This window comes from Benincasa hispida, chromosome 11 (assembly GCF_027475165.1).
Source record: "Benincasa hispida cultivar pf3 chromosome 11, pf3_genome.v1.1, whole genome shotgun sequence".
In the NCBI taxonomy this organism is placed as follows: domain Eukaryota; kingdom Viridiplantae; phylum Streptophyta; class Magnoliopsida; order Cucurbitales; family Cucurbitaceae; genus Benincasa; species Benincasa hispida.
This window is the reverse complement of record NC_143488.1, coordinates 73432799-73576977: the sequence shown is the minus strand read 5'-3', so window position 1 is coordinate 73576977 and position 144179 is coordinate 73432799. Positions and strand designations below refer to the sequence as shown.

At 36.6% G+C, this 144179-nt stretch overlaps 3 protein-coding genes across 4 annotated transcripts; 1 reads left to right on the top strand and 2 right to left on the bottom strand.

Annotated features, from left to right (window-relative positions):
- The first annotated feature begins 12657 nt into the window (after positions 1 to 12657).
- On the top strand, positions 12658 to 13029 carry LOC150032881 (uncharacterized). Its single transcript, XM_090307065.1, has one exon. It carries the CDS (start codon positions 12658 to 12660, stop codon positions 13027 to 13029), a length of 372 nt encoding a protein of 123 aa, XP_090163191.1.
- Positions 13030 to 41615: 28586 nt separating this feature from the next.
- On the bottom strand, positions 41616 to 43930 carry SYP122 (syntaxin of plants 122). Its single transcript, XM_039049929.2, has 2 exons — positions 43096 to 43930; positions 41616 to 42392 (listed from the first exon to the last, which is right to left on the bottom strand). Exons 1-2 carry the CDS (start codon positions 43628 to 43630, stop codon positions 42007 to 42009), a joined length of 921 nt encoding a protein of 306 aa, XP_038905857.1. The 5' UTR covers positions 43631 to 43930; the 3' UTR covers positions 41616 to 42006.
- A 10003-nt stretch (positions 43931 to 53933) lies between these two features.
- LOC120090066 (Tetratricopeptide repeat (TPR)-like superfamily protein) lies at positions 53934 to 79443 on the bottom strand. 2 transcript variants are annotated; one of them, XM_039047554.2, is made up of 28 exons: positions 78931 to 79443; positions 78717 to 78811; positions 77129 to 77228; positions 76099 to 76203; positions 74118 to 74280; positions 73451 to 73571; positions 73253 to 73315; positions 73070 to 73150; positions 72847 to 72941; positions 72619 to 72769; positions 71519 to 71605; positions 71094 to 71213; positions 70849 to 70977; positions 70659 to 70756; positions 70400 to 70523; positions 68929 to 69036; positions 68464 to 68605; positions 66988 to 67098; positions 66838 to 66898; positions 66650 to 66725; positions 58957 to 59142; positions 58731 to 58841; positions 58292 to 58453; positions 57655 to 57813; positions 56763 to 56996; positions 55564 to 55737; positions 54890 to 54999; positions 53934 to 54766 (listed from the first exon to the last, which is right to left on the bottom strand). In XM_039047554.2, exons 1-28 carry the CDS (start codon positions 79088 to 79090, stop codon positions 54226 to 54228), a joined length of 3867 nt encoding a protein of 1288 aa, XP_038903482.1. In that variant the 5' UTR covers positions 79091 to 79443; the 3' UTR covers positions 53934 to 54225. The 2 variants fall into 2 exon arrangements, with proteins under 2 accessions (XP_038903482.1, XP_038903483.1); XM_039047555.2 differs by having other exon boundaries at positions 58343 to 58453.
- Between the last annotated feature and the right edge of the window lie 64736 nt (positions 79444 to 144179).

The window sequence follows — 144179 nt, the reverse complement described above, 5'->3', positions numbered from 1 at the left end:
GCGTCCAAAACACTAAATGACTCTCAGGAACACTACATCACCACTGAAAAAGAAATTTTGCTGTAGTATTTGGTATTGAAAAGTTTAGATCTTACCTAGTTGGTGCGTCAGCCACTATATATACCGATCACTCAGCCATAAAATTCCTGATGAGTAAAAAGGACGCGAAGCCAAGATTGATAAGATGGGTGCTACTGCTATAGGAGTTTGATATAGATATTCAGGACGGAAAAGGAACCGAGAACTAAGTGGCTGACCACATGTCTAGGCTAGAACATCAAAAAATGCAAGATCAAGAAAGTGAAATCAAGGATGCATTCCCTGATGAAAGCCTGTTTATTGTTGAAGGCAGGGAACCTTGGTATGCGGACATCGTCAATTACTTAACTACCAAGCAATTCCCTAGGAACTTCAACTCTCAGCAAAAGAAACGGTTAATACATGACAACAAGTTTTATTTTTGGGATGAACCGTTTCTATATAAGTAAGGCTCTGAATCCATAATGCGTCGATGCGTTCCGGAAGAGGAGACACAACACATCTTAGCTGAGTGTCATGACTCTCCTTACGGAGGGCATTTCGATGGTTAGAGAACCGCTGCGAAGATCCTTCAGAGCGGATACTTCTAGTCCACCTTCTTCAAAGACGCGAGGGAGTTTGTTCATAATTGTGACCCTTGCCAATGGACTGGGAATATTTCCTTAAGGGATGTAATGCCCTTGAACAATATTCTCGAAGTTGAGTTGTTTGATGTTTGGAGTATTGATTTTATGGGATCTTTTCCCTTGTCCTGCGGCCAACAGTATATCCTGCTTGCACTAGACTATGTGTCAAAATGGGTAGAAGCAGTAGCCTGTGCTAGGAATGATGCGTCCACTGTTTCCAAGTTTCTTACCAGGAACATTTTCACACGATTTTGAATGCCAAGAGCCCTGATAAGAAATGAAGATACGCACTTCATTAATCGCATCATTTCTAAATTACTTACAAAATATAATGTTCGGCACAAGATCTCTACTGCCTACCACCCACAAACAAATGGTCAAGCGGAAGTATGCAATCGAGAAATCAAATCTATCCTGGAGAAACTCATCAATGCAACATGGAAGGACTGGGCACAGAGGCTAGATGAAGCTCTCTGGGTCTACAGGACTGCTTACAAAACCCCTATAGGTATGTCTCCATACTCCCTTGTCACTTACCTTTAGAGTTGGAGCACAAGGCGTTTTGGGCAGTTAAGAAGCTAAACATGAACTTGGACGCCGCGGGCGCTAAACTCAAACTTCAGCACAATAAGCTCGAGGAGTGGTGATTGAAGGCATATGAAAACAACAAGCTATACAAAGAGAAGAAAAAGCGTTGGCATGACCAACACATCAGTAAGAAAGAACTTGTTGTTGGCCAAAAAGTTTTATTATTCAATTCACGTCGGCATTTGTTTCCAGGGAAGTTGAAATCCAAGTGGTCAGGACCCTTTATCATTAAGACAATCTTTCCATATGGAGCAGTGGAATTAATTCGAGAGGATGGCATCAACGCATTTAAAGTAAATGACCAAAAAGTAAAGCTATACTTTGAAGATGGACTGAAACATCAAAAGTCATCTCTCGCACTATGCGAAGCCAACTGAGGCCCCTGTCGAAGTATCCCGGACACTTCCTCTATCCTTGTCTTTTTGCATTCTGTATTTTATAATGCGTTTGCGTTTGTTGGTTTGTTTGTCTGCCTATGATTTCAAGATTGATTGTTCTTTGTTTCTACCTTCATAAATTAGAAATTTTACTTGTTTTCTTTTTAAAAGTTGTGTATAATCGAGTTGGGAATAACAGACGCGTTAGACTCAAGTCTAACGCATGGCCCAGTTGAAGGGACACGTCTCAAGAATATAAAAGCACTCGAGCGCTTAGAAACCCAAGACGTCCCTTCAGCTTTACATTTATCATAGACGTCAGTAGCCCATTAACCTTCTCTCAGCCTATAAAATGATCGAATGGTTCATTTCCTTCTTCTTCCTCATTTCACTCTCGAGCTCTCTGAAACAAAAAAGAAAAAAAAAACCTAGCCTCTTCATTTCCCTCACCTCCGATCTGCTCAAGCCTACCTCCGACCACAATGTCATCCGCCTCAGATAGCCAGAACCAAACCGCGAGCTTTAGGAACGACTTGCCGGTAAGTTCCTATTCTTCCTCGTCTATTTCGCTTTCGCCTCCCCCAAGCCCTAAAAAAACCTCTAAACCCTTTGCCCAATCCAAACCTACGCACGACGGAGCAACCTCCTCTTCCTCCCAAAGGCCATCGAAGCCCACCACAACACCTACAAAAATCCCTTTCCAAAACCTCCAAAGCCATCGCTACTCTTCCGGCCAAGACCCCTCAACCAAAACCCAAAAGTACCCCTAAGCCGAAGCCCAAAACACCTGTAAAACTGAGGTTGCGTCTGCCATCTACGACTGCCTTTAAGCCCTACACCAAGCCTGCCCCACCACCATTCATTCTAACATAACCTCAGTGTGTGCAAGCATGACCCCCTTCCAGCCTACCTTCACAATGCTCCATCTCCAGCCGTTCGTCCACCACCTCCACTTTCAATCCAACCTTTAGCAACCATCTACCCTATCGACTCAGACGTGTCTAGCCAACCACCGCGTTCGCCCATCGTCATATCCTCCCCTGGGACGCTTCATACCCTAGTGGGCACCCCTCCATTCACTCCACCCATACCCCCCTCCGACAGTCCTGAATCAGAGCGTAACCCTGAAGAGTTGGCTGAATTGGCTCGATTGGACGAGCAGGAAGTATTTGGAGCTATTTTGGCGAGCCTCAATCAAGGCCAAGAGGAAAATCAAGTGATGTGTTTCGACCCACTTAACACATCACTCGACTTGGACGAAACGGAGCGATACGCTATGATGCTAGAGGCAAAATTAACAGAAGAAGATAGAAAAGGAGATAGAGGAGAAGAAGATGGGAGAATTGGCCCAGACGCATCTCATTCATGCCAAACCGACGCGAATGAAGGGCCTTTAAAATAAAAAAGAGCAACAAGGAAGAGAAAGTTAATATTGGAGGAAGAAGATGAGTAATCTGCATCTGGCTCTGAGGATGCAACGCATGGGAGTTGCTCAAGGCACGATGCACTAGAGAAGGACTTGGAAGACTACCAGCCCGCAAGGCAAGGGCGAAGGAAGACGACTCTCCAAATGGAATTGGAGAATGAATTGAGAGAACTGGCAAGGGAAGCCAAAGAGCACACAATAGGAAAACGCAAGGTAATTGACGCGTTACCTAAGAAGACCTCGGGAAGAAAGTGCAAATTCAGTGATATACTTGTAAGAAAGGGCTTCTTTCCTGAGCGCCACCCACTGCCTATATACATAATAGAAACAATAAACGCATTGGGATGGAATCAGTTCTGTGTTGGGCACACATGTATTTGGCCCAACCTCGTCCGCATGTTCTATAATAGTAAGTTTGATATGGAGAAGAACATAGCCTTCATTGATGGGGTATTAGTGCGCTTCTCAGCCGACAAGATCAACAAAGTTTTCAACATTGATAATAATTCGGACACGGAAGGTAATCGCATCTTAGAGCAGCCAACACCAAGTCAATTGCAAGATGCGTTAAGAACGGTAGCCAAACTTGGAAGCAAGTGGCAAACTTCTAGAAATGGAGCAAAGATGCTAGCTTCCAGGAACTAAACTCCAAATGCGAATTTATGGTATTACTTGATCAAAAGAAGCATCATGCCTACAACACATGATGAAACGTTGTCAAAGGAATGCGTCCTGGCTACCTATTGCATCATGCAATGCATCCCTTTAGACGTTAAAAGAATAATAAGGGTTCAGATCAAGGCCATCAAGACCAAACCAAGAGGGTAGCTATACTTCCCATGGTTGATCTATGCATTGTGTGAACGCGGGGGCATCCCTTTGGGGGATGATCATGAAGATATCGATGACTTGATAGATATAAAGTTAGTAAGGCATCTACTTCGCGGCTCGCCGTATCAACCTGCCTTACCCACCAAGGAAGTTGCAACCAAGCCTCAATCATCAAAACGCGCCCCCAAAGGAAAACGCGTCCAGATTTTTGAACACAACGATGAAGCTTCAGAGCATGAAAAATATGAAGCTGAGCTTGAACTTCCGGGTTAAGAAGCGCAACCAATCCTCAATGTTACTCTCCATGACTCACCATCAGCCCCGCTGGAAGGGAGTTCTGAATAAACGCACCAAGAACCAACTCATATGGATCAGGACATCCCTTATTCTCTTCCTTCACCCCCACCAAGTCCAATTCCCAATTTCGTGCCTCCTCCAATAATCTTTGAACCAACTGGGTTAGAATCGAGCAATGTAGCAAATTTTGAAGACCCAGTGGAAGAAATGAAGAACCAACCCCACCTCAACGCAGCACTCATTTCGAAGAGTTGAAAACTTTCATCAGTGATCAACTCAGACCACTGGCCACATCCATTGAAGGTCTCCAGCAACAAAATTAGGTTTTAAGGGATTATCTAAGGAAGCAAACAGGACAGATGCAAGATCAATTCGTTTATACAACGTAGTACATCAATCAGGTCTTGGTTGGAATGTTTGCTCTGCCTCTACTGCCTGCCCATCTTAGAAACCCTCTGCGATTTATGGATGAAGACCCTGGAGAAGAACACAGAGATGACGCGCCAGCACAATAGAGTTTCAGGGTGTTTGGTTATTTTTGTATTTGATTTAATTGATATTATTTTGTAATTTCTTGACTTGTTTGTTTACTTCAAGTGAATCTTTGAAAATGAATGAGAAATTCCTATCATTTTATTCCTTGTGTTTGACATTAGCATACTTTATTTTTATTATTTAGATATTTTCTAAGTCTTATCCATTGTCTGACCTTAATGATATCAACTATATGAAATTTATAAGTATAGCGTAGGCATTAGGAAAATCAACAAGGCCTGAACTTCTCTAAAATGACCAAGTTTACTTTTTAACACGTGCACTCTTCAAGTCTTAAACTCCTTTCGGACTCTCAAAGCCTTTTTGAAATTTTGTTTCTCTTTTAGCAATGAGGATTTAGCTCGTCTCCAAATTTGGGATGAGTATAGCTCATCTCCAAATTTGGGGATGAGAAAAATCCGAGTTAAGACGCATCAACGAGTACATCATAAAGAAAAGGGAACAAAATAAGAAAAATGTTAAACGCAACTCCTCTGTCATTACTTCAAAAGAAAAAAACCTTAAAATGGCATGAGTTAAGTTGGAAAAGGAACTTAGCCGTAGTTAGATGCTCGCATAACACCCGTGGGGGAAAGCCAAAACGAAGTTAAGTCTCCTAGACCAAGCGTCCCATAGAACTCCTCTATCTAGTCTGAAGAAACTATATCTTGAAACGCATGAATATTAGATATGAGTTTAGTTGTGAAGGTTTCTTACCCGTGATTGGATGCTCGCATGACACCCGTGGGGGCGAGCCAAAATGAAAGTGGGATACCTAGAACAATGCATGGGTAAAGTAAACATTCATAATTGTTTTTATTTCTTTTTATCCGGCATTTATGTTAAAAAGTGCATCTAATGCATTGTTGGTTTAGAAAAAATGAGAATATTTTGAGAAACGAAAGAAGTTGGTGATAAAAGGCCTGTTGCATCTGAAACTAAACATTAGTCCTTTTAGAAAAGAGTCAATCTGAGTTATATTTTTCAAACTCTAATCTTAAGCTTATGAATGAATATGATGAGAGGCGAACTTCTCACACCTAAGACAAAGGAGATAACAAAGAATTATTTTGGAATGCTTGAGGACAAGCATTGTTCAAATTTGGGGGTGGTGATAACTTGTAGAAATACAAGTTAATTTTAGTCTTAAGTTGCAAAAACTAAGATTTTTAATGATAAATTCTCCTTATTTTTAGAAGAAACGCATGGATTTATTTAAACATTAGCAAACTCATGCAAAAGAAGTTTTATTACTAAATATCATGGCACTAACGCATTGTATTGCAGGATGTCAATGCGAGGATAAACGCTAACGCATTAGACAAGTGCCGCAAGAAAAGTTGTAACACATGGGCCATGCATCGAAGGGAGTTCAACACAGATAAGATTCATTGATCCAGGCTGATTGTGTCACGTCACCACTTCCAAGTATGGGCACCTGCAGCAGGTGGCATCTGAAAAGCTTCCAAGCAGCAGGCAGCGTCTGAAAAGCTTCTGAGAGTCAGGCCGCTGACCAGGGCATGGACTTTAATGCTGACCAGGATATGGACTTTAATGCTGCCCATTCACCAAGTAGACATGACCAACGCCTATAAATAGATGAAATCCCTCTAGAGTTCAAGGCCAAGAAAATTATTCAATTTAGAAATTATCAAGATCCTTACTCTCTATAATTAGTGTGGTCATAGTTTAAGCTGTGTTGTGGTGCCAAGACGATCAGAAGGGTTGAGAACCACCACCACCGCCGGTCAGGGAGTGGAGGAAGCCAAGCTTGAGAAAGACACTTCGTCTTCTTCCTATACAAGTAATTGTACACAACAAAATTAAGCCAAAGAGATACAAGAGATTGTACTCTGCGGTTTGACTCAATTTCCCTCATCTCATTTATTACCTTCATTTCACTTGATTGAATATTGCTTTTGTAAAGACAATTTGCCTCTTTATAAAATTCATATATTTGATCCATCACATTCTTGCCATTGTTTATTTCTTGTTTATATTGAATGCATTCATACTTTATGTAAAACTTCATTTTAAACGCTTAAGCCGACTTGATCACTTGGTAAAAGCATCTTTAACTTAGATTATTCGAGAGAATAACTAAGCTGCATCAAGTAGGACGCCTAGTATAGCTAGAGATAACTTACTGGTGTTTGTTGCATTCTATGTTAGACGCATGCATCCTAGAGATAGGCTTTGTATGTCATTCGCATTAAGAGATATTGAGTAAAGTCTAACGCACGAACAAAAGATAAGTAAATCATTCTATCTAATCCACATCACATTCTAGATTGTGTACACTCATCTTAGACCGACGCCTACCATTTATATTAAACTCCATTTTTGCATGATCTATCATTCATCACTCAACTCTTTTGTATCTTCTTGCACAGGCACAACACTTTAGTGTAAATAACACATTTCTCTCATTCATTTAGGAAAACCCCGATAATAGATACAACGCAAGGTATGCGTTTGTTTAACTGAATCCCTGAGTTCGACCCTGGACTTTTCAGGAACCTAAATCAGATTTATACTTGGGTCTGGTTTAGGAAAACTTGAACGCCATTAATAGGAGTGTCGTGCGTTTTGATTGCATATCTCTAACGCATCAACGCGTTACAATTACTTAACGCATCACAGCATCAACGCATCATTTATACTTAGCACTTATTTTTCCAACTTATTTTATACAATACACTCCCTGTTCGAATCACGATAGCAACGAACACTGCCTTTAGACATCCTCCTCTTTTGGAGAGTAGTGTGATCAATATCATAACGTAAATAATCTCCAAGTTTAATGTCAGAGAAAACTTCTCGTCGATGGACTTCAATAGAGTCGGCAACACTTGCTTTCTCTTCTTGGTGTTTAACTTGGGAACTGACACTACTGGTGTCTTTGTCATCCATCCCTCTGTGCTCAAAAAGTAAGAATTAATGTTCAAACAATTCTTGCAACGAGTCTATGATCTCTCGTGCAATGACCATGTTCTCAACCCTTTTGGCCAAAGCATCAGGTACGGTAGCCAATATGTGAAGTTAGGCCAATGAATTGGCCTTCATCCACACCTCATATGCATTACGAACACTTCACGATGCATTAAAGGTCAAGAATTTAGGACATTCCTCAACCATGATAAACTCGAAGTTGTTTACCACGAAATATGTTTTACAAGACTCTTTCCACTGCATGAAATCAGTCAAACTAGAGGCATTAAACATCAATCAAACATGGTGTTGAAAACAAAAACATATTGACCTATGTTAGGTTTTAAGCAAATACCCATTGAAAAAACAAATAATATCCAAAACGGTTTAGCAAAACTAACATGAACCCTGTGACATCTAGTTTCGCAATGATGCTCCAAAGGTTTAGAACAAAAGCCGTCGAAGGGGGGTCAATTTATCCCTCCTCTGAATTGAGACATTCTCAACCAGCCATTAATACCAGAATAACTCTTGCTCCTATAACGACAAGCCATCATTGATTTGGTCAAGAAATTATTAACTTACTTAACAATTTCTCATAAGTGTGACCACCCATTTTAGGCCCTAAAGTTCTGCCCCAAGCAGCCAATCCGAAGGGAAAAAAATCCGATTGGGAGCAAAACTAAAGTGACCCTATCCATTTTGGAGTTCACCTTGATATTGACCAACTGCAAAAAACCCATCCAAAGGGGGACGCTCCTAGGGCGCTACGAGGGAGTGCAAAATGATCTCACGGTGCGAACCAATGAAGGAGACCGTAGGACGTGTTGACACACACCTTTCACCCCTTTCTATAAACACTCTCTCCGTCCACCTTGATATTGAATCATGCAAACACCATCCGAAGGGAGATGCTCTCAGGCACCATGAGGCCAAGCATGAATCTCACGACATGAACATTCAAGGAGAAACGTGAGTGGAATCATTGACATATCATATACAACTCTTCCTCCCTCTGAGTATTTTATAACCTAGGATTCAGTTAATTTAGAAAAAACACAGCTAAGAATTTTAACTAAATGACTTTTTAGGTTTTCCCAAGAGTAGCATTTACCTAGGATAGTTGAACAAATTTTGATCATCATCCATTAAACTCTTCAACGGAGTCTTTGACCAACTGTCGCATGCTTGCTGAAAATCTATCTAATTTACCTTTTCAGGTAGGTTCCCAGGTAGGGGTGTTCTATTTCTGTCAACTTAAATACCCCAACCTAGACAGAACCCACCTTAGACAAAAGATCCCCTATAAATATATTTAATACAATGTTAATTTTTTATGCCAATCAATTTAATCCTATTAAACCGATTTCAAAAGATTAAACTATGTTGCAAATCCCATTAGAACCTTAAACTTAGGTCTATCTCAATCCAATTTTAAAACCCTTTTAAAACATGAGTTCACCTAAGTCTGCATGCAACTCTTTCATCGAGTTTAGTTCTAATTTCTATTATAACGCTTATAACAAAAACAACCAAAAACCAACCAATATGCAAAACAAACACATACAAGACATTCATAACTCTTATAAACAGTCTAAGTGTCATGCTCCATGCATTGTTTATTCATTACTGCTTTTTATATAACACTTATACAAAACAACAACGAACCAAGCAAAACATGCTTCCATTCACCCTTATACTATAACACTTATAATATAAAGATGATGCAGGAATATGCTTACTGCATGCATAAATATAACTCTTATATTTCATGATGCATGCGCATGCTCTTTTGTAATTTCATCATGTCATATTATAACACTTATAATACATGATGCATGAATAATTGCATAATCAAAGGTAGGTTTCAAATCTATATGTCATATAAACCACATACACCTCATGTATACTAAGCAAAAGTTGATGAACCGAGATAATTTACCTCAAATCCTCAAAAACTAAAGCTAACTATTACAAAAGCAAAGAGTCTCCGATTCAAATAGGCAAACATGGTCTTGAACCGTCTGGTCGAAATCCGCGTCTCCACTGATCGTGTACCAAACTTCCTCGCGATCGTCTACACGAAAGAATAAATGTTTTACTCAATTGTTTACCAATGCTTCCAAAGCTAAACAATCGTTTAGCAACGACCGTGTACCTTTTACTATGCGATGAAGCATGATGTACACGATCGTACAACGCACAACGCATAACACAAACCTTAAACGATCGTCTAAAAGACAACGATGCGATGAAGCACAATCGTCTAAAAAATCGCTGAGCGAGCGCCTAAGTATCGTATACCGCGTGATCGTGTAGCCAGTGACTATGCGATGAGGCATGGTAAATACACGATCGTTTAGTATGCACCTTTTATTAAATGATGAGCATCAAATGCTCCCACTCGATCGTTTACCTCTAGCGTCCACATGATGGGGTAACCAATGCTACGCGATAAATAAAACACTTTACCTCATCGTTTAGCATTAGCTAAACGATCGTTTAGTAAATACTACACGATCGTTTAGCCAAATCCCAACGATCATTTACCTAAGGCTACATGATATGACTAACTCTTGGTCTTCTTCTTCGCTGAAAATCGCATCTCCATGCTTCGAAATTTCATCACGAACGACTCGACAAACTCAAACACTTTGAATTACAGACTCGATTTCATGTTAATTATGTCCAAAAACACAGGGGCCCTTAAAAATTAACACTTTGTAATCAAAAGAAAGCTTTAAACAAAGGCAATTAACCCGTAAACATTCATCACCATCCACAAATGCATTTAACAATTAAATGCAATGCAGAAAACCCACCACGACTGTAAAGGAAGTTTAAAACAGAAGTGAAATTTGGAATATCAGGACAACCTGGCTCTGATACTAATTGAAGGAAATCAGACATGAGGATTTTCATGAGCAGCGGAATGATCATTTCAAATTTCATTTGAAATTGAACATACCCAATTACAGTCAAGAAACGAAAACTTACGATCATGCACAATATGAAATTTCAGCATGCTTTACAATACGATCAAGAGAAAGATTATATATACCTTTGAAGACTCATGCTTCAATCTCCCTCGATCACGAACTCTCGAACAATCTCCAAGAAAGCAACACACGAACACTCGAACACTACGACCGCAACATAGCACAATCACAACGACCACGAACTCAACGATCTCCAAGATCACGAACCCAACGAAAGGCCTCCAAAAACATCGACTCAGTCGAGTTGAGTAAGACACCACCACAATGGCTACCTTGGTATTCTCGATGTGAGAATCCATAAGTGTGGGCTCTGTGTGGACTTGGTTAGAGGAAGAGACCGAAAGAATAACAATCGTGTAAACGATTGAGCAAGTGAGAGATGAGAAGAGTCTATCGTATAAACGAATGCTCAATTGTTTAGTAAATGCTCCATGATGGTATAACAAATGTTGCGCGATCGTTTAGCTACGACCAGTTGAGTGAACTATCGTGTAGTGTCACTCTACGATCGTTTAGTCTCTTTTTCAGCTATCGTTTAGTGAATCCAATTCACTTGACAACAATTCCATGAGTTTTTCCGATAATAGCAACTCTTGTAACTCTCAAATCTACTAAATTTAAGAAAACATTTTTCTTTTTATCACACGGTTACCATAAACCACCAATAACCTCCCACTCAATTGGCTATTAGAAAAAAGATATAATTATCCAATAATTAATATTATTATAAATATATATGTTAACCAACTTACCATATTATATTTATAACCTATAGTTTTAATATTTCATCTCATGAAACATGTAGACCATAGTTCTTTTTCTATTTCATGGCACTTAATGTAAATCTCATTTACATTAATCCTCCACTTGATGTATCTTATACATCACACAGATCATATCATATATAATTGAATTTCCTCTTGTCAATTTGAACAATTCAAATCAACACCAAGAACTGATTCTCAACATGAATCCATTGAGCTATCAAGGGACCTTATGGACCTGTAGCTTAAAGCTCCAACGGTACGTGAATAACTGACTAAACTCTTTAGTCACGGGATCCACCATCCGTTAACTGTCAGGCACTCCATTAAATATCAACAGCTGTACTCTCCTTACTAAAGATATATTTTGTGTCCATATCAACCAATCAACAGTGCGATAACCCTTCACATATCGTTCGTAAGTACAGCTGGGCCAATAACCGTTATTCCCCTGTAGTTACATCTAACTCCTTAAGTACCACTGATCCCTCTAATGAACATAAGTCATATTCCTACTATGATTGAGTCCACTTTTCTAAGGAGAAGCTATGACCACTATGTTCAAGACCCGGAATCAGCCCTTAAGAAAGCAATCTATCTACTTACTCCTGCTTCAGGGAAGGAGTGAATTTCATCTTGTGTAACTGAGTTCCCAGATCCCAAATCAGAAAATTATCAAAAAGGTAGACATGTTAAGTTGGCAATTTGGCCACTCTCACCTATACTAATCAAAGGACCGCCCTTAAAGGCAAGAGTTCCTAAAACACTCAGGATTAAGGTCATGTCACCTATGGTTGTTTAGGTGAGATGTAAGTCTCAAGTATCAACAACGTTGTATAAAAAGACGAATCATCTCGTGGTCCGGTCTTATACGAACTCTTTGTATAGGACACCCTCGCTCGCATGTCTCCACATGAATGGTCAGGATCTATCATCTGTAGTAGTTCACAACACTTGCAAACCTCTACAAAGCAGGTCGTATTCCGTAGTGTCACCAGGATTAGGTATCCCTCCTTAATCCTTATATTATAGACCTTTTTAGGTTATCACTTAAGGCATGATCCACTTGTAAATCTCATTACATGCTTAAGTTTCCATACAATAACCATGGAGCTATGTTTATTGGATATGAGTAAATGCCAAATAAAATAACTCTTATTTATTCATAACAATGTGTAAAGTTTACAAACTATGGGACTCTAGGAGAATTAGGATACCAATCCCAACATCAACAATCTTTACAATATGACTTCTGCTACATTAAACATGCTTGTTGTCGACAAATTAAACGATGATAACTATGCAACCTGGAAAAACACAATCAATACAGTTCTAATCGTCGATGAGCTATGCTTTGTTCTGGTTGAAGAGTGTCCTCCAGTTCCACCAACCAATGCCACTCGAAATGTTCGGGACACATATGAGCGATGGGTTCAGGCAAATAAAAAGGCTCGATTGTACATCTTGGCAAGGCTATCTGAGGTCTTGGCTAAGAAGCATGAGCTCATGCTCATTGTCCATGAGATCATAGAGTCCCTGAGGGGAATGTTTGGGCAATCGTTCACTCAGCTCAAGCACGATGTGCTCAAATACATCTTTAATGTCTGCATGCCATAAGGGGCCTTTGTTTGAGAACATGTTTTGAACATGAAGGTCCACTTTGGTAAAGATGAATAGGTCTATCATTGATGAAGTAAGTCAAGTTAGTTTCATTTTGGAAACTTTACCTGATAGTTTTCTTCAACTTCGTAGCAATGCTGATATGAACAAGATTGACTACAACCTGACCACCCTGCTTAACGAGCTATAGAGTTATCAATCCTTAATGAAATTCAAGGAACAAAAAGGTGAGGTAAATGTTGTCTCGTCTTCAAAGAAGTTCCATAGAGGTTCGACCTCTGGAACTAAGTTTGTACCCTCTTCTTTCAGCACCAAAAGATGGAAGAAGAAGAAGGGAGGCCACGGGAAGGCTAACCCACCAACTACTGCCCAAAAGGGAAATAAAGCCAAAGCTGCAAAAGGAATACGTTTCCACTATATTTGAAACTCAAATACTTGGCGGAGAAGAAAAAGACCAAGCGATTTACTTGTATTTGAAACTTGCTTAGTGAAGAATGATTATTCAACCTGGATAATAGATTCAGGCGCCACTAACCATGTTTGTTCTTTATTTCAAGGAAATGATTCCTGACGGCAGCTAGTGGCTGGTGAAATGATGATGCGTATAGGAACTGGGCACGTCGTCTAAGCGAAGGCAGTGGAAGGACTCTGACTTACTTTATAGAAATCTTATATTTTATTAAAAAAATGTATTTGTAGTTCTTGATTTGAAAAGGAACTTAATTTTGTAATGTATCCAAGGTTATTTTATGAAACTTAAAAGATGTATGTAGTTGACATACAGGTGAAACATGTTTAAGTAATAACTTAAATGGTCTGTAGTAGATGGATAAGTTTGGGTAACTTATCATGGTAACACTACGAATACAACCTATTTTGTAGTTGTTAAAATTGTTGTAAAGTGCTATAAATGATCTGATCCTGATCATTCGTGTGGAGACATGTGAGCAGGGGTATTCTATATAAAAAGTTCGTATAAGACCGGACCACGAAATGAATAGTCTCTCTATATAATAGCGCTACTAAAAGAGACTTACATTTCACTAGAATGACTATAGGTGACTTGACCTTAGTCCTGAGTGAGTTGTGAACTCCTGTTTATGAGGGCAACCCTTTGATCTGAATGGATGAGAGCGCCTATGTTACCTAGCTCAATAAGTCTACCATTTGGGATTTGTCCGAGTAGGGAGCTGGGAACACAACTACACAAGATGAAATTCACTCCTTTCCGACCTTCGAGAAAGTAGATAAATTACTCTCTACAACTGATTCCAGGTCTTAAACAATGAGGCCTTAAACTTTCACTGGCCTGAGAGATGTTAGTTTATAGTTGGACTATAAACTGTTTATTCACTAGAGGAATCAGTAGTATTTAAGGAGTTGGATGTAACTACAAAGTTAAAACGATAATTTGACCCAGCTGTAGTTCGGAGCGATTTGTAAAGGGTTGACTTGTTATTGATTGGTTATATCCGTGGACATAGAAATATATCTGCAGTACGAAGAGTGCGGCTATTGGTCTTTAGTAGAATGACTGGTAGTTAATGAACATTGGTTAATTTAATTAAAGAGTTTAATTAATTAATCTCATATCATTGGAGCTTCTAATCTGTAAGTCCACAAGGCCCCCTTGTTAGCTCGCTAAAGGATAGTAATAAGGGATGATTTGAATTGTTTCACTTAGAGGAATTTTATATTAATATGATTAATGTATAATGTGATTAATTAAAGATGTGATCTATAATCCAAATTATGTAAGAGAAAAATATTTAAATGAGATTCAAATCTTAAATTCATGTGGGTTGGTTTCATATAGGATTACAGTATAAGAGAGATGTATTTGAATGAAATTCAAATACTAGATTTATATGAATTGGATTCATAAAAAGATGGATGCATATAAATATGTGATATTTATATGTTAATTAATTAACTCTATATTAAATATGATTTAATATAGTTATTTAATTTGTATGTTAATTGATTAATTAATGGTTAATCAATTAATTAATAAATGATGGAGAATTGAGGCTAGTAAAATATGTGATATTTATGCTAGTTAATTAACTGTATATTAAATATGATTTAATATATAGTTATTTAATTTGTATGTCAATTAATTAAATAATGGTTATTTAATTAATTAACTTAAAAGGTGGAAAAGGAAAACTTGGTGAAGGGGTTAACCCTTCTCCATATAAATACATATTTATAGCCCATTTAGAACAAGGATTTCATATGATGAAAACCCTAGCCTCCACACAAAAACTCTCTCTACTTTCTCAAGGAAAAATTCTCTCTATCTTTTTTTCTTCCAAGGTGTTAGAGCCCACAATTCTACCCCTTGGAATCCAAGAGAATAACAAGGTAACTCTCACGGTGGTGTCCTTGTTCGTTGAAGAGGCGTTCGTGAGAAAAGTGAAAGAAAATCGTGATGATCGGGATTCGACAAAGGTGAGATCCTTTTTCTCTTTACTTCTTCTTTAATAGCATACTTAAATTTGATGTTTATCCTCTATTTAGTGTAAATTTTTTTACTGTTTTTTGTTTGCTATAAAACCGACTTTGAAATTACACCATGATCACACACTTTCATGGGATTTGATTCCTTTCACCAACCTCTGAGGTTCCATTTTATTACATTGTGATGGATTTAATTGGAACATATACTGCACATCCAAGAATTCACAGATGGGAAATATTTGACTCATGGCCATAAGCTAATTGTAATGACGAGCTAATGGCCTAATGCGTACAAGTGATGCAACATGCAAAATAGCATGACCCCATACAGATATTGAAAACTTTGCTCTCATGACCATTGGTCTAGTAATTAATTGTAAGCTTTTTATGAATGATTTTATTAAACTATTTTGTGTTTGAACATCAGCTACGAGATATTCAATACTTATCCCAACTAATATATAATAATCATTGAATGCTTGGGATGTAAATTGACCAACATTATCAACATGAATTTTCTTAATTCCATAATTGGAAATTTATGCTATCAACTTAATTATTTGTGTTAGTGGTCCTACAAATGCAAAATTTCGACTTGATAAAAAGCACATATATGACCATCTTCTAGATGTATTAATTAGAATCATATAATATTTGAATGGTCCACTGAGTGGATTAAAAAGTCCACAAATATCACCATGAATTTGTTCTAAAAATATAGGTGATTCAATCCCCAATCTAGCTAACGATAGTCTAATAATTGATTTTCCTCAAGAGCAAGTAGCACATGACAATTTATTGGATTGAAGAATATTCTACTTCTTCAATGGATGTCCATGTGAATTCTCAATGATTTTTCTCAACATTATTGACCTAGGATGACTTAACCGATTATGTCAATCATAAAATATATATAGATTAATGAACTTTAGGTTCATGATTGCATAAATTTCAATACCAATAGTTTGAGTATAATATAATCAATAAGAAAAGCAGATAATTTTTCTAGTATACGTTTTTCATGCAAGAGTTTTGATATAATATAGAGATAATCTACATTATTCACACTATTAATCTCTATATAATAATCATTAGAATGTATATTCTTAAAACTCAGTAAATTTCTCTTTGATTTTACTAGAGAATAAAGTATCACCAATTGTAAATTTTGTTTCTCTAGGCAAACATAGATTTCTTTTTCCAAAGCCTTCAATTAAGTCTGCATGACTTGAGATTGTATTGATTTTTTTTTTCTCTTTCATCACTGTCAATTTTGAGAAATAATTTTTGCTTTTAAGTATAGTGTGTGTTACACTATCTGCCATACAAACCTTACTTTTCCTACTCATGTATATTAATGCATATGTTAAGTAAGATTAAATGTAAGTTAATATCATGATGTAGGGATGAAGCTTGAGAATGAGTGGAAAAGGAGGAAAATGTTCTAAGTGTTGAGATTGTAGCTCTTGGGTAGCAAGGTATTGACGACACTTAGTAAGGAAAAATTGGGCTAAGTATGGAAGCTAGTTGAGCCGATGCATAAAAAGCCCATGCGTTGAAGGTTGTTAAGGTGTGCAACAACCATGTTTCATGAAGGTTAGTTGAACACATGATAGGTGTGAGGCATGGAGTGAGTGGCTAAGTGTTGGCCGACAGTATGCTATGCGTTGAGCAAGGGTATGCGATGGCTAAGCTCATCTTGAGGTTAGTTGGGCACTTAATAAGCGTGAGGCTAATTGTTAGCACTTGATAAGCATGAGGCTAAGTGTTGGCATTGGCTACACAATGGTGGTAGAGGCAAGGGTGCACATGTTGGAAGAAAGTTAGTCGTAAATGATAGGATGAGGATATGCGCTCGCCAAGTCTCATGTTGAGGTAGATGAGACAGGACACGTGCACATGTGCAAGGATGCCTTAAGCGACGCAGCTTATGCGTGCGTTGATGTTCGTTAGGCTAGGCGAGGATGTGCGTGAAGTAGGGCTAGGCGAGGATGTGTGTGAAGTAGGGCTATGCGACGATCTTGAGACTAGGCAATGGGCGCAAGAGAGGCGCTGATGCATACGCTGTCTGAGTGGGGTAAGCATCCAAGTGAAACTATGCATTGGTAAATGTAACACCCCAAATTTTGTTAGTAATGTAATTTCAATAATTTCTTTTAATTGAGAGCGTTTTTGGAATTTTGGACTTTAAGTGTAATTGTGGGAATTTAATTATTGATTTTGAAAATTATTTGTGTTGAAAATGAATGGTAGGAGTTAATTCTCTTTGAAAGGAAGGGAATTTAAAGAATTTATGTGGATTAAGAAAAGAATAAAATAAAATAAAATTTTCTTATTCTTTCCTTTTCTTTTCTCTTTCTTTTTCTTTTTCTCTCATTTCCCTTTCTTCTTCCACGCGCAGACACCCCCTCCCCCCCGTCTTCTTTTCTTCCTCGCCGTCCGGAACCCCAACTCCCAATCGCGCTGCCCCCCTTTCGCGACTCTAGCCGTCTACTCGCCCTCATGTCGTCTACCGACCCTCTCGCCTGTGGACCTGCTAAAACCCTCACACCATTGACGCCCAGCCGAAGCTCCGTCACACGTCCAGCCTAGTCGTGTGTCAGATCTGCGCCGCTCTGTAGCCGCTGCACCTCCTCTAGCAGTTCGTCATCAGTCTGGGTTCGTTCTAGAAGCGTCGTTTGTGGGTGTCAATCGCACTACAAATCCAGGCTGCACAATACCGTCGAACGTCACTGCTGACTTCACCTGTCATCGTTGCACCGTTCAGCAGTCATTTTGTCATGTATCTCATTTGATTTTGGAATTTTGGGTAACATTTAAAGTTTTGTTGGTTTCTTATTGAATGGATTTTTTATGCCTACAGAGTGTGTGCCTAATTTTATGTTGCCCATAATATTTGAGTCTTAGCTTCAATCTTTTGGAGAATCTGAGAGTCGAGAGTGGGCTGTCCTATACCTTCAAAGATTATTTTTTTGGTAGATTTTGGTGAGTCTTAAGGCTTTGTCCCCTTATGGATTAAGATTAATTGATGAAGGTTTATTTATTACTTTCTGGTTGTGACCCTTGTTCAGGTTGGATTATTTGATTGAAGTTCGAAGTGGTTTTTGTTCAAACCACATGTTGGGTAAGCAACATGGTGTATGGTCATAAGTTAAATGTGTTTTTGGGATTTGGCCGAAAGTTGGAATAAATTTAGTTTATAAATTTTAAGGCTTGATTCAAGATTTATTTGGGCAAAGAGGAGATAAGCTTGATTGAACATATTTGGACTTGAGTTTAAGGTAAGTAATCTTACTACTGGAAACTGCCCACGGGCCAGGCAATAGTTATATGCTAGCATGATAACTTGATATTATGATAGAACGATAGCATGATAGACTGATAGTATAGTATAATCGATGTATGTTTTCGTATGAGGATCTGAAAGATTAAATGTGCATATAGATACTTGAATGCTTGTATGATATGATATTTGATTCCATGAGGTTGTATTTGACCTGAGGATTTTGAGACGTATATGTACGTTATAGAGCCATGATGTTGAGATATATATGTATGTTGTAGAACTATGATGTTGAGATGTATATGTATGTTATAAAACCATGTTATAATACTTGCGATGTTGAGATTGTGATATTGTCCTCACTGATTAGTTAGATGCCCACTAGATATTGTGTTTCCTTCGAGATTCACTAGAGATGGTGGTTTTCTTTGGGATACACCAGAGGTTGTGTTTTCTTCAGGATTTATTAGAGGTAGTGTTATCCTTTGGGATTCACTAGAGGTTGTGTTTTCTTCGAGATCCACTAGAGGTGGTACTTTTCTTCGGGATTCAAAGGTAGTGGGTATACTTAACTACAGTATGATCAAAATCAGTTACTCATGTATGAGTCCTATGAGAACTAGAGGAGTACATATGTTCCACCAGAGGTAGGCATCTATAGGATAGAGTAAGGCTAGGCATCTAGACGCCTAGCCTGACCCCAGTAATGAGGTTACTTACTGAGTATTTTTATACCCATTCTTTCTCATGTTGTTCTTTTAGGTAAAGGTGGAGATGCACCGGCAACTGACAAGAAGAATCCTTGATCAAGTCACCGGGGACTAGTTTACATACTTTCACTCATATTTAAATGTTTCTATTGTGTTTTTCACATTTTCAGTTTTGAGATTCGAGACTAACATTTCAGTTTTGTTTTCAGACTTATTTGTTTCTTTTCGTGATTTATGGGTACCATATCCTTTGACTTTAAGTATTTGAAATTAATGCAAATATTTTTAGTTATCTCATTTATTTAGCATTTATTTCATTATAAAAAGAATGTCGTTTTAACTTACATGCATGCATACGTTACTAACGGCCTAGCATGAGTCCTAGGGGGTCAGGTCGTTACAGTTGGTATTAGAGCCCATGTTTTGGGTTCTAAAGATTAACTTACTACGTAAGTCTAGATAGTCCCTGTGGCCTAGTAACGGATTCCTCGTCATATGAAAATTTTCAGTATATATATGAGATTAGTGATGTAATGTTTCAGTAGCATGTTTTCTGAGAAAGGCCCAGAGATAGAGAGTTGATTTGTGAGTTCATGACAGGACATGGCACCTAAGCTTAGAGCAAGAAAGACTGTTAGAGGATGGGTTCAGGACCCCCAAGTACAACATCCACGAGTTTAGGATCCTCCCCCTTTGGGGGTGCAAAAAGAGGGAGTCGAGGGTAGCCAGATCGTTCTGACAGCTCCGAATCCACCTATGACCCAAGTTGATGAAAAGGCAATGGAGGCCACAATTGATGAAATCGTTGCATCCTCCCTGATGGAAAGACTACAGGAGTTGATCTGTAATACGATGGCAGGTCAGACTGCCCAGACCAAGCTCAGAAGGAACAAGTGCCATCTGAGTAGTGGCAGCAGACCCGACCGTAGAATAGAGACATGCAGGACCTGTCTCTTGAGGCTAAGCACTTGAGGGATTTCAGAAAGTTTGACCCTCACTCCTTTTATGGATCGTTAAGGGATCCCACTAAAGCAGAGATGTGGTTGTCATCGATTGAGACAATTTTTCGTTTTATGAGGTGTTGGATGAGCACAGGCTCCAATGTAAAGTTTTCGTGTTGACTGACAAAGCAGAGATTTAATGGTGTTCAATAAAGAAAATGATTGATACTAGTGGGGGACTTGCAACTTGGGAGCAGTTTAATGAGCGTTTTTATGAGAAGTATTTTTCAACCAACACCCAATACAACAAGCAGGAAAAGTTCTTGAACTTAAAACAGGGAGTTATGTCGGTAGAGGAATATCGGCAGGAATTTGATAAGCTGTCCTACTTTGCTCCTGAGCTAGTAGCCACCGAGGCAGTGAGGACAGAGAGGTTCATCTAGGGTCTGAGGAGCGGATTGCGAGGTATGGCACATGCCTTGGACCTCAAGACATATGTTGCAGCACTACGGGTCGCCGTGAGGATTGATGTTGACTCCCAGGTGGGAGAAGAGTATAGGAAGTCTCTCGAGATTGGGACCTCTGTAGGTCAGAAAAGGAAGGCTGAGCCAAGGGGCTCCTGAGCATCAGCAAAGAAACTAGAACACAGTTAATGCTTCACATCAATGGGGACAACAAGGCTTTCAGGTTGTGACTGTCAAGGAAAATGATTCGATTTCGTACTACCTGTGGTAGGCGTCACTAGGGACATTGCCTAGTCGGACTAGAGTTTGTTTTCGATGTGGTCAGAAGAAGCATATGTCAGAGAAATACCCAAGGAGGAATGTGTCTGAACCCAGGGGCCAGCCTGTAAGCTCGTTTCAGGAAGGCCCGAGTCGTCAGTAGCAGTAGGGTAGAGTGTTTTCTACCACTCAACGCGAGGCCGAGAAGTCAGGCATAGTTGTGACAGGTACGCTTCCCATTTTGGGGCAACATGCTTTAGGTTTATTTGACTCTGGCTCTTCGCACTCGTTTATACCCTCCATATTTGTAAAGCATGTCAAACCTTTGCTTTTTGCACTGTTTATTTCTACTTCATCGGGAGAGATCATGTTAGCTATAAAAAGATAAAGGCATGTCAGGTAGAGATAGCAAATCATGCATTTGATGTGACCTTGATAATTCTAGATATGCGTGATTTTGATGTGATACTAGGCATGGATTGGTTAGTTGCTAATCATGCCAGCATAGATTGCTCCTATAAGGAGGCCATCTTTAACCCTTCTACAAGAGCCAGTTTTAAGTTTAAAATGGTTGAGACTGTGGTCCTACCCAAAGTGATTTCAGCATTAAAGGCAGGTAGACTATTTGACCAAGGAGCCTGAGCATTATGGCCAGTGTGGTTGACACTAGAGAGGCTAAAGTCACCTTAACTTCAAAGCTTACTAGTAAGAGATTTTCCAGACGTTTTTTCAGAGGGTCTTCCGAACTGTCCTCGCAGCGGGAGATAGATTTTGCTATTGAGTTGGAGCCAGGCACAACTCCCATTTCGAAAGCTCCATACAGGATGGCACTAGCAGAGTTGAGGGAACTTAAAGTCCAATTGCAAGAGTTGTTGGACAAGGGTTTCATATGCCCTAGTGTGTCACTATGGGATGCACCCATTTTGTTCATGAAAAAAAATAATGGATCGTTACGTCTATGAATTGAATACAGAGAGTTGAATAAGGTGACCGTCAATAATAAATATCCACTCTTCAAGATTGATGACTTGTTTGATCAGTTGCAGGGAGCTACAATGTTCTCAAAGATTAATCTCCAGTTAGAATATCATCGGTTGAGAATAAAGGACATGATGTACCCAAGACAACTTTTCGTTCGAGGTATATGCATTATGAGTTCATAGTGATGTTGTTTGGTCTGACGAATGCCCCAGTAGTGTTTATGGATCTGATGAATAAGGTGTTCAAGGAATTCCTCGCCACCTTTGTGATTGTTTTTATTGATGATATCTTGGTTTATTCCAAGACAGAGGCCGAGCATGAGAACCATTTGCGAAAAGTTTTGGAGACGTTGAGGGCCAATAAGCTGTACTTAGTTTTTTAAATGTAAGTTTTGGATGAGGCAGGTGTCTTTTCTAGGGATGTAGTGTCGAAATAAGGAGTCTCCATGGATCCTGTAAAGATTAAGGCAGTTACAAGTTGGGCTCGTCCAACCACAATCAGTGAGGTGTGCAGCTTCCTGGGGTTAGCAAGCTACTATAGGCGATTTGTGAAGGACTTCTTTCGCATAGCCACCCCATTGACTCAGTTGACCCGGATGGGAGCTCTTTTCATTTGGAATGAGGCTTGTGAGAGCAGTTTCCAGGATCTCAAGTATAGGTTAGTTTCAGCCCTAGTTCTTACAGTGCCAGATGGATCAGGTGGTTTTGTCATTTACAGTGGCGCGTCCAAGAAAGGATTAGGATGCGTATTGATGCAACAGGGCAGAGTAGTTACTTGCACTTCACGTCAGTTAAAGAAACATGAACAGAATTATCCCACACACGATCTGGAATTAGTAGCAGTGGTTTTCGCTCTCAAGATCTGGAGGCACTACTTATATGAAGAAAGGATATAGATTTTCACTGACCACAAAAGTTTAAATTACTTTTTCACTCAGAAGGAGTTGAACATGAGGCAAAGAAGGTTAGAGCTGGTGAAGGATTATGACTACAAAATTTTGTACCACTCAAGGAAGGCGAATGTAGTGGTAGATGCCTTAAGCAAAAAGGTAGCCATTCAGCAGCCCTCATTACTAGACATACTCATTTGTGCAAGGAGCTAGAGTGGGCGGAGATTGCAATGGCAGTGGGGAAATTCACGGCACAGTTAGCGCAATTGTCAGTGCAACCAAGTCTAAGGCAGAGAATTATTAATGCCCAGCGGTATGACCCTTCTCTAGAGGAGAGAGTTCGTAAGGTGGAGTTAGGCTAGGATGGTGAATTCACAGTATTAGCGGAAGGTGGTCTCCTCTATTAGGGACATTTTTGCGTGCCAGCAGATAGTGATATTAAGAATGAGTTGTTGTTAGAGGCTCACAATTCCCTATTTTCGATTCATCCCGGCAGCACCAAGATGTACCAGAACTTTAAGCATTATTATTGGTGGAATGACATGAAGAGAGAGATTGTTGAGTTTGTCAGTAAGTGCTTAGTGTGCCAGCAGATGAAGGCCCAGAGACAAAAGCCAACAGGCTTGTTACAACCATTGAGTGTGCCAAAATGGAAATGGGAGCACATGTCTATGGACTTCATTGTGGGGTCGCTGATGACGGGAAATTAGATGTTAATTACATGACGACTAAAATTCTGTGGACGCAATATGCGATGCATGTTCTTAAAGTATGCGTTGATTATCATGCATCGGTGGTCATGCGTTGGAATGACTATGCGTTAACAAATGTATGTGATGACCATGCGTTCCTGTCACAAGTTTTCTTGCGCTCATGCTAAGTATAACGCGAATGCAAGTTTCTCGGGTGATCCGAGGTCGAACTCAGGGACTTATAGCTAGGCGTATGCGGTAATGTGTACGCGGCGGTTGAATAAAAGAATGATGGAGGGGGTTTCTATGCTAACACTACTCCTACTCCTAAGTAATAGACAACGCAATGAGAATACGAATGAGAGGTAGAGAAACGACAACTATTGACAAGGAGTAAATGGATGGAAAAATAGATAAAATGTGGAGATGTCTTCATTGCAATACTAAGCTTGACCATAAGGGCAACCTCAGCCAATGCAAGCTATGCGATCATGCTACACACATTTGAGCCTAAATCTAGAACGTATGCGATGTATATGCGATAGTGTCGGAAAGCCTATGCCTGCCTAAACCTCCATAACTCGCTCACGTGCTCTCGCCGCATGAGCGTCATAGCCACATACCACCGTATCCAACTTCCTGGACGCATGAAATATCCTCTCCGTAGGGTACATACGCTGTGGGATAGCAAACGGAGCTTATCTCTAAGTTCCCTATTCTTGCTTATGCGTTTCAATCCGCTCTCTCGAGTCTTAGATTTGGATTTTAGACTACTCTCTCAAGTATGCCTAAATGATAAATGATGCGCTCATAAAATAAGGTAACCGTATAAACTTCACTGACATAAGATTATTCCTATCTCTAGCAAACAATAGCTTACATTGCTTAATGCGACCAACCACTTACCCTCCCGGGCAGTTAGTTATTGCTTACTCTACTCATAGACAAGCGTTGCATCCACCTATAGACAGGCATTACTGCAGCTTCACACTATGCAAATAAGGTTTTCTCACACACTCACGCAATGCACACCTCTCGGTGGTTTGCTACATGCTTCATATCCCTAATCCACATGACTAAGTATGCGATACTCTAGCAATCTCACTAAGTGATGCAAAGAAGTTATGGATGCTAAGTAAAGAAAGATAGAGATGGAATCGAAGGAAACATAGAAATGTATTGAACACATAATGTATTAATTCCTTAATCACAAAATGTAATACAATACAATGTAAGAAAAGAAGAGAAAATGAAATGGCCAACTGGAAGCAATGACTTGCTTCCAGCAGATGTGCGTCAAGGCTGCCAATGGTGCCATGGATGGGCGGTGGAGCTGACTCTCCCGAGATCTAGTTCCGGTCGAAGGCTTTGGTCGTCACTCGGAATGGAAGAAGGAGATGAAGAACTCTCAAGCTTTTTTCTCACGCGTTAGTCTGGATCACAAGGAAAACCCTGGATAAGTTAAAATTTTTCTCAGCGGCTTCTTTATATAGAGCTTAATCACCGACAACATTAATGGACTATTCTGATTCTGACATTCGCGGCGCATTAGTCCTTTCTGAATCTCTGCTGCTAACAGCGTGGTAAATGAAATATCAACATCATCTTTTGGTTTTCCCGAGATATGCGTTAATGTGTTCATTCCACCAACCTTGCTTTGATCTCATTAGTATGCGTTATCGTGTAGCCGCAATCATGTAGTGACCGTATTCGCTTAATACCACAACATCTACACGATGACTACAATCACTTGACGATCATAACGTCTATGCAATGGACGCATGCGGCTGATTACCGCAACACTCATGTGTTGATCGAATGCGTTCACCTTTGCGATGGAGAGTTTCTCCGCATGCGGTCGTCTGTGAGGTAGTCCGGCTTCCGCGTTTGCGTCCACTTCCTACGTTAGCTATAAAAATAGACAATTGATGCATAATAATGCATAATAATGGGTTAGCCGAGATTCTCAATGTTGAATAGCACAAACTCATTTTCTCATGAATTCCTAATAAAATTGTCGCATAATCTGCTTAACAGCCCTCATAATTCTAAATAAAAGGCCTAAGATGACATGCACTTCTGCATGTCATCAGTTGCCCCGGACAGCCAAAGGTTTCACTGTGATTTAGGTTGTGGTAGACAGACTTACTAAATTAGCACACTTCATACTTGGAAAGTCCACTTTTTCAGGAAATAAGTGGGCACAAATATACATGAAAGAGGTGGTGAGATTGCACGGAGTGCCTGTGTCCATTGTGTCGGACAGATACCCTTGTTTCACATCTAACTTCTAGAAGAGTCTTTAGACAGTATTGGGAACCTGATTGGATTTCAATACAGCTTTTCACCCACAGACTGATGGGTAGATAGAGTGATTAAATTGATACTGGAAGATATGTTGCGTGCCTGTGCCATAGAGTTTTCAAAAATTTGGGATACTCACTTGCATTTGATGGAGTTTGCTTATAATAATAGCTACCACTTTACTATTGGAATGTTATCATTTGAGGCCCTTTATGGGAAGAGTTGCAGATCTCCTATGTGTTGGGATGAGGTAGGAAAGAGGAAATTGCTAGGACCTAAACTAGTGCAGACCACGAATGAGGCAATACAGAAGATCAAGGCTTCTATGCAAACAGCTCAGAGCATATAGAAGAGTTATACCGATGTGAGACGTAACGACCTAGAATTCGAGACTGATGATAAAGTGTTCTTAAAAGTGGCACCTATGAAAGATATTCTAAGGTTTGGCAGGAAAGGGAAGTTAAGTCCGAGATTCATTGGACCTTTCGAGGTATTGGAACGAATTGGCCCCGTAAATTATCGATAGACATTGCCTCCAGCACTGTCTTCAGTTCATAACGTCTTCATGTTTTGATGCTAAGAAAGTATGTGACACACCCGTCCCATGTAGTTGACTTTGAGCCCTTCCAGTTGAATGAAAACTTGAGCTGTGAAGATAAACCTATAAAGATCCTCGCCAGAGAGGTAAAGACATTACGCTGCAGGGAGATAGCATTTGTGAAGGTCCTGTGGCAGAATCATCAGTTCAAGGAAGCCACTTGGGAGCGAGAGGATGAGATGAAGACCCAGTACCCAGAGTTGTTTCAGGAGTAACTTTCGAGGACGAAAGTTCTGTAAATGGGGAAGAATGTAACACCTCGAATTTTGTTAGTAATGTAATTTCAATAATTTCTTTTAATTGGGAGCGTTTTTGGAATTTTAGACTTTAAGTGTAATTGCAGGAATTTAATTATTGAAGTTGGAAATTATTTATGTTGAAAATGAATGGCGGGAGTTAATTCTTTTTTAAAGGATGTGAATTTAGAGAAATTATGTAGATTAAGAAAAAAAATAAAATAAAATAAAATATATTTTATTCTTATTCTTTCCTTTTCTTTTCTCTTTCTTTTTCTTTTTCTCTTCTTTCCCTTTCTTCTTCCTCGCACAGACACCCTCCCCCCTCCCCCTCCAGTCTTCTTTTCTTCAGCGCCGCCTGAAACCCCAACTCCCCTTCGCTGCAGACTCCCAGTCGTGCTACCCTCTTTTTGCGACTCCAGTCGTCTAATCGCCCTCACGTCGTCCGTTGACCTTTTCACCCGTGGACCTGCTAAAACCCTCACACCGTTGACGCCTAGTCAAAGCTCCACCGCACGTCCAGCCCAATCGTGCGTCAGATCTACACTGCTCTGTAGCTATCGCACCTCCTCTATTAGTTCGTCGTCGGTCTGGGTTCGTTCTAGAAGCGCTGCTTGCCTGTAAGTCATTTATGGGTGTCAATCGCCCTGCAGATTCGGGCTGCACAATACCGCCAAACGTCACTGCTGACTTTGCTTGTCGTCGTTGCAGCATTCAGCAGCCGTTTTATCGTGTATCTCGTTGGATTTTGGAATTTTGGGAAACATTTAAAGTTTCGTTGGTTTCTTATTTAATGGGATTTAGATGCCTAAAAAGTGTGTGCCTAATTTTATGTTGCCCATAATATTTGAGCCTTAGCTTCGATCTTTTGGAGAATCTCATAGTCGAGAGTGGGCTGTCCTATACCTTCAAAGATTATTTTTTTGGTGGATTTTGGTGAGTCTTAAGGCTTTGTCCCCTTATGGATTAAGATTAATTGATGAAGGTTTATTTATTACTTTCTGGTTGTGACCCTTGTTCAGGTTGGATTATTTGATCGAAGTTCGAAGTGGTTTTTGTTCAAACCACATGTTGGGTAAGCAACATGGTGTATGGTCATAAGTTAAATGTGTTTTTGGGATTTGGCCGAAAGTTGGAATAAATTTAGTTTATAAATTTTAAGGCTTGATTCAAGATTTATTTGGGCAAAGAGGAGATAAGCTTGATTGAACATATTTGGACTTGAGTTTAAGGTAAGTAATCTTACTACTGGAAACTGCCCACAGGCCAGGCACTAGTTATATGCTAGCATGATAACTTGATATTATGATAGAATGATAGCATGATAGACTGATAGTATAGTATAATCGATGTATGTTTTCGTATGAGGATCTGAAAGATTAAATGTGCATATAGATACTTGAATGCTTGTATGATATGATATTTGATTCCATGAGGTTGTATTTGACCTGAGGATTTTGAGACGTATAAGTATGTTGTAGAATCATGATGTTGAGATATATATGTATGTTGTAGAACTATGATGTTGAGAGATGTATATGTATGTTATAGAACCATGTTATGATACTTGTGATATTGAGATTGTGGTAGTGTCCTCACTAATTAGTTAGATACCCACTAGATGTTGTGTTTCCTTCAGGATTCACTAGAGATAGCAGTTTCCTTCGGGATCCACTAGAGGTTGTGTTTCCTTCGAGATTCACTAGAGGTGGTGTTATCCTTCGAGATTCACCAAAGGTTGTGTTTCCTTCGGGATCCACTAGAGATGGTGGTTTCCTTCGGGATCCATCAGAGGTTGTGTTTCCTTTAGGATTCACTAGAGGTTGTGCTTCCTTCAGGATTTACTAGAGGTGGTGTTTTCCTTCGAGATTCACCAGAGGTTCTGGATCCTACAGGACTTACTACAGGTAGTGGGTATACTTAACTACAGTAGGATCAAAATAAGTTACTCATGTGTGAGTCCCATGAGGACTAGATGAGTACATATGTTCTACTAGAGGTAGGCATTTAGATGACATGGATGCCTAGCCTTTCCCCAGTAGTGGGGATACTTACTGAGTATTTTTATACTCATTCTTTTTCATGGTATTGTTTCAGGTAAGGGTAGAGATGCACTGGCGACTGACAAGAAGAATCCTTGATCAAGCCACCGGGGACAAGTTTACATGCTTATGCTCATATTTAAATATTTTTATTATGTTTTTTACATTTTCAATTTTGAGATTCGAGACTACCGTTTCAGTTTTGTTTTCAAACTTATTTGTTTCTTTTCATGATTTATGGGTACCCTATCTTTTGACTTTTAAGTATTTGAAATTAATGCAAATCTTTTTAGTTATCTCATTTCTTTAGAATTTATTTCATTATAAAAAAGAATATCATTTTAACTTACATGCATGCATACGTTAGTAACGGCCTAGCATGAGTCCCAGGGGGTCGGGTCGTTACAGTAAGAGTTAAGTGGCCATGCGTTGGTAGTTGGAGGAAGCTCTTAGCTTAATCACCAATTAAGGTGGCCAGTTGTTGAGATTATAAGGTTTAAGTTTGACTTAGTGGGATAGGTGGTAGCCTAAGTGTCATTTAGGTCATGCAACTCTCAGTATAAAAGGGAAGCCTCAGTTCAAGAATTTGGTTTGGGCAATTCTCTCGTGATAAAGGGTGATTCCAGATCCATATGAAAGCCCCTGGACTATTGAGAAGAAATTCTTAAGAACTCAAGTTGAGTTCGAAGTTTTCCTCAAGAAGGTCGGCTCTCGGATGAATCTGGGCCAGAGGTAAAGATTGAAGGTTTCCAGCCAGACCACAAGGAATTTGAAGTTTAAATTTTAAGGTAAGCAAGTTAAGACATTTCTAAACAAGTTTGTAAAAGGAAATTTCTTGGAATAATGTCTGGAAAAATAAGTAATTTAAACTTGAAGTTGAATCTGCATTTTTGGTTTGAATAACCAGGCAACTGCAACCATTGAGTAAGGAGATAGCTCAATCAGGTAGTAGGGATGGCAATAGGGTCGGGTCAGGGTGGGGATACATTCCCCATCCCCATCCTTATGGGGTTTTTTAATCCCCGTCCCTGCCCCATTCCCCATTTTGGGGGTTGAGGTCGGTGATTTGGATCCTTGCGGAAAAAAAAAAATCCCCGCTTTTTATTTTATCCTTTATTATTTTTATTATTTTTATTATTTTTATTATTTTTATTATTTAAAATTAATTAAAAATAGTATTTATATTGAAAGTATGAATTTTATGTAATAAATTAATATTATTATTAGATATATTTGTTTACATTAACAATTAAAAAAATATTTTAATTTTTTTATTATAAAATTTATTATACAAAAAAAATTAAAATTAAAAAAAAAACTAGCTGAAACAATAGCTTGAAGCTATTGTTTTTAGTAGTTTATATATATATATACAATAATAATTATATTTTAAAAAATATAATTAAAAGTAGTTTTATACTGTTTCAATTTTTTTTATTTTAATTATTATTATTATTATTATTATATGTTAATAATTAAAAATATTGGGGTAGAGGCGAGGATCGGGTTCGGGGTCGGGGATGGGACAGGGATCCCCTCCCCGTCTCCGACAAAGGACCCAATTTAAATCCCTGATTTGACCCCTATACCCGGTCAAACCAGGAATTCCACATCCCCGTCCGGTCGAGGACTCGCGGGGAATTTTGCCATCCCTACCGAGTAAGTTGTAGACACATGCAAAGGCAGTTGACACAAAGTGTTGTGTGCGTGTGTGCTCTAGGTTGCGTGCAAAGGTTGTACGAGCGAAGGTAAGGCGTTAAGCGCAAGGGTTGGGTATGCGTTGAGGCACGCGGATGCGTTAAGGAGGTGTGCATTGGCACATGTGTATAGCGTGCAACGCATAGGTGGTGGCCACATAGCCTAGCCATTTGACCAAGGTACTTAAGTATAGAATGCATTGGTTGGCATGCGTTGGGCAATGTTCTAAGTCGATATTGAACTTGTTAAAGGGAGTTAGGCTCATAAAGGAGCTAGTGATATTAACCAAAGTTGTTTGTCATCTTCACTGGGTTAACACCTATAGGAGAAGCATAGCAACCCTAGGAGGAACGCCCAAGGCTGTGAGTGACAAACTAAGTGTTTTTCTAAATGTTTAGTAAACGCATGATTTATCCAAAAGACTAGTTTTCATGCTAGGTTTTACGTAAAGTATGCTAAACTGATAGTTTCCAAGCAAACTAGTTTTCAAGAGCTTCCCTAACGCATGCATAGTTTAAAGATTTTTATGAAAGCATGTTTTAAGTATTTTATACTTTATATTATGAGGCATGCGTTAATAGGTGATGATTATGTAATGAAGAGGTTTAAAGCATATGTTTATGTTATGCTTTCAAGTGTTTATGTTTCAATGAGTAAGTTTTATGATGATTATGATGATTCTGATACCGAAGAATTATGAAAAGGTATCCAGGCCATAGTACCCAAGGTATGACAATACTTAGTTAATACCACATGCGTGTAGGTAGGATAGATGTTGGTAGTATTGAGATTACTCCACACCACTAAGGATTGATGTTGAGGGATTGAGCAAAAAGGTGCTCTCTCAACGAAGGACTCCGATGTTTAATGATTTCCAATAGTTTCATGTGTTTTAAGTATGAGCTTGCTTGGTAAGTTTTCAGTAATGAGCATAATATTTATGTTTTATTAGTCACTTACTGGGCTAGTAGCTCATTCTTTCCAAATGTTTTCCCGTTTTTCAGGTAGTGGTTATCTCCCCAGAAGTTAGCTGCTCTGCCACTCAAGGATTTTAGTAAAGGCTCAAAAATGCAAGATCAAGAAAGTGAAATCAAGGATGCATTCCCTAATGAAAGCCTGTTTATTGTTGAAGGCAAGGAACCTTGGTATGCGGACATCGTCAATTACTTAATTACCAAGAAATTCCTTGGGAACTTCAACTCTCAGCAAAAGAAACGGTTAATACATGACAACAAGTTTTATTTTTGGGATGAACCCTTTCTATATAAGCAAGGCTCTGAATCCATAATGCGTCGATGCGTTCCGGAGGAGGAGACACAACGCATCTTAGCTGAGTGTCATGACTCTCCTTACAGAGGGCATTTCGATGGGTAGAGAACCGCTACGAAGATCCTTCAGAGCGGATACTTCTGGTCCACCTTCTTCAAAGACACGAGGGAGTTTGTTCATAATTGTGACCCCTACCAACGGATTGGGAATATTTCTTCAAGGGATGCAATGCCCTTGAACAATATTCTCGAAGTTGAGCTGTTTGATGTTTGGAGTATTGATTTTTTGCAGTAGACTATGTGTCAAAATGGGTAGAAGTAGTAGCCTGTGCTAGGAATGATGCGTCAACTGTTTCCAAGTTTCTTACCAGGAACATTTTCACGCGATTTTGAACGCCAAGAGCCCTGATAAGCGATGAAGGTACGCACTTCATTAATTGCATCATTTCTAAATTACTTCCAAAATATAATGTTTGGCACAAGATCGCTACTGCCTACCACCCATAAACAAACGATCAAGTGGAAGTATCCAATCGAGAAATCAAATCTATCCTGGAGAAACTCATCAATGCAACATGGAAGGACTGGGCACAGAGGCTAGATGAAGCTCTCCGGGTCTACAGGACTGCTTACAAAACCCCTATAGGTATGTCTCCATACTCCCTTGTCAATTACCTTTAGAGTTAAAGCACAAGGCGTTTTGGGCAGTTAAGAAGCTAAACATGAACTTGGACGCCGCGAGCGCTAAACTCAAACTTCAGCACAATAAGCTCGAGGAGTGGCGATTGAAGGCGTACGAAAACAACAAGCTATACAAAGAGAAGAAAAAGCGTTGGCATGACCAACGCATCAGTAAGAAAGAACTTGTTGTTGGCCAAAAAATTCTATTTTTCAACTCACGTCTGCATTTGTTTCTAAGGAAGTTGAAATCCAAGTGGTCAGGACCCTTTATCATTAAGACAATCTTTCCATATGGAGCAGTGGAATTAATTCGAGAAGATGGCATCAACGCATTTAAAGTAAATGGCCAAAAAGTAAAGCTATACTTTGAAGATGGACTGAAACGTCAAAAGTCATCTCTCGCACTACGCGAAGCCAGCTAAGGCCCCCATCGAAGTATCCCGGACGCTTCCTCTATCCTTGTCTTTTTGCATTCTGTATTTTATAATGCGTTTACGTTTGTTGGTTTGTTTGTCTGCCTATGATTTCAAGATTGATTGTTCTTTGTTTCTGCCTTCATAAATTAGAAATTTTACTTGTTTTCTTTTTAAAAGTTGTGTATAATCGAGTTGGGAATAACAGACGCGTTAGACTCAAGTCTAACGCATGGCCCAGTTGAAGGGACACGTCTCAAGAATATAAAAGCACTCGAGTGCTTAGAAGCCCAAGACGTCCCTTCAGCTTTACATTTATTATAGACGTCAGTAGCCCATTAACCTTTTCTCAGCCTATATAACGATCGAACGGTTCATTTCCTTCTTCTTCCTCATTTCACTCTCGAGCTCTCTGAAACAAAAAAGAAAAAAAAACCTAGCCTCTTCGTTTCCCTCACCTTCGATTTGCTCAAGCCTACCTCCGACCACAATGTCATCCGCCTCAGATAGCCAGAACCAAACCGCGAGCTTTGGGAACGACTCGCCGGTAAGTTCCTATTCTTCCTCGTCTATTTCACTTTCGCCTCCCCCAAGTCCTAAAAAAACCTCTAAACCCTTTGCCCAATCCAAACCTACGCACGACGGAGCAACCTCCTCTTCCTCCCAAAGGCCATCGAAGCCCACCACAACACCTACAAAACTCCCTTCCAAAACCTCCAAAGCAATCGTTACTCTTCCGGCCAAGACCCCTCAACCAAAACCCAAAAGTACCCTTAAGCCGAAGCCCAAAACACCTGCAAAACTGAGGTTACGTCCGTCATCTACGACTACCTCTAAGCCTTACACCAAGCCTGCCCCACCACCATTCATTCCTAACATAACCCCAGTGGGTGCTAGCATGACCCCCTTCCAGCCTACCTCCACAATGCCCCATCTCCAGCCGTTCGTCCACCGCCTCCACTTTCAATCCAACCCTTAGCAACCATCTACCCTATCGACTCAGACATGTCTAGCCAACCACCGCGTTCGCCCATCGTCATATCCTCCCCTGGGACGCTTCATACCCTAGTGGACACCCCTCTATTCACTCCACTCATACCCTCCTCTGACAGTCCTGCATCAGAGCGTAACCCTGAAGAGTTGGCTGAATTGGCTCGATTGGACGAGCAGGAAGTATTTGGAGCTATTTTGGCGAGCCTCAATCAAGGCCAAGAGGAAAATCAAGTGATGTGTTCCAACACACCTAACACATCACTCGACTTGGACGAAGCGGAGCGATACGCTATGATGCTAGAGGCAAAATTAATAGAAGAAGATAGAGAAGGAGATAGAGGAGAAGAAGATGGGAGAATTGGCCCAGACGCATCTCATTCATGCCAAACTGACGTGAATGAAGGGCCTTTAAAATCAAAAAGAGCAACAAGGAAGAGAAAGTTAATATTGGAGGAAGAAGATGAGTAATCTGCATCTGGCTCTGAGGATGCAACGCATAGGAGTTGCTCAAGGCACGACTCACCAGAGAAGGACTTGGAAGACTACCAGCCCGCAAGGCAAAGGCGAAGAAAGACGGCTCTCCAAATGGAATTGGAGAATGAATTGTGAGAACTGGTAAGGGAAGCCAAAGAGCACACGGTAGGAAAACGCAAGGTAACCGACGCGTTACCTAAGAAGACCTCGGGAAGAAAGTGCCAATTCAGTGATATACTTGTAGGAAAGGGCTTCTTTCCTGAGCGCCACCCACTGCCTATATACATAATAGAAACAATAAACGCATTGGGGCGGAATCAGTTCTGTGTTGGGCACATATGTATTTGGCCTAAACACGTCCGCATGTTCTACAATAGTAAGTTTGATATAGAGAAGAACATAGCCTTCGTTGATGGGGTATTATTGCGTTTCTCAGCCGACAAGATCAACAAAGTGTTCAACATTGATAATAATTCGGACGCGGAAGGTAATCGCATCTTAGAGCAGCCAACACCAAGTCAATTGCAAGATGCGTTAAGAACGGTAGCCAAACTTGGAAGCAAGTGGCAAGCTTCTAGAAATGGAGCAAAGATGCTAGCTTCCAGGAACTAAACACCAAACGCGAATTTATGTTATTACTTGATCAAAAGGAGCATCATGCCTACAACGCATGATGAAACGTTGTCAAAGGAATGCGTCCTGGCTACCTATTGCATCATGCAATGCATCCCTTTAGACGTTAGAAGAATAATAAGGGTTCAAATCAAGGCCATCAAGACCAAACCAAGAGGGCAACTATACTTCCCATGGTTGATCTATGCATTGTGTGAACAGGGGGCATCCCTTTGGGGGATGATCATGAAGATATCGATGGCTTGATAGATAAAAAGTTAGTAAGGCATCTATTTCGCGGCTCGCCGCATCAACCTGCCTTACCCACCAAGGAAGTGGCAACCAAGCCTCGATCATCAAAACGCGCCCCCAAAAGAAAACGCGTCCAGATTGTTGAACACAGCGATGAAGCTTCAAAGCATGAAAAATATGAAGCTAAGCTTGAACTTCCAGGTGAAGAAGCGCAACCAATCCTCAACCTTACTCTCCATGACTCACCATCGGCCCCGTTAGAAGGGAGTCCTGAACAAACGCACCAAAAACCAACTCATATGGATCAAGACATCCCTTATTCTCTTCCTTCACCCCCACCAAGTCCAATTCCCAATTTCGTGCCTTCTCCAATAATCTTTGAACCAACTGGGTTAGAATCGAGCAATGCAGCAAATTTTGAAGACCCAGTTGGAAGAAATGAAGAACCAACCCTACTGCCTACTATTATGCGTTATTTTACGTCCAATTGTCTATTTTTGTAGCTATAGAGGAATCGATCGCATGCAGGGAATCTCGCCATCGCAGAGGCGATCGCATACGTTCGAGCATGCCATTAACCGCATGTGTCTATCACATAGAGGTTATGGCTCAGAGTAATAACCATAATAGAGGGATGAACGCAAGGGTGGTGAAATGCGATGATACTTCGGAAACCAAGCACGAACACATACCTTGGGAGTATCAAAAGGTGATGTTGACATTTCACCTACCACGCCGTTAGTAGCAGAGATTCAGAGTAGGTCCATCACGCCATTAGCAGCAGAATTTCAGAGAAGGACCATTAATGTTGTCAGCGATCGAGCTCTATAAATAGGAGCCTTAGATCACTACTTGAAATCATCTGAGCTTCTGCCTTAGGGCAGATCCTTGTGATCCAGATGAAATCGTGAGAAGATAGTCTTGAGAATTATTCATCCCTTCAACCATTCCAAGTGACGACCGGAGCTCTGCCGGAGATAGATCTCGAGAGAGATTACTCCACCGCCCATCCATGGCACCACCGGCATCCTTGACACACATCTGATGGAAGCAAGACATTGCCCATCTAGCCTTCCATATCTCCTTTATCTCTGTATTTGTTTTACATTGTGGCTTAAGAGATTAATACATTTTGTGATCAATGCATTTCTCTATTTTCTTCAATTCCATCTTCATTTACCTCTTCTTATCATCCATTACTTTCATTGCTCGACTAAGTAAGACCGCTATAGTATCGCATACTTAATCATGCAGCATAGACATATGAAGCTATAGCAACGCTTGTCTATAAGCTGATCAGTTGCGACTAACTGCCCGAGAGGGTAAGTAGTTGAACGCATTAAGCAAAGTAAGCAGTGCTCTTAGAGATAGGAATAATCTTATGTCAACCATGTTTTATGTGATTACCTTGTCTTATGAGCGTGTTCGTTGCTATCATGATTCGCTCTAGGAGTATTTTGTATAAAATAAATTGGAAGAATAAGTTCTAAGTGTAAATGATGCGTTTATGCTTTGATGTGTTTAAGTAAATGTAACGCGTTGGGGCATCAGATATTTGCAGCATAATGCACATAACTTCTTCTAATGACATTCAAGTTTTCCTAAACCAGACCCAACTATAAATCTAATTTAGGTTCCTAGTAAGTCCAGGGTCGAACTCAGGGATTTAGTTAACCAAATGCAGACCTTGCATTGTATCTACTGTAGAGGTTTTCTTAAATAAATATGAGAAATGTGTTATTTACACTAAATTGCTGTGCCTGTGCAAGAGATGCAAAAGAGTTGAGTAGTTAGTGATGGATCATGTAAGAATGGAGTTTAATGTAAGTGGATGTGTCGGTCTAAGATGAATGTACACAAACCAGGATGTGATGTAGATGAGATTGAGTGATTTGCTTATCTTTTGTTCATGCGTTAGACTTCTTTCAACATTTCTTAATGCGAATAACATACAAAACCTATCTCTAGGATGCATGCGTTTGACACAGAATGCAATAGACACCAGTAAGTCTATCTCTAGCTGTACTAGGCGTCCTACTTGATGCAGCTTAGTTATTCTTTTGAACAATCTAAGTTAGAGATGCTTTTTACCAATTTGTCAAGTTTGCTTGAATGTTGGAATGAAGTTTGGCATAAAGTATTAATGCGTTCACATAAACAAGAAATAAACAATGGCAAGTATGATGGATCGAATATATGAATTTTATAAAGAAACAGAGTCTTTACAAAAGTAATATTTAATCAAATGAAGTGAAAGCAATAAATGAGATGAAGGAATCTGAGTCAAGCCAAAGAATACAATCCCTTGTATTTCTTTAGTTCAATCCCGTTGTGTACAATCACTTGTATAGGAATTGGATGAAGTGTCTTTCTCAAGAATGGCTTCCTCCACTCCTTGATCGACGGTGGTGGTGGTTCTCAACCCTTCTGATCGTCTAGCACCACAGCACAGCTTCTAAGAACTAAAACTATGACTACAATATACAGAGAGTAATGATCTTGATAATTTCCGAACTTCTTGACTCTGGAGGGACTTAATCTATTTATAGGCATTAGTCACGTCCACTTGATGAATGGGCAGCATTAAAGTCAATGCCCTGGTCAGCATTAAAGTCCATGCCCTGATTAACCGTCTGACTCTCGGAAGCTTTTTAGACGCCTCCTGCTGCAGGTGCCCATACTTGCAAGTGGTGATGTGACACAATCAGCCTGGAGCAATGAATCTTCTCTGCGTTGAACTCCCTCCGACGCATGGCCCATGCGTTAGAGCTTTTCCTGCAGCACTTATCTAATGCGTTAGCGTTAATCCTTGCATTGAAATCCTGCAATACAATGTGTTGTGGCGCGATATTTAGTAATAAAACTTCTTTTGTATGAGTTTGCTAATGTTTGAATAAATCCATGCGCTTCTTCTAAAAATGAGGAGAATCTATCATTAAAAACCTTAGTTGTTCCAACTTAAGAGCAAAAATAACTTGTATTTCTACAAGTTATCAGAGTGCATCATTCATCATTTAGGCATACTTGAGAGAGTAGTCTAAAAACCAAATCTAAGCTTGAGAGAGTCAGGTTGGAATGCATAAGCAAGAACAGAAGTTAGAAATAAATTCTGTTTGCTATTACACAGTGTATGCACCCTATAGTTAGAATATGAAAGTATGCGATCACATCGCATGCGTCCAAAAGTAGGATACGGTGGTATGTGGTCACCTTCTTTATGTGTAGGTGCACGTGAGCAAGAATAGAGACTTAGACATAAGTTCTATCGACAGTATCGCATATGCATCGCATGCATCTTCGTCAAGTGTGTATAGCATAATCACATAGCTTGTGTTGGCTGGGGTTACCCTTACGATCAAGCTTATTGATGCGATGAAGTCATCCCCACCATTTTACTATTTTTCCCATGCATCTTATTACGCATTAACAATTTCCATGTCTCTACCTCTCATAGTCATACTTCCACTACTTAATCTGTTTAGTTAGGAGTAGGAGTAGCGCATAGCCCTTAACTTCAATATTATTTTATTCTTCGCCGCAAACACTTTACTTCATAACATTTAGCTACAAGTCCCTGAGTTCGACCTCGGATCACCCGAGAAACTTGCGATCTCATTATACTTGGCGAGAGAGTAAGAAAACTTGTGGCAGGAACGCATGGTCATTGCATAAATTCTTAGACGCATATTGCATATCCCTTAGTTCAACGTATGACTAGCGACGCATGGAGAACGAACGATGAACGCATATTTATTGACTTCATTTTCCATGCACCACAAACCTCGACCATGTTCACGATTATTAAAATCCACAACTATCACTTCAGGGAATGTTGTTGCTCTTAGTTAGCTAAGATTCATTATTTTTTTTAATAAATAACTTGTTATTTCATTTAGTCACGAGAAGACATAAGATGAGTTCATAATACTTTTAAAATATCTCTCGATATTGCTACTTTAGGAGCATATTCAAGACATGTATTGTTGTATGTCTTCTTTAACATATTTGCATCAATAATTCTCTCTCCACATAATTATTTCACGTGCATCCATTTACTAATTTGAAATCTTGGAACCTCAATTGCATCCATTCATAAGGAGTTTTAGGAAGAATACATGTTTTCCGATGATCATATCTTTATGACATCCAGGTGTATTTCAGCATAAATCACTCATGACAAATAATTATTACCATTAAAATTAAATGCTACAAATTCTAATTTTGTAAAATTTTTCATGGAAATACTATCACAAAATATTGTGTTTATATTAGAAATTTAATATATGAAAAATAATATTTAATTTATTAATTACAATAAAGAGGAAAAAAACGACATACCTTTGAGACCTACCTTTAGCAGGAAAAATAATAGGAGTTCGTGCTGATAATGTGTTGTAAAATTGAGGAGCAAAATGAGGCATAAGGGGAATACGGACATCGAGAAAATATAATATAATATAAATAAGTAAATATATAAAATAAAGAAAATAATGAAATTTCTCTTTGATTTTTCCTCCCATGTGCATCTCTCTGACATCCACAAATGACCACTATTTATAGTAAAATTGGCAAATATGATGTGGCATTACATGGACATTAAGGATGCTTTGACATTGGACACATGGAGCAATTGTAGATTGACACACTTGGCTTGATGGGGGACAATGGTCCTTTTAAAACAAAGCATTTGGCCATTTATTTTCTAATATTTATAATGCATATAACGGTTCTTTTTAATAATAATAATAATAAATAAATAACTTATATCAATTAAATCCATAAATTTTTATAAAATAATCCATTTAAAATCTTCGTTGGAATATCTTTTTGAAAGCAATTAATACATCAAATGTTGAATCAACAAAATGCGTTGTTTATAATCTCTTATTTCTCTATTTTTCTATTTTTCGTCAAATGTCTGAATCAAGAAATGGTACTTCTTTCACCCTTTAAAAGGTGTTAAAATGCAAGAGACTGGATTGAAAATTTAAAATAATTGAGACTTAGTTGAAAAACACTCAAAACTGATTGAGAAATGAGTGATTAATCAGTCCATCAAACTAGATGAAGCTTATGTTTAAAGTCAATGGAGGTCAACTCAAATTCAACTCAATTATTAGAAATTGTATTATGCAAAATGATGGAATAAAACTTAGAAGTTTATTAGAAACACAGCGTACTTTCAAGTTAAGGTGATAAGCATATAATGTAATGGTGAAAAGTTGAATGATTACAACCAAGTGAAGAGTTGTCTTTATTCAAACTTTATAAGGTACCTAATCATTCCAAAAGACTTAATTAATATAAAAATTTAGATACGTTATCAGCTTCAATGCGTTATCCATCTAATTTAGTTCATGTAACTTAAGAAATTATTGGTTGAATCAGATAGGTCAAGGGGTGTTGTGTTTATTCAATCAGTATAAATAGGAATGTAATTTTGTCATTTGAAGAAAGAACAAGTTGAATAAAATTTCATATTCGAGTTTAGTCTCTCCCAAACTTTATATTTTGTGTGTATTCTTGTGTTTAAATGTAAGTTTATAACTTTCAATCTATTGATCAATTAAATTTAGAGAGCACAAAATGTTGAAGATAGTTTTTCATCTTATTTTTTTATTATTATTATTTTTTCATTGCTCACCTTTTCAAGTAGAAACCCTTCAACATTTTTGGGTTGTTTTACTATTATTATTATTATTAGGTCATCTTATTGTTGTTCTAGACCACCTGAAAAAAATAAATAAGTTCTACTGCATAATTGAGAACCCCCTTTTCATCACAAACATATCCACATTTTGTTTAATTTCTTTTTCACTTTTTTCTATTAAAAGAAATTATTTACAATCTGTTTTCTCTCTCATATTTTTAGAGGTAGACAAATTGACAAATTTTGAAAAAGAAGTCTGAAAACTATTTTTTATATTTAAACTTTATTTAAAATATTTAGAAGTTATTAAAAAGTTGACTACACAACAAAGTGGTTGTGGGTAAATATCTAGTTTAAGAAGAAAACAAAAAAGAAAAGTATAAACCAAATATTTATGAGTTCAATTTGAACAATAATGTGAAATTCTAACCATCTTTTGACATTGTCCGACCAAGAAATGTCACATATTAACTTTACTTCCTCCTAAAATTTTCTTTTGTTGGTATAGTTTTTTACTTTTTCACGTTGTACGTTTTTTATGGGTAGGGACTTGAACCTCTAACTTTTTTTTTGTTAGAAAATATAACGTTTGACTCAGATTAACCATTTTTTCGAGAGAAACGGTAGGGTTTTATTATTTAGAATTTAAAGAAAAGCACATGGAGGGGTTTGTGAGTGGGATACAGAAAGAACATAATATATAAACTAAATCACTCCAAAAAGTATCAAATCTATTACACAAAAGAATCTAAAATCCAAAGGATGTATACAACAATGTCTAACCCAACAGGAACCAACCCTGCCTCAATGACATCAAGACCTCAAGGTTTTTCATCAATTAAGCCATTCTCCATCTAACCTCTTCATGTCTAAACTGTTATAGAATTAAAGAAATAATGATACTAATGAAAAAATGGAAACAAGATGAGGTAAAAATAGATAATAAGATCCTGATGTCTCAAATAATATGGGCAGTAACATACAGCTGTATAGTGTGAGGACTCGATCGAGAGTTTTTCGGTAGGAGACGACTCATCGAACTTCATAGGAAAGAGGCCTTAAACCAGGCGTTTTAGGGTGCTGTGGGTGAACCACTGTTATTTTTCTTCCAAGGCTGCAGGCTGAGGACAATTACCAGGACAATGAGCAGCAAAATGATGATGGCAATAATTGTCCATTTCCGGGTGTTTTTCTGGTATACTCTGGCTGTTGTCAACTCCTGCGTGCCGCCTCGAACAAAAGAATGAGCCCTGTTCACTTGGCTTTCGATATCGTCAAGTTTCTCGCCTTGCTCGTGTACCAAGACTGCCATGTCCAAGAAAACCTGGTGCAGCTCTTTGAGGTTCCTTTCCAGGTCTTTTACAGCATCATGCCTCTCCTGGATCTCACTAATGGTATCTAGGATTCTGCCTCTACCTTGTTCTTGAATGGCTTTCTGCAAGAATGTCTCACTTTCACCTGCATAGTTGGAGATATCATATCATGTTAGCAGATGTTCATTATTTGTCTTGAGATTTCAGAAATCAACTCGAACAATTGAACTTATAATCAAACGAACATTCGATATACAATGATTGAGGAATGTGGAACACAAGCATGAGTCCATGGGATTAGACTTCAAATTCAATTACAATCCAACATCTCATTTCTAGCAATCCTATTTTAAGACTTCATGTTCCAACTTCCAATACAAAATAAACTCATATCTCCCTCTTTCCCACATACCAAACACTACATCCTTCAACTCCAAAGATATTGAAACTCATTCTTATTCATTCACCAAATTATGGCATCCATCTCCTAGAAAATTGAAAGAGAACATAAGAAAATGGGATAAAAGAAGCAAAATCCATTCCCCCATAAACATCACCCTACAGCAAGTTTAGATGATCTTCAAGCATTTCTAAACACATTCAAATGGGGAAAATATATAACAGTCATACAACTTCTCATTAGATGCAGTTTGGAACAAATATTTATACTCTAACTAAACATAATAAGATGTATTTCGTATTATATCATGTGACCATACCAACATCTCAGAACAAATTTCCATCACAAATCATGGTGATCCAGCAACTGATGGGTCTTAAAATTTCATCATCCTCAAGCCAAATTAGTAAACACGGAACTTGACACAGTCAATTTTGAGTTCTCTCACCTGTAGATATCAAGACATCAATGGTTTTCTCGTCCGGATTTTCACCAGTAACAGTGTAATATCTTCGCTGAACGGTCTCCCTGTACTCAGAGGAGATCTGTTGCCTGAGATTGTTGAAACTCTCCATAGAATCCTGCAATTTCTTCCTTAAACCGTTGACTACAGAAGTCCGAGTCCGGTCAGAAGAAGAACCGGGACCGCAACCAGGGAGGCTCCGATTGGCAGCATTGGAGCGATCAAGAGCTTCCAATCGGACCTTAATAAGCTTGGCCTTCTTGAGAGCAAGGGAAACATCAGAATCCATGCGAGATCGGAGGTCCTTGACGGCCTTAGCATTGTGAAGCGTCTTGCTCTGTTCATGAGAGTCATGGAGGTTGGAGTAGAGTCGCTCAAGCTCCTTGAGCTCGTCTTTAACGGACTCAACATCCTCAAAGAACTTGTCGAGATTAACAGCAGTAGGGGAAAAGGAGGCGTTGCCCATTTCAACGACATGGGTGTCGCGGGAAAAGGATCGAGAGGAGAATAAATCGTTCATTGGTGAAAACCCAGAAGAGGAAATGGAAAATGGAGAAATGGAGAAATGGAGAAATGGGTTGGTTGAGAAACAGGGGAATTGAAGAACCCAGAAGAGGGATTGATGGGTTATATGAGAAAAGAAGGAAAAACGGGTCAAAAGGAGTACAAATGGAGGAATCTGAAGGGAAAAGGGAAAAGAAAAGTCAAAGGGGTGGGCGGAGAAGTGGGGTAGGTGAAGAAGAAATGGAAGAGAGGAAGTCCCTCCGAAGGATGGATGATCAGACTTGGAAGTTGGAACCAGTCCTATACATAAAAAAAACAAGCTTCTAAGATTATTTTTTTCCCCTAATTTAAATTTGGCTAAATTAGCCCAAATTCCCCTAAATTCTGATACTTTCCATAAAAAAATATTTTTAAATTTTCAAAAATTTCAAAAATACCTTTAAACTTAAAAAATATCTTTATCATTAGTTTTAGATAATTAGTGTTTTGTTTAAAAAATATTTTTGAAAATTCTTAAATTTTTCTAAAAAAATATCATTGTTGTTAGTATATAAAAACAAACTGTTAATACTTGTTTAAAAACATCCTTGAACTTTCAAAGTTGTTTGTTATCTTACAAAAAAAAAGTTTAAAAAATGTTCCTACTATTAGTAAAGTGATCTATTTATTTGAAGTTTTTTTTAGTCCTCTATACTCTCAGTTTTCTCACATTTTTCCAATATTATACCAATTTTCCAACAACAAAATATAAACTCAAACATCAAATTAAAGCAACAAAATCTCCTAAGATTCTAAATTCAAAATATCCCCTTAAAATTTACGATAAATAACTAAATGCAAAAAGAATATTTTTTTTCTATTAGCACACACTCAACTAGTAATGTACAACTTTATTAAAACACATAAGATCTAAGATTCCTTTGGCACTTCCATTATTCTCATTATTTTTGTTAAATTTGTGTACGTAAATTGGGGGCAACTCTTTTTTTTAATGAGATAGACAAATGTCAAAAAGTTAACAAGAATGAGAGTAAGAGAGGAGAAAAAAGAGATAAAATAGAGAAATGTTAGGTAATAGATTAAAGTAGGGGAACCAAAGGAATGAAATTGAGAGGTAATGTGATGTTGATAAATGATATATATTTTGTAAAAAAGATAATAGTACTAATGCTACTTCTTGAAAGCTAGAGGTATTTTAGAAATGAGGTGTTAACAATTTTTATTCATATATTAATAGTAAGGTGTTTTTCTTAAAACGTTTTTGTAAGTTTGAGAATATTTTAAACTTTTGATAGTTTAAGAGTATTTTTTAAATAAAACTTTAACAGTTTCCATCCAAAACTAATGATAAAGATATTTTTTTAATTCATTTTAAAAATATAAGGTTATTTTTTTAACTTTTAAAAGTTCAAGGACATTTTTTACACAGTGCAAAATTCAATGACATTTTTTATAATTTAGCCTTTAACTTTTAGTGAAGAGGTTTATATATATATATATTTAAAAACATCTTAAATTTCGAAATGTTACATATTTTGAGTTTGGTTTCTATTTTGATCATAGGTTTCAAAATGTTACAACCTACTAAAAATTTTGAGTTTAGTTTTCATTTCGTCCTAGTTTCAAGATTTACATTTTTGCCTTTGAATTTTCACTAATATACACTTTTAGTTTTTAGTTTTAATTTTCTATTCATTCATTTAAAATAATTAATTTAATTGTAGTTAAATTCATATTTAACATTTTTTGTATTTAAAAATATATATATCTAATCAATAATTGATATGTATTCCATTTTTAAACTCAGATGTTCAAATCTTATACTACAAAAGATTAACACAACATTATGTTAGAACTTAATTTTTTATAGGGTAAACAACTTAAACTATAAATTTAATTATAGGGTAGACTTTTTAGAGTTGTCAATTATTTAATTCATATGATAAATGTAACTGTTATGATAGATATCGATAACCTACATAGGTTAACAAATTTCATAAATCTCCTATTGAATTTCATGATGTATCATACACCCTCTATTGAATACCATGTTGTAATATACATCACCCATGTCCTATAAATAGTGGTGTGTCAATTGAATTCAATTGTTCTTTCCTACTTTCTTCTCTTTATTTTGTATTTACTTTGCTCTTTTTTATTCTTGTTTGTTCTTATATTGATCTTTTTTTACAACATGTTATCAGCACGAGTCTCTACCACTGAAGTGTTTGTAGAGATTGGAGTTTTTTTTTATTGGAATACCAAAAACATTAAAAGGCCCACTTGAATGATCAACATATTTTCAAAGTATTTAAAATTTAAAGTTCATAGCTGATGGGTATTTTAATTTAGTCATATATATGATTTATGTATTTGCAAATTGATTGTTAAGGTATATTTGATGTGAGTTATTTTTAAGTTTTAATTAGATGAATGGTAAAAGTCAATCTAGTTGCATGGTAATTTTGATTCCAAACTGGAAGCAAGTATAAGGGTGGGGTAAATTTTAAATTGAAAATGAAATAATAATTAAAATCAATGTAATTTAAATTGTCTTCAATTTCTTAGGACTACCAAGTATATATATGCTAGTCAATTTTTGCTAATTAATTTTGATTATGGGTGTGATTATGTTTTAAATTATTTGGTACAATTGTAATTAAATCATGCTCAATTGTTTTCAATTGTTAATTATGTTTTAAAAAAAACTTTTAGTTAAGATTATGTCTCAATATAATATTTTGTTTTATCTTTCAAATATGTTTATGATAAGTATCTAGAATTATCTTTAATTTTCATTTGAAAGGTTTAAGATTTTAAATATGAAAGATTATTTCTTACGTGAATTAGTCTATAATAAGATTAAAAATAAAGTATAATAATCCACTTGGGTCATTAATCTAATAATTAGCTACAAATTAATTAGAAATAAAAAGTTAACTATAAGAAAACTATATCTAAAGATTGTTCGGATTAGGGTGAGGTATTTAAGCTGATCGTAAAGGAACATCTCTATCTGGGAGTTGAATTAGTCTAATTTTTGTTTGCAATCCTAAAATTGAAATTTATTGGATTGTTGAATAATTAAATTATTCTATTAAAACCACGCATATAGGTCCCGTTTGATAACTATTTGATTTTTTCTTTTTTAAAAAAAAATTTAAACCTATAAACACTAATTTCATCTCCAATTTTCTTTCTTTTTATCTATCTTTTACCATTGGTTTAAAAAAACAGACATAATTTTGAAAACAAAAAAAAAAAAATAGCTTTTAAAATTTGTTTTTGCTTTTGAAATTTGGCTAAAAATTCAACCATTATACTTATAAAAATGCAAATCATAGTAAGAAATAGGGAGGAAATAAGCTTTTCTTTTTTCAAAAAAACAAAAACAAAAACAAAAAACGAAATGGTTATCAAATGGGACCATAATTTTTTGAAGGAGAATTTATTTTTCAAATGTGATATAAAAGAAACAATAATATTGTACTTGTAGTATATTAAAAGTTTTTTTTAAAAAAAAATAAATTACTCCGTAATGAAAAGGAAAATGATGTATAGAAGCAAATTTTGAGAATTTATTTAAATCTTTTAAAGAGATAACTTATCTTCTCAAACCCTAAATATGGTATTATTTGGATATTACGAGTTTCTTAGAATCTTCTAGGGAGATGATTATTCTTTTTGACCCACTTATATATGAGATATTTGGATTTCTTTTGAATATCCTAAAGAGAATATGAATAATTAATATTTATGTTTTGCATATAGTGCATCTATATATATTCTACTTAAAGTAGACAATACCTTTCCAAAATTCAAAAGACTTGAAGCGAAAAATCAAATATGATATTAAGTCCTATAGACTTGATAAACGATTTTGGAAAAGAAAATATTATTTTGTCCAGAGGAGCAAAATTTACCATTGATATACTTTATTCTCTTGTAAATTAAAGAGAAGTTTAATAAATTTGGAAGACATACGTTGTAATAGATATCATATAAGATATTGATATTAAGAATAATATATGATATTTGTATGCTATATCTATTATCTCCTATGAAAAATGCATATAGAAAAGTTGTCTGTTTTTTCTTCTAAACTGTATTATATACATACTCCTTAAGATATGCAACAATGAAACGAAATTTATTGATCCAAGTATATTTTTATTTAACATGATGAGTCATTTTGGGTCAATAATGAAAATAATTATTGGAAATTTACATTGATATCTACTGAATTCTTCCATCTAATAAATGATCGTGTGTGGCCTGTTCTCAAGAGATTAATTATCAAACTCTCACTAGCTGAAACCTCTTCTATGTTTTTCATAGATTCATGGTTGTATATCTGGATTTATTAATCCACCAACTACACCATTCAAATATTTTATGGTTTTTGTTGATGCATCCAGTTGATGGTCACATATATATATTTATTATTATTTCAAAACCTTACATTTGCAAGGTTAGTTGCTCAAATAGTTAAGAGTACAATTTCATGATTTTGAAATTAAAAATTTTATTTTGATAATACTAGTGAGATTTCATCCCAAACATTTGATAATTGATTGGGATAAGTGTAACATCCTGTAACTTATGTTCAAATAGTAAAGCCTCTAAATCTGTATAAGATCATATTATTGTGTATGCTCTAAACAAATGACTTATGAGTTATGACCAGAAGTAAAATATATTTCACGTGTAGTAATGTTTAAATTATTCCACAGTAACAATTAAGATTATGGAGCAACTAGAATAAGTCTTCATAAGAGGTTATAAATCTATGTGAAATAATTAATAAATACTTTGAAGTAATTTACTACATAATTTTTTATTTGTCATTAATGAGACAAATTTTTCAACATTAGGGGAGGAATTAAGAAGAAGTTGGAAAAATTGAATGAAATGCATAAGTACTGTCTCATTTTGATCATCATACAAATCACTTTAAATTAGAAGTTCAAATATAAAATATTGCAAAACAAATGCTACATGTATTTACAGAGCATTTACAATTGCAAGAAAGTGACTAAGTTTATATACTAATTGCAAATACACTATCGAAAATTAATATTCTAATGCAATAAGTTGTTAGAGCCATGCCTCAAATAGGTTTCAAGGGTAGAGATCTTCTAAAAAGAATAGTCAATAATCAAAATGACTCAGTTAAGAATATGGATCTTTCCGAAGAAATCCTAAATATGAGTCCACATAAGAATATCGAAGAAACCAAGGATAATAATGAGATCTTGATAAATTATATGTCATGACAAGAAAAGATGGAATCATATATATAAAAGTCGACAACATTATTGCATATGATGTTGTTCCTGATATTATTTATGAAAATGAGTATGATGTACTTAGATATATTGAAAAATATTGATATAGAAAGGATTAGCTTATGCGGAAAGAAACAATCCAGTAGAAATAAGCTCATTTTTCAAAATTATGAGAGTTAGTAGTCCAGATACCAAAGAATGTCAAACATGTGAGATACAAGTAAGTATTTGTAAAAAAACAAATAGAGTGAAGTTACAAAACAAAAGGCGAGATAGATTCCACATTAATTCTCGAAATAGACTAGTATTGATTATGAGCAGGCATATTCTCTAATGATGGATATAATGTCATAAGATATCTAATTTATCTGATTGTGTATGAATAGTTTAACATAGATAGGGTTGGAAAAAATCCCCGCAGGATCAGGTCCTTGGGGCGAAGAATCATATTTAATTTAATGTGGATGCGATATCTAATTTATTGGATCGATCCCCTTCCTGATCGGGGCGAGAATCCTCAGTTTGTTGAAGTAATTGTATAAAAATAATCATATTTGTACATATGATACTATAAAGAAATTATAATCAAAATTTACTATATATGTATTTGTTGATGATTTGAATATATAATAAAAATTCAGTTTTCAAAGGCAATAGAGTTTGTTAGGAAAGAAATTGTGATGAAAGTTATGAAAAATAAAGTTTTGTCTTAGCTTGCAAATAAAGCATAAAGTAAATGAAGTTGCATCAATTTATGCATAAACGATCTTATATGAACTAGTTACGTCAATGAACACTCCTATGGTTGTTCTGAAAAAGATATATCATCTAATCTAAAGATATGATAATGAAGATAGGTCCCGAAGAGCCATAGTTTTTTATAAATAGATGCATTTATATATTTTTCAGTTATACACTACATGTTTAAGTATTTTTAGTAATTTTGTTACAAAAATATAATACTCCTCTAAACGAAAGATACTGGAGTAAAGTTGAACATATATTATGTTTTATTTGAAAATTAATTTACAGTGAATTATTTTCTTCCTGATCAATAAGTATGATAATCTAGTTGGTTGTGAAGATGCACATTATTTATCTAACCCATAGGAGCTAGATATTAATCAGGTCACTTAGTATATGGAGAATAATTTTTATATTATGAGTCGATGAAGTAGCAATTACTGAAATACTAACAATTCATGAGGCTAACCAAGAATGTTATTATATGAACATAACACCATAGATGAACTTCCACATTCATGACCTTGAAGAAAATGGTGACATCATTATCCAACAAATTTCTTTAAAAGACGACTTGTAGACTTATTATGAAGGTGTTATCTATAACAACATTTGAAAAGTTAGTATACAACATTTGAATGCAATGATAATAAGATGTACCTCAAGTGATGATGACGGGTAGTAAACTTATTGCATATATTTTTTCCTTGATATGGTTTTTCCCACTGGGTTTTTCTAAGAAGGTTTTTAATGAAGTCATTGTTGAAGTATATAAATAATGTACTCTTTTCTCTTCACTATAATTTTTTTCTCATTAGAATTTTTTCTAGTAAGGTTTTAACGAGACATTTATTTTATGTAATATGGATATCTAATGGGGAGTATTATAAATATTATATTTAGTGTAGATATCCATAATCTACATAGGTTACCAAATTTCATAAACCTCTTATTGAATTTCATGTTGAAAAATATACCCTCCATTGAATTCGTAACATACATCATTCCATATCTTATAAATAGTAGTGTATGGTATTTTTGTAAGACACACCACCATTAAATTCAATTGTTCTTTCTACTTTTTTTTTCTCTTTATTTATTTTTTTTTTTACTTTGCTTCTTTTTATTCTTGTTTTGTTTTTATATGGTTCTTATTTTACAACAATTCATATATTTTAAGAGGTTTTCCATAAGTTCTTTTTATTTATCATTATTTTTTTAATTTTTTTGAATATATAGTCCATTTAAATTACAACAGTTAAATAGAAACAACTTCAAGATTTTAGATAAAAAAAAAAAAATTGTGATTCAAATCTCTCTATCTTAGAAAAAAAAATTAAAGGTCACCTGTAATTTAATATGGTTTCAAAATGAAGAACAAAACTTATTAATTTGGATCTTTTTTTTCTAACAGTATATGGAGTGAAAGAGTTAAGCCTCTTAATTTTAAAGTCGATAGTACACTGTCAATTGAGCGAGGTTCATTTTGATAATTTAGACCTAGCTTAATTGATTAAAAACTATTATTTTATTAATTAAAATGTCAATGTTTGGAATCATATAGTTGAACTAAAAAAATATCAAGAAAATTAATTCTTAAGTTATGGTTGTTAAGTATTTTCCTTTAAATATCACATTTTGATGGATACTAATGTCTAGATAAATAGTGGTATATTTATTTCATTTGACTCGTGATTTAAATGAATAGAAACAAAACGATATATGAATGTTGATAATTGATAATATTAAACATTAATTTACACAATTGGAAATTAAAATAATTCCAATTTAGAAAATTTTCAAAAATAGAAAAATAAGAAAAATTATTTATACAAAATAGTAAAATTTTAATCTTTTTAGATAGAGGTTGATAGAGACTGATAGAGTCTATTTAGTATCTATCAACGATAAAAAAAAAATTATAGAAGTTATGTCGAACTCTATCAATATTTACTAATATTTTTTTATTTTATATAAAAATAATTTGACATTTTTTTTTATTAGTTGAAATTTTTTCGATATTAAAAACAAAAAATAAAAAGGCAAAGAAGTTGGTAGTTATTAAATAGAGTATTCCTTTCTTGAAATGGTTTTAGAAAACGCGTTTGAAGACTGTTTTGACTTGGTCGTTTTCCTCCGGCGTCTAAACAGACCCCTTTAAAAAAAATAAATAAATAATAATAATAAATAAATCATTTAGGTTTATCTTTCTCTCTCCAATAATGTTTCTGAATCATTTAATCTTCATAAAGTTTAGAGCTTTTTATGATAAGGACAAATATGTGGATGCAATTTGCAATCATACCCTTCTTCCAAGTGGATTTTAACTTTGTTTTTATTCTACTACATTACAAATACAAGTCTTAGAATTTGAATGTACAAAACTTTTTTAAAAGTGGCGTCTTAACTTTTTTTTTTTTAATTGAAATTCATTAAAATCGAATCAACAAGTGTTCGTGGATTGGTTTGGGTTAAGTTTAAGATTTTTAGGTCCAACGGATTATAAATTTCTTCAATCCAAATAATCCTTATTAAAAAAAAATAAACCCAACACAATCCAACCCAATAATGAAATATTTAGGTTGGATTAGTTCGAGTTAATCGGGTTATTTATTTAAACTTTTATTTTAAAAAAGTAACATGTTAATATGTAAAAATTTGATTAAATTGTTTTCATATATTGAATTAAAATTAAAAACTCAATTTCAATTTACATGATGAAATTTTCTTTCCAAGGTGCTAAAAAATTATTTTTAGGAGTTGTTGGAGAATAAATTATCTAAAACATAAATAAATTGAATGAAACTAAAATAAATATGTGTATATAATTATATCATAAGTACACAAAAATATACATTTTAAAGTTTTGGAGTTATTTGAATGAATTCATGAACCAACTCAACCAATAAAGTTTTCATTTATTTGGACTCAAACTAACCTACATGAATTGATAACCTAACTCAAACCGCACGAGTTGGGTTGGGTTGATCAATTTTTTCGGATCATCAGGCTTTTTTAACACCCTTAGAGCAACCCATCAACCATACATCAATTTCTCTGGAGAACGAGGGATAAAATAGAGAGGGAGGTATTAGCTCTCTCTAAAAAGAAGAAGTCTTAGAAGAGGAAGCAAAAGTTATTCTTATAGGTAGCTTTGTTTTTCACTCTAAGAATTTTATATAAATTAGAAATATTTACAGAAGGAACAAGAAAGAGACTCCTCAACACAAAAAAGAATAATAAAATAAAAATAAAATAAATCTTGACAAATCAAAAGTCTCAAGAATACAAAATTTGATGACTTTGATTGAATCCAATTGTACTATTAAACTATATTCAATTTGTCTACTAGATTATAGTTATAACGATAAGAAATTGAAATCAATTTGAATCCAAAATCCTTTTCTTGGTGAGACGTTTTAACTATCTTTTTAGTGTAACATGTAAGAGTGAATCCTTTGACTTAATCAATGATATATGTCTTTGCTAGTTAAATTATGTTCAAGCAAACATTTCCGTTTTAAAAGTTAGTTATCATATTATAAATATAATTAAATAAAGAGATCAAAATAATCACTCTTTAAAGATATATTGGCTGGCTAAGAAAGATATTTTTAAAGTACATAAACCAAAATTAACACAAATTAAAAACAGACTAAAAATGAATATTATAGAGATCGAAATAAACAAAAACAACAAAATGCAGTGACCAAAATAACATAAATATTTTTTCTTTGGGACTATTTCTCATGACAGAAAGATTAACCAAGCAATTTTACAAAAGATTCAAATTATTAAGTTTTATTTAATAACCATTTAATTCTGTATTTTGATTTTTTTAAAATGAAGTTCATAAACCCTATTTTTGTCTACTTTTTAAGAGTACTTTTAAAACCAAACCAATGGATTAAAATACTAATTAGGTCCCAATCCTCTAAGTTTGTTCAATTATAGCTTTTATACTTTTAATTGTCTAATTTGAGTCCATGTACTTTCAATAAATCTTAAATTTAATTAACAGTTCAAGCATTTAACTCGAAAAAATGGTAAAGAAAGTGAATGAAAACGAACACAAATTTAAAAAAAAAAAAAAAAAAACTAAAAATCAAAATAGATACCAAACAAGACTTAAGAAAATAGGTAATAAAAATTTTCCTTGCATGTCTTACCTTCAATCAACGGTAGATTCTTCTTTTAACATCGTGAGTGTTTAGGCCATTGTTAATCACTCTTAAAAGTTTAATGCCAAATTACCTCACAACTAGGTCACTCGTCAGACCTAACAAAAAAAAATTCAATTCCTATAACTTGGAACTCAAGTTTCTCTAATCCAAAATGTAAGTTTGTATACAGGGACAGGGGTGAAAAAGCCATTGTAGTTTCTAGTTCCCCCTTATTACACCAACACCAAGAAAGAATTTATGTAACCTAGATAAACTTGATTAAGCTTCCTACCCCCCATCAAAAATGCTTTTGATATGAATATAATTCACAAGGAAAATTATAACAATGCTATGTAAACACTCCTAAAGCCAAAAATGAATGGAAACAGGGCCTGCATACATGATTTTGAAATTTCTCAAGTAGATTGAAGGACAGTAAGATAGTATGGATAGCCACGGCATGTTCCTGATGACACGGTAGTTTCAACGTTTCCTGAACCCGGCGATGGTAAAAGTTCCCACTGTAAAATGTAGCTTGAGAGATCATATATCCCAGGAGAAAATATACAGATCTGAAGAGAAGCTTCAGCCATGGACTTGGGTTCAATTTGTACTGTTGTTGAGCTTGTTCCAGACCAGATAAATGGGGAGACACTTTCAAGTGAAGATGACTTTCCTATTTGTGTTCCCAAAACATCAGATGTGACCTTAATGTCCTGTGTGAGTGAGGCATAGTGCCATCCTGTTTGGTTTGCAGAGTTGGGCGATTGCGGAACAGTTTCATTACCTTCACTCGATGATGTTGAATCATTTGTTTTAATGCGTATGGATGCAATTGAGTCTGAAGAGTTGTAGATTGTCATTTTGAAATTGATTTCACTGAAAGAAGTAGAGAAGTTGTGATATGAACTCCGAGGTCCTTCAAGTAGCCACCATATAGGACTGTTGCTTGAAGTGCTGCATAAATAAAAAGAAAAGACGGAGAAATATAAGTGGAAAAAGCCACGACATAGACAAACAAGTTCTATCAATAGAAAAGCTTGTGTCAACAGAACAATAAACTATTGCTCTGAATCTTACCTACAATGGCACACATGATGAGAGAATAGACGTGATGATTCAGAAATTCCAGGATCAGTAGTACTTCTAAGTGGCCGAGTGATCAATATAAAGTCCACGGGATTAAGGTCCTGATAAATGCAGAATGTCATAGTAAGGAAACAAAGATTTTAACAATCAAGAAAATGCAACAAGTAATCTTCATATTGTTCATTGAACTGTTCAAGGATTTAACAGTCCCCTTCCTTCTTTCTTCCAAAATTAATACCAAGCATGAAATTTGTGGCCGTGTATTCATCATTAAAGCAGAAGAATGGACCCTAACAACACAAAATTTCTTCCCGTACCCAAGGCCTCCAGACTGAACAATGTTCATTACTGGTTAATGCTTCACAAGTAACAACAGTCTGAAACTTGTGTATATTTTTAACTGAGATAATCTCCCAAGTGCGGGCCTAAAGAATTTTGAAACATGACTAGTCACTACTCATGAACCTAATAAGAATTAGTTACTATGTCCAACCCTCGAGATTCAAAGGCTAGAGAAACCACTTTCTGTCAAAACAAATAGGAAAGACGTGACGGTACACTAGTATTTGAATAACTTAACCTAATAGACAGTGGGGTTAAAATTAACGACTGTTATTAGTAAGCATTTGAAAGTAAGTTAAATGGTTAAACTGAAAATCAATTACCTGGTTTGAAGTTCCTTGGTACACTCTTTCTGAATGATGGAAAGCGGCCAGGGGAAAACTAGCCATATCAAAGAGTTGTTCATCACTATTCTGAGGACCCAACTTTAGATCACTTCCAAGCAGCACCGGGACAGAAGATACTTTTTTCTCAGAACTGAACGATTTGTTAATATTCTGAATACAAAGAAGAAATTGTGAGATTAGTAGTGATTGCATTTATTTATATTTTATTTTATTTTATTTATTTATATATATAATGGTGTAGTACACCAGGAAAAGGATAGAAACTTTGACCAGATAACTAAATAAATTTAGACTATAAGCTGTACTTGAAGTTTGTTTGAAAGACAAATTATCCATAGATAGCAAGTGAAAGTATCAAATTCAAATGAGACCTTCATCTTTTAAGTGTTCGCAACTTCATCCCTTATACTTGAAAGCTATAAAGGACGGACACTCCTAAAATGGTCAAAATGTCGGTGTCGGACACATGTCGGACACCAACACGCTCCGGGGCACGTGTCCAATATACAAAGTAGCATGTCTTATTATTTTATTGTTTGTTTATTTACCTACATGTGAAGGACAGCAGCTGAAATTTTTTCTTCTAGAAAAAATTGTTTTGTCAGCCTACTTAAGGTCCAGGCTCCAGCTCATTTTTCTCAAAATCTTGGGGTTTTTCAGCACTCGCCCATTGATTTTTCCGTTGAAACCCACTGGCCAATTACTCTTCCATCCTCAAAAGTTTAAAACCCCAATATTCTATTGAATTTTTCATGGAATGTATGGATGTCCTTTAGATGTTTATAGGTAATATTCTCGATATGTCAAAATATGCACACATTTATTTTTGTAAGAAAAAAAGGTGTCCCTAATGTGTCGTGTCCTTTTTTGAGAAATTAGCGTGTTTGTATCTATGCTTCTTAGCTTGAAAGTTTTGGTCGGTTCGGTTTGCTCTTTAAGATCTACCTAGTTATAAAATCAATCAATTAAAGAACGATGCCAGTATGCAACAACTCCTGAAATATTTTGTCACAAAAAAAGAGACATTTAATAGTTACTCCAATTATTAAGTTCCTACTTGACTAATGACTACCGTAACCTGCTTAATCAAAGATAAAATAATAGTAAAGCATTTACTCGAAGTGAATGTTCAATAATGAGAGAGATTTAGCTTAGCTTCAGCTCCTTGTATATACCTTAAGAACGAAGAAACACGACAATGCTTGACTAGGCATTAAAGCCCGTGAAGGACAAATAGTATCAACAGGTTGAAGTAACGAAAGTTCCCAGCTCTGTCCAATGGATGACAACTGGTGAATCTGGAAAACCTCAGAGCTAGTCTTGTTGATAATATCCATTCGGACAAGAAACTCATGCAATCTTGATGGACATGGATTGATTTGGAATGACAAATCCAAGGATGGCAAAACCTTAAGACAGTTATTATAAAAAATAAAAATAAAAAAAAAATAAAAAAATAAAAAGAAAAGAAAGAAGAACTCAAATTAGAAAATTTAGCACACCATAAATCCATCCAGAGGGAGAAATTTTTGTTCATGAAGTACTTGATAAATCTGCGATGCAACTCAGAGAATATAGAGAAGAAAAATAGACCACCAACACTAAAGCAGACGAAGTGAAAAAGACTAACTATTTATTTTATGGTAGAGAAAACATTCAAACCGCTGGACACAAGCAGACAGACAACACAACCTCTTCAGAAGAAAGAGAGCTATATATACTACAAAAATTTATATATATATATAATATATATAACAAGAAGAGAAGAAAAGAGAAGAAAGAAAGAAGAAAAAGAAAAAGAGTAAACCTGCCAAAGCAAGTGCCAGAACTCAGACAACCAAGAACAAAAAAAGGATAGCCCCCTCCCATATTACGGGGAGAAAAAGTAAAAGAAAGGAAGTTTTTCTGAACCCTAAGAATGTAACGCCTAAAAAGGATGTATTGCGGAACCTTGTGCTGATATGAATTATCACTATATCGAGGATAAACCCACTAGTTTCAACTATGAAGACAAAAACTATACACATCTTAAAGCCAAGCCACCAAATCGTGCATATTTTACAGTACCTGAATACTGTAATGCATGCGTAGAATCCGATATCTCATGATATTTGATACATCTTCCATCTCATAATATATGCTTATGCACAAGGATATATTTCCAGGAACAGCAGCTCGAAGCCAAAGGGGCAACAACAAGGGTGTTCCACCTTGAATTGTAGTGTCCTGGAACATTTGAGCGAAGTAATGATTTTCTTACTGGGAAATAGAGCACATAAAATAATGTAAATAATATTTTTGACAAGATTTGAGAATAAGTCGTCTTCTTAAATATAAAAAAAATAACTACATAAATTTGTCCAACTAGATTTACAATGAAAAGGAGAAACTGACATCTAAGAACCTCATAATTTAGGGCTGATGACAACTAATATATTTTACTCTATCCCAAATTTTGAATAGTATTAATCTTAACAACCTTATAATTTATATGATTGTCCAAAAGCAAGAGGTTTATATGGAAAACTACATAACCATTTTGCAGAAGATATTTTGCTTCAAAATTTTAAACTGCCAATGCCTGAACCATCTATCGATTTACATTTTCCAAGACGTTCCAGCTGAAAGTATGGCTGCTGGAAAATTTATTGCTATTGCTATAGACCGGTTAATAAATGGCACAATAAACATTTTTTACACTGACCCGAGGAAACAAAAATGTGTCATTTGATGTTGTATTGGGGATAGGGCGTACTCCCTGTTCACTATTATTAGGCTTCTCCAAGCAAGCAGGAAAGTCTGTATTTGTATGTTCTTGGTTCCCGATTTTCAAGAATCGTGATTGACTGATCTTCATTTTCAAATTCTGCCAGAATTTAGTTACTGTTAAGTAAGAGTACTCCAACATTTAACAAGCTTAGAACACATACAAGCACACGCAAAAATCTTTGCCAGACATTGAGGTACTAGTCGGACAGTCTTTTTTATGAAAAGTTGCAAGTATCTCCCTATTTCATGGAGCAGCAGATGTCAGACCTTCAAGACTTCTTTAAGGGTTAACCAGATAGTGGCTGACTGAATTAAAAATTCTACAGGTCAAGTAACTAGGTTTGTGAAGAATAGCCAAGTTGCAACTGTCATACCTTTACAGAAAACTTAGACTGATTTTTCAGTTCAAGAACAAGGCGCTGTAAATCCCCGGCATATGCCACTTTAGGAAGTGACAAAATGCTACCTTCAAGCTTTGGTAGACTCTGGATGTCATGAATATAGGTGTAAGCAAAAGGTAGTTACAGCTTAATCTGCAACTCCAAAATCTTAAAAACGAACAGCCAAGATGATTTGGGAGGCTAAGAAGAAGATCCGCACCTTGATCACTATAAACTTCAAATTATCAGCAAGTGAATGCTTAGTTTTCTGTCTCCCCTTAGCCATATTCTTCTGTCCTATATTGTCAATAAAACTGTGAAAACCCATGACAGAGTCTGACAGTTTCCACCTAATACCAACAACTTGTAGGATGCCTTCTATTTTGGGAGTAACTGTCAATTGCACCTGGAAAAATTAGAATCATTATTATAAATTCTGAGAGATGACAGAAATTACAATAAGAAAACATTAACTATATGCCAACTACTGATGCATAACCTAATTTTACAAGTTAAGACTAAAGAAATCATTAACTGTAGACTCGTAGGATTTCTTTTTATGTAAAGTACTGTTGGGATAAAAATGGAAAGAAAAAAGATATAAAGGGCTAAAAAAAACCTCAACACAAGAAGAAAACTTCCATACACATGGTTGGCAAGTGGAGGACAGTCTAAAGTCGATGAGTATAATGCACAAAAGTAAGTTACTACTTACTAGTCAAAGGACAACGAGCCAACATAAACAAGCTCTCAACTCTACTGATGGGTTCTGCTTAAAGTTGTCGGGATATCTAGATAATGTCTCTTGGGATAGTCAACTAGATCGATACACAAACTTGGTAACTGATAAGCAGACGAACATTTTCTCAAAAAATGGAAGGAAGGAAAGAAAGAAAGAAAAGGAAAAGTAAACTGATAATCTTACCATGTTTGCTCATAGACATTTATATGTGTCAATGCACTAATTAATCCTCATGGGAGGTATTGATTACTAGCATAGATCAAACTCGTTCTCTTCAGCTGATTGTGTTGCAGGTAATAAGGAATACAATGTCGACGAGATGTGTTTGGATGCCTGTGATCAATGTTTTAGATGGGCCAATTATCTTGTTGCATTTTATCAACCTTGTGGACTTATGTATTATCTGTATTGAGCTTGCTTCTCTTCATCACAATCCTTTTGGATTTGGATTCTTGTATAAGTATTCCTTCTGCACTCTTGAGTACAAGAAAACATGATTTAAGCTCTCTCTTTTCTTATGTTGAGGAATCCACATTGGATGGACCTCACAATCTTATTAAGATATAAGGACTACTTCTCTCCTTGTTAATTAGTTTTGAGATGGAAACTCATATTATCTAATATGGTATAGAGCCCATGAAGCCAAAACGGATATTCGGTCCAAAAACACAAATTGGGATCCGATTCGAGAATGGTGAACCCAAAGAAGCACCTAATAGATCCCAAAGGCCCCGAGTGACAAAAGTTTATGAACGTCGGAGGCATACCAAGGAGAGGCTGAATACTGAGAAGGATGAAGTGTAATTAAAATATGAAGTGGGCCCTAGGAATATTGTTAGTTATGAGAAGGGGAGGGGGGCCCACGAGGGAGGAAGAGAGTATTTGTAAGGCCGTTGAGGCCATGGGAGAGGCATTGAATCATTTTGTGGATTGACAATATCTCTTATGAGATTTAGGGAGAGGTGGGGAGCACTCGAATTCTCCTTTTGCTGTTGATAAATAAAGATAATTTGGCTTAGGCCTATCATCTTGGTATCAGAGCGGTTTTCTGGGCATGGTGGGAAAGATGGAGAGCAGAATGATCGTTGTAGAAGAAAAGCAAGATGAAATGGAGGAGAAGATGAACTTACAATTTAGTGAAGTCAAGGAAAGGATGGACAATATGTCTGCACAGATGACCCTGGTTTTGTCTCGGTTAGAAGCGATGAGTAACCACGAAAAAGGCTTACCATCTTCCAAAAGGACTGTGACTGAAAAAGGGAAACATGCTGCTGAGGGATCATCCACACGGACTGAGAGTCAAGATAGTAAGGAAGGGATTCACGCACCAGGTAATAAGGAAGTACCATTGTTCGATATGAGGCTGAGGAAATTAGAAGTGCCAATCTTCAAGGGTGAAGACGATGAAAATCCCGATGGATGGTTGCACCGCGTGGAACGTTACTTCGTGGTAAATCGACTCTCGGAGAAAGACAAATTAGAAGCGGCCGTGTTGTGTCTAGAGGGTGAAGCCCTAGATTGGTATCAATGGGAAGACGATTGGTCGCCAGTGGGGAGTTGGTCGCGCTTTCGGGAGCTATTTTTAACACGATTCCGACCGGCAAGCGAAGCTGATTGTTATGCAAGGGCGATGAGGCTGCAACAAGAGACGACGGTGAGGGAATATCGACGGAAGTTCGAGCGCTACTCCACCGGCCTGAAGGAATTGGGTGACAAAGCCCTTGAGAGTAAATTTGTTTGTGGACTCAAGGAAGAAATTCAAAGTGAAATGCGGAAATTAAAGCCTAAGGGCCTCAAGGTAAAAATGCAAATGGCCCAATTAATCAAGATAGACGAGCTGCTTCAACAAAGGTTGGGCAAGGGAATCAGGGCGACTGATAACCCAATTGCGAAAAGCGGGTCAAGCCTCAGTGGGGCGAGTAACCATGGGTCAAACAACCCGAGTAGTTGATCGATCACGTTTAGCCCGAATCAAGGAAGTTCGACGGCCTCCTCGACAACGATCACTCCTCAGAAAGATGTAGGGGCAAAGGGGAACACTGGCGGTGCGTATCGACGACTGTCGTACACGAAAATGAAGGAAAAGAGAGATAAGGGGCTATGCTTCCAATGTGACGAGAAATTTAGTTTTGGGCATCGTTGTAAAAAAAAGGAATTACAGTTTAGGTTTGTGCAGGAAGGAAAAGACCTGGCTGATGAAAGGGAAGAGTCGGACATAGTGGAATACAAACCGGTGGATATACACGGGGAGGACACCAAAGAAATCGCCAATCTGTCGTTAAACTCAATGGTTGAGTTAAGCTCACCAAAAACGATCAAAGCTCGGGGGAGCATTGGTGGCCGAGAGGTGATTGTTTTGATTGATGGAGGCACCACTCATATAACTTCATCACAACGGAGTTAGTCTCGGAATTGAAGCTGCTAATCTCCCCATCAGAGGGATACAACGTGGTGTTGGGCTTGGGAGGGTCCGTCCAAGCGGCTGGAGTTTGTAAAGGTGTGTTTTTCACTATCTCTAATTTGTCTATAATCCAAGATTTCCTTCCCCTACCTTTGGGCAGTGCAGATGTTATTTTGGGAGTAGTTTGGTTGGAGATCTTGGGGCAGATTTCATTCGATTACCGATTGTCCACGATGAAATTTTCAATTGGAGAATGGTTGGTCCATCTGCAGGGTGACTGTGGCTTGGTAAAGTCACAAATATCTCTGAAATCAATGGTGAAAACAATGAAGGAAGGAGATCAAGGGGTATTAATCGAACTAAACGCAATGGATACGAACCGATAGGAGTCTGAGAATGAAGAATATCTCCCAAAGGAACTATTTGCTGTACCAGAGGAGATTAAAAAGCTACTTCGCAGCTTTGAATCAGTTTTTCTAACACCAATAGAGCTTCCACCGACTTGAATCCATGATCATGCCATTGAATTACAGCCGGGAGTTGGACCAATTAACATGAGGCCATACCGATATCCCCAATTTCAGAAGGATGAGATCGAAAAGTTGGTGAGAGAGATGCTGATGGCAGGGATAATTCAACCCAATAGAAGTGCGTTCTCAAGCCTGTTTTATTGGTCAAAAAGAAAGATGGGAGTTAGCGTTTTTGTGTGGATTATCGAGCTATGAATAACGTCACTGTCCCAGATAAGTACCCTATCCTTATTGTTGATGAATTACTTGATGAATTGTTTGGCGCTACTATTTTTTCAAAAATTGATTTGAAATCAGGGTACCATCAAATTCGAGTTCACCCAGGAGATGTCCATAAAACAGCGTTTAGAACACACAAGGGCCATTATGAATTCTTGTGATGCCATTCGAATTGAGAAATGCCCCATCCACTTTTCAAGCAATCATGAATGACATTCTGAAGCCATATCTTCGTCGCTTTGTTTTGGTTTTCTTTGACGAAATCCTTGTCTATAGTAAATCAATGGCAGAGCATATTACTCATCTATCAACCATTTTGGAGATTTTGGTTCAAAATGAGTTGGTGGCAAATTTTAAGAAGTGCCACTTTAGAGCTACTAATATTGAGTACTTGGGCCATATTATATCAGAGAAGGATGTGTCAGCTGACCCAACCAAATTAGAAGCAATGAAGACATGGCCCATGCCTCGAAGTGTTAAGGAACTACGGGATTTCTTGGCCTCACCGGTTATTATAGGAAATTTGTGGCAAACTATGAGTCTATTGCATTGCCACTGACTCAATTGTTGAAAAAGGGGAACTTTAACTGGAATGATGACGCGGAGGTAGCTTTCCAACACCTCAAATCAGCTACGATATCTGTACCGGTTTTGGGTTTACCCAACTTTGACGAACCATTTGTTGTGGAAACAGATGCTTCTAGAGTAAGGGTGCGGGCTATCCTAATGCAAAATATACGACCTCTAGCATATTTTAGTCAAGCTTTACCTCCTACTCACCGCTTCAAGGCTGTATATGAAAGAGAATTAATGGCAATGGTGTTTGCAATTCAGAAATGGCGACCATATCTATTGGGGAGACACTTCATCGTTCGCACAGATCAGAAAAGTCTTAAATTTCTGTTAGAACAAAGGGCAATTGCAGGGGAGTATCAGTGATGGATCACTAAGCTATTGGGGTATGATTTCAGCATTGAATATAAGCGGGGAACTGAGAACTCGGCTGCTGATGCATCTCACGGTTACCTACAGTATGTGAACTAGGCTTACTAAGTGTAGTGAATGGTTTAAACACCGCCATATTCGTTGATCAAGTATGTAACGATAGTGAATTGAATGACATCCGCCAAGCCTTGTTGGATGGACAGCCAGCTCCATTGGAATATGGTCTTCGGGGGGAGTTATTGTGTTACAAAGGGCACATTGCTATACCAGCCACCTCCCCCACAATTCCCCTATTGCTACATGAGTTCCATAACAGCCCGGTTGGGGGACATCAGGAGGCCCTAAAAACATATCAGTGACTGTCCAAGGAAGTTTATTGGAAGGGGATGAAGCAAACTGTGCAACAGTTCGTGGCTGAATGTGGAGTGTGTCAACAAGCAAAGTACTTAACATTGTCCCCGCAGGTCTCCTTCAAGCCTTACCCATTCCGGACCGAGTGTGGGCGGACATTTCCATGGATTTTATCGAAGGATTACCAAAATCCAAAGGATACGATACCATCATGGTTGTTGTTGATCATTTGTCTAAATATGCCCATTTTATCAATATTAAACATCCGTTTTCTGCTCATTCGGTGGCTGGAATATTTGTCAAAGAAATTGTTCGTCTACATGGTTATCCCCATAGTATGGTGTCTAATCGTGACAAAATATTCACTAGTCTGTTTTGGGAGGAGCTCTTCCGTATGTTGGGAACCCAATTGTGTCGGAGTACGGCCTATCAACCGCAGACGGATGGGCAAACGGAGGTGGTAAATAGAGGAATAGAAACATACCTTAGATGTTTCACAATGGGAAACCCCAAACAGTGGGCAAAATGGGTTCCTAGGGCTGAATTTAGTTATAATACCTCCTTCCACATAGCTGCTCAAGCCACCCCATTTGAAATCCTCTATGGATGTTCCCCTCCTCCCGTGTTGGGATACGTGAATGGCACCAGCTTGGTCGGTGAGGTTGATGTGCAGTTAAGGGACCGAGACACCATGTTATTAAAACTTAAAGCATCCTTGCTTAAAGCCCAACAGGGTATGGTTAAAGCGGCAAATGAAAACCGGCGAGATGTCGAGTTTAGTGTAGGGGATTGGGTGTATCTAAAGCTCAAGCCTTATAGACAGTCATCGTTATCCAAATACAAACATCCTAAACTTGCACCCAGGTTCGTTGGGCCATTCCAAGTAACAGATCGAATAGGCAAAACGGCTTATCGCATTGCCTTACCTCCAGAATCAGGAATTCACACTGTCTTCCATGTTTCAGTCTTGCACAAAGCCAAAGGCTGTAACTTACCGAGAGTGTCGATTCCCCCTGTGTTGGTTGCTGATTTATCCTTTGTTACCTAGCCAGCTAAGCTGTTGGGCTTGTGTACGTCTCCAACCGATGACCAGCAAGTGGAAGTTCTGATTCGTTGGGAGAATGGCGAGGCTATCGATGCCACATGGGAGCTCCCGAGCATTATCAATGAACAATTCCCTGACTTCCACCTTGAGGACAAGGTCACTCTTTGGGGGGTGGGTAATGGTAGACCCCAAAGGCCCCGAGTGACAAAAGTTTATGAACGTCAGAGGCATACCAAGGAGAGGGTGAATACTGATAAGGATAAAGTGTGATTAAAATAGGAAGTGGGCTCTAGGAATATTGTTAGTTATGAGAAGGGGAGGGGGGCCCACGAGGGAGGAAGAGAGTATTTGTATGGCCGTTGAGGCCATGGGAGAGGCATTGAATCATTTTGTGGATTGACAATATCTCTTATGAGATTTAGGGAGAGGTAGGGAGCTCTCGAATTCTCCCTTTGTTGTTGATAAATAAAGATAATTTGGCTTAGGCCTATCAGCACCATCTTGAACGGGCATGTTAAGGATCCCACATTGAAAAAATCAAAGAGCCTCACAATCTTAATAAGATATATAGGTTACTCTTCTCATTGCCAATTGGTTTTGAGATAGAATCTCATGTTATCTAATAGGGAAATTATTTTAAATGAAAAAACTGCTAAAAATATTTACATATAATAGTAAAATATCAGTCTATCTGTAATAGACCGCGATAGACTACTATCTGTATCACATCAGTCTATCTTAGACTGCGATAGACTACTATCTGTATCATGTGACACAGATTGTAATATATCGCGGTCTATCACAGATAGACTATGATATTTTGCTATTATTTGTAAATATTTTGGTTCATTTTCCTATATTTGAAAACAACCCTATCTAATCTTTTATTTTCAAGCTAGTAGATCGTGACTCTAGTTAGAATTCAACTTTGTATGCTTGGTTTATAAGGCTTGATATCCAAGCATGCTAATCCTACTATATGACCAGATGACTTGCGAGTGTATTTCATTTGAGGACCATTACCCAAAGAATTTCCAACGTAGTTAATAGAATTTATGGAAAGTTAATTACTACATTCATCATAATGCATAAGAATAATCATGAGTTACATCAGCATCCTTTTTCTCTCCTTTTTTTTCTTTTGGTGTGTATGTGTGCCAGCGGTTGAGAAGTGGAGGTCAAATAGGGGACAACCACCACTGAACAACTTCCAATTTCCAAATGTAATTAATGAGATTAATAGAAATATTGAAGAGTTAATCATTACACTCATCACAATCATGAGAATAGTCGTATGAGTTATGTCAACGTCCTTTTTCTCTCTTTCCCTCTTTTAGTGTGTATTCATGTTGCTTGCAGTTGAGAAGAAGTAGAGATCAAAAGGGTATGGTCTAGTGACTATTGGCGAAAATAAAATAAAATAAAGAATATAGAACATAAGTTCAAACGTATGGTGGCTACCTCTCTAAGCCATTAAAAATTTTCTCAACACCCAAGAATCTAAGATCTGACATGGTATGTAACCGTAGCTAAAGTCCACATAAGATGGCTCCTCAATGTAGGCAATACACAAGTGATCACTGCAGACTGATTCACAAGAGCTAAAGTACCAAGGACTAGATTGGTTCTTATTTTCTCATATTTTGAATAATGACAGGGCAAAAAGAAACAAATGCTTACAACTTTTTCTTCATTCTCGTTTAATGACAGGTGAACTTCAGACAAAGTATATGAAGGATTGTCAGATCCCATATCCCTGGAATGGGACAAAAGATAATATTGTAAATGTATCAAGATCACGTCCAAAAGTGTAATGACTTTTTTTTTTTTTTGATAAAAGTAAAATATAAATATATTAAAACAAATACCAATCAGATGACCACTTGAGTTCGGTATTATTCTGGAAACCACCAATTATGTTATTTGTACCTGTACCATCACTGATACTCATTCTCCAATTTTGGGAAAAGTTAAAAAAATGAATATCCAAGTTCCAAAACAGGGAAGATCTGAAGTACCAGATTCAGTTTCATCAGATTTTGAAGAAAGATCACATATCAGGGAAACGCTAGAGATGGAAATAGGGATCTGAAGAGGGTTTTTAAATACAATATCTACTTCCACTGGTTCTGCAAAAAACAATGGAGAGAAAACAATATCATGCATCACCACATAAAGATCTCCTATAAAGTTTGTTTATTCCAGATGATAAAAAATGCTTCGCATGATAGCTAATATCTGATGATTCAATCATGCATTGCCCATATGGCTATATTACAGCAAAGACACTGCATAAACGCTATTAAAGAGAACAGTTAATCAACATAGAATTCAGTAGCATTTTCCAGAAAGCAAAAATTATTCAAAATAAGTGAAGGGTGCATGGATTCGAAGCCAAGTTTTCTCATTATAATGATAACTATACTGATAACTAAAAAAAAGGGGGGGAAATGACAGATTTTGCCTTTATCCAACCAGTAGCATACTCTAATATTCTCAAAGATTTCACAGAATCAGATAAGTGATTTTTTCTCGCATAACCATAAAGGCCAATAAAAAAAGAATAATCCAAAAACTTAAAGATCCACTAATTTCTCTATTTCAAGTATGTCCAAAGGAAAGGACAAGTTTAAGTCCATTCATATTTCAGTCTTTGTAGTTGTATCCGAAATAGATAGCCCCCCTGCAGCACCACAGTCACCAAAAGCCTGAAAAGGTCAGCGAAAATCCTTCTACTGCAGCTGGTTGCCAGTGCACATGTTTTCAACTTTCAGGAAGATTATTTATTCCCTTACATATCATATCATTGTTGATAATGTGGAGATATTGACATGTCGATGGATACATCAATACTTTCCGACATTTCACACGAAGGTGAGTACAAATATCATGGATTCTGATTCAAAGAATTCTTCAGATGGTAATTCATGATTTCTCTCTCTTATGCAAGAAACTACAGTATATTTTTTAAACAATAAACAAGATTTTTCATGGAAGAAATGAAGAGACTAATGCTCAAAAGATACTCCATGAGGAAGTGAACTATTGGTATTTATTATTCGACCTTTTCTTCTATCAAATGAGTGTTTGGAACAGATTCTCAAGCCAAATTAATTCAGATTCTTACTGGTCTGTACTTGTCTCCAACAGCCCAAATTCTTTAGGTCAATGTTTTGGGAAATGTTGTGGAAGAAATTTTTCTACAACCTGAGGATCTTTACAACAAATTTTTAGCTTGGAGGGTCTTTACAACCTGAGAACTTAGCCAAGATCTTATCTTTCTGCTAGAGCTCTTTATCATCCTGATTTGATCATTATTAACGGGAATGCTTATATATCACCTTTGTTCGTATGCGACCATTTTTTTAAATGAGACATGCTATGACCATTATCTTGCATGTCATGTCAAATAATAGCGGGAATTTTGGAAAAGGGTGTCATCACATTAACATGATTTCTGATGGTCCTCGAGCTGGATATGTACTACTCCATACCTCCTGCAACACAAATACTTGATTCTTTATACTTTTTCGACATAATCTTTGACTGTAATTCCAACCAATTTGTCCTCCCAGAGGACAGTGATGGAATCATGTCTTCCTCTAACGAGCGCCATAAACTTTCTCGAACATTAGCCTGCAATGTTTCAGAATATCGCAATGAGCTAGGTTAAGGAGATAATTGCATAAGCTACAAGAATCATCAAGGACATCTTGCACTTCCATTAACCTTAGTGGGAATCTTGTTTTTTTAGAAGAGAAAAATAATGGGAATATACCAATCAACGGGAAAATTGTTACCAGTAAATCTTTCATTCTCCCTTCTTTGAGTGAGAAAGAGTATTTATTTTCAAATGGAATTGCAAGGAAATGGGAGGAGAGAGACAGACAGGCAGACTGTGCGAAATTTAGTTTAAGGAGGTTTCCATATCCAAAAACTAACGGCAAAATTACACTTACAGCCGTAGGTGATGCATAAGTTCGATGATCTTCAAAGATAACCTTTAATGATGAAATGTTGATCTTGGGCAATGGTAGTTTTAACACCTTGACTGTCTTTCCTGCTTTCTGCAAGATCAAATCAGTTTTAAAAAATTGATTCAATAACTGGAAGCAACAGTATCGAAATTATCAAATGTAGAGCCATTGCTCCATTATGTTCAAAATTGGAAAATGCTATTAAAAGGAAAAAAAACATCTCAGACAGGACAGATGAAAATTTGACAACCAAATAATAACGTCAATAGACAGCTACTGGCTATTTAAATCTTCTACATGCATCAATTTCAAAGAATTTCTGCACGACCTCATTCCTTTCCTTTTTTCCCTTTCGGAGAAATAACTTCTCGACGATATAATGAACAGAAAAATGTTTAAAGGATACGAACTTCAAAAGGGAATTGGAAAAAGAAAGAAAGAAAAAAAAAATCCATAACAAGATCTTAAAACAATTATAAAAACACTTGTTCCGAACTTCCAAAGGAAATGGAAAAAATAAAACATAACAAGATCTTAAAACAAGTATAAAAACACTTACTCGTTCCTTTTTGATAAGAAACAAAGACGCAGAAAACCTTGGGGACAAAGGGGTCCTCAAAGCCTTCAAAGGGAGAGAAGAAAAAAGAACCCAATATAAGTTGATGAGAAATAAGGGAATATTACAAAAGAATTTGAGGGAAGCACTACACTTAGAGGTGTTCTATCCATCCCAGATTGATGGGGAAAGGCTGGTAAGCCCTTCACGTTGGATGATTAGGAGGGTTGGTCCAACCGCTAACTTTGTCTAACATGGGATATTCATTCTCCAACAAGCAGAGTATAGGAAGCATACAGCTCTTGCAACTTCATAACTTGCCTACCCTCACAACTTCTTTTTCCCTCCTATTATTACCATCCACCATCAATTTAGAAACACTGACACTTGGCCACACTTCCAAATCTTAAATAGATGGCCGACCATGAACTTTTACCCTTTCCTAAGAAGGAAGGGAAGACCAATTTGCCCTACATTATAGACTAGAAAATATGAAGGAACTTTTTGCACAATTCCTATATGCTAGTACATTCTTCCTGAAACAAAACAAAACAAGAAACTCTACCCCCATCTCTTAAAAAAAAGGCTGAGTGGCACTAAGTCATGACCACTTTCAAGAAGTCTGCGTAGACCACCATAGTTGTTTAAACACCTGTATCTCGTTTCATTATTTCATTAAAGAGGGTGATTTCCTTTCAAAAAAAAAACACCTGTATCTTATAAAACTAAGAATGGAACTATAAAGTAGTTATTTTCACGAAGCATGGATCTTTGAAGCTACTCAAAGTAGTGATATGAACAGCTCAATAGCTTAATAACATCCATCCAACTTCAATGATCAATATATCCTCCACACAATTCTAAGAGATAAAGAAAGTAATTAGCACAAGGAAGCACCTGAATAATTTTCAGAAAATCCTTCAGGAACAATTCCTGTGTTGCCTTTGATTGATGATTACAGTCAAGAATTTCCAACATTTGAGTAACAGCAACATCATATAGACCAAGAGAGGCATACCACCTATAAGAGATAATATTACATAAGAAATCTTATATTTGATAGATGTCATAATATCAGTAGATGCACTCAAGTAAAATATAGCTTTGTCGGTATTATATGAAAATATATTCTAGAGTTTATAAAAAATAAACTCACTGTCCAATGTGGAAATGTACATGATCTTTGATGTGGCTCCACTCAGTTCCTTTAAAAACGGCAATTGCATTTCTATATGTCCGAATTGCATGGTTAATCTGAAAAGACAAATGCCATGACTTAATAAACCTTTGAAATATTAATAAATCCGTGTTGCTTGTCAAATATTTGGATAATGAAATCTACGTACTTGGTCCATTCTCTTGTAATGATCACCAGAGAGAACAAGATGAAATCCATATTTGCGTATCAAAGGAGGTTTGGATAACAGGTAACAATAAGATGCTTGCTCAAGCATGACAGCTGAATGTAAAGGTTCCTAAGAATTTTTTTTTTTAAAAAAAAAAAAAAAAAAAAAAAAAAAAAAATAAGAAGAAGAAAAAGCTTAGAATCAACAATATATTTGATGTTGGTATCAAGGTACTTACAACCTACCTCATTACAAATACGGAAATACACAGCAGCAGCCTCTCTGTACTGTTCTCTTGCCTTCAACATCTCTGCTGACCAGAGACCACAGCGTGTTGCATTTAGGTGACCAGATGGGCCCATTTTCTGCATGAATACAACTTCAATTAGCTAGCAAAAAACTTATAGACCTAATGAATACAGTAAACACAAAGCTTAGTAACAACATCAACCAAACAGAAGGCATTAATATGGTTGTTTAATAGACCTATTGTATGTTTCCTCAATAATAGGTTGCCAGAAAGTGCATACATACGCAATGAATTTGCACTTCATCTCAAACAGGAGTTTATATGAGTAACTTAAAATTGTCTCGCAGAGAATAAGCAGCGAAAAAGCTTTCGTATTTAAGAAAACAACAACGAAAAAAATATCAGAAGGAATACTCGTACCAAATAAGTATTGAAGGCATTTTCCATGCAATACTCAGCTTCCTTTCTTGATTGATCCAGTAGAAAGTACGCAAGCCCCATCATCTCCTGCCAAAAAAAATAAATAAATATAAGTTATGATCGTGAACACACTATGAGTAGAAAAATTAAAACAGACGAAACATAACAGAACATAGTACAGGGAAAGGCACATAATAACTCTGGAACATACAGTAGCACATTATAACTCCATTTTTTTATGAGAAGTTTGACACCATCTCGGTGATAGTGGACAAATTGAGCAAACATATGGGAGGAAACGTTTTTAGGTTCGGAGAGCTTGTTTTGCTCTCTTTGGTTGGTTGTATTGTTTTCTTCTTTTTTTCTTTTCTTTCTCTCTTCACTCACAGTGGAAAGTTTGTATCCTAGAACTCTTCTTTTCATTTATCAACAAAATTTTTATTTTTTGTTAAAAATAAATAAATAAAGCTCAACAAAAAGGGAGTCCTTTAGTTCTGGAGATTCTCATCAAAGAAAGAAAAGTCTTAGAGATAGGCATAAAAAAATCTCAACAAAAAGGGAGTCCAAGAACAAACGAACAAAAAATGACTTCAATCCAACAAAATCAAACTAAGATTATAATTACGAAAAGTCCGAGTGGTTGGTGCCCACAAAGAAGCATCAAATCACGCTAGCAGAAATCTTGTTTGTTGCTGATTAAAAGTAGAACCAGAACTCGCACCCCGTGTAGCCAACCTTTTCTTTTGCTTATGGACATAATTGGCACATATAGCTCATGTTATATTTGCCACTGACAACACAATTTAACAATTTAATGAAGCAAAAAGTGGACACAAAGATGCTTAAAAAACATTCTCAAAACATAACGATAAAATATGCAAATTGTACTACTCAACAAATAATTCCTTAACAAGTGTTGTAATTTTGTATATCTAATAATCCAAAAAAAATTAAAAAAATTAAAACCCCAAACATCAAAACAAGGCTGCTCACAGCTCACCAAAACAAAATACTCTAGTCAGTAATGTGCAGGAGCAGGACAAAGTGGCTTTACAAGTATAAGGTAAAAAACAATTGTAACATCAAAGACTTGGAGCTACCTGGACACCAGCATAGCGTTTCCAAGCTTTATCAAGTTTGTAATCAGTAGAAATCAGGCGATAATTGGACAATGCAAGTTCATAATCCCGCAACATGAAGGCATAATCACCCAATACTCTAATCTGAGACTCGATGGAGCTATAGGTATACCTTCAATGCAAATATAAGAATTTATGAATACCAAAAAGTAAAGGATGCCCAAGAAAGTAAACAAATGAGAAACCTACGTAGGGCCACTTGGAGAATCTACTGTGTCGTCTTTCCCCTTTCTCCACCATAAGTTTTTTATCTGATTTCTGAAACCTTTCCTTGTGGCAGACACCTAATCGAGGAAAGGTAAAAAGAAAATATGAAACTGTAGAAAATAAAAAACCAGCAAATATTATCGTATGGAGAAGCATATGATCTTTGTACAGAACTTCTAGAAAGTAGAAAACCAAAATATGGTACCTGTTGGTTTAATGCTCGTATTTTTTGCTCCATGTAGGGAATGATATGTTTTGACGACAACTCTTGCATTAACTCTCTGATCTGTTCCACATGTGACACGGAAAGTGAGCCCCCAACAAAAGCATATGCACACAGTGCCATTAAAGAACATAGCAAATACTTATAGTCATAACAGCAATTTACCTCAATTAGATCCTCGTTGCTAAGAAAGCAGCCAAGTTGCTTACCAATTGAAGCATCGGGCTTCTGTTACACAAGAATGTGAAGTTACAAGCCAGATTTTACCAATTCTTCATCAAAGACATTGTGAAGAAGAACAGTATTAACTATGTTATGTCAAAAGATTCACTAAGTTAAATATGAATACATTGAGTGACTTACTAACAAACCCCAAGGATCATCTTGCCGTTCAATGTGTCCATCAAGAGAAGAATTGATGCAAACTAACTGGCAGTCATTTGAACCAAACGTACTCCTCATTTCAGTTAGTATTTTACTTGCCCTAAAGAAGAGACAAAATTACATTCACATTCATCTATCTCTGGGGAAAAAATTGCAAAGATAAAATTAATAATAATAAAAATAATAAAGAATTCAAAATGTTGAATCTATATCTCAAGTGTCAAATAAAACTTAGATCCTATTATATATTAAAGAGTTGGCATTACAGAAGACAAAGAACCATATTTATATATGATGATGACTTCAAATTGATTAACCAAGAAACTAATTAACTACAGGTATCCTATCTAATTAACAAAGCAGCAACCATCTTAGCAAACCAATCATGAAAGCTATTGATAAATATTACAGGAAACTACCGAACAGAACATTACAAAACTCCCATACAGTTAACTACTCAAACTACTAGCACACAAAGGTAAAGAATTGAATAGCTCGAATTTAACTAGATCTATTAGCCTATATAACAAATCAAAATCATAATTGTAGGTATACAGCATGCTGAGATATTCAAAATGATTGACTGCCAAATAATATTGTGGGTGTGTAATAAAAATTCTCAGATTAAGGAAAAGAACACAAGTACTTCTCTGAGGAGCCATCTTGATTATCGTGCAACAACAAATAGTGCTTCATAATCTTAGGGTCCATGGCACCATCATTTAGGAGAGAGGGCAATTTGCTTGTATTAAATAGGTCAACAAATTTGTTGATAGGTTGATCATCGCTTGAAGAGACAACCAAAAGACCTACATGCAGGCATGGACAACGACCATAGAAAGAATAAATGTTTTAGATAAAAATTAAAAATATATATATATAAAGAAATAAATAGTGCACCAACACACACTTCTGAATGAGAATTTAAAAAAGAGCAAAGGAATGTCCCCTCGACCAAAGAAATTCATATCAACAAAGTTCGATTAGCATTTCCTTTCATTCTTTCTCTATGAAAGGTCAGTTTCTTACCCCCCACCCCCACCAAAAAAAAATGTGGAACTCAAAAGTATGTCCTCCTCTCTTGCACATTCAAAAAAAAACTCTCTTGTTCCTCTACGACCTAAGTTGTATAAAGCACCGAAAAAAAAAAAATTAAAAATCTCTCTTCACCAACTTCAGCAACTTGTCTTACTGTTTTTTTTCTCGTTTCTGCTTTTTTTTTCCCATTTCTGTTCTTTTCTTCCTTTTGTTAAATCTGTCTTCTTTTTCCTTTTGGTTTTTTTCATGAATTTATGATTGTTATTTCAATGCAATATATCAAAATATGCACACATATAATTATTTTTGTGGAAAAAAATAATGATAATAGTGTGTCCCCAACATGTAGGGTCTTACTTTTTTGGAAATTGACATGTCGTCATGTTGATGTCATATCGTATTCGTGTTGCATGTCGGTGTTTGTGCTTTTAAACTAAACTTTTTACAAGGTTACCACTTGACCATAAAATTTTTGCTTTCTTTTTAAATCTCAATCCATACTGAAATTTGAGCAAAATTTTTAATAAAAGTAAAACCCTTGGATAATATGAAATTATGAAAATTATGAGAAATTTTAAGCTGGCCAACAAAAGTGGTAACCTTGAATAATGGTATGCAGTTTTTGCTTTCCTAGTGGTGATTGCAAGGTGAACACTGTAAGTTGGCTAATAGATGTAAGTTTGGTCCGGGGGTTTATGGTCTTAACATTGCATTGGGAAAGAGAGGCCATGAAAAGGTTGAGAACTTCACTTGGTAAGGCTGTATTGGAGGTACCAATGCGTGGGAGGAGAATGTCAAAAGATTTGAGGCCTAGCAAAATAACTAAGTTTATGAGAAGACTCAATAGAGTGATTTAGAACTTTACTCTCTCTTTGTTGGTCTGTCTAGTGGTATTTTCACCTACCCTAATATGAGAGAGGATACAATCTCATTTTTTAAGGGGTGTTTTAGGCTCCAACTTGGAATGTGTTGAGTGGGCTACAATAGCCCATAGCCCACACAACGTTTAGGGCGTGCGTTAAGAAAATGGGGGTAATGGTTCTTTTAAGCCCCATTTTACTACAGCAGTACTATTTACAACTCATTTGTTAAAATAACCAACCCTCTCTCCTTTCAAAGACTCCATTCGCTGACAACTACCTCCGACAACAAACTTGGACAACCACATCCACAAACCACCTCCAACGGCCAACTCCAACAACTAGCTCTAGTGACCACCTCCGACAACTAGCTCTAGTGACCACCTCCGGCAACCCACCTAAGCAACCAATTCTGGCGATTACTCCAGTGACCAATTCATGATGTCATATTCCATTCACCCAAAGATATATATAGACAAGCAACAAGGTTTCTAGTTTTTTGGTTTCTTATATCTCAAAGCATTAGTCTTTTTTCATTTCCTTTATGAAAAGTTGTGTATGAGGGTAAAAAAATTCGTGACAAGGTGAAACTAAATAAAAGAGTAAAAAAGATGATAAAGGAGTATACTGTATATGTATAAGATATTTACAACAATACTATACGAATATAAGTACCATAAAACTTTAAAAAGAGGCATACAAAATACTTCATATTTTCTATAATCTTACATGCCACAGGATGATCAAAAGCTTCGTGTTCTGAAAAGGATATATTGCGTATAAGCTCTTTGTTAAACAACTGAAACCATGAAGGTAGAATTGCAGACTCAAAACCTGCAGATATTGTTCAGTTAGTCATAAACCAAAGATGGTGTACAGCTCCAAGGGACAAAAAACCAACCACAAAGAATGTCATTTTTTTTCCTTTTGTGCGTGTGTGGTGGGGGGATAAGGAACAATTTCATTGATGCTAAAAATGGCCACAGGTTGTTCCATGACCAGTGAAGATGAGGTAAACTGCAAACCTAAAAAGGATTGTAACATAGTGCATTACACAAAATCTCTTTGACTTCTCCTCTTTTTTTTCTTTTCTTTTGTGCAGGAACAGAGTGTTGCATTTTTGCTTTGTAATTTTTATTTCTCTTCACTCCTTTTGGAGTTTGTAACTTTTGAGCATTAGCTTTTTTTCATTTTTCCCATGAAAAGTTCTGTTTTTAGTAAAATAAATATATAACAAATCAGCTTTTAACAATGTGCATTAAATTTCTTTTTTCTTTATAAACGGAAACAAGACTATTCATTGATATAATGAAAAAGTCTAATGCTTAAAGTACATGAGAGAAAATAAAGTATTAACTTCAAACATAAATTTCATTATATTTCATTAATGAGGGATTTCTTTTTTTTAATTGGAGCCCTTTTTGTATATCTAGTCTTCCTTACTCCTTTTTTTGGCTTTTTTTTGTATGCTCCTCTTGTTCTGTTTCAAGGTTCTCATGAAAGCTTTGTTTCTCAAAAAAATAAATAGATAGATAAAAACAAAAAACAGAAATGAGTTGATATTAATTAAAGAAGTAAAAGAACAGAAAGGGTCAAAAGATAAGAAAAGATTTGCAAGTTACTAAACTAAATATTATCGACTGCTGAAAGTATTTTATATACTGCTTAAGGGGGAGGGGGGAGCTGAAAGGGACACCAAATTTTTTACGTGAACATACAAATAACAAAATCCAATAATCCAAAAATGAGCAGTACTTACAGTCAACTACATCCTTAATTTGAGGTGGATCGGAGCATAATTCAGAAAGATCTTTCTCGCTGGCTTGTGTAATGACTTGTTTTAACCTCTCTTTTGAAGCCTAAATGAATAATTGGAGAAGTGGAAAATAAGAGGGAAATAGTTGAAAGAACAAACGAAACCAGTCCTCATATAATGGAGACAATAAAATCAGGAAAATGTTGCTGCAGTCTAACTTTTCTTCTATGTGATTCTACGAAACATTTTGACGGTCTAACAATACCAGTGAAAACTGAAACAATATGGTCACAATTGGCACTTGTGAAAATTACAATTTTAAGATTGTTCCAGGCGTGCTTGAAAAGTATTTGAGACTCTCCTCTCTGTATGCCACATTTGCAACTACCGATGTTCGATGCATAGAATAGGGATACTTGCAAGTTATACCTTAGGCAAAACTCCCTGACGTCTCAATAATTTTTCTCTAACCAGGTCCCAATTCTCAAATAAAATGACTATTTACTTCTAAATAAAGAGAGAAGAAATTATAATAAAGAAGAAACAAATTTTGAAATAACAAAGTATATATATATATATTAGATGATATGATATTAAATTTGACATCATCCCACCAGCTTAAGCTTTTGGGTCAATTGATGATTTACAATGGTAACAGAACAGGCGGTCCCGGGAGGTCTTGTGTTCAAACCCTTACAATGTTATTTCCTCCCCAATTAGTATTGATTTCAATTTGTTGGATCTACTTTTTTTTTTTAAAAGGGAAACGGCCTTTATTAATTATTAAGAGATAGTACGTACTTGAAAATAAAGGCATATTTCAAGCCCACGAATGGGGAGAAGTGTTTGATGATATGACATTAAATTTGTTCTCAACCATCAGCTTAGCTTTTGGGTCAATCAGTGATTTAAGAATATATATTAGACATATCAATATGATGATTTCACTACCGAGTGCCGCCTAAGGCATTAATTTACCTCCTATGATATCGCTCCTCTCCTCATAATCCTAGTATCACAATTTCATTTTTAAAGATTTTTTTTTCCTGTTTCTTGCTGTACTTTTTTCTTTTCATCGACATGTTTTTATTGATTCCTCCAAGTTTGTCGCTTGTCAGTGTCACGTGAGGTTAGGGTCTTTTCTTCCTTTTCACGTCCAAAGATTCTACGGTCTTTTTCTGCTAAGTACACCCAATGACCAAATAATGGCATCACGTGCACATTAAACAAATATCCTCAAAACTATTTCATACCAATTATCTAAAACCCTTCCTAAGAAATTGATCGACGGGCTGGGCCCAGCAAAAACCCTAACATTAAACAAATAATTCAACAACAATTAGGCATATGCCAATTCATAGTTAAATTATCCAATCCATCTTCACTCATATCACGCAATGTGGCATTTCTATTTCAATATCCTAGTATGTTGTAGTGATTAGACTTAACTAGTTGGTCTTTACATGAGCTTCGTTCAATCACTGTCAGTTCAGTAGAATTCTTTTGTGTTAGCTATCCAAACTCCAAATACACCGTGTAATGCTGCCCAACTAACTTTGACATGAACAAAACATCTCATTTAAAATGTTACCTCTAAATTCGGTTGACGAATGTCCGAACCGTAAAACAACCGTGAACTGAATTTCTTAATTCTGTAAGGCTGATCACTTGCGGTGCGTACGGGCACTGAAACGAAGAGGAAGCCCAACCAAACATTAAGCGTTCTCGCGTTCCATATTCTCACAACTAAGTATAAAGGGTGTGTACTAAATTGAATCTGTAAGAGGACTAGAACAAGGGATTACCATCAATGTTGTTAAACGAGCAGAAAGGGCCGAGCATCTGGATGAATGAGAGACCATTCTTCAGGCAGGCTTCTTCCACGAGTGGGGTATTCAGCACCATGATAACCGGAGTGATCTCTTCCAGCAGCATCTTGCCCAGTGGTGTATTTGCCGGATCCATGGCTCCCTTCCTTTTAGCTGCCGGCAGTGACCAACGCCGGCTTCAATGGCGGAAGCAAATCGCCTTGGTGGATCAACGCGACTCGCCCAATTAGTTACTCGCTGCTAATTGCAATTAGAACAGTAAATTTCACCGGCGGCAATGGAGAATTGGAACGAACTACCGTGTTAGAACTGAGACGGACAATAATTCCGGGCTGGTGTTGGGATGGTCTACTGAGGCAGCAAGCTACCGACGAGCTTTGTTCATTTTCGTGGTCTAATGGGCCATTTGTCTTCGACTCTTCACACGCCTTTTTTTTCCTTTTTTTTTCTTTTTTTTCTTTTTTTTCTTTTTCTTTTCCTTTTATCCATAATATTTTGAGTACCTAGGTTGAGATTATTAAACCTAATAATATTCGTTCAATAAAATGTCTAATCGGTTTAACAATATGTCAGGTCATTTCTTCCTTCTTTTTTTTAATGTCCAGTTAAATCCTCGCATAAATAAAATAAAAATACGAAGAATTATAATTAAAAATGTAAAAATATGGTTGTGGTTATAAAGTAATAGTTTGTTCAATTTTGATAGACATATAGTAGTATAAAATAATTTTAGGGTCCGTTTGAATTACTTTAATAAAAAAAGTATTTTTTAAAAAATTCATTTTTATTTAAATACTTTTGACATGAAAATAAACTACAAAACTATTTTAAGTGATTCTCAATTATTCTAAGTACTCTCAACATGATTTATTTTTTAAATTAAACTCTTAAAAATGCATTCCAAACACACTCTTAGTCCAACGTATTATTTCTGTGTTACCTAAATTTCCTTCACTCAGTGTGATTATCATACTTGACGTACCAACACATTTTTGTTGGCTCAAGCAGTGATGATGCAGACAGTCAACTTTAAAACATAGTTTAAAAAGACATGTATGTTGGTTAAGATGTCTCATACTTCATTGTTCTGTGAAATATGAGCTTCATATTGCTAAAGTAACATGAAATGTTGTTTTTTCACATGGATACAAATATTGACCCTTTGAGGAACAAAGCCAAACAATACTCGACAAGTAAGGTCGTGGATGAGTACACATGGTTTTAAAGACTACTTAACGGAGTATGTACTTGTTGGGAAAAAATCACTCACTTTTACCACAGGAATAATCAGAAAAATAACAGATAAATTAAAAGAATGCAGTAAAACTGGAAACACAAGAATTTACATGGAAAACTCCAAACTTGGAGAAAAACCACTACCTACCAGAAAGAAATCCACTATGTGAAAAATTGTTACAATCACACAAAATAATTTTTTCCCCTATCCTAATTACAATAGCATTCTCTCAAAGCTTTTGACTACTCGCACCTTTTTTTTCACTCTTAAATTAGAGAATACAAAAAGAATTTAATTATAGTTAGCACACTGAGCTTAAAGTATTTCTATCTTGGACGACTTAAAACTAGAGGTATAGACTATTTTTATAGGCTTGAAGCCCATCCTCATTCTTCAATTTAATCGTGAGACAAACTGCATTTCTAATATTTTGCCAAAACCCGATAAGACTAAACTTATATGTAAAATTGATCTCTGAACATGAACGTTCGTTGCTATAGATTTGCTCTAGGAGTATATTGTATAAAAAAAGTTCCAAGTATAAGTGATGCGTTTATGCTTCGATGTGTTTAAGTAAATGTAATGCGTTGGGGCGTCAGGAATTTGCAGCAAAACGTACACAACTCCTTCTAATGACATTCAAGTTTTCCTAAACTAGACCCAAGTATAAATCTAATTTAAGTTCCTGGTAAGTTCAAGGTTGAACTCGGGGATTCAGTTAACCAAACGCAGACCTTGCGTTGTATCTACTGTAGGGGTTTGTCCTAAATAAATGTGAGAAATGTGTAATTTACACTAAATTGTTGTGTCTGTGTAAGAGATGCAAAAGAGTTGAGTGGTGAATGATGGATCATGCAAAAATAGAATTCAAGGTAATTGGACGCATCGGTCTAAGATGAGTGTACACAACTAGGATGTGATATGGATGAAATAGAATGATTTGCTTATCTTTTGTTTATGCGTTAGACTTCGTTCAACATTTCTTAATGCAAATGATATACAAAGCCTATCTCTAGGATGCATGCACCTAACACAAAATGCAATAGGCACTAGTGAGTCTATCTCTAGCTGTACTAGGCGTCCTACTTAATGCAGCTTAGTTATTCTTTCGAACAATCTAAGTTAAAAGATGCTTTTACCATTTTGTCAAATTGACTTAAGCTTTAGAATGAATTTGTGCATGAAGTATTAATGCATTCAGAGATGGGGTAGGGCCTATAGCTTAGAGGATTAAAGCATGTGGCTACGAACCACGGTGTCGAGGGTTCGAATCCCTCATCGCCCACAACCGGCCAAAAAGGGAAGGACTTTTCCCTGAACAACGTTCTCTTTCAAACCTCTCAACCAATCGATACGACCTCGGAGGGCAGCTTTTGCATAAACAATAAATAAACAATGGCAAGTATGGTGGATCAAACATATAAATTTTATAAAGAAACAGAGTCTTTACAAAAGCAATATTTAATCAAATGGAATGAAGTGATAAATAAGAAGAAGGAAACTGAGTCAAGCCAAAGAATACAATCTCTTGTATTTCTTTGGCTCAATCTCGTTGTGTACAACCACTTGTTTAGAACTTGGATGGAGTATCTTTCTCAAGAGTAGCTTCCTCCGTTCCCTGACCGGCAGTGGTGGTGGTTCTCAACCCTTCTGATCGTCTAGCACCACAGCACAACCTCTATAGAATTAAAACTATAGCTACAATATACAAAGAGTAAGGGTCTTGATAATTTTCGAACTCCTTTACTCTGAAGGGACTTCATCTATTTATAGGCATTAGTCACGTCCACTTAGTGAATGGGCAGCATTAAAGTCCATGTCCTGGTCAGCATTAAAGTCCATGCCCTGATTAGTCGTCTGACTCTCGGAAGCTTTTCAGACGCCGCCTGCTGCGTGGAAGCTTTTCAAACGCCGCCTGCTACAGGTGCCCATACTTGCAAGTGGTGATGTGACACAATCAGCCTAGAGCAATGAATATTCTCTGCATTGAACTCCCTCCGACGCATGGCCCATGTGTTAGAGATTTTCCTGCGGCACTTGTCTAATGCGTTAGCGTTAATCCTTGCGTTGAAATCCTACAATATAGTACGTTAGTGCCGCGATATTTAGTAACAAAACTTCTTTTGCATGAGTTTGCTAGCATTTGAATAAATCCATGCGTTTCATCTAAAAATGAGGAGAATTTATCATTAAAAACCTTAGTTGTTCCAACTTAAGAGCAAAAATAACTTGTATTTCTACAAGTTATCACCACCCCCAAATTTGAATAATGTTTGTCCTCAAACATCCAAAATAATTCTTTGTTATCTCTCTTATCTTAAGTGTGCAGAGTTTCTCTCTCATCATATTTATCATAAGCTTGAGATAAGAGTTTGAAAAATATACTCAGATTGACTCTTTTCTAAAAGGACTAATGTTTAGTTTCAGGTGCAGCAGGCCTTTTATCACAACTCATTTCATTTCTCAAAACATTCTCGTTTTTTCTAAACCAGCAATGCATTAGATGCACTTTTTAAGATAAATGTCGGATAAAAAGAAAAAAAATTATGAATTTTTACTTTACCCATGCGTTGTTCCAGGTATCCCACTTTCGTTTTGGCTTGCCCCCACGGGTGTCATGCGAGCATCCAACTACAAGTGAGAACCCTTCACAATTAAACTCATATCTAATATTCATGCGTTTTAAGATATAATTTCTTCATACTAGATAGAGGAGTTATATGGGACGCGCTGGTCTGGGAGACTTAACTTCGTTTTGGCTTGCCCCCACATGTGTCATGCGAGCATCCAACTATGGCTAAGTACCTGTTCCAATTAAACTCATGCCATTTTAAGGTTTTTTTTTTTTTTTAAAGTAATGACAGAGGAGTCGCGTTTAATATTTTTCTTATTTTGTCCCATTTTCCTTATGATGTATTCGTTTGATGCGTTTTAACTCGGATTTTCCTCATCCCCAAATTTGGAGATGAGCTACTCATCCCAAATTTGGAGACGAGCTAAATCCTCATTGCTAAAAGAGAAACAAAATTTCAAAAAGACTTTGAGAGTCTGAAAGGAGTTTAAGACTTAAAACTTTGACGCGTTAGAAGGTAAACATAACCCTTTTAGAGAAGTTCAGGCCTTGTTGATTTTCCTACGCCTACTCTGTATTTATAGATTTCATATAGTTGATATCATTGAGGTCAGGCAAAGCACGAGACTTAGAAAATATCTAAAGAACAAAAATCAAGTATGCCAAGGTCAAACGTAAAGAACAAAACGATAAGAATTTCTCATTCATTTTCATAGATCCACATGAAGTAAACAAACAAGTCAAGCAAATACAAAAGAACAATTAAATCAAGATACAAAAATAACCGAACACCTCAAAACTCTATCGTGCTGGCGCATCATCTCTGCATTCTTCCTCGAGGTCTTCATCCATGAAACGCAAGGGGTTTCTAAGATGAGCAGGTAGTGGAGGCTGAGCAAACATTCCAACCAAGACCTGATTGATGTATTGCGTTGTGTAAACAAATTGGTCTTGCATCCGTCTTGTTTCCTGCCTTAGATAATCCCTTAGAACATGATTCTATTGTTGAAGAACTTCGATAGACGCGGCCAGTGGTCTGAGCTGATTACTGATAAAAGTTTTCAACTCTTCTAAGTCTGCGCTGCGTTGAGGTGGTGTTTTTCTTCATTTCTTCCAATTGGGTCTTCAAAATTTGCTGTATTGCTTGACCCTAGCCCAGTTGGCTAAAAAATTATTGGAGGAGGCACAAAGTTGGGTATTGGACTTGGTTGGGGCGAAAGTGGGGAATAAGGGATGTCCTGATCTATATGAGTTGGTTCTTGGTGCGTTTGATCAAGACTCCATTCTGGCAAGACCAATGGTGAGTCATGGAAGGTAAGATTGAGGGGTGGTTGCACTTCTTCCGCTAGAAGTTCAAGCTCAACTTTATGTTCTTTGTGTTCTGAAGCTTCATCACTGTGTTCAACAATCTGGACGCGTCTTCTTTTGGGGGCGTGTTTGGATGATCGAGGCTTGGTTGCCACTTCCTTGGCAGGTTGATGCAGTGAACCACGAAGTAGACGCCTTACTAACTTTATGTCTATCAAGCCATCGATATCTTCATGATCATCTCCCATAGAGATGCCCCCACGTTCGCACAGTGCACAGATCAGCCATGGAAAGTAGAGTTGCCCTCACGGCTTAGTCTTGATGATTTTGATCTGATCCCTTATAATTCTTCCAACGTCCAAAGGGATGCACTACATGACGCAATAGGTAGCCAGGACGCGTTCCTTTGATAATGTCTCATCATGCATTGTAGGAATGATGCTCCGTTTTGATCAAGTAATACCACAAATTCGCGTCTGGAGTTAAATTCTTGGAAGCTAACATTTTTGCCCTATTTCTCGATGTTTGCCATTTGCTTCCAGGTTTGGCTACCATCCTTAACGCATCTTCTAATTGGCTTGGCGTTGGTTGCTCTAAGATGCGATTTCCTTCCGCGTCCGGATTACTGTCAATGTTGAACACTTCATTTATTTTGTCTGTTGAGAAGCGCACTAACACCCCATCAACAAAAGTTGTGATCTTCTCCATATCAAACTCATTATTGTAGAACATGTAAATGAGGTTGGGCCAGATACAGGTGTGCCCAACACAGAACTGATTCCACCCCAATGCATTTATTGTCTCAGTTATGTAAATTGGTAGTGGGTGACGTTCGGGAAAGAAGCCCTTTTCTACGAGTATGTCACTAAATTGACGCTTTCCTCCCGAGGTCTTTTTAGGTAACGCGTCGGTTATCTTGCATTTTCCTGCCGCATGCTCTTTTGCTTCCCTTGCTAGTTCTCTTAGTTCATTCTCCAATTCCCTTTGGAGATCTGTTTTCTTTTGCCCTTTCCTTGCGGGCTGGTAGCTTTCCAATTCCTGCTTTAGTGCATCGTGCCTTGAGCTGTTTTCATGCGTTGCACCCTTAGGTCCGAATGTAGATTGCTCATCTTCTTCTTCATCCAATATTAATCTTCTTTTTCTTGTTACTCTTTTTTATTTTAAAAGCCCTTCATTCGCGTCGGATGGGTGTGGTTGAGACGCGTCAGGGCCAACTCTCCCTTCTCTATTTTCTTCCTCTCTTTCTTCTTCTTCTAATTCCTCTTCAAGCATCATGGCATATCGCTCCGCTTCTTCTAACTCGAGTGATGCGTTAGGTGGGTCTGAACGCATCACCTACTCTTCCTCTTGGCTTTGATTGAGGGATGCCAAGATCGCACTGAAAACCTCTTGCTCGTCCAGTCAAGCCAATTCTGACAACTCTTCAAGATTGTGCTTTGACGCAAGACTATCAGAGGGTGGTATGGGTGGAGTAAATGGAGGGGTGCCTACTGGGTATGAGGCGTCCCAGGGGAAGATATGAGGATGGGTGAATGAGGTGATTGGCTCGACGCGTCTGATTCCACTGGATAAATGGTGGCCAAGGGCTCGATAGAAAGTCGGGGTGGTGAATGCACAACTGATGATGGTGCGTTATGGACGTAGGCTAGGAGTGGATTATGCGTTGCACCCACCATAGTGATGTTAGGGATGACTGGTGGTGGGGCAGGCTTGGTGTAGGGTTTGGAGGCGGTAGCAGATGACAGACGCATCCTTGGTTTTGTAGGTGTTTTGGCCTTTCGTTTGGGGGTAGTTTTGGTTTTTGGCTGAGGGGTCCTGGCCGGAGAGGTGACAATGGCTTTGGAGGCTTTAAAAGGGAGTTTCATGGTGGCTGAGGAAGGTTTCGAAACAGACGGCCGCTAGGAAGAAGTGGCTCCACCGTGTGTGGGTTTAATTTGGGTGAGGGTTTTGGTGGTCTTTCTAGGGCTCGGGGGAGATGAAATCGAAACAGAGGACGATGAAAAAGAACTTACCAGTCAGTCATTCCCAAAGCTCATGGTCTGGTTCTGGCTATCTAAGGCGGACAACATAGTGGCCGAAAAAATTAAGAAGAAGAGGGCTTCAAATCGTTGAGCTATTTTATAGGCTGAGAGAGAGAGTTAGTGGCTGACGTCAGGCACCATAAATGTAAAGCTGAAGGGACGTCTCGGTTATCTAAATACTCGAGTGTTTTTGTGTTTTCGAGACGCGTCCCTTCAACTGGGCCATGCGTTAGACTTGCGTCTAACGCATCCGTTATTCCTAACTCGTTTATACACAACTTTTTAAAGAATGAGATTGGTTTTTTTTCTTTTTTTATGTTTTGCTTTGCTATTGTTGATTAATTTTCAACTATACCCCTATTTTCTCAACTATTTTATGACATAAACTGGAAATTCTCAATTTTATCTCAATTTGTAAAACATAACATATTATTTTCAATGTATTCTTTTCAAAAACTGTAATAATTCTAATTCTCTTCAATCCATAAAACATATCACCAAATACATGTCATATAGCTGCTCAATTACGAATGAATTGATATATTATATGTATGTTTATTGAATCTTGCTAATTTAACATATTGTACACATAAACATTGAATAACTTACTAACTTAACAGCGTATGTTTATATAATATGGATTGTATATATGGAACTGAAATTGTACATAGAATAATTACCTTCCATTTCATAATGATGTCGAGAATGTGATAGTGTAGTACAGTTACATTGTTCTGAATATCACAAAAATTATATCAAACGACCGAACATGTGGCCGTTTCAAAAAATAAATTCACAAAATATATGTTTTCGGGTTGAATATTAGGTGTTTGGTCTGGTGGGTCCGAGCAAGTAGACGTGTACAAGTACTGTAGTCGTTTGTTTTCTAGTACAATGAGGAAAAGGTCCATCTTTTATATGTCTGTGCCAATTATATCAATTAGGTCACATTTATCGTCCTCAATGAGCCCTTCAATACCAAATATGGCCTAAAATCCCTCATTCCGACGTTCAAATTTCATCTCATATTTCCCAATTTGCCACGCAACGAGTCTGCCCATATGCACTAACTACATATCAGTGGTTGATCGCGTGATATTGATCATTTCATTCTGGAATCTGAGTCATTTCCTCTTACTCCCTCTAGATGGCTCCGTCGATACGCTTGCTCTACTAGAGGAAATATCTGGTACACTTGCTCTCCCCCATGGACATATCTACTTGATCTTCATTATTAATGGTAGGGTATTATTGTGATCCTAGTCGAATATCATCCTCCATTTCCCATAACAAATTTGATACCATCATCACTAGGGGCTCGCAAGACTGTCTGGTTCCCTATCCTTCCTAAATACACTTAATAGTTCATTGTAATGGGGAATGGTTTGTTCCACGATCCCTTCATGCTAGGATGATTCTACATTGATATATGGAAGCAATATTAGAAATTTTATAAAAACAAGTATGATGTACATTATTCATTGTTTTAAAAAACTTACTCAAACCCAGACGTCGAAGATCTCACTTGAACTTCTCGTTCCATTAAACTCATATTGATTTAACATTTTAATTACTGTCGAATATTGTTTCTTCAAACTTCTAATCTTGCATTCGATGGTATTCTGGTTTAGGCCATGATAGAGTAAACATGCATAAAACAGAAGTTAATAGAATCATTAAGCACTTTAATTACATTTAATCTGAGTCACAAGCATGCTAAAACACAAGTTACAAACAAATGGGTTTTAGAATTTACAACCTTTGTACAACTCCTTTGGTTCCTTGCAAATCTCCACAAATTTGGTATCAATAGACCATCAAGAGAATCTTCTCTACTATTCCCAACCTTGGATTTGAGTGGTGGCTCTAAATTAAAAGGAAATTTAAAGTGGATTGGAGAGGGTTTGAGAGAAAATCTTCAACAAAATTTTCTTTCTAAAAAATTCAAAATTCCATCTTTCAAAATATGATAATTCAAGTATTTATTTAGATTACTCATGTAAGCACTAAGTAATTCAACATTTGACACTTCAAAATGCATAATAGAAGTGGGTTAGGTGTTGATTTAGGGAGAAATCCATTAAAAAGTAAAAAAAAAAAAAAAAAAAAAGGATAGTTCCACTAACTATCCAAAATTCAATTTCAAATTTTCAATTATATTTCATTCATAATTATATTAAACATAATTTAAAATTGAATTTTTTGAAATTGTTTAAAATTGAAATTTTTTTATTTAAATAATTAATTAAACAAACACTATTGGTCCTCCATTCATAGTGAATATGACATGAAGTTGATTTTCTAGAATCCACATCGGTCTAGAAGTGAGAATCAGTGTATCTAGTAAGAATCAAATCCTTAGACCCATATACAACCATATAGTTCCTCGTTCTTCGAAGATACTTGAGGATATTTTTAACAACAGTCCAATGATCATATTCGGGATTGGACTTGTTGGGGTTAATGCCCTAAAGTCTCGTATCCTGTAGTTTGTAAATAGTTTGTACGAACGCTTGTATTGTATAATATATGATATTTACTTCACATCTTGTTTTATGCTCTGTTGTATGTTTTATTTGATTTGCCATAAACCAATAAACATAAAATCTCTGGTTATCAATATGTAACTTAAGCATGTATGTGGTGACATACAAGTGGATCATGTCTTGAGTGATAACCAAAATGGTATGTAGTATATGGATATAGGAGGGAAACCTTATCCTGGTAACGCTACGGATGCGGCCCGCTTTGTGGAATGGTCACAAGTGTTATGACTTATCACAAATGATTTGATCCTGATCATTCATGTTGGGAACATGCGAGCGGGGGCATCCTATACAAAGGGTTTGTATAAGATCTGACCACGAAGTATTAACGTCTCGTTATACAATACCGTTCATGATAGAGAATTCACTTCACTAGGATGACTGTAGGTAACATGACCTCCATCTTGAGTGAGTTAGGAACTTCTGCCATTGAGGGCAACCCTTTGATTTGTATGGGTACGAGTGGCCAGGTCGCCGATTCAAACCTACCATTTTGGGGATTCGTCTGATTTGGGAGTTGGGAACTCGGCTACATAGGATGGAATTCACTCCTTCCCCAAGAGAGGGGTAAGTAGATAGATGGTTCCTTTAAGAGCTGGGAACTAAGTGTGTACACATAGTTGGACTATGTTGTATTGTTCATTAGAGGAATCAGTGGTACTTAAGGAGTAAGATGTAACTATAGGGGCAAAATGGTAAATTGGCCCAGCTTACGAACATCTGTGAAGGGTCATCGTACTCATGATTGATTATATCCGATGGACATAGAAATATATGTGGTAAGAAGTGTTCAACTATTGGTCTTTAGTAGAATGTCTGACAATTAACAGATGGTGGATCTCATGGCTAAAGAATTTAGTCAGTTATTCACATATTGTTGGAGCTTCGAGCCATAGGTCTATTAGGTCCCCTGATAGCTTGGATAAAGTCGAGAATCAGTGTTTGCATCAGTTTGAAATGTTCAATTTGACAAGAGGGAATTTGATTATATATGATATAATTGGACTGGTTAATTATATATGATATTGACTAAATGTATGAGATACATTATTTTGGAGGAAATTAGATATAAATATGATTCATATCAAGGAGAGGGGAAATTTCTATAGTAGATATGTGATATAAAATTATAAGGTAAGAATATAATATGATTATATTTATTAATTATTAAATTGGTTAACTATATGATAATTGGCCTAAAACTTCTCTCGGTCGTGTGGTAGTGGTGTTGGAATTGGTGTCCTAATTCTCCCGGAGTCTTGTTGTTTTGTAAAGATACATATTGTTCAATGAATAAAATAAGTGTTATTTAATTCTGGCATTTACTCATATCCAATAAACAAAACTCATTGGTTATCTTATGTGAACTTAAACATGTATGCGTGATATACAAGTGGATCAGCCTTAAGTGATAGCCTAAATCAGTCTGTAGTATAAGGACTAAGGTGGGATACCTGATCCTGGTGACACTACGGATACGGCTTGCTTTGTAGAGGTTTGCAAGTGTTGTAAACTACTACAGATGGTAGATCCTGACCATTCATGTGGAGACGTGGAGTGGGGGTGTCCTATACAAAGAGTTTGTATAAGACCTGGACCACAAAATGACTAGATTCTGTATATAACGTCGTTGATACTAGAGACTTGCATCTCACCTAAACGACTATAGGTGACACGACCTCAATCTTGAGTATTTTGTGAACTCCTGCCTTTGAGGGCGGCCCTTTGATTAGTATGGGTGAGAGTGGCCAAATTGCCAACTTAACATGCCTACCTTTTTGGGGACTTGTCTGATCTGGAAGCTGAGAACTCAATCCACAAGATGAAATTCATTCCTTTCCTGAAGTAGGGATAAGTAGAGAGATTGCTCCCTTAAGGGCTGATTTCGGGGCTTGAATATAGTGGCCATAACTTTTCTTTGGAAGAGAAGGCTCAGTCATAGTAGGACTATGACTTATGTTCATTAGAGGAATCAGTGGTACTCAAGGAGACATGTGTAACTACAAGGACATAACGATTATTGGCCCAGCTGTACTTACGAGCGATCTGTGAAGGGTTGTCGCACTGCTGATTGATTAAGATGGACACATAATATATCTGTAGTGAGGAGAGTTCAACTATCGGTCTTTAGTGGAGTGCCTGGTAGTTAACGGATGGTGGATCCCTTGACTAAAGAGTTTAGTCAGTTATTCACGTACCGTTGGAGCTTCAAATCTACAGGTCCATGAGGTCCCCTTGGTAGCTTGGATTCGGTCGAGGATCAGTTTTTGGTATTGATTTGAAAGGTTCAAATTGACAAAAGGTATTTTGATTATATATGATATAATCAGTATGATGTATGAGATACATCTAGTAGAGGATTGATGTAAATGAGATTTATATTAAGTACCATAGAATGAAAAAATAACTATGGTTTATATGTTTCATGAGATGAAATATTAAAACTATATGTTATAAATATAATATGATAAGTTGGTTATCATTTATGTTTATAATAATATTAATTATTAGATAATTAATACTTTTTCTTTTAAATAACTGTGAGTTTAAAAGGAAATTGGTTTCCTATTTTGAAAAGGGAGTTTTAAAAAGTTTGAAAAGAATTTTGAGTTTTCTCTTCGGTGAAAAAGAAACTCATGTAAGTCGTCAAGTAAATACAAATTTACTAAACAACGACTGGGCGAGCTAAACGATCGCATAGCTTTGCTAGACGATCACTGGCCCAAGGTAAACGATCGTGTAGTATCTATACGCGACAGACCGAGCTAAACGATAGAGATAAACGATCGCATAGCTTTTACTAGACGATCACATAGCTTTATCTAAACGATTGGGCACCGACCTATACGATAGGTCTCAGCCATCTCCCACTTGCCCAGTCATGTACACGATCGGTGTTTCCTCCATTCGTCTACCTCATACCAAGTTCGAATAGAGCCCACCCTCTGGAATCTCACACCGAGAATACCAATGTCGCCTTGTTGGTGGTGTCAGCCTCAACTCAACACCGTCGAGGTTTTCTGGAGGCCATTCGTGCTGCTACAGAGGAGATCGTAACCGAGGAGATCATGGAGGACGAGCGCGAAGTGTTCGTGCGGTGTTACGGTCATATAGATCAAGTGTTCATGGTCGCTGTTGTTCGATCAGAGTACGCATCGGAGCGTGGAGACGCATCCTCATATGTGTGTAGAGTTTGACTTTCTGTTCCTTTGTATTTTTCATTCTATAATTTCTGCATCTTAATTGTATAACCGTTTGTTTAAAGTCGATTGTAAATGATTTGTTGATTCACGATTGTAATTTGGAATAGTCTTGTTCTGCTGCTCATGGAAATCTTGTTTCCGATTTCCTTCAAGTGGGAGAATCCAAAATCGGTTATTGTAACTGAATAATAAAATGGAATTTAGTTTCATTTTGCAAAGAGTTCAAAAATTTCACAATCGGTGTGAAAATGTAACGATCGCATAGTTTGAGAGCCTATACAATAGTTGCTCATCACCTAAACGATCGCACACCAGCGCCTAAACGAACGCACATTTTTCCCTAAACGATCATTTAGTTTTCCTAAACGATCGCATAGTGTGCCGTGTTTTCTAAATGATCGTCTACCATTCATTAAACGATTGCTTAGTAAAACCTACACGATCATGTAGCTTCTTCTAAACGATAAGCACACAGCTATACGATAGCTCTTACTCTCCCACTTGCTTATCATCTACACGATTTATTCTTTCTCCAACCTCTACCAAATTCACCAAAGACCGTACTTTGGATTCTCACTCCGAGAATACCAAGGGCTTCATTTGGTGGTGTCGTCCCCGCTTTTGTTCACTTGTTCATGACTATTTGTGTTGCTGGACGATCGTGCTGCTGTAGTCGACTTGTTTGTTGGACAATAGAGTGCGAGTGGAGGTTCTTCCACTGCGTCAGATTTCAATGCTTGAAGAGGGTTTTCAACTGGTATGAGAACTCTTTCTTTTGTATTTGTATTGTTCGAAGCATGCCGTTAGTTAGTGTAAATTGCATAACTGTTTGATAAAATGTGTGTGTGGTAATTTCGGCCACAATGAAATCGGAAAGATCCGAACACACTCATGGATGCTCTTCGTTAAGATTTCCTTTAATTAGTATCAGAGCCAGGTTCTGATATTCCAATTTCATTATTGCAACGAATTACATATACATTCTTGGTGGGTGCATATTTACTCTGTTTGTTCGCTAAATTCTTCGATTTGATTTAACTCTTTTACATTATCAGTTGTTTGTAAAGGCCTCTGCATTTTTGGGCATTAATAATCGTTATCGAGTCTGTAATTCAAAGTCTGTTTGAGTCTTGAGTCGTTCGTAAAAAATTTCGAATCAAGAGTTGCAGTTCTTTGAAGAAGAAGATGATCAAGGGTTGATCGCGTCGTGTAGACGATGGGTAAGCGATCGCTGAGCATCAGGTCGTATAGACGATGGGATGCTCGCGTATTGTTTTAAGGTGTGCATGCACTAGACGACCGCTTAGCTCAGCAAGCTTCATCGCTTAGTAATGCAAGGTGAATCGTTTACCTGTCGCCACGTTAAGCGATCGCCTAGACGATCAGGCTTCGTAGCCTCGTTGTCATCTATGCAATCTTTTAGAAAGGCTATGGCCAAGGCAGATAAAGGTAAATATAATTTACTTGTTCTTGAAACTTGTTTAATAGAGAATGATGATTAAGCCTGGACAATTGATTCGGGCGCCACTAACCACGTTTATTCTTTTTATAGAGGATTAGATCCTGGCGACAACTGAAGGCTGGTGAGATGATGATGCGAGTAGGCACTGGACACATCGTCTCAGCTGTGGTAGTGGGAGAGCTCCAGTTAGCTTTACATAATAGATTTCTTGTTTTGAATGATGCATATATTGTTCCCGAACTTAAGATGAACCTAATTTCTGTAAAGTGTTTATTGTAAATACACTATCTTTTTTTAATGTGGATAAAGCATTTATTCATAAAGATGGTGTTATTATTTATACTACAAATCTAGAATCTAATTTATATGTGCCAAGGCCGTTAGCCATTAATTCCCTCCATAACACATAATTTTTTAAAAATGTCGTAACTCAAACAAAACGTCGACGTATTTCTTCAAAAGAAAATGCCCATCTTTGGCATCTTCGTTTAGGGCACATTAATCTCAATAGGATTGAGAGATTGGTGAAGAATGGACTTATAAGTGAGTTAGAAGAAAATTCTTTACTAGTGTGTGAGTCTTGCCTTGAGGGTAAGATGACTAAACGACATTTTACTGGAAAAGGTTATAGAGCTAAGGAGCCTTTTGATTTAGTACATTCTGACCTTTATGGTCCTATGAATGTGCGAGCCTGATGTGACTATGAGTATTTTATCAGTTTTACTGATGATTACTCTAGGTAAAGGTATGTTTATCTTATGCAATAGAAGTCTGAATCCTTTGAAGAGTTCAAGGCTGAAGTTGAAAACGCATTAGATAGATGGATTAAAATACTTCGATCGGATTGAGGTGGAGATTTTTTGGACTTGGCACTCCAGGACTATTTGATAGAACATGGAATCGTTTCCCAACTCTTTGCACCGGGTACACCTCTGCAAAATGGTGTAACGAATAAAAGAAATAGAACCTTGTTGGACATGGTTCGTTCGATGATGAGTTACGCTTTCTTACCGGACTCGTTTTGTTTGCAATGGAGACTGCGGTATACATACTCAACTATGTTCCCTCCAAGAGTGTTGCGAGAACACCTCTGGAGTTGTGGAATGGGTGTAAAGCTAGTTTACGTCACTTCCACATTTGAGGTTACCCTACACATGTGCTTAAGGCTAATCCAAAGAAGTTGGAACCATGGTCTAGGTTATGCCTCTTTGTAGGCAACCCCAAAGGTACACGAGGGGGTTATTTTTATGATTCGATGAAAAATAGGGTGTTTGTTTCAACGAACGCTACTTTCCTGGAGGATGATCATATAAGGGAGCACAGTACATGAAGTAAAGTCGTGTTGCGTGAGCTTTCCAATGAAACTACTGAAACTTCAACAAGAGTTGTTGAAGAGCCTGCTATATCGGTAAGAGTTGTTAATGGGAGTTCATCTAGTAGGTCGGTTCCACCTCAAAAGTTGAGGGAACCTCGACGTAGTGGGAGGGTTACGAACCCGCCCATTTGCTATCTGGGTTTCACAAAAATCCTTGCTATGGTAGCAGATGCCGACGTTGAGGATCTGTTGTCTTATCAGAAAGCAATGAAGGATGTTGATCGGGATGAATGAGTCAAAGCCATAGATCTCGAGATGGAGTCGATGTACTTCAACTCAATATGGGATCTTGTAGATCAACCTGATGGGGTAAGACCTATAGGTTGTAAATGGATTTACAAGTGCAAATGGGGTACTTATGGGAAGGTACAAACCTTCAAGACTTGACTTGTGGCAAAGGGTTATACCCAGGTAGAAAGAGTCGACTATGAGGAGACTTTCTTGCATGTTGTCATGTTAAAGTCGATCCGCATCCTCCTACCACTGTAGCTTAATATAGTTATGAGATTTGGCAAATGGATGTCAAGACGGCCTTTCTGAATGGCAATTTTGAGGAGACCATGGTGCAACCCGAGGGATTCATAGCCCAAGGTCAAGTGCAAGAAGTTTGCAAGCTGAATTAGTTCATTTATGGCCTAAAATAGGTGTCTCGATCTTGGAACATACGGTTTGATACTACGATTAAGTCGTATGGCTTTGACCAAAACGTTAATAAACCTTATGTCTACAAGAAGATCATCAACGCCTCAGTAGTCTTCTTAGTGTTGTATGTAGATGATATACTACTTATTAGAAATGATGTAGGTCTACTGACTACAGTTAAGAACTGGCTAGCAACCCAATTCCAAATGAAAGATTTGGGAGAGACTTAGTTTGCTCTAGGCATACAGATCTTTCAGGATCGTAAGAACAAAGTGTTAGCACTATCTCAAGGATCGTACATTAACAAGATGTTGCTCAAGTACTCGATGCAGGACTCCAAGAGGGGCCTACTGCCATTCAGGCATGGAGTCACTTTGTCTAAGGACATGTGACCTAAGATGCCTCAAGAGGTTGAGGAGATAAGATGGGTCTCATATGCGTCTGTCGTTGGCAGTTTGATGTATGCGATGCCCTGTACTCGTCTAGACATCTGCTACATTGTGGGCATAGTCAGTAGGTATCAGCCTAACCCAGGCCAAGGTCACTGAACCGTAGTGAAGAACATCTTTAAGTATCTTCGGAGAACGAAGGACTTCATACTCGTGTATGGTTCTAGGGATTTGATCCTTACTAGACGCACAGATTCTGACTTTTAGGCTGATAAGGACTTTCGCAAGTCCACATCAGGGTCAGTCTTTACTCTTAACGGAGGAGTTGTAGTGTGGTGAAGCACTAAGTAGGGTGCATCATCCAAACTCGCGACGAGACCCATACTTCCAAGGACTTGGCCTGAGACCGATCTGGCCCTCACTAAGCTTATCACTGAAACAACCAATGACACTGGTGCTTGACTTCTTATTTGATGTTCAACCGAACATGTTTGCTCACTATTCTTTGTGTGTTGGATGATGCATCGTCCTTCTCGATTGCATCGTAGCACTTCACTTCCCTTGCCTTTTCTTTTTCCTAATGGATGACACCTTTTTGGATGTCATTATGCATGCTTCTTGTCTTGTCCACTTCATGGGAGTCTTAACCCACTCAGTCATAGTAGGGTCGAGACATTGTTTGGGATTGTAATACATGTCTATTAATGGAGTAGCTCAAGGTTACTTTTGTACATGAGTGATTTTTATACCCTTTGGAACTCTCAATCTTTACGGTTGTACAACTACATCCCTCAGAACACTAGAATTAGCAGTCGAGCCCTCTCATCCTGGCATAACGAAGATGGATTCTCCATTCTGGTCATATACCACAAGAACATTTGTGGCGATTTCTCCGTTCCTTGTCCTATATCGTAGTAAATTTACGACACCAACATTGACTTTCAGGTACGTGTCATCTAATGCACCTAGGTAATTCTATTTAAATTATTTAATCATGATATTTCGAGAAGATGTCGGCATAATTTATTTCAGATGCATTAGTAGAATCGTTACATCTACATTTCACTATGTGTACCTATATTATTGCTTTAAGAACTGCATTGAAGTATCTCGAAATCATCTGGCCATATCTAAAAAAATGTGTGCATACTACTCTATTCTTCACATCGTGAGCAAGAATGTTGTCACAATCTCTTCAATACCAATACATCTACTTAGCTCCAAACATCTCGTCGTTCTAATCATGTTGCACAAAATCACAACCGTCCTTCTATCCATCCAAGTACTCTCACGACACGCCAAGTCACTTTCGTAAATGAGGCAAAAGAACGTCAATTGTCGAATGCAGTGACTAACGTTCGCTGATTGTCGTTCTATCCTTCTACTATTGTTAAGTAGCGTTGCCAATGTCAAGAATAATTGTCATTGAGACTCTGTAATAATTGTTATGATTTTAAATAGCTCTTGAACAGTCTCCATCTTACTAGGGTAATAGGGGAAATATGTGATGGACCGAACACATGCACAACGGAAGAAAAACAGATCTAAAGTATTCTAATTAGGTTAATTACAAAGATAAACATGCAACTGAAACAAATAAAAGGAGGAAAAGAATACAACCTTTGTAAATTTTGAATCTCGCCAAATTGGCTTCAATCTCCTCACGAATGGTTCGTAGACCACCACGAGAGTTTTCCTAACTATTCTCCAGCCTTAAAATGAGATGGTGGAATCCGGTGGGTGACTAATTTGGAAAGGAAAAAAGTTAAATCTTAAAGATAAAATTGTTAAGAGATTATCATATAATCTCATTCAATTCCGCTATGGTCAAGAGGTTTAAAATTCAAGAAACTCTTTCTTTTAAAATCCATGACATGCAAAACATGCAACTCTGAGTTTGATGAGAATTTGACACTAAAAAATTCACTAACTCAAAGTGGGATTTAATGGGACAAGTGTCTTCAAATGAAGACCACACTTAACCATGCAAAAGTTGGCATTTCCCACTCACAAATGTTGGATCTTTCCATTAACTTGGTCAAAGTTTGACTCTCAAAGTCCAAAGTAAACAAATTTGATTTTTTGACTTTCAAATGTCAAAAGTCAACATTTGACTTTCATTGCATTTTTAACCTAGTCAACAATTTGACTTTTAATGCAATTTTGATCAATTCCATTTAATTTCAAAATTAATTATAATAATCAATTTTAAAAATAAATTAATATTAAAGAATTAATTAAACAATTTAATTAATTTAATTTAATATTAAATCCAACACTAATCCCAATCAATATGAATCACTATTCATAATCTTGATATTTAAATTTTATTTAAATATCTCTTATTTTATCTCTCTTTATGTTTAATTCATAATTAAACATTAGTTAAAAATATCGTATATATTTAATGCTTTCCTCCAAAAATCGAATTTGAACACTTCAAATTTGTTTGTCACACTATTCTAAGGTTTAGTCTGATATAAGCTAGTAGGGGAACCTCATGAATCTACAGATCATAGGCTCCAAGATATGCGATTAACCAGCTAAACTCTTTAAATAGTTCCCAACAAGTTCAACAAACAATAGACTATAACGAAGATCATTATAAACGTAAAACTTACGAACCTCAAACTACTTATGAAAGATATGTTCGATTAGTTTGGGCCTTACACGGTAGAAAAAGAAGTCTAGTTAGACTATAGGGTATATCAATACGATTGAAGTAGAAATAAAATATATAAGATCATACCTTTGTTTATGTTCGGAGTGAATGAAGGTCGAGACAGTCCACAACTAGGGGGGACAGAATAATCAGTTCAGAGCCTAACAAAAACATTAAAATCTTAGCGACAGATCTTACTTTAATTATGAGGAAATAATGAAGCATATCTCATATGGATGGAATAAGTTGAAGTTAGAGATGGAAGAATGAAACAAAATATAATGCAACAGCCAGACAACACATATGAGAATGTAAAACAATTTAAGAGAAAGTTGAAATAAAAAGGTAAGAGCAGGGACATACCAACACGGTTTACCAGAGGAGTTTGTGTAGAAGTCTAAAAAAGTATGAGGAGAGATTGAGATATAAATAGAGGATACAATAAGGATGGTCAGTGAGGAAAATTGGGTACCTTAAGCGCACCTAACCTCAAATAAGTTCAAACAGTAAGTACAATAAACTCATAATAAAGAGAGTCAACTCATAAATAAATAAATTAAGTAATGGTCAGGTCAATATTAATTCGGTGGTCTCACACATGAAAGGACATAATAATAAAGATTAGAAGACCTCAGGATCTCATATAGCTATTTCATTGGAACAAATCCAACCCCAAGCAAAGAAAACAAATAGTTTCAACACTTGTAAAATTGAAGTTTATCTGTATGAAAATTAAATTTAGTTGAATATTGAAAAAAAAATCAATGGAACGAAGAAAAAAAAATCCATTCACCAGATGTAGAACATAAAACAAGATTTAATATGTATGGAGGAAGAAATTACAAAGTAGTCCACAAAACATACGGAACAACAGAGATGCATGTCTTTATTAATCTAAATATCAAAATGAAGTAAACTAAATCCGAAATCATACTCAAACACAAGACTACAAATTTTTGGAACAAATCATCATCGGTCTTCGAGGAAGAAAAGGTAGAAAACAGACCTATTTTTGTGGTGGATTGACCCCCCACCAAGCTCCAATAACATGGTTATCATCCCCTACATGGAATTCACTCTTTGTCCCATTTTGATGGAAAAGCATAAGAAAAGGGGCAAGGGAAGGACATATGCTTTAATATCGAAGCGACAAGAGAAAATCTGGAAGAAAAAAGTATGGAAGACAATCAAGAAACAGAACAAATATCAACAGGGGAAGGAAAAACATAGATGAATTAAATATAAAAGAAATGGATAAAGAAAATATAACCCATTCGAGCTAGTGAAAACAAAAGTGGAACCAAATTATAAGAGACGAAGAACAAATTATAGGAGTAAATCCTAGTTAGTCAAAACATGCAAGCGAAAAAGATGTCCAAAATGGAACAGAAGCTAAATCAAAATAGTCCAGAATCGGACGAAGTACAGAGCCAACAACAATCGAAAAATCAAACATGCAAGGTGATGGAGTTGACATTCAACGTATGGAAGCAATTAAATGATCTAAGCACTCTAACTACATCAATCTTAAAGAAAAAACATGTGTGTTCATGGTTTTCAAACTATTGGGTTTCAGTATTATACCTTTGATGAAACCACCAAATTTCTTGACTAGATTAACGTGAATCTTCTTCCTTCTCTATAGTAGACCACCATCCAAGTCTTCTCTACTAACCTTGGGCCTTAGATTGAAGTGTGGTCTTCAAATTGAAGGGAATTTGAAGTAGTTTTGAGAGTTGAAGAAGTGAGGAAAAACTAGTTTCTTCTCTTCAGATTTTTGCATTTCCATGAGCTTCAAAACTGATAAAAAAACTTCTATATTGAAGTTTTTCATGCAAATCAGATTGAATTTGATAAAGTCACTTCATAATCTATCAAATTATAATGGCTTGGTGTGTTATTTGAAGTGGGATAAGTGGGATTATCCCAATTTCAATTTTTCAAATTTTGTAAAATTAGTTTTGTTTTTAAAAGTGAATTAGATTTTTTTTAAAAAATAAATTTCAAAATTAAAAATTTTACTAATTTGAAATTCATAAATTCAAAAATCAATTTCTTAATTTTGAATTTCATTATTTAAAAATTATTTAATTTGCAAAATTTAATGTCAAATATTAAATTAATATAACACCTCATCAAGTATTTAAATCATATTTAAATATTATCAACTCTCTAAAACCATAATGTTTAATTTGTTAATTAAACATCGACTATATAAAATATAATAATTGAAATACTACATTGAGTTTGAATATTCCAAATTGTCTCAACACGCTATTCTAAGGTTTAATCCTTTTACGAGTTAGTAGAGGGACCTAATGGACCTAAAAATCATGAGCTCCAACGATTTGAGATTAATTGGCTAAACTCTTTAAACCGAATTAATCACTATTTGTTAACTACCGAGACATATCACTATAGCTCAATAGTTGCACTCCCCTCACTGTAGATACATTTTTGCCCACTTGATTTAACCATAATCAATAAGTTGATCCTTCCTAGTTTGTTCGTATTTACAACTAGGTCAAAATTACTGTTTTACCCCTATAATACATCTTGCTCCTTAAGTCTCCATTGATCTTCTATTGAACAATTGGTTTATGGTCCAACCAATAAGCCAAATCCCACTTTGTCATGAGAAGGCGGGTCCATTTGTTCAAAACTAGAAATCATTACTTAAGGGAACAACCTATTTGCTAACCTTAAGTTAAGTAGGAGTGAATTCCTTCTTGTAGGACTATGTCCCCAACTATCTATTTGGTCTTACCTCTAAAATAAGAGGTTTATTGAGTGGTGATGTTGAACCACTTTCGTCCATGCATATTAAAGGATAATCATGAATAAACAAGAGTTCATAATTAACTCAGGATTAAGATTAAGTTACTTTAGGTCATCGAAATGAAATAGTTAGTTTTAACAGTAAAAGGTTGTTATAAAGAAAAGTGACTATTTCGTGGTCCGGTCTTATGCAAACATCTTTTGCATAGGATGCTCCCACTCGCATGTCTCTACATGAATGATTTTGGGATCACATCGTTTGTATCAATATACAAAGAGGGTCACATCCATAGTGTCCCTAGGATAAGTTACCCAATCTTATCCATATACTTACAGACCTTTTTGGCTATATATTAAAACTTGATCCTCTTTGATGTCTCTGCTGGGATTTGTGCCCTAAAGTCTCGTGTCCAATAGTTTGTAAACAATTTTGTACGAACACTTGTGATGTATAATATAAATGATATTTGTCACTACTTGACTTTGCACATTTAGATTTTACCACAAACCAATAAACTTAATATCCATGGTTATCTGTATGTAACTTAAGCATGTATGTGGTGACATACAAGTGAACCATGTCTTGAGTGATAACCAAAATGATCTGTAGTATATGGATATAGGAGAGAGACCTTATCCTGGTAACTGTACGGATGCGGCCTGCTTTGTGAAATGGTCACAAGTGTTGTGACTTGTCACAGATGGTCTGATCCTGCTCATTCGTGTAGGGGACATGCGAGCGGGGGCGTCTTATATGAAGAGTTTGTATAATACCTGATCACGAAGTGTTAACGTCTCGTTATATAACACCGTTCATAACTGAGACTTCACTTCACTAGGATGACTATAGGTAACATGACCTCAATCTTGAGTGAGTTGGGAACTCTTGCCATTGAGGGTGGTTCTTTGATTTGCATGGGTGCGAGTGGCCAGAACGCAAACTCAAACCTACCATTTTGGGGATTTGTCTGATTTGGGAGTTGGAAACTCAACTACACAAGTTGGAATTCACTCATTCCCCGAGGCAGGGGTAAGTAGATAGATAACTCCCTTAAGGGCTTATTCCAAGGCTTGAACGATGTGGCGTCACACACCTTCTCATGGCCCGAGAGGTGTTCACACATGTAGGACTATGTTGTATTGTTCATTAGAGGGATCAATGGTACTTAAGAAGGAAGACGTAATTATAGGGGCAAAACGGTAAATTGGCCTACTGTAATTACGAGCATCTATGAAGGGTCATTGTACTGATGATTGGTTATATCCAATGGACATAGAAATATATCTATGACAAGAAGAGTTCAACTATCGATCTTTAGTTGAATGTCTGCCAGTTAACGGATGGTGGATATCGTGACTAAAGAGTTTAGTCAACTATTCACGTATCGTTGGAGCTTCGAGTCATATGCCCATAAGGTCCCCTTGGTAGCTTGGATAAAGTTGAGAGTCAATTTTTTGGTCAATTTGAAATAATCAAATTGACAAGAGGGAGTTCGATTATATATGATATAATTGAACGAGTTAATTAAATATGATATAATTAACTTTATGTATGAGATACATTAATTTGGAGAAAATTGGATATAAATATGATTTATATCTAGTAGAGGAAAAATATTATAATTAATATATGATATTAATTTATAAGTTATGAATGTGATAAGATCACATTCATTAGACGGTTATAAAGGAAACGGGAAGGCGCCTCTTTGTTATAAATACGGATGAGTGCATTATAAATAGCAGACGGTATGTTGATCTCGGTGTGCGTGGATATTGTGTAAAAGACAGTGTCATCGTTTAGAAAATCAGTGCCTATACGATAGTGACTGCATGATCACTTAATATATGATATTGCTAAGCGATCGCATACCGATTACACTGTCACGCGCTATTATCTAAACGATCGTTTACCTTTTTCCTAAGCGATCGTTTAGCTCCTGATATTTACTAAACGATTGTATAGACAATCGCTTAGTTTTTCCTATGCGATCATTTAGACGATCATTCACCCTTTTTCCTACATGATTGTTTGGACGATCGTTTATCTTTTCCTACACGATTGTTTATATGATTGCTTACTTTTACTACACGATCGTATACTTTACCTAAACGATCAAACATATTGTCTATGTGATAAATGACTGCATCTCCTACTTGCTTGATTGTTGTGTACAGTCTCTCTTCCGCCTTCCCTCTACCAAATCCGAACAAAGCCCACACTTTGGTTTCTCACTCCAAGAATACTGAGGGCTCTAAGTGGTGGTGTCTTCTCCGTTTCCTTCTGTCATAGTGGTGACTGTTCGAGGTAGACAGTTAGGCTTCAAACTCACTGTGAAGAAAAAATCTTCATCTGGTATGATTTCTTGATCCCTTTAGCATTATGAAAGTATGTTTGAATGTATGTGCGGTAATTCTATCACAATGAATTGGAAAGATCCGTCTCTTCTCGTAGGTACTCTTGAATAAGAGTTCCTTCAATCTCTACATAAAGTGTAAGTATTCATATTATAGCCATGGGTTATTTTAATTGGTTTATAAAAGAGTGTAATACAATAATCTTTATTGATAGAAAATTCAATAATAACTTTTATTGTGAATAAAATATGCTTAATGTTTACAAATTGCGAGTTTTAGGACATTCTAAAAAAACTTCCACTTGGGCTAGAACTCCAGTGGGTTTTAAATATATTTATATATATACACACAAATATATAATGTTTAGTATTAGAGAATAAATACGATAAACTAGGTCATTTATATACCCATGAATTCTCCTACTTGCCTTGGATTTTTTAAACTCATAGTCCTAGTCCTACTAGGTGACCCTCGAATACTTTAGCTGTTTATGAATTTTTCCAAATATTTAGGTGGTTAATCATCCAAATCCACCATTAGATCTTCAATCAATTCCAAGTAGGATCTGCCCTACATGCAACCATGTTCTAATACATGAATTCAATCTATATAATGAAGCTTCATGCATGGAATTAAAAAAAATATGTTGAGAATTTTATCTAAGTTGCCGTAAAACTGAAATCCCTACTACACCCTCTCAAGTTCATTTTCAATTCAGCTTAATTAGAGTGTTTCCACCACACATTCTTTCTTGATCATAGTGGAGAAGACCTTATTGGTGGTCTATTTGAAGAATCAAGCTCAAACTTGTGGAAATTCTGCTGAATTCATGGAAGTGATCTTCAAAGGTAATGTTTGGTTCAAATCCCTTATGAAAACCTCATGAGTAACATGTTTAAAACTCAAATTAAGTATAGTTTAGGTGCTTATTGATTATGACTTCTTCCGTTGCGTATTATATTACTCCTTCAATGGGTATCAGAGCATGATTTAAGCGCTTAACTATTGTTAACTTGAGTTTGGTGGGTGAATTTCTAAGCATGTTTGAGTTTGTGACTGATATGGTTTAAATTCAACTTTGGCATTTAAATTCTCTTTGATTCCTTAGTTAAATTTGTAATTGACTCTTGTTTAATGAACTTATATGTGTGCTTGAGAGTCTGTAATTTATTTGGAGTCATTTGAGTTGAAATTAAGTTGTAATTGAAGAAATAAGTGAAGAAGGTCGAGTTGCAGGAAACTAGATCGTGAGCTTCTACCCAGGCAGCGTTGCAACACTACCCTTGAGCGTCGTGACGCTGTTCATAGTCGAGCGAGGAACGAGTTTCATTGAGGAGCAAGGATCGAGTTTTTCTTCCAACCAACCGTCGAGAATCTAGTTTCAACTAAATCAGACGAGTTTGATCGGCTTGACGAGCGTTGACCAAGCAAAGAAACGAGTTTTGGTCCGGTTGACGTTTGAGTGAGCGATATTTGAGTCGGTTCGATCGGTTCTCTTCTTGTCCGGTCCGATTCAGCTTCAAAAGAGTTTTGGCTAGTCTGGTTCAAATGGTTCGGGTTGGTTCGAGCGGTTCTCCCCAATTTGAAGCTGTTTTATTATACAGTTTTGTAATAATTTAATATTTTATTTGTCTAGAATGCCAAAGTCAAACAATATTAGTATGATTTAACTATTCTATGCATGTGATGTATATTATTTTTTAACTAAAACATGTTTGTGCATATTGTATGCCATTTAGATTTAAAATCCCACAATAGGTAAACATATTACATGCATTATTGTATGTTATAATTAGTTAAAATATATAGTATGCATGTTTTAGAGTTTGTTAAAAATTGATGTAATTGTTATAATTGATTTTGAATACCTTTGAAGCATGTTATGGTATGTTAAAGCATGTTTATTTTATAAATTTGTTATAAAATGAAATTAAACTTTAAAATCCATAAAAAAGATAAACAACATGCTCACTTAGGTTAACAACTAGTTTTAATAGTTAAAATAGATTGTTACCTTATAAAATTTGGTTACAAACTCAAATCGGTTCATAAACCTATCTAAGGCTGGGGTACTTAAGTTGATGGTTTACGTAACACCTCCTACCTAGGATTATGACCGAAATATTGAGCGTTGTTAACTGATTTTATGAGCTTGCGTGAGCGGTGTGAGGTTTAAAACTGGTTTAAACACTTAGACATCGTAGGTTAATATCCAAATATAAATGTTATACTTGGATAAAAATCACATAGACTTAGGTTGTTTAAAATAAGCCATTTTTAAACCTAAGTAAATAAACACCCAAAAATTTAGAACACTCTAATGGGAGATTAACAATATATTTGATATATAGTTATTTGATCTTACGTCCCCAAGAGTTGAGACCGTGAGATCCATGCTCTGCTTCGTATCGCTTTTACCGCGACTACTCAATACGTGTTTGCATGGGTCAATAACAAGGTGAATGAAGGAAGTAGTTCATAGTAAGTGGGTGAAGGAAATATGTTAACGTTATCCTACGATCTTCTCCATTAGTTTGAACTGTGAGATTCCTATGTTGCACCTGTTGTCGTTTTTAGGTAGCTCTAGCTAGTCGTTAACTACGACGATCCCTACGATGGGTTGTAACATAGGATTCAAAACAACTCAAGCTTCATAAATGAATAGGGTCTTATAGTTCCGTCTTGGATATTGTCTTCCACCTCGGGGGCATATTCATACCATTTTATAAAATCTGAAAAATGTCGGGTCACACTTACAAGAATTACTAATCGTTAGTAAAGATCTTGACCAAAAACAATAACCAGATAAACTATAGGAATAAAGAGTTATTCTAATATAGTATTTGGTCAGGATTGTCTTGCTTTAGTGAAAGATTTTTTACTGCCCCACGGTAACAATTATTCTGAATAACTGAAGTATCGTTGCAAAATGAATAAAGAAAAATGGGTACTTTATTTCATTGCTAAGAAATTGGATTTAGATGCATAAGTTTAATAGAATTTGTTTAATTTTTTCAGCAATGTCAAATTCAATTATACAACTGCTTACTTCTGATAAGTTTAATTGAGAAGGATATTCAAACTGGAAATCCAACATAAATACGATATTAGTTGTGGATGATCTGAGGTTTGTGTTAATGGAGGAATGCCCTTTGATTTCCAGTACAATAGTGAACTGAAATGTTTGGGTCATCTATGATCGATGGGTTAGAGCTAACGAAAAAGCCAGGGCTTATATCTTAGCAAATATGATGTATTTAATAAGAAATATGAAGTAATGCCCATTGCCCGTGAGATAATTTCGTCGCTCCAAGAGATGTTCGGGAAACCGTCATCCTCTATTCGACATGACGCCATTAAGTATGTTTATAGTACTCACATGAACGATGGTACCAACGTTAGAGAACATGTTCTCGATATGATGGTCCATTTTAATATTACCGAGGCTCATAGGGCAACGATAGATGAAAGCAGTCAAGTTAGTATGATATTAGAATCTCTTCTAAAGAGTTATCTACCTTTCCGAACCAATGCTATTATGAACAAAATGAAGGAGTAATATAACATGCAACGGAACGAATCATAATCAGTAAGCACTCTAACTACTCTTAATTTGAGTTTTAAACATGCTATTCAAGTGAAATTCATAGAGGGTTTGAAGCAAACATTATTTTTGAAGACTTAATCTACAAATTTAGGAGTAATACTCCAAGATTAAGCTTGAAACTTCAACAAGACCACCACCAAGATTTTCTCTACAAAGCTTGAGAAGGAATGTGTGGTGGAAACACTTAAATCAAGCTGAATTTGGGATGATATTTTATGGTTTCAACTATGTAGTAGTTCAGTAGACAAATCTCTGAAATCATCTCTTGAATCAAGCTGCATGGAGGTCTGATTTATACACACAAACCATGCATCAAAGTAGGGCTGCATGGAGGGCAACTCCTACTTAGAGAATTTATGATACTTTGAATGGAATTTGATGATTAATCATTGAAAAGGATAGTGGATTTTTCCAAATCTTGGAAAAATCCACTATTCTTTTATCTTAAAATCAATTTTCTTAAAATTAATTTTAATTTTAAATAAAACTATTTTATTTAAGATTAGTTTTATAAATTAATTCAAAATTAATTAATTTATATAAAACTAATTTTATGTTAATCAAACCTTTTTAATTAAAATTATATTAATTTAATATCTTAATATTAAATCAACAAAACATCAATTCCACCAATATGACTCAATTTTATATTTAAATCATAATTTAAATATTAATTGATTCTCCAATTTTATTTAATTTCAACTAAATTAAACGTTTCTAATTGTATAAAACAACCAGTTAAGAGTTAGGGGTATTCATGGGTTGAGTTGGGTTTGGTTCGGTTGAGAGACTTTTTAGATCCAACCCAATTGGTCGGGTTGTAAATTTCTTCAACCCAAACAATCTTTATTAAAAAATGAATCCAACCCAACCCAACCATGAAATATTTGGGTTGGGTTGGTTCAGGTTAATCGGTTGATTTGTTTAAAATTTTTTCCTAAAAAGAAGCCAACGTAAATATGTAAAAAACTTATTTAATTATTTTCATATATTGAATTAAAATTAACAACTCAATTTCAATTTATATAGTGAAAAGTTCCTTTCTAAAGTGCAAAGAAACTACTTTTAAGAGTTGTTGAAGAATAAATTATTAAAAAAAAATTTGAATTAAATAAAATTAAAATCAATATATGTATAAATAATGTGTTATATGTAATAAAAATATATATTTTTTTTTAAGTTAATAATAAACTCGGGTTGGTTTAGGTTATATTAGGTGAATCCATGAACCAACCCAACCCATAAAATTTTCATTTATTTGAACCCAACCCAACCAAACTGCACGGGTTAGGTTGGGTTGATCAATTTTTTCGGGTCATCGGGTTTTTTAAGCACCCCTAGTTAAAACCCTAAAAAAAATTAAATTTGAACATTTCAAATTCATAACCCTAACTCCAAAATTGATCCAATTAATACTCAATTTTCTATTCAAATTTATGAGCCTGAGGGACCTAATGGACTTACAGATCATGAGCTCCAACGATTTGTAATTAATCGGTTAAACTCTTTAAACCGAATTAATTACTATTCGTTAACTATCAAGGAACACCACTATAGCTCGATAGTTGCATTCTCCTTACTGTAGATATATTTCTATCCATTTAGATCATAAATCAGTAAGTCGATCCTTCACAGGTCGTTCGTATTTACAGTTTGGTCAAAATTATCGTTTTACCCTTGCAAATACATCTTGCACCTTAAGCTCCCACTGACCCTCTATTAAACAATTGATTTGTAATACCTTTTATAAAACATATCCCTTTCTACCAAGAAAGGATGGGGCCCCGTCGTTCAAGACTATCCATCAACACTTAATAGAATAACCTATATGTTAACCCTAGGGTAGGAGTGAATTCCATCTTGCATAGCTATGTCTTCAGCTATCTACCCGGTTTTATCCAAAAATAAAAGGCTTATTGAGTAGTACTGTTGGACTACTCTCACCTACGCAGATCAAAGGATAATCCCGAAATAAAAAGGAGTTCATAGTTAGCTCAAGATTAAGACCGTGTTATCTTATGTCATTTTAGTTTTAAATAGTTAGTTTTAACAGTAAAAGTCATTATAAAGAAAAATGACTATTTCGAGGTCCAGTCTTATGCAAACTTTTGCATGATATGCCCCCACTCACATGTCTCTACATGATTGATTTGTGGATCACATCATTTATATCTTTATACGAAATGGACCGCATCCAATAGTGTTACTAGGATAAAATACCCAACTTCATCCATATACTTATAAACCATTTAGACTATATACTATAACTTGATCATGTTTATGTCACCACATAAAGTTAAAGTATTCATACTATATCCATGGATTTGTTATTGGATTTTCATTATAAAATGCAATATCAATGACTTTATTGAATAAAATACTCAATAATATTTTACTGATAAATAGAATGTTTATGATCTTCAAGAAGATCAAGTGTTTGTATCGACAAACGCTACATTCTTGGAAGAAAATCATGTTAAAAATCATCAACCTTGTAGTAAACTAATATGACAAGAAATGACCAAAGATACTACAGAAAAATCAACGAGAGTTGTTGATCAAGTTGGTCCATTAACAACTGTTGTTGCCCCGCACATCTTTCTCAAGAGTTGAGTATGCCACGATGTAGTGGGAGGGTTATTTAGCAACCTGAATGCTATATGGGTTTAACAAAAACTCAAAACATCATACATGATGATGGTTTAGATGATCCATTAACCTATAAAAAGGCAATGGAAGATGTTGATAGGGAACAATGGATAAAAGTCAGGACGTTGAAATGGAGTCAATGTACTTCAATTTCTGTCTGGGAACTTGTAGATCAACCATATGGGGTTAAACCTATAGGTTACAAATGGATCTACAAAAGAAAACGAGATCAAATTGGTAAGGTGCAAACGTACAAAGCTAAACTCGTGGTAAATGGTTTTACTCAAAGAGAAGGGGTTGATTATGAAGAAACTTTTTCTCTTGTTGCCATGATAAAATCTACAAGAATAATTCTATCCATTGCCACATATTATGACTATGAAATATGGCAAATGGAAGTCAAGACAACTTTTCTGAATGACCACCTCCGGTGTAAGGGGATAAGTCTGATTGAATAAGTGTTGAGTTGTGACATTTTGCTTTCGCTTCTCTCTAAAATTGCAGTCATGGTCAAATCTTGATAAAAGTATTTTTATGTCTCAACCAGAATGGTTCATCGAACAAGGATAGGAACAGAAAGTCTGTAAGCTTAAACGATCTATTTATGGGTTGAAGCAAGCTTCAAGATCCTAGAATATAAGATTTGATACTGCGCTTAAATCTATGGCTTTGAACAGAATGTTGACGAACCTTGTGTATATAAGAAAATAATTAACAAAACTGTAGCATTCTTGGTACTTTATGTTGATGATATCTTGCTCATTGGGAATGAGACAAGCTTCCTTGCTGACTAAAGAGATGGTTAGCAATATAGTTCCAAATGAAAGATTTGAGGGGTGCTCAACATGTTCTAAGGATACAAATTTTTTGAAACTGAAAGAATAGAACCCTGGCACTATCTCAAGCATCTTATATTGAGAATATGTTGTCAAAGTATAATATGAAAAATTCCAAAAAAGGTATGTTGCCTTTTAGACATGAAATTCATCTGTCAAAGGAACAGTGTCCTAAGACATCTCAAGATGTTGAGGAAATGAAAAGAATTTCATATGCATCTGCAATTAGGAGTTTGATGTACGCAATGTTATGTACGCATCCTGACATATGCTTTACAGTTGGAATCGTCAGCAGATTCCAATCCAATCCAGGACACAGTCATTGAACTGCTGTAAAAAAACATCCTCAAGTATCCAAGGAGAACGAGAGACTATGTGCTTGTGTATGGACCTAACGATTTGATTCTCATTGGATACACTGATTCTGATGTCCAGACTGACGTAGATTCTAGGAAATCTACTTCAGGATCAGTTTCACTCTCAATGGAGGAGCTATTGTCACACCCCGTCCCAGACTACTCTCTGAGCCTAGGAAAGGATATGACTGCAGTAATTATCAACCCTTTTGTTGACACTTACTGCCTAATAAGACTAGCGGAAATCTCTGGTACCAACATGTAACTCATACACAGCGCATACCTCTTAGGCAAAATTTATTAAGTTTGAAACACAACATATTTAGAGTGATTACATTACTAGTTTCACAAGTCCCGATGTCCAAAACCTTAGTCCCTATATGAAGAACTATAACATATGTACAATATTTACAGTAACCACCTAACAGACGGGTTACAATATCTCTGTCCTTTAGTGACAAAATAGATGTAGAGCTATCTCCTGAGGATTTGGCTGTTATCTAGAGGAAAGGAAAACATTTGAAAACGGGCTGAGCTTGCTAGCCCAGTGTGCGACTTAAGAAAGAAAACTGATTCTCATGCAAAAGTCTCAATAAAGAGATTAAACTGAAATATAAATCTCTACAGTAACCTTGTACTGTAGTATAAACATTTTCCAGGCATAAAGCATATAAAGCTGTTTTTATCAGAAAGCATTAAAACCGTTCCTTAGTTGAGAATAACCCTGTTGTGGTTAAATCCCAATATCAACTGCTAGTCAAAAGAGAACCCTTTTGCTCAATCTCTGACTTTAACTACCTACGTGCACGTGGCCATACTAAGTACCATCATACCTTAGGTACTTTCGCTCAGATACCTTCTCTAAACTTGTCCTTCAGTATCGAGCTGCTCGAATACCTTCTCAAATGTCCTTCGGTATCGCGTTTCAAATAAAACTAGTTATAAAATGACTCTCTCTTTAAAGCAAGTAAAGCATACCACATAAAAAACATGTCTTTAAAGATACTAATGCATGCTTGGTGTATTTAAACACCCATAAATAGTTTTTCCATAAACTTTCATACATGGCATGTGTTTAAAACATAACTCATGGTTTGCTTGGAAACCACTTTGTAGAACTAGATAGCATAAGAATAATCTTTCTTTAAAACATGGTTTCTTTAAAACATTGTAAATATTTAGTCAAATATTTAGTCACTCACCTTCATCGTTTAGGAACCTTTTTCTCTAGAAGTTCCTTGGTTACCTCAGGCTCCCTTTTGAACCCTAAGATCCAGGTTCAAATTAAAGCTCAAATTACTCATAGTTCTAGGTCTTATCTTGAGATACTTCCTTCTATAAACATGCTCTATAATGTCTCAGGAATCTTACCTTAAAATATTAGCTCATAAATTCTCGTGGTTTGGCTGGAATCATCAAATCCTTAAGACTGGCCCAAGCTTACCTGACAGCTTGACCCTTCTGTATTTTCCTCACTTTCTAACCCGATTCCTTGGAGCTTCTTCTTCGGCAGCCCTATCCTGAAAACAAGACTTGCAGAGCTTTCAGGTGGCTTTAGAATCACTCCAAACGCAAGAGTATGCTGGGAGATATCCTCATCCGAAGTTGATGCTATTTCTAGACTTCACTGTCCAACAGCGTTTCCTCTGGAAACTTTATGACGGACGCATGGTTTTGCTACCAACGCATGTGTTCTTTCATCAACGCATAGTTTCCTTACAATGTGTTAGCTCATACACTCTTCTTAATATTCTTTAAATTATGATATGAAAAGAAGTCCTTGGCCCTATTTATAGGCGTCCAAAATCTCTCCAAGGCCGACACCTCCTGCTTGGCCGCATGTCCAAATGTCTTTTCCCCACACTATCAATGCAACCTTCATGCCATCGCAATCTAAGGTGTCTTCCTCTTCCTTAGCCAACACATCATGCTTAAATTTGCATGTCTTCTTGTGCATCCACCTCATTTGCTTAAGGCCTAAGATTTCTTCTTAACAAGCCACATGTCTGGATGACGATCTTGAATGCGTCCATCCAATCTCATATGCGCCCATCTACCGCAATGCGTCCATCCAACATCAAAATGCATTCATTTAATCTTACCTTGTGCATCCAATTGATGCAACTTAGTCACATATGCTATGCTCGCAAGGCTCATCTTTGGCTGCATATCCTTCTCTTTCACATGGCTCACCTTTGCCTTATGCGCTCAACTAGGATAATGACCAACACTCTTCCAATACATACTATTAGCTTTGTCCTATGCGCCTACATGCCTTCGATGTCCAACACATGTAGCAGGTTGCATAGTTCACACCATACGTTCAATGCCAACACATAGTATTAGCCTTATGTACTGCAAGCCTTAACAACGCAAGACGTTTCACTATGCGTCCACCATGGCTTGTCTCATCACCGCATAGCTCATCGTTTAGTACTTCTACCGCATAACACCATCGCATAGTGTTGCTGCATGGCACTGTCGCATAGCGTTGTGATGACATTCAGAAATGCATGTCATCTTAGGCTTTTTACTTAGAATTATGAAGGTCGTTAGGCAGAATATGCGTCGATCATGATAGGAATTCACATGAATATGAGCTTGCGTCAATCAGCATGTCGAATCTCAGCTAACCCGTTATTTTACGTTAATTATACGTTCAATATTCTATTTTTGTAGCCAATGCAGGAAATGAACGCAAACGCGGAAACCAGACCATCGCATAGACGACCGCATGCAGAGAAACACTCCATCGCAAGGCAAACGCATCGATCAACGCGTGTATGTTGCGGTAATCAGTCGTATGTGTACATCGCATGGAAGTTGCGTTCGTCAAGCGAATGCGGTCATCATGTAGAGTCGCGGTGTCAAGTGAGTGTGGCCATTGAATAATTGCGGCTAGCGATAACGCATTCTAATGGGATCAACACAAGGTAGGTGGAATGAACGCATCAACGCATCTACCTCGAGAAATCCAAAGATGATATTGACATTTCGCCTACCACGTCGTTAGTGCCAGAGGATTCAGAAAAGGACTAACATGTCGAACGTCAGACTTAGAGCAGTCTAATCAATGTTGTCGGTGACCTAAGCTCTATAAATAAAAGCCAATGAGCTGAAATTCATTTTGTCCAAGGTTTTCGCCTACGGTTCACCTATGGCAGATCCTTGCGATCCAGACAAACACGTGAGAAGACGGTTGAGAGTTCTTCACCTCCTTCATCCATTCTGAGTGACGACCGAAGCCTTCAACCGGAGTTAGATCTCGAGAGAGTCAGCTCCTCCACCCATCCATGGCACCACTGATAGCCTTGACGCATATCCGCTGGAAGCAAAATTTTGCTTCCAGCCGGTCATTCCTTTTTTCCTTTCTTTCCTATATTGTATTGTATGACATTTTGAATTAAGAAATTAATACAATGTGTTTTCAATGCATTTCTTTATTCCTTCGACCCCATCTTCATCTTCTTACTTAGCATCTTTACTTTCATTGAAACACTTAGTGGGATTGCTTGGTTATTGCATACTTAGTCTTATGGATTAGGGATATGAAGCATGTAGCAAACCATCGAGAGGTGTGCGTTGTGCGAGTATGTGAGTAATCTTAGTTGCTTAATGTGAAGCTACTGCAACGCCTGTCTATGAGCTAACACATTGCTTGTCTATGAGTGAAGTCAGCAACACTCAACTGCCCGAAAGGGTAAGTGGTTGGACGCATTAAGCAAGGTATGCATTGTTCACTAGGGACAGTAACAATCTTAGGTCAGCAAGGTTTATGCAATTGTCTATTATTATGTATGCTTCATTCGTCCATTAGGGATACTCGGAAGGGTAGTCTAAGGATAGGATCTAGGCTTGGGAAGGTCATGTCAGAATCTAGGCTTGGGAGAGCCAAATTAGATCACATAATACAAGAGATAGGCGCTTAGGAATGAGCACTATTAGTTATTAATGCGATCCTAGAGATAGGATACGATTGAATGTGGTTACCTTGCTTTCATGCATTCTGCATCATTGCATAGGACAATAGTAAAGACTTAGGAATAAGCTCTATGGACACTTTGCGTTCAACACATGCATCCTAGAATTAGGAGCACCGCATTTCCATTAGAAAATGACTTGCCGTGTATGGTTATAGCATGATTGCATGGATTGCGTTGACTATGGTTGCCCTTGTGATCACTTTTATGTTTTGCAATGAAAACATCTCCGCATTTTATCTTCCCTTATTTCTTGTCAAGATTTGTCGCATCTCTACCTTTCATGCATATTCTCATTTCGTTGTCTGATAGATAGGTGTAGAAGTAGGATTAATATAGCAACATCCCCTCCATTCTTTTATCTAAATCGCCGCATACACATCACCGCAAACATATAGCTACAAGTCCCTGTGTTCGACCTTGGATTACCTGAGAAACTTGCGTCCATGTTATACTTGGCGTGAACGCAAGAAAACTTGTGGCAGGACGCATGGTCATTGCATACATTTATTAACGCATATTCATTCCAACGCATGATCATTGGCGCATAACTATCAATGCATATCTTAGGAACAAGCATCCCATACTGCGTCCAAGGGAAGTTGGTTGTCGAGTAAAATTGACTTCCAATTTCCCATCATCACGTTGTCGCATAGCACCATCGCATAGCGTTGCCGCATAGCACCAGTCTACCACATGGCTCTATCTCATTGTGTAGCGCTGACGCCTATCGTGTAGTGCACACGCCCATCGCGTAGCACTATCGCCCAGCGTCATCGTCTAACGCTGATGTCAATCGTGTAGTGCCTACGCCTAATCGTCTAACGCTATCGTCCATCGCATAGCATCATCACCCATCTCATAGCACTATCGCCCATCGCATAGCGCTATCGTTTAGCACCACACTTTACCGCACGATCGCATACCGTATCGCTTAGCTCCCAACATTTTTACACGATCATCCAGTGCCTGCTTACACGATCGCCTACCTCATCGTGTAGCGCTGCTCACTTACTATACAATCGTCTACCTCATCGTATAGCGCCACTTATTTGCTACACGATCGTCTACCTCATCATGTAACGCCACTTCTTTGCTACACGATCGTCCAGTGCCCATGCCCACACAAACTTGAAGCTGCCGAATTCTTTGCTAACCTCTTAAGACATTGGTTGTCGCATGCGTTCCTCTTGGCCACACTTTGGCTTCCTTCAATGCCCAAATAACCTCTAAAACGAGCAAGGCCAATGCATGAACAACACTTAGCCAATTTTTCCAAGCTTTACTCAAGAGTCAAGCTTTCTAATTCACCATTTTCTTCTAATTTTTCACCCTTTTCTCTACATTTACATATTAATTTCCACATCAACCTACTTCCCACACTGGTCTCAGTAGGGAACATACTCAAGTACAGAAATTAGGGCTTAGGGTTCATAGCTATAGTTTGGAGAAGCATTAAACATAACTATATCATTGACTCCATGATGGAAGCAGAATACATAGCTGCATGTGAAGCCGCTAAGGAAGCATTATGGAAACGCAAATTCTTGGTTGACTTGGAGGTAGTTCCAGATATGCACCTACCCATTATATTGTGACAATAGTGGTGTCGTTGCCAGCTCCAAAGAACCAAGGAGTCACAAAAGTGGAAAGCATATTGAAATAAAGTACCATTTCATTAGAGGGATAGTACACCGAAGAGACGTGATCGTCACGAAGATAGCCTTTGAAGACAACCTCGTTGATCCATTTATGAAGGCCCTCTCGGTTAAAGTGTTTGAGGGCCACCTGGTTGGACTAGGACTACTAGCAACATAATCTAGGGCAAGTGAGAGAATATCTATGGTATTATAGATGCCCAAGTTTATTTTCCCTCTATGTTTCTCAACATTGTATATATTTTTATATTTATTCTCACTGGAGTTTTAGTCCAAGTGGGAGATTGTTGGGAATGTCCTAGAACTCGCAGCTCCTAAATTTCGTGTTAAACATCCTATTTATCAATAAAATATTATTGAGTATCGTATTCAATAATGTTGTTGATATTGCATTCAATTATGAAAATCCAATAAACATATCCATGGCTATAGTATGAATACTTAACTCTATGGGGTGACATAAACGGGATCAAGTTAATAGTATATAGCCCAAATAGTCTATAAGTATTTGGATGAAATTGGGTATCTCATCTTGGCAACACTATTAGATGCGACCCATTTTGTATAGGTAATACAAATAATGTGATCCACAGATCATTCATGTAGAGACATGTGAGTGGGTGGATCCTATGCAATGAGTTTGCATAAAGACTGGACCTCGAAATAGTCAATTTTCTTTATAACAACCATTTACTGTTAAAACTGACTATTTCATATAAAGTAACATAGGATAATTCGATCTTAATCCTGAGCTAGCTTTAAACTCCTGTTTATTCGGGATTGTCCTTTGATCTGCATGAGTGAAAGAAGTCCAACAACACTACTCAATAAGCCTTCGATTTTGGAGCTAAGACTGAATAGATAGCTGAGGACATAGCCCTGCGAGATGGAATTTACTCCTACCCGTCTTAGGGTTAGCATATAGGTTGTTCTCTTAAGTGTTGATTCCTGGTTTTGAACAATCGGGGCCCCGCCCTCTGTGATAGAGAGAGACATGATTCATAAATGGTATTATGAATCAGTTGTTCAATAGAGGGTCAGTGGGAGCTTAAGGAACAATATGTATTTATAAGAGTAAAACGATAATTTTGACCCAGCTGTAATAAAAACGACATGTGGGATCGACTTACTGATTATGGTTAACATAGACAGAAATACATCTATAGTGAGGAGAGTGCACCTATCAAGCTATAGTGGTGTGCCTTGATAGTTAACGAAAAGTAATTGATTCGGTTTAAATAATTTAACTAATTGATTATAAATCGTTGGAGTTCATGATCTGTAGGTCTAGTAGGTCTCTCTACAAGCTCATAAATTGGAATAATAAATTGAGCATTGATTGGATGAATTTTGAATTTAGGGTTATGAATTTGAAATGTTCAAATTTGGTTCTAGGGTTTTCAATTGATTGTATACGATGCAATTAAAACATTTAATTTAGTTGAAATTAAAACAAGATTGGAGTATCAATTAATATTTAAATTATGACTTAAATATCAATTATATGAAATTGAATCATATCGGTGGAATTGATGTTTTATTAATTTAATATTAAATTATTAAATTAATATTTTTAATTAAAAGGTTTAATTAAGAAATTGAAATTAGTTTTATTTAAATTAATTATTTTTTATATAATTTTATAAAACTAAATTTTAAATAAATTAAATTTATTTAAAAGAAAATTCAATTTCATGGAAATTTATTAGAGTTAGTGGATTTTTCCCAGAAATTGGAAAAATCCACTAACATCTTTTGGGTGGTTAATCACCCAAATCCACCCTTAGATCTTCAATCAATTCCAAGTAGGAGCTGCCCTGCATGTAGTCGTTTTCTAATGCATGAAACCAGTCTATATAATGAAGCTTCATGCATGGAATTAAAAAATATATGCTGAGAATTTTATCTAAGTTGCTGCAAAACTGAAAACCCTAATACACTCTCTCAAGTTCATCATTCACCACACATTCCTTTTTTAGCATAGTGGAGAAGATCTTGTTGGTGGTCTATCTGAATAATCAAACTCAAACTTATGGAAATTCTGCTGAATTCGTGGAAGAGATCTTCAAAGGTAATATTTGGTTCAAACCCCTTATGAAAACCTCGTGAGTAGCATGTTTAAAACTCAAATTAAGTGTAGTCTAAGTGCTTATTGATTTTGAATTCTTCCTTCATGTTATATTACTCCTTCATTGGTCGTGAGGGCCTTAGTAAATGGATAAGAAAAGTTGTCTTTTGAGTCTATCTGTGTGATGATCACGTATCTTTTATGTACTATTTCTCTGATGAGATGGTACTTTCATTCAATGTGTTTTCCTCGTTTATGGCTTCTTGATTCTTTTGAGTTGGCAACTGCTCCACTCTTATCACAATACAAAGTGAATGGCCGATTCATATTTGGAACCACTTCCAAATGAGTTAAGAAATTTATGAGCCATACTGCTTATTTAGCTTCTTTACATACAACTACGTATTCAACTTCCATGGTGGAGTCAGCAATACAACTCTATTTACTGCTTCTCTATACTATTGCTCCTCTGTTTAGAGTGAATACTGATCATGAAGTAGATTTCCTAGAATCTACATTAGTTCGAAAATCATAATCAATGTATCCACTAAGGATCAAATCCTTAAAGCCATACACGAGCATATGGTCCCTCGTTCTCCAAAGATACTTGAGGATGTTCTTAACAATAGTCCAATGACTATATCCAGGGTTAGACTAGACATTGCTAACTATTCCGACTACAAAATATATGTCGGGGCATGTTGTTGGGGTTGATACCCTAAAGTATCGTGTCTTGTAGTTTTTAAACAGTATGTACGAACACTTGTGTTGTTAATATATGATATTTACTTCACATCTTGTTTTTTGCTCGGTTAATTGTTTTCTTTGCTTTTTCACAAACCAATAAACATAAAATCCCTGGTTATCTGTATGTGACTCAAGCATGTATGTGGTGACATATAAATGGATCATGTCTTGAGTGATAACCAAAATGGTCTGTAGTAAATGGATAAAGAAGGAAAACCTTATCCTGGGTAATGCTACGGACGCGACCCGCTTTGTGGAATGGTCACAAGTGGTGTGACTTGTCAAGATGGTCTGATCCTGATCATTCGTGTTGGGGACATACAAGCGGGGGCGTCCTATACAAAGAGTTTGTACAAGACCTGACCACGAAGTGTTAATGTCTCGTTATATAACACCGTTCATGACAGAGACTTCACTTCACTAAGATGACCATAGGTAATATAACCTCAATCCTGAGTGAATTGAGAACTCTTGCAATTGAGGGCGGTCCTTTGACTTGTATGGGTGCGAGTGGCCAGGTCGCCAATTCAAACCTACTATTTTAGGGATTCATTTGATTTGGAATCTAGGAACTCTGCTACACAAGATGGAATTCACTCCTTCCCCGAGGCAGGGGTAAGTAGATAGATGGCTCCCTTAAAGGCTGATTCCGGGGCTTGAACGATGTGGCGCCATACACCTTCTCTTGGCCTGAGAGGTGTTCACACGTAGTTGAACTATGTTGTATTGTTCATTAGAGGAATCAATGGTATTTAAGGAGTGAGATGTAACTATAGGGGCAAAATGGTAAATTGGCCCCAGCTGTACTTACGAGCATCTATGAAGGGTCATCATACTCATGATTGGTTATATCAGATAGATACACAAATATGTCTGTGATAAGAAGAGTTCAGCTGTTGGTCTTTAGTGGAATCACTTACAGTTAAAGGATGGTGGATCTCGTGGCTAAAGAGTTTAGTCAGCTATTCACGTACCGTTAGAGCTTCGAGCCATAGGTTCATTAGGTCACCTGGGTGGCTTGGATAAAGTCGAGAACCAGTGTTTGGGTTAATTTGAAATATTCAAATTGACAAGAGGAAGTTCAATTATATATGATATAATTGGACTGGTTAATTATATATGATATAATTGGCTAAATGTATGAGATACATTAATTTGGAGGAAATTAGATATAAATATGATTTATATCAAGTAGAGGAGAAAATATTATAGTAGATATGTGAAATCAAACTATAGGATATAAATATAATATGATTGTATTTATTAATAATTAATTAATTAATTATATGGTAATTAACTAATTTGTCCACGTTCGGACATGGGAAGTGGGTTGCGTTGGTAACCAGTGGGTTAAAAATGAAAATCATTTTTATTTCTTAAAATCATATTTTCGTCCTCGCCCAAAAGAATTCGTGAAAGCGATCGCGATAGCCTATACGATAGAAGTTTTGCCGTCTAAACGATCGTCTACCGCACGATTTAGCTAAATGATCGTATACCTTTTCCTAAACAATCGTTCAGCAAATCCGACATGATCGTGTAGCTTCTCTATGCGATAAGCACTTATGCTATACGATAGCGTTGTTTTCTCTCCCACTTGTTTATCGCCTACACGATTCGTTTTTCCTCTGTCCTCTACCAAATTCACCAAAGCCCACCCTTTGGGTTTTCACTCTGAGAATACTCGGGGCTCATTAGTGGTGGTGTCATCCCCGTTGCGGTGTTCATGTTTGCGTTGATCGTGCTGTTGCAGTCGACGTTCCCGCCGGGTGTTGTAGATCTCTTTGAGGGTTTCCGCTGCGTTGGAGTTTCGGACTGTGAAGATAGTCTTCAACTGGTATTGAACTATTTCCATATTATTTATTGTGTTCTGAGCATGCCGATAATTAGATTAATGTGCATAACTGTATGTGTTGATTGTATATCTTTTGTATTTCGATCACGGTGAGATCAGAGCAATCTGAACACGCTCATAGAACTCTCGGTATGAGATCCTTCAGTGTGCACAACATGACGTACATTAAGCTCCCAATATCTGATGCATATGGAGTTATTTTCATATTCTCAATCTCTTGAGATGTCTTAGGACACAATACCTTAGATAATTGAATTCCATGTCTAAAAGGTGATAAACCTCTTTTAGAATCTTGCATATTATAATCCTGATAATATTTTTTCAATATAAGATGCTTGATATAATGCTAGCGTTCTATTCTTGCGATTTCAAACTATTTTGGATCCCAATAACATATTGTGCATCTCCCAAATATTTCATATGTAATTGTGAAGCTAGCCATCTTTTTACGTCAGTAAGGAATCCTACTTCATCCCCAATGAGTAGGATATCATCAACATAAAGTACCAGAAAACTATAGTCTTGTTGACTATTTTTTTGTAAACATAAGGTTCGTCAACATTCTATTCAAAACCATAAGATTTGATCACAGTGTCAAATCTTATATTCCAGGATAGAGATGTTTACTTTGACCCACAAATAGATCTTTTAAGCTTGCAAAATTTTTGCTTTTGACTCTAGTCAATGAACCCTTCTGGTTAAGACATATAAATACTTTCTTCAAGATAACCATCCTAAAACGTTGTCTTGACATCCATTTGTCATATTTCATCGTCATAAAAAGCAGCAATAAACAAAAGTATTATAATAGATTTAATCATGGCAACAAGAAAGAAGGTTTCTTTGTTGTCTACTCCCTCTCTTTGAGTAAAACAACGAGTATGGCTTTGTAGGTTTGTACCTTACTAGTTTTGTCTCGTTTTCTCTTGTAGATCCATTTGCAACCAATAAGTTTTACCCCATTTTGTTAATCTACAAGTTCTCAGACATAATTAAAGTACATAGACTCCATTTCAAGGTCCATGGCTTTTATACATTGGTCTCTATCAACATCTTTTATTGCCTGCTTAAGGGTCAATGGATCCTCTAAGCCATCATCAGGTATGACGACCTAAGTTTCTGTTAAACCTATGTATCAGTTAGGCTGTTGAACAACATTCCCCATTCATCGAGGCATTCTCAATTCGTGAGAAGGATGTGATGGACCAATTTTATTAACAACTTTTGTTAATTTATCTGTAAATTCTATGGACATCTCATTTAATACCAGTTTGCTGCAAGATTGATGGTTTCTTATGTGATCTTCTTCTAATAATGTAGCATTTGTTTATACAAATACTTTATCTTCTTGAGAATTATAAAATAGACCACCTTTTGTTTCTTTAGAGTATCTTACATATAAGCATACTTCTAAACGTTGTTCCAATTTTTTAGGGTTTTGTACCAACACATGTGTTGAACATCCTCAGATTTTGAAGTGATATAAACTACCTTTACGTTCTCTCCATGGATCATATAGTGTTTTTGAAACACTTTTTGAGGGAACTATGTTCAAAATATATACAATAGTTTGCAATGCATATCCCCAAAAGAACTGAGGTAACTGGGCATAACTCATCATTGAATGAACCATGTCTAACATGATTCCATTCTTCTTTTTGCTACACTATTTTATTGTGGGGTACCAGGTACAGTGAATTGGGATTGAATCAATTTTCTACTAAATAGTTATGAAATTGTAAATCCATATACTAAGCACCTCGATCTGGTCGAAGGGTTTTAATCTGTTTACTTGGTAAGTTTTCAACTTCTATCTTATACTCTTTGAACTTTTCAATAGTTTCAAACTTATGATGCATTAAGTAAACATAGTCATATCTATAACAATCATCAATAAAACTGATAAAATACTCAGATCCTCCTCGAGCTTTAACATTCACTGAACCACAAATATCTGAATGTATAAGTTCCAGAGGTTCTCTGGTTCTAAGACCTTTTCCTGAAAAAGATCTTTTGTCATTTTACCCTCAAGATATGATTCACATGGAGGTCAAAAATTGTCTTCTAACTGTTTTATATGTCCATTCTTTACTAATCTCTCAATCTTGTTGCGATTTATGTGTCCAAGTCTTAAGTGCCAAATATAGGTGTTAGGAGAAATCTTTCATTTCTTATTTTGAGTTTTTGTTGTTTTAAACATCTCTATATTTAAAATAGCTTTTGTCTCAGTTGGTTTTAACACATACAAGTTATTTTCAAGTTTAGCATAACATATGTAAACACCTTCTGAACTAATGAACACTTCATTTATATCAAAAGTAACTTTGTACATATGCTATAATAAACAGGAGATAGAGATTAAGTTCCTTTTCATCTTATGTACATAATACACATTTTTTAACAAAATGTAAGATTCTCTAAAAAATAACTTGATATCTCCTACCACTTCAGCCGAAATTCCCACCTTGAAAGTCATTTCGTTTTCTATTAGCTGCCACTAGGAACTAGTTTCCGGAATGAAAGTGCAAATATGATTAGCAGCACCTGAATCCAGTATCTAGGTCAAATGAGAACTTTCCACTAAACATGTTTCTATTACAAGTAGATCAGATTTACGTTGGCTGTCTTCTCAGCTTTCTTTTCTACAAGATATTTTATTTCACTTCCAATGCCAGTTCACGTTACGGTGGAAACATTTTCCTTTTACAACTTTTGTCTTGCTTTTTTTAGCAGGAGCCTTTTTCTTTCCTTTTCCCTTATTCTTCACTTAGATACTTTTATCCTTTGAAGAACCATACTCTTTTTCTGAAGGTTTTGTACCTGATGTAGATCCCTTCATAAATTTCTTTTGGGTCACAATATTTGTTTCCCCTTCTTTATTTTTCATTAATGATTGATAAGTCTGTAGTTCATTTAGGAGAGTTGTCAAATTATAATCAATCTTATTCATCACAACGTTTGTGCAAAAAGTTAGGAAGCTTTTCGGAAGAGATTCCATGATCATATTAACTTGACTTTTCTTGTATATGACAGTGCCATTTGCTTCCGCAACATTAAAGTGGACCATCATTTCTAAGACATGTTCCCTAACAGAGGTTCCTTCCTTCATGCGGGAATTGTAAATGTATTTTGTAGTATCATGTCGTACTGATGAGGATTGTTGTTCAAACACCCCTTGTAACAACTTCATAATCTCTCTAGTAGTGACCATGGTTTCATGCTTTTTAGTAAGCACATCAGATATACTTGCTAAAATGTAGGCTATGGCTTTTTCATTAGCCCTGACCCACCGATTATAGGTATCCTAAACACATGGTTTGCATTCGAACTGGGAAGAGAAGGACATTCCTCTGTTAAGACGAACCTCAAGTCATCAACAACTAGTATCGTATTTATGTTTGATTTCCAGTTCGAGTAACCCTCGCCATTGAAGCTAAGAGTTGAATTATCGAGTTTAACATGATGAAACATAAACAAATTCTATCAGAAAAATTGCATCTAAATCCAATTTTAGCAAAAGTAATAAAATGTTCATATTTCTTTATTTATTTGCAATGATACTTTAGTGAGTTAGAATAGATGCTACCGAGGGGCAATCAAATACTCCTTCACTGAAGTAAAACATTCTTGACTAAATACTAACTCCATAATAATTCTTTATTCTATTAGTTATTTAATTATTATTTTCGGTCAAGAACTTACTAACACTCAGTAACTTTTGTAAGTGTGACCCTCCATTTTTCAGATTTCATAAAACAGTATGGACATGCCCCTGAATTGGAAGACAGAGTTCAAAACAGAACTAAGGAACCCTTTCTAAAGTTTGAGTTGTTCCGAATCCTATGTTACAACCCTTCGAACGGATAGTCGCAGAAAAAATGACAGTAGACGTAACTTAAGAATCTCACAATTCAAGCTAATGGAAGAGACCATAGGATCTGTTGACACATTTCCTGTACCTACTTACTACGAACTATTTCCCTTATTCACCTTGTTATTGACCCATGCAAACACTTTTTGAATGGACCAGTGGCGGTAAAAGCGATAGAAGCTGAGCATGGATCTCACGGTGTGAACTCTTAGGGACGCGAAAGCTAAAAATAATATATCATATATATATTATTAATCTCCCACTGAAGTGTTTTAATTTGCTTGGGTAATTTCTTCTACTTAGGTATATCATGGCTAAAAATAATCCTAAGTCTAGGTGGTTAATCCAAGTATAACAATTATATTTGGATTTTAACCTGCGATGTCTAAGTGATAAAACCATTTTATTACCCCACACTTGTCACGCAAGCTCATAAAACCAGGTTAATAACACTCAATTATTCGGCTACAATCCCCAGGTAGTAAGTGTTCTAAACTGTCGACTTAAGTACTTTCAGCTGTAGACAGAATTATAGATCGATTGAGTCTGTAACCAAAGTTTTACAAGATAACGACGTATTTTAACAATTAAAACAAGTTGTTATTTGTTAAGCCTAAGTGAACATAATGTTTTATTTTTGTTATAGATTTTAACCGCCTGAACCAGACCTCCAAGACTTCAAAAAAGGTTGAATCGATCAAAATCAAGCTGAACCGGACCACCAAGGCTTGAACCGGTCAAACCAGTTCAGTTGAATCGCTAGTCGTGTGGCGTGCGCACAAGCTGGGCTGGGATGGACAACGTTGCAACACTTCATTCTAGCATTGCAACGCCACAAGTTTTTTTTTCATTTCTAGGCTGGCTAAAGAATAGTGTCGTAACTTTGTGAGGGTAGCGTTGCAACGCTGTCTGAATTCTGTAGCTAAGCTTGCTTCAGATTTTCTTCAATTATAACCTAATTGCAACTTTAATGACTCTAACAAAGTTACAGACTCTTAATCACATATTAAGGCCACAGACAAAAAGCCAATTACAACAATACTTGCAAATTAAACAGAAATTTAGATGCGAAAACCATAAAATCCATTTCAGTAACCATTTCATGCAACTCATGAAAAAAACACCCACCATGCTTAATTAACGCAAATTGAGTGCTTAAAACATGCCTTGCTACCAATTGATGGAGTTTACATTCAATATATGGAAGCAATTAAATGATCTAAGCACTTTTACTACATCAATTTTAAAGGAAAAATATGCATGCAATTAAATGATCTAAACACTCTAACTACATCAATTTTAAAGAAAAAAACATGCATGTTTATGGGTTTCAAACTATTAGGTTTCAGTATTGTACTTTTGATAAAACCACCAAATTTCTTGACTAGGTCTACGTGAATCTTCTTCCTTTTCTATAGTAGACCACCCCCCAAGCCTTCTCTACTAACCTCATGCCTTAAATTGAAGTGTGGACTTCAAATTGGAGGAGATTTGAAGTATTTTTTAGAGTTGAAGAAGCGAGGAAAAACTGGTTTTTTCTCTTCAGATTTTTGCATTTACATGAGCCTCAAAATTGATTAAAAAAAAACTTCAATATATAGAAGTTTGTCATGCAAATCAGATTGAATCTGATAAAGCCACTTCATAATCTATTAAATTATCGTGGCAGAGGTGTTATTTGAAGTGGGATTAGTGGGATTATCCTACTTTCAATTTTCCAAATTTTGTAAAATTAATTTTGTTTTTAAAAGTGAATTTAATATTTTTAAAAAATTGAATTTCAAAATTATACAAATTTTATTATTTTGAAATTCATAAATTCATAAATTGTAAAAACCAATTTCTTAATTTTGAATTTCATAAATTAAAAAAATAATTAATTTGAAATTTTTAATTAAACCAATTTAATTAATTTAATTTAATATCAACTATTAAATTAATATATCACTTCATCAAGTATTTAAATCATATTTAAATATTGTTAACTCTTTAAAATCATAGTGTTTAATTCGTTAATTAAACACCGATTATATCAAATATAATAATCTAAACCCTAAATTGAGTTTGATTATTACAAATTGTCTCAACACGCTATTCTAAGGTTTAATCCTTTTACGAGTTAGTAGAGAGACCTAATGAACCTATAGATCATGCGCTTCAACGATTTGAGATTAATTGGCTAAACTCTTTAAATCAAATTAATCACTATTCGTTAATAGTCGAGACATACCACTATGGCTTAGCAGTTCACTCCCCTCACCGTAGATATATTTCTTTCCACTTGATTTAACCATAATTAATAAGTTGATCCTTCACAGGTCGTTCATATTTACAGCTAAAAATTACCGTTTTACTCCTATAATATATCTTGCTCCTTAAGTCTCCACTGATCCTATATTGAACAATTGGTTTATGGTTCAACCAATAAACCAAATCCCTCTTTGCCATGAGAGGGCGAGACTGTTGGATTTTATGTCCTAAAACTTGTGGTTTGTAAACAATAGAACTTATTCTGAAAATTCAATAAGTTGTTATTGAATATATGTATTGCTTGTGAGAAATCCAATAAATCTAAAAGTCCCTCCATTATTACATGAGTACTTGAACTTTATATGGAGACATAAAAGTGGATCAGGTTCGAGTAAATAGTCAAAATAATCTATAGTATATGAATAAGGTTAAGTGTCTTATTCTGGTAACACTATTGGATTCGGCCTACTCCGTAGTTGTTACAAAGAGTTGTAAAGTGCTACAAACGAAGTGATCCTAATTTGTACATGTTATGATATGAGGAGTGGGGGCGTCCCTATGCAAAAGGGTTTGTACAAGATCAGACCACAAAATCAGTCAGTCTTACTTTATAACGTTGTTTACTGTTTAAGATTGACTATTTCAAAGAGATGACCTAGGTAACTGGACATGAATCCTGAGCTTACTATGAACTTCTATTTATTCAGAACTATCCTTAGATTTGCATAGGTGAGGGTTGACTCAACAGCGCCGACTCAATAACCTCTCATTTCAAGGGTAAGACCAGGTAGATAACTAGGAACATAGGGTGCAAGAAGGAATTACACGTTTAATTTTAGAAATTAAACGAAATTGGAGAATTAATATTTAAATATGATTTAAATATATGAAGGTGGATTTGTGTAAAATTAATTTAATATTTGATATTAAATTAATTATAATTATTTAAATAATTTGATTAGAAAATTTAATTTATGAAATTAATTTGTAAAATTAATAATTTTTTATTTTTGAAATCAAATTGTTTTTCTAAAATCAAATTTGAAAATTGAAAATTGAAAAATACACAAAATGGAAAAATGGTATTTTCCATTACATCTTCATAGTTGCTCACACAAAACCCATTACATTAGACTTCAATTACTCCAAGCACGAGCTGCATCTCATGCAACCATCTTCTTTGCATGATTGTCTGCAATATATTGAGAAGATTCGAGTGAATTTGAGACATGCAATATGAAGAATTTTTGCTGAAAAATTCGTGGTGAAGAAGTTGTTCTTTAATCGGGTTGTTGTTGTGAGATACTCTCCAAGTTCCCTTAATTCAAGCTTATTTTAAGTCCCACAACTCAATTTAGGGCACCAAGAGAATAGTAGGGAAGATCTTAAGGTGGTATACAATAATATTTGGAGATGTTAGCAGCTAGAAATCGAGATTTCAAGAGTTTTACAAAGGTATGACTTCAAACCCACTTGTTTCCGCAAGAGCGTGCTTTAGTTTCTGCTAAAATCAATGAATTAGAGTGTTTAATAATCCATGTTGCTTCCGCTGCTTGCTGATACAATCCAACAGAGACCCCTTTGTTCAAGACTAGAAATCAGTACTTAAGGCAACAACCTGTCTGCTAACCTTAAGTTGGATAGGAGCGAAGTCCTTCATGCAGAATTATGTCCTCAGCTATCTATCTGGTATTAAAATGGGAGGTTTATCAAATAGTGATGTCGAACAACTTCCACCCATGCAAATTGAAGGATAATCCCGAATAAACAAGAGCTCATAGTTAGCTAAGAATTAAGATCAAGTTACCTTAGGTCATCAAAATAAAATACTCAGTTTTAACAGTAAACGATTGTTATAAAAAAAAAATGACTATTTTGTGGTCCGATCTTATGCAAACGTCTTTTGTATAGGATGCCTCCACTCACATATCTCTACATAAATGATTTTGGAATTACATCATTTGTATCAATATACAAAGAGGGCCACATCGATAGTGTCCCAAGGATAAGGTACCCAACCCCATCCATATACTTATAGACCTTTCTGGCTATATACTGAAACTTGATCCTCTTTTATGTCTCTACATAAAGGTTAAGTATTTGTATTATAGTCATGGGTTAGTTTATTGGAATTATAAAAGAGTGCAATACAATAACACCTTTATTGATAGAAAATTCAATAATAATTTTTATTGTGAATAAAATATGTTTAATGCTTACAAAGTGCGAGTTTTAAGACATTCCCAACGCAAGGAAGAATTAAACATGAGGAAATCAAGATGACAACGTACAAATCTTCAATGAGAAACAAAATATTCGATTTTTTTTAGATCTAAACAAAAAAAAAACTTGATCTACTATAAAATTGTTCATGTATGCTAAAAAAACAGTTAGATCTATTAAGATAATGGTTAGATCTACGGAAATATCGTTAGATCTATTAGAAAATCGTTCATATCTACTCGATAAAAAAAAACAAACATATAAAGAAACTAAAGAAGAGAAACAAAGGGACGAAGTCCGCGAGGAATACAACTCATTCCAACCGGAGGGAGAACGAAAAGACGAGATGAAAAATATAAACCGAATGGCAAAAGAAGGAAGAAGATGAGAAGAGAGAGAAAAATATAAACCGAATGGCAAAAGAAGGAAGAAGATGAGAAGAGAGAGAAAAATATAGATGAATAATGAATATGCGTGATGGGAAAAGAAATGGAGATGAGAGGAGGGTAATTAAGATGCTGCAAAGAGCTGTTCGATAGCTGGGTTGGAGTTGGGTTGGGTGGGCTTAAAAAGCCTACCTCGTGTTGATGGCCACTTAAATGAAAACAATGGGTTTTAAACCTACCGTTTTACTTACCCATTTTCTCCCCTCGTTTGACTCCTCATTTGCAGCCTGGAGAGTCAAACGATGGGAGAAAGAGGGTAAGTAATTACTCTCCCATACGCCACCCCCAAACTTAGAATCATGCTTGTCCTCAACTATGTCTTACACTTAGAAATTCAAAATTCATCCTCGAGCTTTTCCTTTGCGATGACCAACTTTTCAAAGTATAATTCACTCGTACCTCTAACCTTGGCAGTAATGCTCTCCTCAACTTTGGCTACTTCTTCAAAGAGATTTCCTAAGTTTAAATCTGATATGCCTCTACTAAAAAACTTTTTACACATTTCTGGCAACTTTGCGTTTAACTTTTTACAATGCGTTCATTTAAAACAATTCAAGCTTTATGATACATTATTAGATCGAGGCTTTGAACCTGGTTATGCTCTTCATTTTGGCTTGCCCCCACGAGTGTCATCCAGACATCCAACTTCGGTTGCGTGCCATTTTTAACTCAACTCTTGCCTTAGCTTATTTGGGTTGCGCCAAACAGAGGAGTTGTTATTATGCGTTAATTCTGGTCACCTGCTTTCATTTTGTCTTACCTGCACGGGTGTCATGTGAAGTATCCAACTACGGGTAAGTGCCTTTCACAACTTTAACTCTTATCAACTTGGGCCTCCCCTTTTGTGCTGACAGTGGATTTTTGTTTTTTTAACATCGCAATGTGATGAGCGCATTTGCCCGGAGCTTTACCACCCCCAAACTTAGAAAGTGGCAGTGTCCTTACCAAAAAGCTGAAAACAAACTCGTTCAGGAATGCGGTAAAACATGTTTGAGCAGAGGTTTACACATAATAAAACTTAGACTGTCAAACTTTGAAGAAGTTACTAAAGTGGAGTGAGCTGTGTAACTTTCAGTTAGTGGATGTAGTGAATTATACGTATCATAGATGTTGATTTATCAACGCATAAGAAAGCAAGCGGAAAAAGGAGAATTTCATAAGGATAACGCATAAAAGATAACATGAAAAGACCTATGAGCAGAATATCAATTTTATCAGTACTTAGAACTCATGCAAAGAAATAGCCATGCGTTGAATATGGAGAAGATTCTTCTTCCGAACCATTGCACCAAGTGGAATTATTAACGCACCTACACGGAGTGAACGCACATCTCATCCAAGAAAGCAGTAGCAAATCCAAAATAACAAAAATCGAATAAATAAATTAAAGTTAACTAGGAAAGAAAAGTAAAGATAGAATAGAAGACGTTCCTGTAGACATTGGAGTGAAGCTACCGCATGGAATCTTCCACATAGAAGATAGATCTCAACTGCTTAGGTCAAGAGACTCGTCCTGACCATCGGAGCTTCCAACAATTGTTGGACGCATGTTGGCTAACATGCTCCTAAGACTGCTTCCAGCTTATGCGACAGATAGCTTTTCTATCTCGGGGTCAATATTTGACTTTTGGCGCATCGCATTCACTCAAATATCATTTGCAACTTGGTCGCACAAGCTACAATATGCTCAAGACAAAAAGGGTGCCTGAAAAACACAAAACTTAACAAACTATTAGTTGCCAAGTCCCCGACAACGACGCCAAAAACTTGTTGGTGTTGGGAAATGGAGCATAAATATGCATGCATCTTATGATATGCATTGATCTCCATGCGTCGAAGGTCATGCGTTGGACTAGAAAATATATAATATGCATCTAAGCATGTATGCGATGACCATACATCCCTGCCACAAGTTTTCTCGCTTTCTCGCCAAGTATAACGAGAACGCAAGCTTCTCGGGATGATCCGAGGTTGAACTCAGGGGCTTGTAACTCAATGTTGTTTGTAAAGTAATGCGTTTGAGGCGATAAATAAAAGTAAAAAGATAAAAGTTAAAGGATTATGTACTACTCCTACTCCTAACTAAACAAATTGAGCAATTGAAGTTTAACTATGAGAATTGATAAAGATGCAACAGTTGTTAACGCATAATAATGTTCATTATGTTAGGTCGGCCGAGTAATCCCAGCTCGCCACACTAACGCATCGCGCACCTCTTGGTAGTTGGTCGCATGCTTATATCTCTATAATGCATGGTTGCGTCGAGCATAAAATCGTGCCTATCTCTAGGAACAATGCATACATCGCTTTAGTGTGTTTCACTACTCACCCTCTCAGGCTATTAGTTGTGGTTAATCAGCTCATGGACAAGCATTGCAACAACCCATAGACAAACGTTGTGACAGCCTCACACCAAGAGAAGAGGATTAACTCACTATACTCGCACAATGCACATCTCTCAGTGGGTTGCTACATGCATCCTATCTCTAGGCTACACAATTGAGTATGTGATCACCTTTGATAACTAAACGATGAAGGTAGACGATGACATAGATAAAGAAGATGAATAAGATGGCACTGAAGGAATTAAGATATGCATTGATTACAAAATGTCTTAATATTTTAAGTTAAAATGTAATACAACATAGAGGCAAGAGAAGAAATGGAAGGTTCGATGAAAAGAATCTCTTGCTTTTCATCCAAAATGCGTCAAGGCTACTGATGGTGCCATAGATGGACGGTGGAAACGTCTCTCTTGGGTTCTATCTCTGGCGAAAGCTCCGGTTGTCACTCGGAATGGTTTGTGGAGGTGAAGAATCCTCAAAGAAAATCTCGCTCATGCTCTCATTTGTGATCGCAAGCATCTGCCTTAAGACAGAAGCTCGGATGCCTTGAAGTGAAGGTTCAAGGTGCTATTTATAGAATTGCTGACAGCGTTCATGATTACGTTCTGCCTCATTGTTGCCTTTGTTGTGGTATGGGCAATGTCACATCATCTTATCTTGTTGATGCTCCTAAGGTATGCGTTCGAGCTTGTTTCTCCTGAATTGCCAACGCATTCCATCTACTTTGCGAGCAGTCTTTCATCATGATTATCATTCTGTGGATGCAACATTCCATGCGGCGAACTAATCTTTGTGACAATCATCATGCGATCAATCTTGCGGCAGTCTGGGACCGACGCATATGATCAATTCCTGAAATATCTGCAAAAATGGACACTTTGACATGGAATAATGCATGGTATAAGGTTAGTGAGGATTTTTTGTGCTAATTGACGCAAGCTCAATTTTTCACATGAATTCTTAGTATTATCAACGCATATTTTGCTTATTAGCCCTCATAATTCTAAGTAAAAGGCTATAATAGCTTGTATTTCTACGAGCTATCACCTGCCAAATGGGGAGTCAAACGAGATGCAAACCCATTATTGTCTCCATTCTTTTAACTTAGGCCTCAATTTTATTTCCAAGTTGTTTTGTGATTTTATTGATAACCTTAATCCTAAAATGTACATGCAACACATGTTTGGATTTGCTTATTTAAACAATGAATGGGTAGGCATGAAACATGTCTATAAATTTAACAATAAAAGTTTCACATGGTTGTTTTGAAAATAATTTAAACAATAAGAGATAAAATGAGTCATTTAAAAATTTTAAGATTATTATAAATATGCCAAATTAGGTGTAATATAGATGCCCATTATTAGTGTCCATTTGTCATGTGTCACTTATCCATATCATGTGTTGTCCATGTGTCTCAAGATTACACACCATTAGTATCCATGTAATTGCCTATAAATAGTGACATTTGATGGGTTTTAAAAGATACACACATATTGATGATTAATCCAAAAAGATATGAGAAAGTGGGGAAATCCATTTGTTATTTTTTTACTTTTATTATATATTATTATTATATTATATTATATGTTAATATTTATTTATTTATTTTATTATATATTATTATTATCTCATATCTTTTCCATATCCATGTTCTCGTTTTGCGTCATTATGCTCCACAAATTCACAACATGTTACCAGCACGAGCTTCTATTGTTTTCCTTGCTAAAGGTAAGTCCTCAAGTGATGTCATTTTTTCCCTCTTTGTTATAAATAAATTTAACTTTATTTTGTATATTTAATATCTAAATATAAATATAATATTTTATGATAGTGTTGCCATGACAAATCTCACGAAATTAGAATTTATCGCTCTAGATATTAATGACAATAATTATTTATCATGTGTACTTGATGCCCAAAATTCACCTAGATGCTATGAATCTTTGAGAGACTATTAAAGAATAAAATATGACATCCAATCAGGGCAAAGCAAAAATTATAATTTTCCTTCGTCATCATCTCTACAAGGGATTGAAAATAAAGTATCTTACAATAAAAGATCCCCATATTTTGTGGAAAATTTTAAAAGAGAGGTGTGATCATAAAAAAAAAACGGTTATTCTTCCTAAAACTTGTAACGAATGGATGTACTTGAGGCTACAAGATTTCAAATCAGTAAGTGATTACAACTCCATATCATTTAAAATCAGTTCGAAACTATCGTCAAGCGAAGAGAGAATTACTGATGTTGATATGTTAGATAAGACATTTTCTACATTTCATGTCTCGAACATGCTCCCGCAGCAACAATATCGAGAAAAATGTTTTAAACAATATTCTGAACTAATTTCATGTCTTTGTGTAGTCAAATAAAATAACGAGTTATTAATGAAAAATCATGAATCTCGACCAATCAGGACGACACCATTCTCTAAAGTGAATGCTGTGAATTTTAAGAATAATGGTGGTCAAGGTCGTCGGACCGTGATAGAGGAAGAAATAATTATTATTTTCGTGGTAGTTGTTCTAATCATTCAAATTTCAAAAGAACGACACAAAATGATGATTACAACGGAAAAACTCATCAAGATAAGAGTTCAAAAAGTGTTGAAAATAGATGCTTCCAATGCAGAATAACTAGGCATTGGTCATGTAATCGTCGTACGTCGAAACACTTATTTGATCTCCATTAAGCATCCTCGAAGGAGAAAGAGAAAAATGTGGAAGCAAATTTTGCACACTGCGATAATGACATATTTGATCCATTCTATATAATGAATTTTGATGTGGTGTACTTATTTGAATCTCCTAAAGAGAAAATCGGCATAATTGATGGAATATCAAATGTTTCCTTTGACTTTGAAAATATCTAGACTTAATATCGTTTTTTTATTCACCTCCATGTTTTTTTTCCTCTCTGTAGATGTTAACCTTTGTATATCTAAATGTTGTTTTACTTATTGTAATTAATTTCTTTTTAATGAAGAAACCTGGATTATTTTCTGTAACGACCGGATCCTTACATACTATGGTCCGACCGCTACGATATGCATGCTTAGACTTTTCTATTATGAGATGAGTTTTGGACAAAAATCTCAAAAGAATATATCTAAGATTTTATTCATTAGGTAGAAAACTATATCAAAAGTTTATTTTACAAAACGTCAGGATCCATAAAACGCTAGTGTAGTGATACAAAAATGCATGTTTATAATAGTGAGTTTGATGGTTGGCCATTTGAGCGACGTCCAGTTCTGCCACCTACGCTGTGTCCTTACCTACAAAGTCTGTAAAAATAGGATGAGTATATAATATACCCAGTAAGTAGTTCTCACATAGGGTAGTGACCAAATGCACAATCACATGCAACATGTTCTGAAAACATATGATCGGGACCGAAAACATATAATAACATGTGGTGGTCGATTATGCTTCCAACGTAAATTTCTCCGTCCTAATAGGAAGATGAGGACTTAGGCAGAAACTAACCCATCTGATGATTAGCGAGTCATGCAGTCAGTAGGGCCAGAGTCGCATCCAACATCACTAACGTAAATTTCTCCGCCTTGATAGGAAGATGAGGACTTAGGCGGAAACTAGCCCATCTGATGATTAGCGGGTTATGCAGTCAGTAGGGCCAGAGTCACATCCAACATCAACCATTAACATAAACGTAAGATGGACTAGAGGGGTGCAACCATACATACCCTGTTAGTCCCTAGCATAATCTTGACATAGAATCGAGTCTAGAGGGGTGCAACCATACATGCCCTGCTAGCCCTAGAATAATCTTGACATAGAATTGGGGTCTAGAGGGGTGCAACCATACATGCCCTGCTAGCCCTAGCATAATCTTGACATAGAATTATTTCTAGAGGGGTGCAACCATACATGCCCTGCTAGCCCTAGAAGCATAACCTTTATCTAATTAAAATTTAATCTTATGAACAAACATAAAGCACGAGGTCCCCTATCGACAAACATATTTTAAACATGTAATGCAACATAACAATCACATAATTATGCAACATATTAAAGGTACATTACCATGAAACACTGGTGAGATAACTACTTACCTTGACTGCGATCCTAGTTATTCCTTATTATTCCTTATGGTTTGATCAGTAGAGCTTTCCCTCTTAAACTAGAAGGAAATTTGGGCAGCACTTCACTCGAGCTTTATCTCTTCTAACCTCATAGAACTTCCTCACTCATACTTACTCTTTCACACGATTCTTTGTTATTGAGATTTGTTTGAGAATGGGTTAAATCTTCCGGTAAAGGGTCTTATTTATAGTGGTTTTCGGCTCTTCTCAGTGTGACAACTCATCCTACAAATGGCTTATTTAAAATTACTTAAGTTTAAGAATTTCTCTTAATAAGACACCAAATTTTGGCCAACGTTTGCCCTTACACCTTCAACCTTTGTTTTTATTCAATTTTAGGGTTCTTCTCGTATAATCTATAAGATCGTGGCCAAATTCAACGCATAATCCACACTTCTGTTCAAATCTCGATCTCTTTATTCTCAGAATCTCGCTCTCTCCAGCTTTCTCGCTGGTTTGGCTCTCGTGACTCTCGCTCTCGCTCTCGCTCTATCCCACTGTCTCGCTGAGAATCTCGCTCTCTCCAGTCTTGCTCTCTTCAATTTTCATTCCAATTTCGCTAGTTTTCACATGTGGTTGCCTTCACTGCTTGTGGATTCCATTTCCCTTTTTTAACTCTTTCAAATTTTAAGAGTATATGGGCCATTAATTCACCTCAAATTCTTCCAATGAGTAGTGCCCAAACAAAAAGTTATCTACTGCCCTTTGTCTCCTGAATTAGCTAGCGTCCAACTTCTAACTAATCCTCCCTGATTCTGCCCTCTTATTCATTATTTTTGGATAATTAATAAATTTCCTATTTTTTTCCAATTCTAAATTTCCACCCAATTTTCCTATTAAATTTATATATTTTCCATTCTTAATTATATATTTTATTTGTTTTCCTGCTTTCTAAATTAGGGTATAAAATTTCATCATGCTTAACATTTAACATTTAATTTTTTGCAGTGTATGCGTACAAATTTGGGTTGTTACATTTTCACATGTTGGGTATGAAGGATCTCATACCAAGAGCTCTATGAGCGCGTTCGGATCTCTCCGATCTCAGTGTAACCGAAATATAACAATATACATTCATCACATACAGTTATGCAAGTAAATCTAATTATCGGCATGCTAAGAACAAAAAAAATCATAAGGGATAGAGTTTCATACCAGTTGAAGACTATCTTCACACTCCGGAACTCCAACGTAGCGGAAACCCTCCAAGAGATCTACCAACACCCGATGGGAACATCGACTGTAACTGCACGATCAACGCGAACACGAATGCCGCAACGGGGACGACACCACCTCTAATGATACTCGAGTATTCTCGGAGTGAAAACCCAAAGGGAAGGACTTTGGTGATCTTAGTAGAGGACGGAGGAAACGAGTCGTGTAGAAGATAAGCAAGTGGGAGAGTAAACAATGCGAAGTGCTTATCGCATAGAGGAGCTATACGATTGAGTAGGAAATGCTGAACGATTGTTTAGAAAAAACGTATACGATCATTTAGTAAAATCGCGAGGTGGACGATCATTTAGGCGGAGAAGCAACTATCGTATAGGCTCTCGGGCGATCGTTTCACAAAATTTTATGGGCGGAATAAGAAATATCGATTGCACGATTCAAAATAAAAACTTTTTTTTTCATTTTAAACCCATCGATTACCATAACCAACGTTACCCACTACCCACGTCCGAACATGGAAAAATGATCAATTATCATATAATTAATTAATTAATTAATTAATTAATATAATCATATTATATTTATATCTTCTAGTTTGATATCACATATCTACTATAGTATTTTCTCCTTTACTTGATATAAATCATATTTGTATCTAATTTCCTCTAAAATAATGTATCTCATACATTTGTCAATTATATCATATATAATTAACTAATCCAATTATATCATATATAATCGAACTTCCTCGTGTCAATTTGAACATTTAAAATTAACCCAAATATTGGTTCTCGAATTTTATCCAAGCTACCCAAGGGATCTAATGGACCTGTGGCTCGAAGCTCCAACGGTACGTGAATAGCTGACTAAACTCTTTAGCCACGAGATCCACCATCCGTTAACTGTCAGGCATTCCACTAAAGACAAACAACTAAACTCTTTTTACCACAGATATATTTCTGTGTCCATCGGATATAACCAATCATGAGTACGATGACCCTTCATAGATGCTCCTAAGTACAGTTGGGCCAATTTACCGTTTTGCCCATGTATTTACATCTCACTCCTTAAGTACCACTAATTCCTCTAATGAACAATACAACATAGTCCAACTACGTGTGAACACCTCTCGAGCTAAGAGAAGATGTGTGGCACCACACTGTTCAAGCCCCGAAATCAGCCCTTAAGAGAGCCATCCATTTACTTACCCCAGCCTCGGGGAAGGAGTGAATTCCATCTTGTGTAGCTGAGTTTCCAGCTCTCAAATCAGAAGAATCCCCAAAATGGTAGGTTTGAATTGGCGACATGGCCACTCGCACCCATACAAATCAAAGAACCGCCCTCAATGGTAGAAGTTCCCAACTCACTCAGGATTGAGGTCATGTTACCTATGGTCATCCTAATGAAGTGAAGTTTCTGTCATAAACGGTGTTATATAACGAGACGTTAACACTTCGTGGTCAGGTTTTATACAAACTCTTTGTATAGGACGCCCCCGCTCACATGTCCTCAACAAGAATGATCAGGATCACACCATTTGTGACAAGTCATAACACTTGTGACAATTCCACAAAGTGGGTTGCGTCCGTAGCATTACTAGGATAAGGTTTCTTTCCTTTATCCATATACTACAGACCATTTTGGTTATCACTCAAGACATGGTCCACTGTATGTCACCACATACATGCTTGAGTCACATCCAGATAACCGGGGATTTTATGTTTATTGATTTGTGGTAAAGTAAATAAATCAATTAACCGAGCAAAAAACAAGATGTGAAGTAAATATCATAAATTAACAACACAAGCGTTCGTACATACTGTTTACAAACTACAGGACATGAGACTTTAGGGCATCAACCCAACAATCTCCCACTTGTTCTAAAGCGAAGTGGGGTGTACAAAATAACTTAGTACAAAACAAGAAACTAGGGCATAAAAGCCGAGTACAAACAAATCTCCCACTTGTCCTAGTCTAGTTGCGGGCGATCTTGTAGACCCATGCTCTGTAGGTGACCCTCAAACACTGTAGCCATGAGGGCCTTCGTAAACGGGTCAGAGATAATGCTAGCACTTTGTTCTTGCGATCCCGAAAGATCTGTATACCTAGAACAAACTGAGCTTCTCACAAATATTTCATTTGAAATAGGGTCACTAGCCAGTTCTTAACTGTAGTCAGTAGACCTACATCATTCCCAATGAGTAGGATATCGTCTACATACAACACTAAGAAGACTACTAAAGCATTGATGATCTTCTTGTAGACACGAGATTCATTAACGTTTTGGTCAAAGCCATACGCTTGATCGCAGTATCAAATTGTATGTTCCAAGATCTAGACGCCTGTTTCAGTCTATAAATGGACCGATTGCTCTTGACCATGGGGAATGAATCCCTCAGTCTACACAATATAAATGGTCTCCTCAAGATTTCCATTCAGAAAGGTCGTCTTGACGTCCATTTGCCAGATCTCATAATTATAATAAGCTGCAATGGACAAGAGGATGTTGATCGACTTTAACATGGAAACAGGCAAGAAAGTCTCCTCATAGTCGACTTTCTCTACCTGGGTATAATCCTTTGCCACAAATCGAGTCTTGAAGGTCTGTACCTTCCCATTAGCACCCTGTTTGCGCTTGTAGATCCATTTACAACCTATAGGGCGAACCCTATTAGGCTAATCTACATGATCCCATACTGAGTTGAAGTACATCGACTCCATCTCGAGATCCATGGCCTTGACCCATTCATCCCCGTCAACATCCTCCATTGCTTTCTTATAAGACAACGAAACCTCAATGTTGCCATCTGCTACCATAGCCAGGATTTTCGTGAAATCCAGATAGTGAACGTGTGGGTTCGCAACCCTCCCACTACGTCGAGGTTCTCTTAACTCTTGAGGTGGAATTGACCTACTGTATGAACTCCAATCAACAACTCTTGTTGATGTAGCAGGCTCTTCAACAACTATTGTTGAAGTTTCAGTAGTTTCATTGGAAAGTTTACGCAACACGACTTTGCTTCGTGGACTGCTCTCTTATATGATCCTCCTCCAGGAAAGTAGCATTTGTTGAAACGAACACCCTATTTTCCGTTGGATCATAAAAATAACCCCCTCGTGTACCGTTAGGGTAGCCTACAAAGAGGCACAACCTCGACCGTGGTTCCAACTTATTGGGATTAGCCTCAAGCACATGTGCAGGCAACTCTAAATGCGGAAGTGATGCAAACTAGCTTTACGCCCGTTCCACAACTCCAGGGGTGTTCTTGCAACACTCTTGAAGGGAACACATTTAAGTATATACACCGCAGTCTCCATTGCGAAACCCCAAAATGAGTTCGATAAGGAAGCGTAACTCATCATCGAGCGAACCATATCTAGCAAGGTCCTATTTCTTCTCTCCGCTACACCATTCTGCTGAGGTATACCCAGCTCTGAGAGTTGGGAAATGATTCAATGTTCTATCAAATAGTCCTGGAATTCCAAGTCCAAAAACTCTCTACCTCGATCCGATCGAAGTGTTTTAATCCATCTATATAATGCGTTTTCAATTTCAGCCTTGAACTCTTTGAACTTTTAAAATGATTCTGACTTCCATTGCATAAGATAAACATACCCGTACCTGAAGTAATCATCAGTAAAACTGATAAAATACTCATAGCCACCTCGGGCTCGCACATTCATAGGACAAGAAAGGTCAGAATGAACTAACTCAAGAGGCTTCTTGGCTCTAGAACCTTTTCCAGTAAAAGGGTCGTTTAGCCATCTTACCCTGAAGGCAAGATTCGCACACAGACAAAGAATTTTCTTATAACTCACTTAGAAGTCCATTCTTCACCAATCTCTCAATCCTATTGAGATTGATGTGCCCTAAACGTAGGTGCCAAAGTTGGGCATTTTCTTTTGGAGAAATTCGTCGACGTTTTGATTGAGTTAGGCAGTTCTGAGCATTTCAGTATTATGGAGGGAATTAATGGCTAACGGCTTTAGCACCTATAAATTCAATTCCAGATTTTCTATGCAAATAAAAACACCATCTTTATAAATAAACGCTTTATTCACATTAAAAGAGACAGTATATTTACATTGCAATAAGTACTTTACAGAAATAAGGTTCCTTTTTAGTTCAGGAACAATGTATACATCATTTAAAATAAGAAACCTATTCTATAAAGCTAACTGGAGTCCTCCCACTGCCATAGTTGAGACGACATGCCCGGTGCCTACTCGCATCGTCATCTCACCAGCCTCCAGCTGTCGCCAAGATCTAGTCCCCTTAAAAGAATAACAAACATGGTTAGTGGCGCTTGAATTAATTATCCAGGCAGAATCATCATTCTCCACTAAACAAATTTCAAGCACAAGTAAATAATATTTACCTTTATCAGCCTTGGACTTAGCCTTGGCTGCTTTCTTCTCTTTCAGATACCAAGGACAATTCCTCTTCCAATGTCCATCTTGGTTGTAGTGGAAACACTTTCCTTTAGCAACTTGTGGATGCCTCCCTGGGGCGACAAGCGGTTGGTTAGCAGGTGCCTTCCCTTTACCCTCACCACCCTTCTTCTTCTTCCCCTTTGCAGAGTTAGAAGTAGAAGGTGCAGACTTCGTTCCTAAGGTTAAACCTCTATGGAACATCCTGGAGGATGAAGCAACATTTGCCTCACCCTTTTGCCTCTCCTTACTTTTCAGTAAAGATTGGTATGTCTGGAACTCGTCGAGGAGAGTTGTAACGTTATACTTCACTTTGTTAAGAATCACATTACTAGCAAAGTGCAGGAAGTTCTCCGGCAATGAATGCAGGATTATGCTAACCTAATTGCCTTCATCGATACTAGACCCATTCAACTCCGCCACATTGAAGTCGACCATCATGTTTAGCACATGTTCACGAACAGAGGTGCCTTCTTGCATTTTGGAGTTGAATATGTATTTAAGAGCCTCATGCATAAGCTGTTCATACAGTTGTCCAAACATCCCCCACAGGGACTCCATGATCTCACACGCTGAGACCATTAGCTCATGTTTCTTGGCCAAGACTTCAGAAAGACTTGCCAAGATGTAGGCTCAAGCCTTCTCATTCGCCCTTATCCATCGCTCGTATGCCTCTCGAACATTTCGAACGGAATTTGGAGCTAGAATAGGAGGACAAGCCTCTGTGAGAGGAAACATGAGATCCTCAATGATTAGGATCATCGTGATCATGTGTTTCCATGTTGAGAAATTATCGCTAGTTAGTTTTTCAGCGCTTAACAACGATAACATGGCTGTTACCATTTGAAAATGTTGCTGAAAATACGAACAAAACTTTATTAGATTTTACTAAACCACTTTTAAACCAATCAATTTTGCAAAATAGTTTCAAGTACCCTAAGTTATAGACTTCTATTTTGCAATGATGCCCCAGTGAGGCAGGACAAACGCCACCGGTGGGGTGATCAGTTGCCCCTTCGCTGGGATGAAACATTTTCAACTATTAGGCAGAACTAACTCTTGGAACTGAACCTAACAACCACCATTTTTTAGTCTAGAATCGTTAACTTTTAACTATTTCGCGTAAGTGCAACCCCTCGCTTTCGGTGCCAAAGTCCCGCCCTAATGCGCTTACCATAAAGAAAAGACAGATTAAGACAAGAGACTAAGTTACCTTATCCTCTTACAGGAGATCAAATAAAGAAATACGTAAAACTACCATCCTTTAGGGGGACACTCTTAGGGAGCCTCGAGGTGATGCACAGTAACTTTATTCAACCTAACGAGGGAGACCGAGAGATATGCTGTCGTACTTTCCGCTCCCACTTACTATGAACATTCTCTCCATCCACCTTGATACTGACCTACCCAAACACCATCCGTTGGGGGGACACGCCAAAGGTGCCACGAGGCCGAGGATAGATCTCACGGTGTGGACTATTTAGAAGAAAAATGAAAGGTTTAAATGAAGCATCTCATGCCTTAAGTACCTCCCACTGAATGTTCTACCTAGGGATTCATTAACCTAGACAATCTGGCTACTGATTTTAATCCAAGTCATCTTTTTAAACTCTGCTCATAAACAACGTTTGTCTATGAAATATGAACAAGTTCAAGTAGTCATATTTAAACACTTTAATGGACTATCCTTAACTTGAATGCATGCATCAAATCTATCTAATTCACCTTTCCAGGTAAGTTCCCAGGTAGGGGTGTTACGTTTCCGTCAATTTAAATACCTCAGCCTAGACAGAACCCGCCTTAGACAAAAAGGTCTCTTATAGATAGATTTGAAACACTTTAACCTTTTATTAGCCAATTTAATCCTATTAAACTAATTAAAAGATTAAAGCCTTAGGGTTGCTAATCATATTAGAACTGTGATCTTAGGTCTATGTGATCCAAGTTTTAAACATTTTAAAACCATGAATTAAATCTAAGTGAGCATGCATGTCTTTCTTATTTCTTTTAGTTATAATTTCTCTTAAACTTTTAAAAAGAAACAACTAAAATCATTGCACACAACGAG

Excerpts from the sequence above, each read along its gene's own strand:
- SYP122 (XM_039049929.2), bottom strand. The coding sequence starts at position 43,630 with ATGAACGATTTATTCTCCTCTCGATCCTTTTCCCGCGACACCCATGTC. Across the intron at positions 42,393-43,095 it reads TGATGTCTTGATATCTACAG|GTGAAAGTGAGACATTCTTG; the intron begins GTGAGAGAACTC and ends CCAACTATGCAG.
- LOC120090066 (XM_039047554.2), bottom strand. The coding sequence starts at position 79,090 with ATGGATCCGGCAAATACACCACTGGGCAAGATGCTGCTGGAAGAGATC. Across the intron at positions 68,606-68,928 it reads CTTATGCATCACCTACGGCT|GCTAATGTTCGAGAAAGTTT; the intron begins GTAAGTGTAATT and ends GAAACATTGCAG. Across the intron at positions 66,726-66,837 it reads CTCAAGTGGTCATCTGATTG|GGATATGGGATCTGACAATC; the intron begins GTATTTGTTTTA and ends GTCCCATTCCAG.
- LOC150032881 (XM_090307065.1), top strand. The coding sequence starts at position 12,658 with ATGACTTCTGCTACATTAAACATGCTTGTTGTCGACAAATTAAACGAT.